Raw genomic sequence first — 136,379 nt, 5'->3', positions numbered from 1 at the left:
ATGAGTAAAAATAGGATAAATCCCACATCGGAAAAGAAAAGAAAAATCCATGGAATATATGGCTTGGGTACCACCACTTATCAGATTGAACTTTTAAGTGGTTATGGGGCCATGCCCATATTACTTATACGGATTTGGGCCCATATCCACTTAAAAGCTCAAGCTGATAAGTGGTGGTACCCAAGCCATATATTAACCCATGGATTTTACTCCTCAACACTCGCCCTCACGTGCGACGTGTGGTTTATTTCTGCCTACACATTGTCACGTGCCCTTAAACACTCGTCCTCAACAATTGACCTCGAGCCGGGCTCATCTTCCGTGCTCGGGCGAGAGGGGACAGTAACACGAGGCGCACTATTGGCTACACTCGGACATATTGGGCCTGGCGCGGTGTGAGTGCGCACACACGGTGCGATTTCCCCTTAGTAATAAATAAATTGTTTGGGTATGATACGCGGCGTCGTTTTGATGGCAGGGCTCGAAGCACGGTCGTTTCGGTGGAGCTCCATCAGTCAACCAGAGCCCTTTTCTCTCGGGCAAAACCCGATCAGGAGGAACAAAGTGAAGGGTTCAATCTCTCTCTTCTCATCTCTGAGCACACACAACTCTACAGAAACCCTAATAGCTGCCTGCAATCAATCTCCTCCCCCACCCCGTTCGAATCGAGTTTACTGAGAGAGAGAGTGGGAGGCTGCCTACTATGGCCTTCAAGCATGTATTGGCCGCAGCCCGCCGGTCCCGCCGCGCTTTTTCATCCTCTTATCTTTACCAGACCGTCCGATCCGCATCCACCTCCCCGGCTGTTGCCACTTCTGCTGCCCCACCCTCTCCTCCGCCCCCCAATGCCATGATATACGACCGCCTGGCCGAGGCAGTGAAGTCCAAGCTGAAGCAGCTCGAGAACCCGGATCCGAGGTTCCTCAAGTACGGCTCCCCCCACCCGGCCCTCGTGGACCACACCCGTATCCTCTCCGCCCCAGAGACCCGCGTCACCACCCTCCCCAATGGACTCCGTGTGGCCACTGAGTCGAACCTTGCTGCCCGCACAGCAACTGTTGGTGTCTGGATCGACGCTGGCTCTCGTTTTGAGACCGATGACACCAATGGCACTGCTCACTTTCTCGAGCACATGATCTTCAAAGGTGGATAGCTGAGCCATCCAAATTATATATATATATATATATATATATATATATAAAAGGCTCCGTCTTTCTTTCTTGTATGTTTCCATTCATTTGGATGCGCCGATTTTGTTCTGCTTGGTCTGGTGGCTTCTGAGGCTTTGGTTTCTAAAAGGTACTGAGCGGAGAAGCGCAAGGGAACTAGAGGAGGAAATAGAGAACATGGGAGGCCATTTGAATGCTTACACTTCGAGGGAGCAGACGACTTACTATGCGAAAGTGATGGACAAGGATGTGAACAAGGCGCTTGACATTTTAGCCGATATATTGCAGAACTCCAGGTTCGATGAGAGTCGCATTAACCGCGAGCGCGATGTCATTCTCCGTGAAATGGAGGAGGTACTTGTGTATCTCTGTCTGTACTTTTTGTAGCTGACCTGATGCTTCAAATTGGAAATTCTTTTCATGGTGATCCTTTGCCCCATAATGACAGTTCCATTAATTTCTAAGCAGTCTTGCTGTCATCTTTTGGTATAAGATTGTTTCTTTCGGTACCTTAAGCTTCTTTGGTTTGTTATCCCATTTGATAACGTACTACATTTATTGCTCTTTTGAATGTAGAGGCTATTAATTTAGTTTTGGCTATCTCGTGTTGATTACTAGTCTGGCCCCATATAAGTTCAAACTTTTTTCTGGCGTTTTTACTGATGGATGGGGCTCATCTGGCCCCATAAATCAGCTGTTTTTCCTTGTCATACGGATACGAATATAAAGACACGTCTCCTTGAACCTTGATAGTGGCTGTTTCACTGTCCTTCCATGTTTCTAAGGAGGTGTGCTTTCTATTAAAGCAAGAAAAACGAAAGATTGCCATTTTTCTTGGGTGCATTTCTGATCCCAAGATAAAAGCTCTAGCTTCTAAGAATAAGGCTTCAATCATCCAGATGATACTTTATATATATAATGTATAATGTTTTTCTTATTTTTTACTATAGGTTTGCTTATTTGCTCTGCCTGTTTGCCCAGAGCCGGAGCTTTATCCCGTATCTGTTACATAAGGTTTGAAGGTGTCTAATCTGTTCAAAATGTTGTAGGTTGAAGGACAGACTGAAGAGGTCATCTTTGACCATTTGCATGCAACTGCCTTTCAGTATACTCCTTTAGGCAGAACTATTCTTGGACCAGCTCAGAACATCAAGACAATCACCAAGGCGCATCTTCAGAACTACATACACACACACTATACAGCTCCAAGGATGGTATAGTAACACTCGCTTGATGCATTTCTTCTGTTTTAATTCCGCAACCGTCATCAATGGAAAAACCTCTTTTGTGTGTCAAGGTGATTGCTGCTTCCGGAGCTGTTAAGCATGAGGATATTGTTGAGCAAGTAAAGAAGTTGTTTACCAAACTATCATCAGATCCAATCACTGCATCTCAATTAGTTGCAAAAGAACCAGCAGTTTTTACTGGTTCTGAGGTGAGTATAATCTGGACTCTTGGACATGCTGCTCTTCTTTTGCCTTGAACAGCTAAAAGTGGTGTCTTCTTGTGATCACAGGTTAGGATTATTGATGATGACATTCCTTTAGCCCAATTTGCTGTAGCGTTCAATGGAGCATCTTGGACAGATCCGGATTCCATTGCTCTCATGGTGATGCAAGCCATGCTCGGCTCATGGAATAAAAATGCCGGAGGTGGAAAGCATATGGGGTGAGCAGTTCTGGTCACTCACTGATGGAAACATAAACATTTCTAATGTTCTGTTGTTATCACCCATGTTGATGAGCCTTGTAAATCCGCGAACAGCTCTGAGCTGGCACAGCGGGTTGGCATTAATGAAGTGGCAGAGAGTATGATGGCTTTCAATACCAACTATAAGGACACTGGTCTGTTTGGTGTTTATGCTGTTGCTAAGGTGCACTTCCTGAAGTAGTTCTACTTGTGCATAATTAAATTCCTTTTAGGTCAAAGAAAAATCTCATGTTCTTGGTGGAAAACTAGAAAGGATTCTTGTCTGTATTTGCTTACTGGAAAGGAACAGATGAGAAATCTTGTCTCTGGCATTCATTGCCTTGGAAGAAGATCAATGAGATTTTTCTTTTTTTTTTGGGTTAGAAACTGAGGTTCTGCTTCCAATTAACAAGTTTATTTCATGTAATTGTATACTATAACCTTATGGATAAACTGTTTAACTGTCAATCTGTCTTTGTATTGTTGCTTAGTGTCCTGGCTGTTCTTAGGCCTGTGAGCCTTTCAGCTCTTTGGACTGGAAAGCTGGGCTGGTAGTATGTTGTACCCAGTTACTTTGGCCCAAAAAGTTTTGGGCTTTGTACTGATATTTTGTTATTAAATGTAGAGTCCACTGAATTTCATCTTAAAAAAAAAACTTATGGATATAACATGATAAAAAGTTAATGCTTTGGTTTTCTTTCAGCCTGATTGTTTGGATGATTTGGCATATGCGATCATGTACGAGACGACCAAATTGGCTTATCGTGTTTCAGAAGCTGATGTGACTCGTGCACGGAATCAGGTGAGTTGGCAGTGCTTCCATTCTTTACCTTATCTTTTACAAATGAAATGGATTGGTAATGTGTATTGGACAATGAAAGAAGCGTGATTGTGGATTGGGTTATCCATATGAACTATAGAGCTTACTTAGTCACTGATGATGTTTGCTGCAGTTGAAATCCTCCCTTCTGCTTCATATTGATGGCACAAGCCCTGTGGCTGAAGATATTGGGCGCCAGGTATTGAACATGCTTGACTGGACAGATAATTGCTTGTCTTGTAGAATCCAGCAAAACGGTTGCTAATCTTAATGTATAGTTGAAAACAAACACTAAAGTGTAAGGCCTTTGTTGCCTTCACTATCTGAGGAAGCTTGTGTGACTCTTGAAGCAATATGATCGGTTGACGCTACTCCATTCTATCAAAAATTGTTGTCTGATTACCCCTGCACTTTGAGTGCTTAAGCACGTGAAAGTCCTTTGATGAACCCACACTTCGTGATTGATTCCTAAAACTTAAAAACTGATGTGTAACAAGTTCTGCTGGAAGGGGTCTTTCTCTTCATAGTCCATAATAAAAAATGAGGTTGATAAACCTTCTTTTTCCACATGGATGCAGCTGCTGACTTATGGCCGGAGAATACCGTTTGCCGAACTGTTTGCTAGGATTGATGCTGTTGATGCGAGTACCATCAAACGCGTTGCAAACCGATTTATCTATGACAGGGTACAGGACCGCTACCTCAAAAAGTTGTCGCTTTTTCGGCACACATTGTTAGTATTATTTTATCTATACATTTTTTTTTAATGAAACTTGGTTACCGTGTCTTGTAGGATATTGCCATAGCTGCCATGGGCCCAATCCAGGGCTTGCCTGATTACAATTGGTTCAGGCGCAGGACCTACTGGAACAGATACTAGGACAAACACCCTCTTCTCGTCATGTCTTTTCCCCTCGTTGGCATTGGCATTCCAGCGTTGGTTTCTCAAGCAATTTCTGCTCGATTCATTTTTTTTTCCCTTGCAATTCTGAAAGAGTTAAATATTGCCTGGGAGCTGGTTGCTGCTGCCTGCTAGTTCCTTCGGGTAAAAAGTTGCAGGAAAAAAAAAGGTTATATATATGACGGAATGTCGGATTTTGTTCCTTTGTATCATTTGGCTCTCGATTTGAAAATAAGTTACATATGCTGTATCCCGGGAGGCGACTGCTTTGCCACACTACTCTTTTGACTGTGATTCGGTCTCATTTTCCATGGAAAACCTATCATGGCTTCGGACTGAGTTATGCATTATTTCTTGTTCAGAATCTGATGTTACTTTCTCCCAGTCCATACATATATAAAGTTTGTGATAATATGATCTGATTTATTTTTCAAAAAGCAAAAATAATCTTATGTGATTGTTTTATGTAGATCTTTTCATGATATATCTATCTGTAAAAAAAGACAACAATGATTGGTCTTATAAATCTATATTTACATGTTTTTTAAAGTTAAAAAAAATTGTTTTCTAAAAATAAAAAAATGAGAAAATAATAATTGGTCCAATAAATTTAATTTAAATGTTTAAAAAACTTTAAAATTTTAAATTTAAATATTTTTTTAAAAGTAATAAAGTTGAGAAAATAACTATTGATCTAAGAAATCTGTTTATATGTTTTAAAAATTAAAAATTAAAAGAAATCTCAAAGAATAATAAAATAATGAATGGTTTCACATATTTATATTTATGTATTTTAAAATTTTATTTTGAAATAAAAATTTAAAAATTCGAGAAAATTCATGTAACAGTGGAATGTCCTGAGATATTTGACTGAGTCGATCATAGCTCCACTTTATATTATGAATAAATAGATTCTAATTACATGGTGGTAGAGCATGGCCATTTATTATTCCATTATAAGCCATCTGCAATTGCTCTTACAATTACGAGTAAAAACAAACAACGTAATGAGAATTACGTACCTATTGATCAGTAATCGAATTCCCATAGGGCCTAACACCCAACCAACCATAACATTATGTTTAGCAATCTTAAAAAAAGAAAAAGAAAAAGAAAAAAAAAGGGACCCGACAGCAACCTCCGGACTTTGGATGAGTTATTTGCTTTCCACAAACTGCTGCGGGGACTGTTTCATTTTGATTGGACACCGGTTGGACTAAAAAATAATAATTAGAAAAAAGAAAAGATAAAGAAGAATAAGCAAAGGTTCAGTAGTGAGGACGAAGGAGCGGATTCTAATTTGTCTGCGCAGGGTTGCCACACGATGCACATGATTATTGACAAAAATTAGTTAGTGGAGCATCGTTGTTGTTGCTGCTGCTGCATCCTCAGATTTTCAAATAACATCGGCCGTGGCCTTCGTTTGACGCTGAACAATTTGACATGATCTGAACTCCCCCTCGCTTATGTATAACTAGCTGAAGGACCTATTGGTTGTTATTCAGTATGAAGAATTATTTTTAAAAAGAAGTATATTAAAAAATAAGTGAGATAAATTTTTATATTTATGATAATAAAAGAATTACTTTCTAGCTGTTAGTTCATATATGCCTTACATACTATGCAATATAATTCATAGTAGATTTTTTTGCCCGTGCGTTGCATAGAACTTTTACGATAAATATATTTTTATTTACGTAATTCAAACTTAATCGTTTAAATTATATTCCAAAATTTCATAAAAAGACATTCTTTTTCCTATAGTATATAATACTAATTATATCCAAATATCTTTAGGAATTTTGATCAATTCATATATTACAATTATATTGGAGAAGCAAAAGAAAAATAGTGGCATAACATTTTCAAAACTATCATTTTTTTCAATCTAATAAAAAATTAGTAACTACAACTTTTTTCATTACACTTGCTTTCCTATTATCTTTTGTTGTTGTAGGTAATCTCTTCAGATCTTGATCTCTTTGTCGTACTCTACAGTATTCTCTTAATTGAGATTTTTGATGAGTTATCAAAAAAAATATATATATGTTTGAGGATAATTTTTACTTTTTCAAAATAAAATCAAATTTTACTATATGTTGTGCTATTCTTACTCAAATCTCATACATTAACTTTCGTGAATTTGAATAATTTTTGCTAAAATGAATCAATTATTTCCGTTAGAGATTTACTTAATCGAACTTTTATGAGATTTACAATAGTTTTAAAACTTTATACAATAAAGTTTAAATTCATACAACTATAAATTTTCTTTATTTTCCTAATTATGAATATTTATTTACTATTAAAATAATAATAATGATTCGAATTAATATATTCTTCATTTTCATATTTGCTACTGTTATTACAATAATATGTCTTATTAATTAATTTTTATTTAACATATTAATCTATGAATTACAATATATTTACTATTGTACCCGTTTTATTATACAAAATTAGCGTAAAATTTAAATTGAATTGGCATTGGCATTGATGGTGAAAACACTCTTATGAGACCATTTAATGCAGACAATCAGTGGACTTTATCTTTTATAGCCGATTCGTTAGTGTTGGAGGCGAAAGTTAATAACTTTTATTATCATATTTAACAATTTAAATTATTGACATTTCTCTTTCTCTATATATATATTATCTCTCCATAAAGATACTGCATAAGAAATTACACTCCGTTTGGTTTCGCAATCGAATTTTAAGATTTTAACTCTAACTTTAATTCTACTCAATACATAACAAAAATTAATTCTTCAAAGTAAAAAAGGTGGGCCCCATACATAAATTCACATACAACTCCATTATACTTAATTCAATTTTTAATACTAAATTCTATAAAGTATTCATTACTTTTTCATACTTTTTTCTCCTAATCCAACAACACAATCATTACAACCCAATTAAAATTAAAACTCAACTCTACTCAACTCTAAAACCAAACACACTAAGTATTCCATATACAAAATACGGAAAATTGTCTATCACTTACCCCAGGAAGGATAGATTTGAGGATGAGGAATTAGATATATTGGCCGAAAAGCATATATACACTATAATATATTAATTGTAGTCAAATATATATATATATATATATATAAAGTTAGCTTAAATTTGTATAAATTTAGTTAAAATGAATCAATTATTTTAATGAGAGAACAAAGTATGTATTTATTTTAATAGAATCTCATGCAATTAAAAAATATAGAATCAAACTCGCGGTACTTAGAGAAATCTTTTTCGGAGAGAAATGCTCTCTCCGAACACGGACGGCACAGAAGCGGCTTCTCCTTCCATCACGGTGGAGGAGGCCGATCAGCTTGATTGTAGCACCAAAAGGGCAAAAAAGGTGGTGGATCCTGATGGGACACGAAGTAACGTCCGTGCAGGGGAGCCGAGCCAAGGACGATCGGGGGTGGCAGATGACCCAAAGGTTGGCTATGTGGCGGCGCTGTTGGGGAGCCAGATTGGAGCGGGCAGTGGCATATTTTTGGGGGGTCCGAAATCTGAGGAGAATGCCAAGTCGATGGTTGATTTTACGAACCCCTTACGACCGAGGATCCTACACACTGATGAGGAACTCTCTTGCCTGCGATCTCGATTCGGAGGCTTTATCATCATCAAGGTGTTGGGTAGGAATGTTGGATACACTACGCAAAAGAGGAGGCTTGACTAGCTATGGAGTCCCATTGGCCATTTCGACCTTGTGGATCTACCAAACAATTTCTATGTGGTTAGGTTTTCGTCCGTAGATGCCAAGGAGTGGGTGATGTTAGGGGGACCGTGGATCATACAAGGGCATTATTTGACTGTTCGGGAGCGGACCCATGATTTTAATCCCCGGGTGTCGAGAATTGCCAAGGCCGCAGTGTGGGTACGAATTTCGGACTTGCCAATGGACTATCACACTAACTTGTCATTGCGTCGTATTGGATATGCGTTGGGTCGTACGATGAGAATTGACAAGCATACTCAGGGCCTCATTCGGGGGAACTACGCTCGCCTTTGCGTTGAGGTAGATTTCGGGCAGCCGTTGGTGCTAGCAATCGATGTCAATGGCAGGAAATATCAAGTGGAGTACAAGGGGCTAAACCTCATTTGTTTCCATTGTGGCCGATACGGACACGGGAAGGAGACATGTTTATCGATGGAAGCCACGGACTAGGTGATAGGGGAGGGCGGTGACCAGGAAGTAGAGATGACGTCCCCAATGACAGAACAAAACGAGAGTGCTAAAGGAAGATCGAAGGAAGGTGAGATTGCCATTGGGTTGGCGGAGGATGGCCAGGGGGTGGTGGCTTCGGCCGATGATACAAAATTTGGGCCATGGATGCACGTCCGGGGAAAGAATCACAAATCACGGCAACAGGCGGGAAGATCGGGACCTATTGGGGAAAATGAGTCACATAGTCAAGTGGGAGGATTCGGATATGGATCACGTTTTGCTGCTTTGGTGAAGGAGAATATTCCCTTAGATTCTCTTGACTTTTCAGCAACTGCAGCATTAATAATACTACCCGGAGAAACAATGAAGATTTCAAACAATGGACCTAATGGTGTTGTGGCTCAGAAGGAAAAGGGGAAGGGGGTGAGGGCCGCAGAGGGCCGACCCAAGGTGTTGCCAAGGAAGAGTGTGGATCATGGTCTAGCACATGCTAGCCCTGTTCAGAAACCAGATGCTTCAGCATTTACTCATCCGAGCATTTTGCGAAGGAATGGACATGGCAGAACGAACTCATTTGCCGCGGCCCAGCACCAAGACAGCCCACGGGCTCAAAGGGCAGGCCTGGCTAATGCGGCCAATCTCCAGGTGGGTAAGGCTGCAGCAAATTCCACATGCGGGGAGAGCTCTCGTCTCGTCCCGGATCCGGACCTGGACCCGGACCCGGACGATCCAACGTTGGCATGTGAGGGACTGAATGATATGGAAGATGACCTCCCCAAGGTGGACTTCCAGCCACCGGATGGTGTGATATTGGATGGAAGAGTGGGTGAGGAAGACGAGGGAGCAATGGCTATTGATGAACTCGCCCAACATACGCAGCTAGATCCCGGGGCGTGTATGTCCGCTATGGAATGCTGAACCAAGTGGTTCTCTTGTGGTGAGGTCCTAACCCAACTTTCTATTAATATAATGCGATTATTCTTTTGGAATTGTTGTGGTGCTAGTGGTGGTAAGTTTACTAGATCGGCTAAAGAGTATTTGCGATCAGAGCGGCCTGATATTGTTATGATTGTGGAGCCGAGGATCAGTGGCGCTAGAGTTGATGCAGTCTGTCAGAAATTCACTTCTTTTGCCTGTGAAAGAATTGAAGCACAAGGATTTGCAGGAGGTATATGGGTTTGGTGGAAGACGTAGAAATTGCAAATTACAGTGGTCAATCGACATCCCTAGGCTATGCATATACTTGTCCGTTGTGGTACCTCGACTTGGTTTCATACAGTTGTGTATGCGCGACCTGTTGAAAGAGCTCGACTCGATTTATGACGGTTTTTGCTAGAAGTCTCGGAGCAAGTGACTGGCCTGTGGTTGGTATTAGGTGATTTTAATGAGATCGCATCAACCGAGGAAAAACGTGGTGGGGCTCCCTTTGATCCAAATCGGGCTGCTCGGTTCCATGAAGTGCTTGAACAATTGAGCCTCTTGGATTTGGGTAGTACGGGCCCACGCTTTACTTGGAGAGGGGCTGCTCGGGGTGGATATGACCGGGTGTTCGAGAGATTGGACAGGGCCGTTTGCAACGCGGAATGACGAGCCCTCTTTGACGATGCAAGTGTGAGAGTCTTACCGAGAGTGAAGTTGGATCATCACCCTTTGCGAGTGGACTTATATGGACAACAACGGAGCTAACATGGCACCCACCCCTTTCGTTATATGGCTGCTTGGAAGTGTCACCTCGATTTTGACTGACTGTTGCAGGCAACTTGGGACAATGAATCAGGGCTCACACAGAACCTTGCCATTTTTAGGGAGCATGTTAAAGAATGGAATTGAGACACTTTTGGGCACATCCAAAGACGTAAAAACTGTGCTCTTGCTAGACTTGGTGGTGTACAACGAGCACAACAGACCCGGTCGAACCGACATCTATGTGTCTAGAAGTGTCTTTGGCGGCGAAGTTGGAGGAGATCTTGGTACAAGAGGAGTTATTATGGTTTCAAAAGTCCCGAACCGAATGGGTGGAATCCAGGGACCGCAATACGCGATATTTTCATATGAAAGCTATGATCAAACGGAAACGTATTCGGATCGAGGCATTGCAGCGGGCAGATGAAACTTTTATCACGGAGGAGGAAGCCCTTCATGCTCATGCTACTGACCATTTTCGAAGGCTGTTCTCCGGGGAGTGCGGTCCAATCCAATCGACCATACCGCACTGTTTTCCTCAGCTGTCACCTACGGCACTCCAGTCACTGATTCAGCCGGTTCCAGTAGAGGAAGTTCATCGCGCCCTTTTTGATATAGGGCCGTTCAAAGCGCCTAGATCGGATGGATTTCAAGCCGTAATTTTTCAATCCAACTGGGAGTTTATATGGCCCTCGCTATTTGAATTTATAAGGCAGATCATGGAGGGAGCAACTTCGATTTCCAGAGTCAATGGGACTCTCTTCGTCCTAATTTCAAAAATTGTGAAGTCCGAGACTATCCATCATTTCAGACCGATCTGCTTATGCAACGTATCGTACAAGCTGGTGACGAAGACCATAGCAAATCAATTACAAGGGTATATGTCCGAGCTAGTTTCGCTGAACCAGGTGAGCTTTGTACCGAGACACCAGAACCATGACAATATAGTTATTGCTTAAGAATTAGTCCACACGATGCAGCGCATGAGGGGTGGGAGGAAATTTATGACAATTAAGGTGGACCTTGAGAAGGCATACGATCGGCTCCGCTGGGATTTTATTGATGACACATTAGTCGACGTGGGCGTTCCTTCTTAGCTCAGGGCTATCATCATGGATTACATATCCATTGTAAGCATGAGACTTTTATGAAATAGGGATTTAACAGATGTTTTTAAGCCAAGTAGAGGAGTTCGCCAAGGGTGCCCCTTATCATCCTACCTTTTCGTTTTGTGTATTGAACGCCTTGGTCATTTAATTCAAGAGGCGGTCTTGGATGGGAGATGGCAACTGATTAGAGTGGGAAGGTTGGGACCGCTTATATCGCATTTAATGTTTGCAGACGACCTATTACTCTTCGCCAAGGCATCAGAGGACCAAATCTGAACCGTGTGTGAAGTTCTGCACCATTTCTGTGAGGTGTTCGGGGAAAAGGTGAACGCGGATAAGACTTCGATCTTTTTTTCACGAAATGTAACAATGCTGGAGCGGGATAATATATGCAGGCTGAGTTCGTTTAACGTCTCCAGCTCCTTGGGGCGCTACTTGGGTGTCCTAGTGGTGCATGGACGACTTCGAATGGATCATTTTCTACCTATAATAAATCGGGTACATGTGAGATTAAGCGGATGGGCTGCGAAGACACTATCATTGGCCAGGCGAGTTACATTGGCAAAATCAGTCCTCCAGGCTATGCCCTCATATATAATGCACACAATGAAGTTACTGGAGTTGATTTGCCGTGATTTGGAGAAGCTTTGCAGGAGCTTTGTGTGGGGGCATTCCTCTGATCAACGAAAAATCCACCTTGTGAATTGGTAGACAGTAACGCAACCGCTTGCTCGGGGGGACTAGGCTTGCAGGATCTGTCTTTGTTCAATGATGTCATACTTGCTAAGAAGGGATGGAGTGTAATTACGAATCAAGGCTCCTTATGGGTGAAGGTATTCGCGAGCAAGTACATGGATAGACTCGATGCCTCCTTGCAACATAGAGTTTTGGCGACCGATTCTTGGCAGTGGAAGGGAATAACTCAAGCCTAGAATTGTGTGGCGAGTAGGGCAGCTTGGGCCATCCGTGATGGGACAAATGTTCGGTTTTGGGTGGACAGATGGGTCCAAGGATGTGGGCCCTTGATAAATGATACAGCCCGAGTAGTAGAACCGATTGTCCGGGGGCGTATGATATGTGAATTTGTGACAGACGTGGGGACTTGGGACTATAGTTTGATGGAGGGCTACCTCAGTCACACAAAGCTGCTTTACATTGCATTGCACCGACCTCCAGCAAGGGATCAAGGTGAAAACTCCTTTTATTGGACATTTGAACCCACCGGCAATTTCTTTGTCAAGACAGCGTACTGCTTTCTCGCACAGGTTGGCTGGGCTGAGGAGGACCGTGTGTGGAAATCAATTTGGAGTTGTAGGGGACCGCAGCGGGTACGAACCTTCCTATGGTTAGCTGCCCATGCGCGCCTTCTAACTAACGAGCATCGGGCACGTCGCCAGCTGACTAGCTCGGCCCTCTGCGAGGGATGCTCCTGTGGACAAGAGACGACCTTACACGCACTCCGGGACTGCTCGAGGGCCCAGGCGGTTTGGCGGAGAATTGTCCTGCAAAGTTGCCAACATGATTTTTTCATCATGCCGCTGCAACGATGGCTCAAATGCAATCTGTCAGGTAGTGATGATCACTGGGCAGCGACATTTGGAATAGCCTATTGGTTGCTATGGAATTGGCGGAACAATGATTTATTTGAGGAAGGGTTTATGCGACCGTCTGACAAATGCCAAGCCATATCGAGGGTGGTAGAGAGTTGGAAGGTGACGGGCGACAGTGGACGGGAGTCTGCACAGCTGCGAAAATGTTGGAAGTGTATCGGGTGGCAGTGTCCTCCTGGGCCAAATTAAATACCAATGGCGCATCGAGGGGAAATCCAGGGCTGTTTGGTGCCGGAGGGATTGTTCGTGATGTAGACGGACTTTGGCTGGGAGGTTACATGCGGAATATTGGCTATGCATCGTCCACAGTAGCAGAGCTTTGGGGTGTGCTAGAAGGACTGCAATATGTTTGGGATCTCGAGTTACGAAGGATCATCCTGGAACTTGACTTGGAGATTGTCGTGTGACTCATTTAGAGCCTGACCACGCCAAACTTACAGCTTGACCCGCTCATCAAAGGAATTCAGGAGTTTCTCTCGCGTGACTAGCAAGTAAAAGTCAGTCACGCCTACAGGGAAGGCAACATGTGCGTAGACTGGATGGCCCGGTGGAGTTTACACAGTTCCTTGGGCTCTCATCTTCATGCCGTCCCGCCGCCATGAATTCATTTACTCCTATTAGGAGATCTATATGAGACCTCCTTACCCCGCCTTTGTGTAACTTAATTTCTTTTCATTGTATCGGGCGTTTAGCCCCTCTTTGCACTAAAAAAGAAGAAGAAGAAGAAACTCATGCAATTATTTAAGTTTTGAGGATAATTTTAAAAAAAAATTAGTTGTCTAGTTTTTGGGTATATAGGTATATTAATTGTATATATATTTACAATTACGTTACTCTTTATTTGCATTTATTTTATGTAAATATATCATTAATTGTAATATTTAATTTTCTTTGAGAAAGTATTTTTTTTTAATCCGAATATTATTTACACATGCTTCATCACACCAGCTGCAAGAGATCTCTCCTCAAACAACCCCACCATGCTGCCGTCTTGTAACAACTCAGATTCAGAATGGTGGAAAATTAATACCGATGCGGCTTGGAGAGAAAGCCAAGCAACCATAGCTGGTGTGATGAAGCCACTCAACGGGAACATCTTTCAATCATGGTGTGCCCCGACTATTGCAGCATCGCCCCTGCAAGCTGAAACACAAGCCATCCTTACTGCCACCTCCGTAGCTCTGCATTCTGGTTGCTCTAAGCTATGGCTAGAAACTGATTCTTTAGTTATAGTTAATGCTTTGTCGAGCCCTCGAGATGTTCCTGGGCTGCCCGAAACATTATCTCTGATGTTAGAAAGCTACTATCTTATTTTAAGAATTGGCGTTGTACTTGGGTTCCCGGCTCGGCTAACTCTCAAGCTCTTGATCTATGCCAACTTGGTACAAGATCAAGTTTTGCTTCCTTTTGTATGTTTGAGGGTTACCCATGTAACAATGCTACTAATCCGTAATGAATTATACTGAAATTTATTCAGGAAAAAAAAAAGAGTGTGCGTTCAAATCTCAAGGAAAGCCATTGCATTTTACCATGATAATAAAAATACTGCATTTATAACTGTCTTTTTTTTTTTCCTGTAGGCATGTCTATCTTTTTTTTTGCTGGGTGATAGGTATGTCCATCTGGTTTGTTTAGAGCTTTGTTTTTTTCGGCGTCTTGTAAACTAGTTTGTCTACAGAATACAGCTTTAGTTTGGTATTCGAAAGACGGACAGAAAGAGAAGAGCCGTGCATTCATGACTCTCTCTCTCTCTCTCTCTCTCTCTCTCTCTGTTTTTGATTCTCCAGGCCAGCGGGGAAAGAGAGAAAGCTGTACATTTATGACTCTCTCTCTATCTTTTTGGGTGCGTTATTTTCCTCAATTTTTGTTGAATTTGGGACTCACCCTCGGATTAAGGAAATGGATGCTAATAATATAATAGAATGAAGATCGACGGTACAACTAAAGAAACAACTCGATCTACCCTACATCATCCATAGAATTCGAGATTGAGGGAGATGCCCAACTCCATGTTGGTTTCTCAAGTCACTGAATGCGCCAAGCGAAGCAGTAGAACCCTTTTTTTTTTTTTTTGTTTCCCTGGCTATTAATACAGTGAGAACAAGTTGGTTAGGTCAATTGGATTGGATAAATTTTACCAGAAGAAGAAGAGAGAAAACGAACATAAAAAATGTGAACATCTGATTACTGAGGGTGTAGGGTGTGCCTGCGGTGTTGGCAATTGCAGGCTGAGCCATGAGCTGAGCTCAGAGAGCCGGCCATTGCAGGCTGAGCCATGAGCAGAGCTCAGAGAGCCCAACAATATCTATCTATCTATCTATCTATCTATCTATCTATCGATCTGTCTATCTATCTATCTATCTATCCATCCATCTATCCATCTATTTTGTATAATAATGCACACGCATACATGCATGCCATGCATTCACGCAATATCATTTCATAGAGTCGTTACTTTGAATATCATATCAAGCAAGCAGCTAGCTTGACCTTGAAGACGGACAGACGGCACATTACCATCACTATACATTTTGATGCTTATATCGTATATAGACTTCATTCAACAACAAGCTACATACGCACGCGCTCGTGTGTGTGCATATATATATATATATATATGCTTAGTTTCACCTTCGATAGAAATCAACGGACTAACCTCTCTCTAGATGGAGTCTTGTAGGCAGGCCTCTATATACATATACCACATAATATAAACTTGCAGGAGGCTAGCTCCTTAGATTGTGTTGGGTCCTCGATCAAGTCTCCAGCACTGTATACTGATTGACCAAGGAGATCGTAACAGTGATGGATATTTTCTCAACTTGCGCACTCTACCTCGCCATTCTCTATCTGTCCCTCTCTCTCATCTATTTCGTCCGCCAGCAAAATTCAAGAATTGGCACCAACCCTCATCCGCCAGGCAAGACAGGATGGCCCATCATCGGGGAGACCCTGGCCTTTGTAATGGCAAGTCGCAGTGACACCCCAGAGAGGTTTATCACAGATAGGATGATCGCCTACTCCCCTGACATCTTCCTAACCTCTCTGCTGGGCGAGAACTTGGCCGTGTTCTGTGGAGCTTCTGGGAACAGGTTCCTCTTCTCTGGCGAGGACAAGTACGGCACCTCATGGTGGCCCCGCTCCATGAAGAAGGCTCTGCTCTTCCCTGAGGCTCTTGAGAACTCCTCCAAGGATGAATCCACCAAGATGCGGAGCTTCCTTCCTGTGTTCCTCAAGCCTGAAGCCCTGCAGCATTACATACCCATCATGGATTCCATGGCCAGGAAGCAGACTGGTCCCCTTACAAGGAAGTCAGGGCTTTCACCCCCTCGAAGAAGTACACGTTGGCCTTGGTCTGTCGTCTCTTCATGAGCATCAAGGATCCTGAGCACGTTGCCAGATTTGCAGACCCCTTTGCTCTCGTCACTACCGGCCTCATGTCCATTCCTATAAACTTTCCGGGGACGGCTTTCAACAAGGCGATCCAAGGAGGTAAGAGAATACGAGAGGAGCTCATGTCCATCATAAAGTGGAGGAAGGAGGAGATTTTGGAGAACAAGGACACAGCAGCACGGGACTTGCTGTCCCGGATGCTGCTTGCGCAAGACGAGAATGGCAGGTCTTGAAGGAAACCGAGATTGCTAATAAGATCATAGGTCTACTCATCGCAAGCCATGACACAGACCAGTACATCAATCACATTTGTGGTGAACTATCTTGCCGAGTATCCTAATGTCCATGAGCAGGTCCTGAAAGGTAAATATAGTATACATATCTCGCTGTCCACTAATTGGCTGGCCCCTGTCTTCCTCTTATTGTCCTCTCAAAGATTTTCGGAGCTTATTTAGCAGTAGCTAGAGATCATAGGGTAAAAATGGTAGTAGTAGAAAAAAGGAAAAGTTTACTTAAAACAGTTAAATGAGTAAATAATTAAAAGCACTTGCATATGACTGACTAATCCTCCTGTCTGGGTCCCATGAGAGCAGAGCAGGTGGAAATCGCGAGGAACAAGGGCCCAGATGAGTTACTGAACTGGGAAGACATACAAAAGATGAGGTACTCCTGGATGGCTGCTTGCGAGGCCATGAGGCTTGCCCCACCTGCTCAAGGTGCCTTCCGAGAGACAATAAAGGACTTCACCTATTCTGGCTTTACCATTCCCAAGGGTTGGAAGGTCGGTAATAAACTAATAAACTTTCGTGGTCAGGACACTTCCCTGGCATTCTAAGTAGTAGAGTTGCTTTGCTTTCAGCTAAGCTAGGGCATAGACATGCAACAACTCTCTGCTTACAAAAATTATCGGATCAATGGTTTCAAGCACAGACTTACTGAACAGTACACTCCACGCGGGAGGACCCGAAGTACTTCTCTGATCCAGAAAAGTTTGATCCTTCAAGATTTGACGGGATTGGACCTGCTCCGTACACTTTCATACCCTTTGGAGGAGGACCTCGAATGTGCCCGGGGAAGGAATATGCCAGGCTAGAGATACTTGTTTTCATGCATAATGTGGTAACCAAGTTCAGATGGAAGAAAGTCATCCCTGATGAGAAAATCACTTACAACCCTTCTCCAGTACCAGTCAGGGGTCTTCCTATCCGGCTCGAACCCTCACATAAGCCAAGACAGCATGTGTTCAGTTCAATACTTCATGCACGCACAGACATGATCACAATATACATCTAGCAATTTTCTCGAGCTGTTAGTTCCTTCTGTTTTCATGACGCAATAAGACAATGAGAATTCGTGCAACCTCAGAACCAGTTTTAGTTCTACCCGCCATGTAAGAAAAAGTATTTCCCTATTCTACATCATCATAATATAAAATTTCAGAAAGTTGTCACTGTTAACATTTGGCTTATATTGAAAGGTGTCAGTTAAGTGCAAGAACTGGATCACGGGCAATTCAATAACCTCATAGTCAGAGTCACCTGCCCACCACTCGCGAAGGACAAATAATTCGCTAATAAATCGAGAAAACTTAAACCAAGCAAGTTCAGATTGATGGAACTTGTCTCGCAAGGATATTTTAGTTGCTTTTCTTCTTAATGTTATCCTTTTCCTTTGTGCCATTTTAAGTTTTCAACATTTACTTCCCAGTTCAAATGGAAAGAAAAAAAGGCCATGCAAGAAATTACCCTTCCTATATGACATTAACCTCCTCTGTTTTGTTCGCATTCTTCTATATATATTCTGCATTCATATATATATATATATATATATATATGAATGCAGAATATATTAGGGAGTGATTGGAAAATCACCTCCCAAGCCCCATCTATGGAGCAATGGTTCCTGAAGTTCAACCATGACATTGAGCATTTCCAAATGCATATATTGCAGTATTATAATTCTTAGTGATTCAAGATATTAGTGACCGGCAACGCAAACATATATTTGGACCTCCTTAGTTGGAATTGTCCATCATTCCACCATACTCCAATCTGAGTCCTGGCTACCCTATCTGAGTCTTGGCTACCCTTTAGGATGGTGAAATCTTGATTAAAGAGCATCCTTCCTTCTGAATTTTACAGATATCAACAAGGCTCTCCCAAGCCTCTGTATATTTTTTTTTTGGCTGATCTCATTGTTGTTGGTCTGTTCCATGAAGATACGCTTTTAGCACTGGCACTTGTCTTCTTCTAAATAATATATGCTTGGAAATATGGATATATACTGATTGGCATACATTACGTTTCTTCCCTTTCTTTGCTACCACAAACTATTTCTTCATTGTTCGAAGAGAGAATATACAGCTGAGGAACTGCTAAAACTTTATGCAGCACTTTGCTGCAAGTGTACAGGCTAATACTGAGAAGGCAGAGCAATGGATTGCTGGACTTTAAGAAGCAGCAATTGTTGTTACAGCAAACTCATCAAAAGCTAAAGATACAATCTAGCCAGGGAAGCAACTTCTCGTGGACCAAATCGGGTCTGTCATCATGAGGGCAGTGGCCTACCCCTGGTAATATGGAGAGGCTCACATTTGGAGCATTGGAGGGCAAGGCAGAGAAGTACTTACCGACAGGCCCATCCAGAGGTGTAAATGGGTCTTGATCGCCCCATAGAACGAGAACAGGCATTGAGACAGTTGGCATAAGTTGCACTGGGTTTGGGCCAGGGGGGCCAGTCACTATGGAGATAAATGCATCCAGTGCGCCCTCATCATTTGCTGGTTCCCTAATTATCTGCATTTGGTATGTGAAGGCAGAACTTCTCAGCAGATACCAGTTAAATGGAAGAAATTGCGGAAGGGGGGATAAAAGGGGAGGGGGCGAGGGAAGCAGAAATGATCTAGTACCTCAACTAACTCATCATCTACAGATGCCTTATTCCCATACACAGATAGCAATATATCCTTGAGGTTATCCCTGTATGGAGAGAAGTCAGTAACTAACTCCTTTCACTTTAAGATTTTGAAAATAAGGATCAAATGACAGCAGAGCGGACCTCTGCTTCACACGCTCGAATATGACTGAAGCTATTCCCCGTTGCTTCAATAAAAAGTCGAAGAACCAGAGAAGTGGGAGTAACAGCTTTATCCTCCAATCATCAACAATGGCCTTGCTGTTCATGCCACCAGCACAGTTTAACAGCACAAGCCCACAAACCATGTCCGTGCTCCGACGATATTCTGCTACACAACACGCCAACCAATAAAAAAAAATGAATAAAATGGATGCACCAACAGGCCAGTCATGAGTCAATCCGACTCGAACTTACGGGCTGAGGCAGCAATTACACAGGCAAGACTGCCGACAGAGTTGCCCACCAACACAGCTGGTTGTTGAACTATTTCATCCAAGAAATCCAATATCAACTGTCTCAAAATGAAAAAATGAAAAAAAAAAAGGGATGCTAGAATCATAATCAAATTGAAGGAGGAGACAATAGAAAAAAAGGAAGTTCAGACAGATTCAGGAAGGGAATCGCTGTTTGATGCTGTGCTACTGACGTGAAAGAGAGAAGCATCTCAAAGTCAAGTCAAGGTAAACAGAGAGGGGCACGTGCCTGAGCCCAGTCCTCCATGGTATAGGTAAAGCCAGCAGGCTTGTCAGAAGCACCAAAGCCAAGAAGGTCAATCGCATAAACAGTGAACTTCTCGGACAGTGTGGGGATATTCCTGCAAAAAGTAAGAGATATTGCATGCAGATGTCATGTTCCAGGACAGGTCCGAGGAGCAAAAAATTGCAGGGAAGAAGCTGATGATGAGAACAGGGAAAAGGAAACAGAAGGCAGAGGCAGAAGCAGCAATGGTAAGCGATACGATACGATATGATAATCAATGAAATGGGGCCACCTCCCTCACCTGCGCCAGTGAGGAATGGAGGCACCGAACCCGTGGACGAGGAGGAGTACTGGGGGAGGCTTGGCGTAGGGCGGCGGAGCGGAGGAGGGACCGGAGACGAAGTAATTGATGGAGTACTGGCCCTTCCACAGCCACTTGCGGCATCCGTCTCTGATATCAGCGATCTCCAAGATATCGCCACCGATTTGAGCTTCGGTTGAAGAGGCAGAGGAGCTGCTGATGACGAGAAGGGCGGTCCTTGCACCTTTCCTGCTGATTTTGGCCCTAGTTCCGCCATCGAAATGTGGCTTCCACTTCGAGGAGGAAGGGAGAGTGATGATGGACCTCATCATCAACATCTCTTGTCGTCGAAAAAACGAAGGTCGCACTAGCACTGTACTTGACGAAACGGCCGGAGAAATTACTCTTGCGTCCATTCCTCTCTCTCTCTGCTTCCTCCACCCCCTCGGCCTCAGCCTCAGCTTCAGCGGCTCAGCCTCTCTCTCTCTCTCTCTCTCTCTCTCTCTCTCTCTCTCTCTTTCTGCTTCCCGCTCAGCCTCAGCCTCAGCCGCTTACGTTTGCGTATGAGGAAATTTTGAGGATTTCATTTATAATAAGCGAGCTGAAATATTGTCAACTCACTCTATATAATTTTGCGAAAAAAAAATCTATCTATAAATTTCACATTCTATAAAGAAAGAATAAATTACATATTTCTTATATTTTTCTAGGAAATACTTATTTAAACAATGAAAAAAATCACATCAAATAAATGGTGGGAGAAGAAATGGGAAAGGAATGTGAATATGAATTTTCCAGAATTGAAAAGAATTAGTGAAAGAGGAACCCGAGGAAGGAGAGAGTCAAAAGATGATTTAATGGTAGAGAAAACAAATTTAAAATGATATCCTCCTCACACGAACAAAAAGCTTTTATGGGAATAGTCTGAATTGCATAATATATAAATTAGATGATATCCAAATGTTAATCTTATGCGGTAATTTTTTTTCAATTTTTTATTATCAAATGTAAATAATTAAAACATATGATGTGAATAAATAGAAATTTAAAAAATATATGTCCCTAATAGATTTGTTACTATAAATTATAAGTGAAAATTGATAAATCAATACTTAATATAATCTTACAAAAATGCAAAATAGATATAGAGCGATAAATTTATGTACAGGTGTATGAAAAAATAAAGTAAATAGAGGATATGTGTAAAATGAAAATTCTTGTACACAATTTATATGATATTTAGTGTACTGAATTTGAAAAAGTATGTCGTATTTTGATGAGTAATTAAATAAATAAATAAATATATGTATATATATATAATGCATGTGGTTCGCGATTGCCTATTTGCTATTTCGGTGTGGATGCCAATGATACCAAGTCCCATTTACAGTAGATGATTCGAAACCTCTCTCTCTCGCAACCAGGAGCGGATGGTATATCCTGAGTTCTTATTTTTTCGGAATGAGTTGTTGGTTGTGTCTGGAGATGGCGCAACAACGACGTATTTAATCCCGAATTTACTCGTCCATATCAGCGTGCGAGAAGATCTTAAGAGTGGCGTGTTATTTTGCTGGTCGGCTGACTGATCTGGATTTCTATAATGCCCCAAGGTCCAAGGCTTGGAGACAAATAGGTTGGAGCATACCAGGACAAGGGTTGTTTAAGTTGAATAAGGATGTGATAACTCTATTATTCGACACTTTTTTTTACGGATATAATTGGAGTTAGTTTATCAAGTTTAGTTTAGTTTGAGTAGATTTTAATTTATTTTTCATTCATTTGCATTCTTAAAGATTTTAGGAGTTTTCATTAGCTACTGGTTTGTTTTTAGGTGATTTTTGGAGTTAGTTTGTTAAATGATCTTTTGCAGCCTCTAAATTCTCGGTGGATTTGGACAGGTTGAACTCAATTCGTTTGTGCAAAGTCCATATAGATGGAAAGCTTATTGAGTTAGTAACTCAATGGTTCAGACGGTTTGTGATTTGGAGCTCGGATGAAAAAGTTATGGCCAATCGAAATTCGGTGCGCAAAGTTGTTTTACTAATCCGAGAGGGCTTAGGCTGTGAACTTGGAAGCCTAGGTTGCCCCAGATCTGTTAACTGAACAAAACTCAAATTTTTCAATATTTGTGCGGATTCTGGACATGTTTAGAGAAGAAAATTAAGATGGAGATATCTTGATTTATTTGAGATATTATTCTTGGGTTTTAGGAATAATATTTCCTTGATGTCTAAGATAGGAAGTTGAATTCTGATTATTGGGGAAACTAGATTTAGGATAGATTTGAGGAGTCCGTTTATAGTTTTGAGCTTTCTCCCTATTTAAGCACATAGGAGGCGTGAATTCAAGGTGCGGACAACCAAAGGCTAAAGAGACTAGGAGATTGAAAGGAAATAGGAGAATTGAGTTTTCGGCAATAGCTTGCGGTTCTTAATCGAATTAGGGAAAGAGGGAGTAGATTGAATTAGTAAAGTGTGAGAGAAATTGAAATTATAGATCGTCTTACCAATTGATTTTCAGTTATCTTTATTTGTTTTAATATTATAAAACCCGATTTTTAATTTTCTTGACTTCAACTAGGTTGTGATAATTTCGAATGTTAGTAGAATTTTAAGTCAAGTTCTCATGGGAATGATATTCTACTCACTTTATATTACTTGTCACGGCCAGTGTACTTGCGGGGTTTAAAAACCGTCAGACAAGATGAAGCGGCGAAAGGTAATTTGGGAGCTGGAAGTGCTGGGGGGCTTATGCGTGATGAGGATGGTTGGGGGCTGGAAGTGCTGGGGGGCTTATGCGTGATGAGGATGGTTGGAGGCTAGGTGGTTTTGCACAGAACATTGGCTCTGCAACTTCTATTGCGACCGAGCTTTGAACGGTTAATAAGGGTCTTGAATTGGCTTGGCAGTTAGGCCTGAGGAAATTGATCCTCGAGGTTGATTATGAGGTGGTAAGTCACCTTCCCTGTTCTAATCGAGAGACAGCAGGATGCAACGATGGTTTGGTGAGGGATATTCGAGCTTATTCACTCAATTGTGACAGAATAATTAGCGTCGTATTAGATGCGCAATAAAATCTGTAGGTCGTGTATTCTTTTGTAATTTTTTAAATATAGTGTCAGAATTTGCATTATTAACCATATTTTAGCTAAGGTAAAAAAGTAAAAAAAAAAAAAAAGAAGATCATTCCTTTCCTCAATTTCTTTGATTTGAAGTTGGAGTATCTATTTTATGCAAAATTGGTAGGGATCTAACCTTTTTTTTTTTAGTACTATCAGATAAGTGGCCAGGGAGGAAAGCTGAGGAGTAGGGGAGGAAGTGAATAAGATTTGTTTAGTAAACTGAAAGCCCAAGCCAAGCGGTCAAACTGTCAAAAAATAGTAAGTAAAAATTAATTAATTATGTTATTATTATTTGGGGATTGGGAAGAAAGAAAGCGAAACCAGCCAGCAACTCGCAAGAGAGAAGAAAGGGAAGAGAAAACCGGACGGCCGCTCGCTCACTCGCACGTCACACACTACAAGAAGCAAAGAAGCAAGAAGAAGCAGCAATTTTAGCGAGAAGAAGAAGAAGAAGAAGAAGAAGAAGCAAGAGTCGTGCTTGATTGAAGTTAAAAAAAAAAAAAGAAGAAAAAGTACGGGGGTTTCTCTGGTTGGTTGGTAATGCTGAATTACTTACGCAGTTGTTTGTTATGTGTCTTTCTTTTTCGATGTTTAACGATGGGTTATGTGGGTCTGATGACTCTGATCTGAAGGTGTTCCTTCTCTTCCTTCCTCCTTTCCTTTCCTTTCCTTTCCTTTCCTTTCCTTTCCTGTATAATATATTATTATTATTATTATTATTATTATTATTATGTATAGAGAAATTGGATGTGTATATATATACACATAAAGAAAGGGTCTCACTCTCGGTCCACTTTTTTGTTTTGTTTTTGTTTTTGGATTGGATGGGGCTTTTCTTGTTTTTCTATTATCACAATTTTCTCTCATTTGCTTGCAATCAAGTTCAACCCTCCCTCCCCGCATTTTAATTTATCCTCTTCTCTCAATTCTCATCTCATCTCATCTCTTCTTTCCTCTCCCTTCTTCATAGCTTTGAGTTGAGTCATATGAGTGTGTAGATTAGAAGAAGAACAAAGCAAAAAGAAAGAGAAACTGCACTGCACAAAAGAAAACTGATCACTGTTTATTCGTTTCATCTCTCTCTCTCTCTCTCTCTCTCTCCATCTCTTCATGCATTTCTTTCTTTCCCTTCAACTCTTCCTTCCTTCCGGCTCATCTTAGTATTCCTCTATATAGGTAGAGAGAGATTGATATATATATATATATATATATATGATATATATTGTTATTTATATATAACAGTTAAATAGTAACCTTCAGTCCAGTCCAGTCCAGTCCAGATCCCCAAGCGTAGCCATTCCCGGCCCCATCTTCCCCTGCTTTTCCTAATTCATTTGTTCTCTCTGTCTCTGTATTATCCCATTCCCCTCCTCCCCAGCCCCCGCTTCCTTCCTCTCTATGTCTGCAATATGGAGATGGAAGAAGCTGAAAAGCTTCGCTGCCCCGAGCTGCCGGCAGTTATCATCGGGCCACGGACACGGGCGGCAGCAGCAGCAGCTCCACCGGTATATGCAGGTCTCTGCCATCTCAACCCACCTGAATTACCTCCACATGGCGTCCCCCCGTCGCCGGGAATCCCTTGTCGGGGTCCAGGAGCGTTATAAGTGGGACCACGGTGGCTCCGATGATATTCACCACCACCGCAAGATTAGGGCTGAGGCCAACTGCCCTCGCTGCTCCAAATCCATGGATCTCCTCTTCTCCCATCGTCACTTCCCTCCGCATCTCGATCCCACCACCGCCAAGACCAACCTCCCCAAGGCCGCCGCATCCGGCGGCTACCAGGCTATCAATCTCTGCCCCAATTGCAAGACTGCCTATTACTTCCACCCCTTCCGTACTGCTCCTCTTCAGGGCAGCTTTGTCGAGATTGGGAGGGTCGTTAGCCCCAAGGATGATAATAAGAAGAGTAAGGTCAGTGGCACGGCCACCCACAAGAATTCTCCTAATAATGGCTCTTCTCCTTGTCCTCCTCCTTCTGCTGCTGCTGCTGCTGGAGAAGGTGATGACAACAGTAACTACCGTGATTATGTCAATAATAGGTTGAGAGTGTCCTTCTGGGAGACTCTCCGGTCCTATGGCAGCGGGGACCCACCTGAGCACTGGCCCCCCCCTGCTGGTCCGCCTTCTGGAAATGGGCTGGCCGTGCACACCCCGCCTGGTCCGCCATTTGCCCCGGGGGTCAATGTGATCAGGGCTGCAGGAGGACCTGGTGGGGGCGGCTCCCCTGGTGGCAATGGAGGTGCCGGAGGTAATGGTGGGGATAAAAATGGATGGGGCGGGGCTAACTTGGGCAAGGATTTTCCTACGCCGAAGGAGATTTGCAAGGGCCTCGATAACTTCGTCATCGGCCAAGAAAGAGCTAAAAAGGTTTCATATTTTTCCATTCCTTTGCTGATTCATATTTTACTGTTGCATTTAATGCGCAGCTATGTCGTCTGAGGTGATGAGATTACTGATTAAAGTCACAGCTTTTGCATTGTTGCCAACTTTCACATATGAAACTAGTAATTCAACTGCACGCCCAGGTTTCATTGTAGTCTAAAATTCTTTATACTCATAACACTATAGAATTGAGGATGTAGATTGTTTATTTCTATTTTCCAAGTGCTGCATGAGTCTTGAATTCTCTGTCTTTTTAATTTTTTATAAGTAGTCTCGTTTCCTCTTAAACTTACCTGCGGATGCCGAATGGCCTCTGCATTCTTTGCAGGTACTCTCTGTGGCTGTTTATAATCACTATAAACGAATATACCATGCCTCGTTGCAGAAAGGGTGAGCTCCGCAGTGGCCTCCATTTTACCTGTAATAGTGAAGTAGGGGTTGAATCGTAATCATGCTTATGCTACCTATAGATTCTTTCATTTAATGGGATTAACCTGGCAATAAGATGATATATCGTAATTTATTCTGAAAACATGGGCAGAACTTTGGCTTAAATTCTTCTGCCAATCTTCACTCTCTGTCATCATGCTCAAAATCACAATGATGCTGGGCTTCTCAGGGATAATTTAACTTGGTAAATGGCATCAGCACCATCTGCCTCTAATCTTTAATCTCCGGTGAATGACTATGTCCAAATTATTCAGCAACAAAAGAAAAAGAAGAAATTATACAAAAAGAGCAAACGTCATATATCATTTACTTTTCACGTTGCTTGTTTAAGATAATGAGACAAGTCTCCCTATAAAAGGGAAAAATGAGATTTGAAGCGTTAGATGTTTGTTGCATTTTTAGTTACTTTATTTCTATATCATCTTCTGTTATATATTTCAACAGAGATTCTTCATACTAGGTCAGGAGCAGAATCAGGAGCTGCCGGATCAATAGATGATGATGACAATGTGGAGCTAGAGAAAAGCAATGTTCTTTTGATGGGACCCACTGGCTCAGGTACAATCACTGAGTATTGTAATCCCTACATATGCATTGGACTAGATTATAAGTTGTCTTTTATGTTGTTTGTATCTTGGGAGTCTACCTTTGCATTGCCCTTCTAACTGAACTACTAAAAAATAGGGAAGACATTACTGGCAAAAACACTCGCTCGCTTTGTGAATGTGCCTTTTGTGATTGCTGATGCCACAAGTTTGACTCAGGCAAGTCCATATCTGGTTGATATATTATATTATTGGTTTCACTTCAAGGAATATCTCCAAACTGTGTCCTTTGACTGTTGTCGTCCAACTGAGACAGTCAAATTGAATCATGTTTGCAGGCTGGTTATGTTGGGGAAGATGTGGAATCAATATTGTACAAACTTCTCACAGTAAGTATATAATATGACTAGCTGCTTCAATTAGGCTTGAGAAAGGCCAAGAAGGAATCAAGGTCAAATAGTCTAGCAACGTATATAATATGACTAGCTGGGACTAGGAATTTGGCGCAATTAATTGCCAGCGATAAATTTTTAGATTTCTTATGAACTGGACAGTAAGTATGCTAATCTACCACCGCGATATGTCCAGTTCATTTTTCGCAGCTCTAAAGGTCGATTTTGTTTTTAGCTTTTGTTCATCTCTTTTCTCAGCTGCCCGTCCTGATTTCAGTAGTAATCTATCCTAACAGTAAATTCACTAAATTTTGGCCTATAGGTAGCTGAATTTAATGTACAAGCAGCTCAACAGGGGATGGTATACATTGATGAAGTTGATAAAATTACAAAGAAGGTTTGTTATAAAGTTGCTGGTCCTCTAATCTGTGTACTTCATTGTCATGAGACCCTTTCTACCTTCAACATAACACTTCTTTTGCAGGCTGAGAGTTTAAATATCAGCAGAGATGTTTCCGGTGAGGGGGTTCAACAGGCTTTACTTAAAATGCTGGAAGGAACTGTAAGTCACGTGCTTCTGCAATTCTTAGTGCTTATGATACTAGAACTTATGCCTATCAAGCATGTTATCCCATTTTTACATTGATTCATTCAGAGGATGCCTTAAATATATTAACATTATATCAAATAAAAAAGATGGACAGTCAAACTTATTTCTCGGTTCAATAGAAGCCAGGAGACTCGCCTTGAATTATGTGTTTGGTTGTTCAAAGAGCAGAATAGCGTAGAGAAATCCATATCCATGTAGCTGCCCTGGTTTGTAAGCAAATGCTTTATCGTACCCTTTCCAGGTCAAAATTTCCTGAAAACATATAAAAGTAAATTAAAGAAGGTTACTATAATGCCCTTCAAGAAACACCACACATAGTTCTCTATTGCATATCATTCTCATGAGATGTTAAATTGTTAAATCCCTGTCTGTTTCTAATATAGTCTCTCTCTCTCTCTCTCTCTCAATCTCCCCATCTTCTTGTTAAATGAGTGTCTTAGTTGCAGAATACTAATAGGATCACACCTCTTTTCCCTGTACATTTTTTCCACACAGATAGTGAATGTTCCTGAGAAAGGAGCAAGAAAGCATCCTCGAGGTGATAACATACAGGTATGCTGCTGTAAATATGGCCTTTGTTCTAGTAACTTTCTGAAAACTGTTCTCTCAATCATAAGATAGGAAGAGTAAGCAGGCAACTGTCTCTGCAGCCTATGGTCACATTTTGACATTTTAACCTGATGCAACACAAGCAGTATTTTAAATAAAGAAGAAAAACCTCACTAGTATATCAACCTTCATATATTATATGAAGAATCTCTATTGTTGATCTTGATTCTATTACTATAAATTATCATAGTGATATCTCTTCCATATGTGTGGACGGCCTGTTGGCACTGCACAAATTTTCCAAGAAAGCATGCAGGTTATGTACTGGAATTCTTCCTCGCTGTCCCTAATTTTGCTGGCCCTATGACGTTTGACAAACAAATTTGCAGATAGATACAAAAGATATTCTTTTTATATGTGGTGGAGCATTTGTTGATCTTGAAAAGACCATCTCGGAGAGGTAATGCTTATTGACAGTGCCTCTCCTTAAGAGATTTTCTTTTTGTATTTGCTTTCCATTGGGAGCTGTCCTGGTTGAGCTCTTTTATGACATACATCAGGCGACAAGATTCTTCAATTGGTTTTGGAGCACCTGTTCGCGCTAACATGAGAGCTGGTGGAGTAATAAATGCTGCAATCACCTCATCATTACTTGAATCGGTGAGGGCAGGGACTAGCTTTACTTAAAATTTTGCTGTTCCTTACCATTTTGTTTTATATATATATATATTTCCATGTGTCTTGTTATCTCTCAAGTGCAAGCTTTTTGCTTCTTCAAATATGGACTTTGAGAGTTCTCTATGCATCTTCAGGTGGAAAGTTCTGATCTCATAGCATACGGTCTCATACCAGAGTTCATTGGACGCTTTCCAATTCTTGTCAGTTTATCAGCTCTAACAGAGGATCAACTTGTTCAGGTCCACCCACCCCCCCTCCTCAATAAGTGTGGTTATTCTTGTTTTCTTTTCTTTTTTTTTTTTTGAATAAAGAGGGGTGTCCAAGCGTTGCCTGACTATTTCCCAAGGTCCACTTGAACAATCTGCAAGCCCACTGACTTGTCCTTAGGCCGTGCAAGTGGCTCAATAGGGAGTATTCTGCTGCATGGTTTCTGGGGAGACTAGAACTTGAGACTTCACCAAAGAAGTCACTCCCTTTAACTATCAGGCCAACATATTAGGTTATTCTTTTTCATTTGGCGTGAATGGGGATTACAGGTTTTTTGGAGGTTGATGCCGCATAAGATAATCAAGACAATAACTGTCACTTATCCTTCACGTGGCTCTTCACTGAAGCAAGTTGCCATTTCTGTTTGCCATACAGGTCCTCACAGAACCAAAAAATGCTCTGGGGAAGCAGTACAAGAAGTTGTTTAGCATGAACAATGTAAGGTTTCACTGAAATGCACTGTGTTCATGGTGCATGGATGTGCTGGCTCGCTTAATGGAACTGCCGTCCAGAGAAGGATAACATTATGATGCTTTACTCCTTGGTTCAGGTTAAGCTACATTACACGGAGAAAGCATTGAGACTAATTGCAAAGAAAGCTATGGCAAAGAATACTGGAGCGAGGGGTCTTAGGGCCTTACTAGAAAGCATTCTGACGGAAGCCATGTTTGAGGTATGACATGAGAGATTGAGTGGTCGCTTGGCATGGGAACTGAAAAAACTTTCAATGCTGAGTATATGTCATAATTTTTTTCCCTGTGGTAAAAATCTTTCAGATCCCGGACATAAAGACAGGAAATGAAAGGGTGGACGCTGTTGTAGTGGATGAAGAATCTGTGGGCTCGGTAGATGCTCCTGGTTGTGGAGGAAAAGTCCTTCGTGGTGATGGTGCTTTTGTGCGTTACCTTGCCGAGTCCAAGTTTAAAAATTCATTGGTATCGTGCTTGTAATCAGCCAAAAGAGTTGATTGGCTATGTGTTCAATCCAATGCTTATTAAAATTCAATATTTTGCATTTTGATTCAGCCTTAATGGTATTGTCTCTTTAAATGGTGTCTGCAGGCAGCAGCAAGTCTGGATGCGAATGATGGGGAGCTGCAGGAGAGCGACCAGGGCATTGCGTCGAGGGCCATGAGCATGTGATAACCCTAAGATTAGTGCAATTGGTGTATAATTTTTTTTTTTGGGAAGATCAAAACCATAATTCGGTGTAATTATTCCCCTTAAAGGTGAAAAAGAAAAAAAAAATTTAGACTTTGTTGCTGAAAAATAAATCTGAGAGGAAAATGGGAGCGATGTGAGAAGGAATATGGTGTTGGCATTTTCTAGCGAAAACATTGCAAGCTGCAGTTTCAAGGGGATTAATTGACACAGATCTAAATTCGAATGCCATTGGAGGGTAGCTTTTTTTCTTAGACTTGCTGACACTGCCAGCTTCTCATGCTTCTTTCTTCCGCTGCTTTTTGATAATCATCACATTGCTGCACACGCCAATGGTGACCTGTGGGATGAGTAGGAAAGAGCTACTCTCTTTGAAATAAATAAACATATGTATGTCACTAGAGAGGTTAATGAAAGCTCTCATCAATAATATCAGTCACCACCAGCAGCAAGAGATAATTGCGTTGCTGCAATGCAGGCTGATAGAACGAGACTATGTGCTTCACTTAATCAAGAAACATTTCAGAGCAACAAATCTCGTTTCCAGAAAGCTGCTGCCAACAGACAAGCTTAAGAACATTCCCAAGTCCACGATGCACCGCAGATACATGAGAGAGAGAGAGAGAGAGAGAGAGAGAGAGAGAGAGAGCGAATAATACATATATAGTGATGATGATGAATGTTAAACAGATGGAGGGGACCAGGGCAGGGTAAGATTTCACTTGGTTGATCTTGGTTATTTAAACAGCGCCTGAGCTGAACAGAGGAGTCAGTCAGGCTCAGCCTCGGCCTCGTCCTCGTCCTTGTCCAAGTAATAGTGCTTGTTCACAGCTTCAACCACATTCCACACGATGTTCATCCCTTTGGGGAACACCACCAGATCCCCTCCCCCAATCTCAAACCAATCCTCTTCCTCCTGCCCATCCACCACCACATGAACCTTCACCTTCCCCTCCACCAGGTACATTGTCTCAGTGCTCTTAAACGTCCAAGGGAATTTGCTAGGTCCAGAGCTCCACCTATCATCATCGTCGTCGTCATCATACGATCATTATTGTTATTGTTATTATTTTCGTTACCAACATGAACATTCTTATATTAGCAGTAGTACGCTCACAATGACACAACAATTCCTACAAACAAATGAATGTGCAACGGACAAACCACAGCTCTTGGGATTTCAAAGTAAAGCTGAAACAAAACTTCAGCAACAACTTATGGAGATGAAGTCTGATTCTCGGTTTGGTATTTCATCTCAGCAGTCAGCTCCCGTTGGAATGAACTGGCAGTGACAGCTCCCGCTTTCTTTTCTAAATTCTACCTACCTACCAGAAAATCAATTCCCCTGCAGTCAACGAGCTAATGTTCCACTTACTTACACCTTCTATTACTACTATTATTACCAGTAGCTCCAGAAGTTAGTTTTTGACGAATTAGGGTTTCTATGGGGGATGTGGGGGTGAGAAAAGGAAACTGAGTTTTCCTTCTTGGTCCCATTGGCCGAGATAATGCATCAATCAATCAATCAAGCTTCTTCCTTTCACAAATTCTTGCAACCCACATATATGCACGTAAAAGAAGGATTCAAGAACAAACAAAGCCAAAATGCCAAATTCGCAATTTAAAGCTGTTGTAGCACATATGATATATAATACAAGTAAGATAAGAGAAGTGAAGAGAGAAGGATACGTACGTAGGCCAGGTAGAAACTCCGAGCCCCTCAAGTCGGGACTGAGGGGGACTCCGCTCTACCTTGACGCCGTGGATTTCTCTCAACGCTGAAGTTTTTTTACTTGCTGCTTCGGAATCAGAGGAAGACAGAGACTCTCCTTTCTGTCTAGGGTATTTGATGGAGATCGATGACAGAAGCAGCGACACCACTGCTACCAGTATCACTATGGCCATGGGTTGAATCTGTAAATGCATCTCCTTCGAACCCAATCAAACAACAGGAGAAGGACCCACACCAACACCAACACCAACACCAACACCAGAACCTTGCTTCTCGTTCACAGCAGCAGGGCAAGGGAGGGCATAGAATAAAATCGCAGCTCCACTCCCCCCATATAACCCTCGCTTGACTGAACAGAAAAGAACAGGTGAGACCCACTTTCAAAGTTGTAAGAGTAAACAAGCAATTATTGTCCTGCCTTTCGCAAGTTACATCAATTTCGCCACCGACTTTACACCTTTACATCAATTTCTTTCATGCTACATGAAATTGATCCTCGACTTTACACGGTTATATCAATTTAGTCCATGACTTTCCACAGTTACATCAATTAGTGCTACAGTTACATCAATTTGGTTCTTCTGTAGGGTGATTGCATCGATCTGGTTCTAATGCGACATCAATTTAGTCCCCTGCCACATCAATGTGATCCTTGCCATTAAGTATTAATGTTGACAGTGTTAAATGGTGAAAAATGTTACATCGATTTGGTCCTCGTGCTATATCAAATTAGTCCTTGATTTTTTTTTCTAATCCATATGTCTTTGTCTACTCTTATTCTTCCTCCTCTCCTTCTCATTCTTCTTCTTCTTCGGCACAAATCTAACTTATTGTGGAATGATCACTGAGGGCGACTGCTTTCAATTTGACTGATTTTGTGGCAGTGGGCGACGGGTTGACCCTAAACTTCGGAAGTTGAGGTGTCGCTTGTTAAGTTCTAGAGAGAGAAAGCTTGAAGGCTCGTTAATGGCAGATCGTCGTAGCTATGTTATTTGACCGAAATTGCTATATAATTTCATTGCTTAGATCAGTAGGATGCTACAGGATCTTACAGAACTGAATTTGGTTGAGTCGTTTGAAAAATATCGCATTCTAAAGTCGGTTGCGGACATGATGAACTAGAGGATTCGAGCCAGTTTTTAGACCTGTTTTCTCCATATTTTTCACTTCCGTTTGATTTTGAATCGTAGCCTATTGTTTGAGGTTTTCACAAACACCTAGAACACATAAATCCGAGTCTTGTGGAGATAGAAACACTCTACCGAAGTTGGCCCGAGAGGCTGTCAAGTGCTGTTCGTGCTTGTGACGCCTAACAACTTTGGGAGGCTCGCGTGACACACTCCGATCTCCATTTTTATTGATTTTTGCGCCTAAGAACTCGTATTTCAATTTCCTATTTTCAGTAATTTTCTGGAATTTTTCTAGAAATATAAGTATTTAACGTAATTTTTGACAGCCCTTAAGGTCCAGCTCTAGATCACTGGAGTTCCACAGGTTCAAGACTATGTGGCGGCCACTCTTCACTACCAGATGGCCTACCGAGTCCATAATCATGCTTTGAATCTTTCACTCTCAGGGTCTGAGGATGCCCTCATCATTTCTGTGGATTCCATGAACGCACTCACTTGCGTCCATGTTCCCAGACAGATCTCCAGAGTAGATCTTGTGAAGCTGCTCCTAGAGACCTGGGTCACCAATTATGAGCGTCTCCATCAAAACGCTCAGCTAATCCAGTCATCTGAGCTCAAGTTTAGGAAAAGACCAGATGGAAAGGTCGTGATCTCGTTTGACCACTGTTCGGTTGAGAACCTAGATCCGTCTGCTCCTCCCATGTTCCAAACAATGATAATGATGTAGCCCGCAGAAGAAGGAGTGCGAGACAACCCGAAGGTGCAGAAACAGATGCCTCTTATTCACTCTTTTAAGGGTAATGGGGTGCCAGTGTATTTCTATCGCGAACCTGGAGGAAAACACTGTTATTGGGATATCTGTGACTGTGGCGACTGTGATGTTTGCTACAGGAAAAAACGAAAAGGCCCTCCTTGTTCTAAGGAGGCTTAGAAGAAAGCAGATCCTAAGCTAGATCCAGATCCGGGTGCAAATGTTAGCTTATCGACCGTTCTAAAGAAGAATAAGGTACTACCCTTCTACAAGCCCATCCTTAAGTGGGTTAGAAAGCAGAAGTGGAAAAATCCTGAAGAAATTCGAGACTATCTCAAAGACATGGTGCCAGCTTCTATTTCTAAAAGGCTTGTCCACAAGATGGAGCAGAAAGGCGAACTGGCTGCTATTCCACAAGCAGCTCCCGCCTGCATGTTCCATCCATCCTCACCAAACTATGATGAACAGTTCCCTCAACTGAGACAGTTTACTGATGGCGACGGAAGGTATACTCATGCCTTCAAAGTCCTAAATCCAACTTCAAGAGATGAGTACGAGAGACCCAGATTTGTCACTTTTAGGGAGGTTGTTCTTAATTGGTAGTCTGAAAACGCAGTCTCACAAAATCGTGTTCTCTCGTCCATTGGGAATAAAGTGGACTCACTTATGGAAAAAGTCAGCCAGCTTGATGGCAAGGTTGACAGGCACCATCAAGAGACCCAGTCACTCCTCTGGACACTACAGAAGAGACTCAAGGAGATCCAAAACACTCATGTTGTCTCATACTTTCAGATTGATCTGGATAGAAAAGAGGAAGAGATTTGCAAACTAAAAAACCAAATTGCGATTCTCTCTGGGACTCCAGCACCATCGCCGCCAACTTCCCCAACCACAAGCCTCTTCAACTTTTTGGAGAGACCACTTGGAGAAAGAAGTAAGCCTACAAGGCTCTCACTGTTCCCTCTTTCTCAAGAGGTACAGTAGCCTAAAAAGGCTACACTTGTGGAAATATGGGAAAGGGCAAGATAGGCTACAGAGGCAGCTCGAAGACGCTAGGAGAATAAGAATGAGGTGTATGAAACTCCTCCAGGACTAGTTCTGTCTGCCTCCAAGCCTCTAACAGAAGAAAAGTAGAAGAAGAACGGAAGTGATGAAGAAGAAGATTCTCAGGGAGCTTTTATGGTTTTCCCCTAAGGAAAATCCTCTGAGCTCCTTTCTTAAGGAACAATGTGAAGAAAGTCATATGGTGGTTAAAGAAGAACCATCTGACTCAGTATCACAGGAAGAATCATCAGAAGCCTCTCCCGAGGAGTTAGAAGACTCATGGGAGACATAAGACTCTTATCCCCAATTAAAGATGATGGGAAGGGGAGATAGAGTTGATTCGGACGACGCCAGATCTGAAATGGCGGATCCACCGCAAGCGGCAGCACCAGCAGCACCAACTAGGGGAAATCTTGTCTTTACTCTAGACGATATTCCCTACTCGAAATGGCCAGACAGGCTCCAAGAGTTTTTGGCCTGTCTCACTACTAGAGCACTCACAGTACGTGACAACCATACTTTCGTATCTCGGTTTACCGGGACTTTATGAAACTGGTGGATTGGACTGGCAGACCACGAACAAGTCCAGTTCATTGTAAGTAGCCCTACAGAAGCAGTCCATATCCTGCAAGTTTATTTTGTGGGACATCCTGGAGATATCAGAGAACTCAAACGAAAAGAGTTCTTTGAAAGGAAGTGTTGTTCCTACAAAATGAAACATTTGGACTTATACTTCAAACAGATGGTACGGCTATTTTATGAGCTCGGAGAAGACATCTCCTTGAAGCATGTTTTCCTCTCCTCTATTCCTGCATCATTGGTAGGAGTAGCGGAAAGGTTACTACAGGCTAGAGGCAAAAGAGTTATTGACTGCACTGTTGGAGAAATCCAGTAGGAGATTCACGTAGCCCTCGAAGATGCCTGCATGAAGAAACAAGCCATCAAAGAAGTTCTAAAGGGAGACAAGTCAATGGAGAAGGCTTGTAAACGGCCTGAGTTGTACATCAAGTGCTGAAGTAAAGACAAAGACTGTAGCTGCCCAACCAAGAAGAATAAGCATTATAAGAAGTGGAAAATGTCGAAAGCAAGGTCTAGAAGATATTTTGGAAAGAAATGGAAGTACCTGAGGAAGAAGCGTAGGTTTGGAAAGAAGTACAAATCCTCACAGTGCTATATTTGCAATCGACCAGGCCACTTCGCCAAGAACTGTCCAAGGGCCCCAAAGCAAGGAGTAAGGCTCGTCTAGCAACTAGAAAATGCCACAGGGATCTCATTGGAAAAAGATGATGTTGAATCCATTTTCTCTCTGGATGAAGAAGTCGGGCCATCTTCTATAGCAGCTCTGGAAGTTCTTACTGACTCAGACTCTAACTTTCCAGGGTCTGACTTAGACACTTGCTACATGGCAGCAGAGGAAGCTGAAAGGATGAACTTGGTGAATTCAGTTCCTCATGTTCCACTCTCAATCTTCACATCCAAATATGCGAAACCTATCAAGGTTATTGCGTTCCTTGACACTGGAGCTGCCCATACTATCATGAACCCGGAGGTACTACCTAAAGAGTGCTGGAGGATACCAAGTATTTCAGCACTGCCTCCAGTGAGGTGTTCTCCACTCATCTCATCAGCCGACCACGCAAGATCCAGTTCTTTCCTGGATGCTATCTCATTACTAGGGTACCGGGTTCAGCCATACCCAGGAAGGATATCGTCGTTGGCTGGAATATCATCACTAAAGTGAACAAGATCAGGATGACACCAGAATGAGTCCGTTTTAAGCACTACTTTCAATTGTATGTGCAAACCCCTCGACTCTTCATGGCACAGGAAGATGAAGTCAAGCAGATCCTTAGTGAACTGGTGCAAGAGCTGAAACACCATTCTTGTGCGGACTCTGATTCGAAATTCCTTAAGAAGTGTCCTCATCCGTTATGGAAAAATGAGCGGTTCTTTGTCAAGCTGCCATTCAAGAAGAACAAGGACATTAATCCTACCAAGGCCAGTCACTCAGGAATGAACCCTGAGCACCATAAACTTGCCACCGCTGAATGTGCTGAGTTACTCCAGCAAGATCTCATAGAGCCCTCTGATGCACCATGGGCTTGTGAGGTTTTTTATGTCAACAAGCGGTCTGAGCAAGTCAGAGGAAAGCTGCGGCTGGTTATAAACTACTAGTTCCTCAACCACTTTCTACAGGATGACAAGTTTCCACTACAAAACAAATAGGCCCTTTTCTCTAGTCTTTCAAAGGCTAAGGTATTTTCGAAGTTTGATATGAAGGCGGGCTTTTGGCAACTCGGGATCCATCCAGAAGACAAGCCCAAAACAGGGTTTTGTATCCCGAATGCCCATTATCAATGGAAGGTCATGCTTTTTGGGCTCAAGATAACACCATCGCTGTTCCAGAAGGCCATGTGTCGGGTCTTTGCTCTTATTATGGACCAGGCCCTTGTATACATTGATGACATCCTTCTATTCAGCCCATCAGAAGAAGCCCATATCCTCATACTCTGACGATTCTCAGAGATTATTCAGGATTGTGGAATCATGCTCTTTGAGAAAAAAATGGTAATTGGCCAACGAGAGATCAATTTTCTTGGCATGCAGCTTGCCAATGGTCAGTACCAACCAGAGCCACATGTGGCCCGGGAGCTACTCAAATACCCTGAGGAGTTGCTTTCCAAGAATCAAATTCGACAGTTTCTTGGCATAGTCAACTACCTCAGAGATTTCCTTTCGAAGATAACCAAGCTCACTCGCCCCTTGGAGAAGATGTTAAAGAAGGATGCTCCTTCTTGGGGTTCCTCCCAGACCAAGGCGATCAAAGAGCTTAAGGCTCAGTTACAGTCCCTGCCTCCACTCCAAATTCCTTCTACGGGAAAAAAGATCCTCTAGACAGATGCAAGTGACAGATACTGGGGAGCGGTCCTACTTGAAGAGCTAAATGGCAAACACCATATCTGTGGCTACAGGAGTGGAAGATTCAAACTGTCAGAACAATACTATCACTCTACTTTCAAGGAGATCCTGGCGGTCATGAATGGGATAAAGAAGTTCGAGTTCCACCTGGTGGGATACAAATTCCTGGTGGAAATGGATATGTCTAACTTCCCCAAAATGTTGCAGTTCAAACAGAAGCAACTGCCTCACCCTCAACTGCTTAGATGGGCAGAATGGTTCTCTAAATTTGACTTTGAAGTCAAACACATCAAGGGGAAAGACAATACGCTGGCGGACTTCTTATCAAGGAAGGAACAAGCACTGACTTGGTAGACTCGACAGGTTTTGCCTATAATATGCATGTTCTCAATATTGCAGTTTACAATCCTATGAGCTCAAAATCAAGCTACAGGCGTTCACTTGAGAAAACCGGGAAGAATAAGGGGAGACATACCCCATGAAGTCCATGACCTAGTGTGGGAAAAGCGTTTTCAGACAGAGGCATGCAATCTCCTATGGAAATACCAATGGAGAATATTTCGATACCATGGAGGGCTCACTCTCATTCCTTAAGGAATGCATCCTCACTTCCCGTATATCCATTCTTTTAGATACTTCGCACTCGCGCCATACCCTGAAGAAATGAAGTGGTTATACTGGTATGCATGCCACTGCTATACCATTGGCATCTAATTCAAACTAGTAGAGATGCTCAGGTTCTTTAGGTGCCATGCTGCAATACATGAAATGATCAGCTACCCGATTGAAGCTAGGAATTTGGACACTCATTTTATCCAGTTCATTGAATGGTTCAAACCACTTCAACAATGGGAAGAGCTTTTCACTGAAGAAGCAAGAAAGGTGCGACCATATCCACAGGGAGATAGGCATGTCATTGTCCTGTTCCAACAAATGTGGTATGTTGGCCCTCCAAGGAGAAGAAGCACTCGAGCCCAAGGGGAGCCTTTAGAGTTCCAACGGACCTACTCCTCAAAGGTCTGGAAAACTCTGCTTACAGATATCCTTGACAATGATAGTGAATATAGGGAATTTCAAAGGATTATATGTGAGAAGAATGGGGTAGTCCCACAGGTTATATGGCCACCAGGCCATATTCCTATGGAATGGGATTATCAAGAGGATTATCAGTGCACTTGGCCTTCTCTTGAGCAGGCCCTGAAGGAGTACAATGAAGAGAATTCTCCTCCCCCTATTGTCTCCCAGGATCAGCAATCTCCTGATCCTCTTCTTCCTCTTGACTCTCAAGACCCGTACTCTCCTGATCCAGAAGCCTCATGTAACTGGAAAATCTCATGCAGTTGGATCTCAATCCTCCTACTGCAAACCAAGCCTAGCCCAGCTCTACTGCCCAGCAGGCAGCCCAGGCCAATGATCAGGCAGGCCCAAGTGGAACTACAAATGTGCATGATCTTGACAGCTGGCCTCAGCCTATCCTACCGTCACAGTCACATGCTTGTGAATGGTGGGATGATGACTTGATCATTGAAGATATCGATTGGGCTCTGCACAAGATAAAAGACAAGCAAATGAAGATGGTCAACAAAAGAGTAATGGGCAGTGATTACAACAACAGCGACGACTTCATCGAAAGTGGAGACGACCCAACTACTTCAGTATAAAATAATGTACTATTTTGTTGGTTGTCACCGCTACAGTTACTGTAGCAGCGTTGAAATATTGTATTTTGTTTGGTGTACCGACGCAACTTTCGCGCCCGTGATAGCAGACCTACTCTGCATGACAACAGAGGGTCTCCTGTTCTTTGTTTGTTTGTTTGTACTGTCTCCCGCTTATAAATTGCGGGTTCGTCTTCTGTAATGAGGGATCAGAAGGAGGAATAAACTACTCTCTTTCTGAAACACTTTCTTCAATGGCATTCTAACTTTCTCTATTCCGGGCTAAAGGGTTCTTAGAATTCGAAGTAATTCTTCAATACCAAGAACTGACTCCGAGTATGCTCTGTGTTTGCCTCTCATGAGGATCCTGCACATCAGAAAGAATAAGGTCGCTCAGATATTCGATCCAAGGTAATCCTAGAAAATCAGTGGAATTAACGATATAAGTTCTGAGGATGTGTAACGGAACGCAGAGGAGACTAGCTTTTTAAAGAATCCGAGTGATTCACCGAAGGGAATTTGATGAGGAAGAGGAAGAGGAAGGTGGAGGAGAGGAAAGTCATTTGAAGTGGGACTATGGAACGAAAGAGAGAGAGAAAGAGAGAAGATAGAGAGAGAGAAGACAAATGAAGAAGATGATAATTTGTGGTAACATCAATTTGTCGAAACGTTACATCAGTTCAGTCCCTGAACAAATTTAACGGAATAGTAACGCCATCTGCCCCTATGTAACTAGGGATCGATATGATGTAATGCCAAAACTCAAGGACTTATGTTGTGAATGTTAGGGATTAAATTGAAGTAATCGTGTAAATTCAGAGACTAAATTGATGTAATCGTACAAAGTCGAGGATCAATTTGATATTGCGGGGACGAAATTGATGCAAAAGTACAAAGTCGAGGATGAAATTGATGCAAAAAACAAGTCGGGGACAAAACTGAAGTAACTTGCGAAAATCAAAAACAAAATTGTCTATTCACTCAAGTTGTGAATAGTGCACACTAATTGCAGAGAACTGGTACGGTCCTTCCATTAAATAACTCAACTCAGTTGAGAATTTAGAAGCTATCATGTTTGGTAAGAAAGTTTAATTTTACTTAATTTAATTATACTTTTTTTTAATTTAATAACATAATCACAATTTTTTTTATATTTTTCTCAAATTTTCTCCGATACATTTTCTTATATATTATTTAAATTAATTTTTAATATTAAATTCTCTTAACTATTCAATATTTTTTTTTCAATTCAACGATATAATAATTACTTTTTTATCTTCTTTTTTTTTCAAATTTTCTATCATACTTTTCCCAATTACTTTATATTTAGCTCGTCAAATCAAACTAAATTAAATTTAACTTCGTTACCTAATGCTAAATAAGAAGAAAAAAAATTTGATGATGCATAGCATGGGATGCGTCTATTTCCTACCCTATATATAATATCCTATTCTATTCCAGCGCAGGTATCATGCACCCTCTGCTCTGCTTTGCTTTGCCTTGCCACGCAGCGGTATGTTGCTTCAGTAAAGCCAATATAGCAGCAGTTCATAAGGTCAATTGAGAGACGACCGGCAGAATACAGCAGCCAGCCTTTATTTGAGAGGGAGGTCTGATATATTACACACACCGCAGCCGCAGCCGCAACCACAAACTACTTAGTCTATATATGTATGGACACACGCATATATGTATCCAGGTCCAGCACCATTCATTTTAAGCTGCAATTGTTTGTGCACCTAACTAAAGATTAAAACGAAAAAAACGCTGCAAGTGCAATCAGCCGGAGTTCGTGCTTAATGGAGCTAGCTACTACTCAAATTTGTAGTGCTTGTCCACAGCAACAGAAACATCCCAGGTGCAACTCATTCCCTTGGGAAACACCACCAGATCACCTGCTCCTATCTGGACTGCCTCGTTTGCTCCATCAGGGGTGACCTTCACCTTCCCCTCCAAGAGGTAGCATGTCTCCTTGGCACTGTATGTCCACGGAAATTTGCTGGGAGGGCAACCCCACCTGTGTTCAATAATCAACCACATAACATAACATCATATCCCAATCCATATTTGTTTTAAGCCCAGCAGATCATTTATTTTTAACACTATGTTTGGATATTCTTCATTAAGGGGTTCGGAGGGAGAGGGGTTTGGAGGGTTATTTAAGACTGAGGGGAAGGTTTTGAGAGATTACGAAGGGATTTCGAAACCCTTATTTGGATAGATCTCGTTAAGGGGTTTGGAGGGATTTGATTCCTTTTGTTATTTTGAATTTGCTTTGGGATCAAATTATCAAATTATTATTGTCTCTTAATAAAGAGACGCATAAAAATCTCCTAAACCTCCCAATCTGAAGGATTTGAAATTATGAAATTTGGAGGTGTTCTTAAACAAGGTTATTGGAGGGGGTTTATCATACCCCCAAACCCCTCCCCCTCCGAAAACTCCCAAATCCCTGGATCCAAACATAAGGGAAAAGCTAATTAAGGACTTGAGATGAGAAATGATTCAAATGAAAAGTAGTCATCGTGTCATGTGGACTGGAAGCAAGCAGATGCGCTTGCGCTGACCAAGCAAATAATTTATTTGCTTGAATTGATTAGCAAGACATGATTTTTCTCTGCACATTCTGCAATAGAACAAACCAATCGTGACCCGACCGACCGATTATTCTCCGAAACTAGACATTTTTTATTATTGCCCTTCACCTTCCACGGGTCACCTCATCGAGGATGACGTGATGATGGGGAGGGAAAAGCAAAACAAACAAGGGGAGGGGAGAGACTTCTAATTACTTGGGCCAACTGCGAACACCGAGCTGGGTGAGTTTGGAGTCGGGAGGGTTCCTCTCAATCTTGATGCCCAGCTTCTCCTCCACTGTGGCCATCCCTTCGGATGATGATGATGATGCTCTGACTCTGACCGACAGAGATCCAAAGCTAGTGGTGGTGGTGGTGGCGGCGCTGTGAGTGGAATGGGCTGAAAACGGCAAGCCCTTATTGAGTTGGGATGTGGCGAAGAAGAGGGAGGGATTCATTAGTGAACTTACGCCAGAACATGCCATTTTGAATTTTCCCAAGCAAAGCAGGAACAACTCAACTCAATTGATCCTTGGGCTCGTCCCACACCACACGGCACACTATTTCTTTCTATAGTAAAAATTTTAAAAATTAATAATAATAATAATAATAATTCATTTTGTTTGTCTTTAATTACATTTGCTCCTCCTTTTTTTTTCCTTTTTGCAAAATAAATAATAATAATAATAATAATAATAATAACAACAATGTAAATATTCCAGGGCCACTCGTTTCTCATTCTATCCTCCAAACATTTGCTGGCCCCCGCGGCGTCACACCACCCCCCCTTCCTCTTCTCTTTTTTTTTTTTTTTTTCAAATGTTTCTTTTTTTGTGGGCCAATAAGTGGATGGGAAAATAATCAACGACTGGCTATCCGAGCCATCTTAAATATGGGCCTTAAGTACAGGGGCTTGGACTGATGTATGGGCCGGGCCGGATCACATCAGTGTTCAGTTCTCATCCATCCCTCTCTCTCTCTCCAGAAAACTCCCACGCAGTCGGGGGCCAGAGAATGGAGAAGATTTTGAGTGCGTAGAGGAGATGAATAAAAGAGGTTCGTTCTGTACTTCAGTCGAGCGTACAGCACATATAAAACATAATTCTGAACTTTGGGGGTTTGTGGCGCCGTGACTCCTCAGAGAGCTGGATCTGCTCGGGAAATGAGGGCCTGAAGTTACCGTGTATGCTTTGGAGAATCACGACACCAAGTCAACTGCGGCATAGCAAGAGAGGGAAAGAAATGAACGGGAGAGGTGATCGGGAGGGTGACAAAGGTCTCATATGGAAGCTTCCGCCGGTGAAGTCGAAGCAGCTCGGGAAGTTGGGTCCTGCCTTCGGCTTTGGTGCCGGCTGTGGGGTCGGATTCGGCCTTGGCCTTATGGGCGGTACGTACTTTTCTCCTCTCCTTTGGAAACCCACCCTCATGGGACGGGGACGTGACGTTGATTGGGGTTACAAGATCAAACCTTTTGCTTCCCCTTAGTAGTCGTTGTTGTTGTTTTTTTTTGTTTTTTCCTTTCCTTTTCCTTTCCTTTTCTTTTCTTTTTTTGGGTGTCGTCAGTTGTGTACACTGCATTCTATTGATTCTGATGAGTTTGGTACAAGAAAAGGGAAGGAATCCTATTATAACAATCAAGGCTTTGGTAATTGTAATTGGGAGGGGGAGAAAGGGAAGCAGCAAGTGTTTTGCAGAAGTTGGGTTTATTGCTCCGATTTTTTGCCGAAGATGCCCAACTTTATCATTCGTATTCTTGATGGACATCAAATCAAATAGTATAAAAATTGCGTAGTCCTCGCTCTCTCTCCAGTGTTCTCTTCTGCTCTGGTCCTTTTTGTTGTGCGGGCTCCGACCCCACAAGTTTAAAAAAAAAAAAAAACACAACACACCATAGTATTTGCTCAACTCAATTGTGCAGAAGATAAGAGGGAGATATTGGTGAAATTTTTTCTCAAGTCTCAGTGCAGGGCATGGGTGAGATTTGGGAGACAAATCTCTGACAAAATCCCTTGGTAGGAGATAGCCCACAACTCGCAAGAATTTTATATTGATTTTGCTCTCCTATAAATAGGAGGCTTCTCCATCGGCAAGACACCCCAACACAAAAAGAAACAGAGAGCTTCATAGGGAGAGCTCTTAATTTGCTCCACAGAGAGAGCCACAGAGAGACTGGTGTGTGTGGGTGTGAGAAATTGTTTACTCCACGGAGAGAGTACGGGGGCAAGATTATTCAATAATGGGGGTATTTCTTAGGGTGTCGGTATATTGATCACAAAGAATTAATATACCGGGTCTCCAGGTAGAGAGTGGTAGGTCCTTGAGAAGGTTGTGTTTGGTCCAATTATTGACGGTCCACAGATGTGTCCGTGTAACAAGTTGATTACATAGTGGAATCTTTGCTTGTTGACCCCTTATGGTTTTTCCCTCTGCACTCTGAGGGTTTTCCACATTAAATCTCATTGTCCTTCATTATCCTTCATTTATTATTTCCGTCCCGATTCTATTTCCCGGCTTACGGTGGAGATTATTTTTTGCCAAGTTATCACTCGAAAAACCTGTGGGAAGCCTCCCGTGCCCAACACTTTTCTCCTAACCCTTTAAAAAAAAAAACTCTTTCTACAGAACAATTGGTGTAGTGTAGTCGTTCCCGGGATCTTTTCATGTTTATAGTAATCTTCTGAAGTCGAAATCCTCTGAAGGGCAGCAAATTTCATGGTTTGGAATGTGTTAGCATATTATATGTCTACCGTGTCAGATTTAATGATAGTGTTACCTTCTTTTCTTCCATTTTTCTTGGTAGTGCGGAATGTATTTTGGGCAATGTATTTTCAATTTGGTGGGCTACTACGCCCTGGTGCTTATCAGACAATTTAGTGGTTTCCTGTCTGTCTAGGTGCGGGCATTGGTCCTGGAGTTCCAGGGTTGCAGCTTGGATTTGGAGTGGGAGTAGGATGTGGGGTTGGCCTAGGATTCGGTTATGGCATTGGAAGGGGCATTGCTCACGGTGAGAGCCGGAGGTACTCCAATGTCGGAAATCTCTTCCACAGTCCTGCAGATTTTCCTACTCAGTGAGTACCTTGCTGAGACTTGTTCTCTCCCTCCCCCTCCCTCTCGTTTCATCTGCACGTGGAAAGAATGCAGTCATTTATTCTCGAGAAGATTTTGCAGAGAAATTTAACATTTTGGGAAATTATCGAATACTTGATGTCAGGGCTAGGTAATTAATTTAATTGGCCAAGCTCATCCTCCTTTCACCGTAGTACTCGTTAGTACATGGGTATTTTCTGTGGCTTCAGTTCTTTTGAACTTTTAACTGCCGGAACTGGATACCTTGAAATAGGTTATGCTTGACATTCTGAGGGTATTCTACTGCTATGGTTTTTGTTCCGGGGAGAGTAATCTCTATTACCATGCCAATTTATTCCTATTGTATCTTTGGTAGCATATGTTCTGCAGTAATTCTACATGACAGTCTATGATTGAGGGTGAAGAAAATAGTGATTTATCTGGTTAGAAGCTGGTATTTTTTGGAAGAAACGTATAAAGTCAAAAGTCTTGTTCTTGGAGTTTCTGACTAGACTCTCTAGTTGCTTTACATTCAGAAGAGGGGGAGGAATGTCACGTGGGGTTGTACTTTGGATCCTCATGTGCGACCGGGCTCTGCAGATACGACTCTGTTGCCCAAGTTTTTTTATGTTAGATCAACAAAACTATTGTTTACTTTTGGCATTGTATTTCCATCTGGTGTTGCCAGGGACGATATTGGCGCACTTGTTGATGACCTCATCAGGAATACGAGGAAGCTTATCGAGGCTACTTCGAGAGAAATTGACAAGTGGGGTAGATGAAATGCTTGTAAAGTTGTATAGGAGGGAAAGATTCATCGCTGCATCTTCAGAGATGGAGTCTGCATAGTCAAGATGTATGACAGGCATAAGACCTGATCCGATAGGTGTTGGTGTGTATTTGTGGGTTAAACTCAAAATTATATCCCTGCAGCTCTCCTATGCGAAGGAAAATGTACCTCTATGTTATCGGATCAGCTAGATGAACATACTATGCTGCACTATGCACTTGATCCAAGAGCTGTGCCTTTGTCTATGTTGTATTGTATGTTCACCTGTGTCCTTGGATCAGAACCAAATTTATGTCTAATATGGAAGACCTTGATTGTGCAGGCATTCTGCATGAGAAACAGATTGGTGGAAAGGCGAAAGTTTGTTTGTGAGGTTTTTGAAATTGGTTTGTGCATTACGAAAGAGGAGGATCGAGGGGGTTGGCTTGTACAATGTCTGTTGAAATTTCTGAGTTGATCACTTTTCCTATTGCCGAACCACTATGTAATGTTTCTTAGAATGCTCTTGAACGGTCTTTTGGAGCCGCAGGTGGGATTCATGGTGCATGCAGAAATGCGCACAGACGAGACCCTGGGCGGGTGGGCGGCACTAGGAATTATTGGATATCACGTAACTTGAAGAAAAAGGAAAAAGACACTTTAGTCATTGAAGTTTTTGCTTAGTCTCGTTTTACCCATCAAATTTTGAGTTGGGTCACTTTGCCCACTGTAGATTTCAATAACTGTTTTAGTTTGCCTACTAAATTAATAGATCTGTTAATAAGAGAGTTTTTTTTTTTCCCCCTTTTTAGAAATTTAAAGAAAGTGAACATTATAATTTTTCTTTTTAAAAAAAAGGCTGACGCCATGGTAGGGAGGAGGTCGGGGTAGTTGCCACCAGGTACTGCCCTTGCCCCCGGCCGAGTTCGTCGGAGCCCTCAGAGGCAGACGGCCAAATGGCTGAGGGTGTGATGCCTAGTGGAGAGTCCCTCTCTCCATCTCCCCCACTTTTCGGACACAAATCGTTCAATTTCATGACAATGAAGGATCGGAGTATGGGGAACACCGTTAGATTCATTTAGCAGCACCGTTGCAAGTGTTCTGCGGGGGACTCTGGCTTCATTAAGGCATCAAACAACTCTGAAAATATTGCTGCAAAATGAGAACTCATTGATTAGTAGATGCGGGGAAGATCAAACACGGCAAGCCTTGCAAGGATCTCATAAGAATTTCCTCGGTGGTACAAAACCTTATAAAAAATTTATACGGTCGGTATCAAAAGCAATCCCTCTCTTTCCCCATTCTTTTTTCGATTATCCTTTTTCAATTTCAACTAGTTTATTTTATTTAAATCATTGGACAGAGAGCGGGACAAAGGACCGAAGTAGAGGGGAGAGAGATTTATCTTAGTTTCATTTATTTTTATTCTATTTATTTAATTTTAATTAAAAGTTTTTGGAAAAATAAAATTTTTATTGTAATTTTTGTGCCACGTTAGATGGCAGTTAACACATCAGGTGCAACGTCATTAGTTGCTCACAGCGTCGGCGGATCTAGACAAAAGGCAATTGATTGAAATATCTTAGAAAACTTTTGCGCGAAATTGTTAAAAAGAAAATTATACCAATCATATAAACTTTAAGCTTGTGTTTCGTTTTTGAATTGAATCCCAATTCAATTCTACTCAATTTTTTGAAATAAGAAAAGGAAAAAAACAAGTATTGCAAATGTTGATAGATATATGAATGGGTGATAATATATAAATGTATGTGTATATAGATGTGAAATGGTGAATTTATTATTAAAAAATTAATTATAATAATGATCAGGAAAAAATATAAGTAAAAAATTATTATTAAATGAGAGAAAAAGATAAAATAATAATGATTATAGTGTTAAATTTAGAAAAAAAAGTAGAGTTGAATTTGTATTTAAAAAATACACGCAACCTTAAAAGTTTTTTTTTAATCACCCATGTAATTTTTCCTATCTCATCGTGCTCATTATCATTCTCATCATTTTCAGCTTCCCCCTTCCCATTCTCATTTTCCATCATGAAGGCAAACGAGATGAAGATAGAGAGAGATTTTGCGGGGATTTCTCCGCCAGGAAATGCCCCCATCCTGCTCATAACCTTGCTCATACTAGCAATGGCGTCCGTCCGACTTTCTTCTATTTATTTATTTTTATTAATTTTCAGTTTATTTAATTTTCCGAAAAAGAAAAGAAAAACTTTTACAATTCCCATGGCATTGATATTAAAGACATTTAGAAATATCAAATATCTCATTATTAATATAAGATTGATATTTTATATTTTTCCATTAATTATATCATTGTCATATTGAGTAGATATAAATATTAACTTAGCATCTTATAGTTAAAAAAATTTTGGTAAAAAGAAATTTTATAATTTTTTACTAGTCTCATGTTCACGATATACATTCAGAAACATAAAAAATCTAATGATTAAGATAAGATTGATATTTGATTTTTTTCATTAATTATAATGCTGTTGCGTAATCTATAAATAAGTATATCTTAGAGTAAAAAAATATTGGTTAAAAATAAGAAACATTATCACTCAATGAATTTATAAAATTAGAAGCATATATATATATATATATTGTCATATCATCATACTAATAAATTAAATCTCTTGTTCATAGAATACATGTGTCATTCTCATGATTTTTTTCCTTTTTATTTTTTTATTTGCCATAAATAATAAAAGGATGAAGAAAGGTTTTTTTTTTCTCAAAAATAAATTAAAATATTTTATTTTATTTTCTTAATTTAAATTTAAAATTTTTATTAAATTTAAGTAAATAAATATTTTTTCCCATGTGTACCACTTAATACGCGGAAGTTTACTAAATTCGATTAATTTAGGTTCGATTGAGCTTGACCCACTGAGATTCGAATTCTGAATTTTCTTCAATAAAAAAATTCGCACCCGATACCTTACTTAAGGATAACAAACGTCAAGTCACCTAAAACCAATCAACATTAATAAAAACTTATTTCAAGTTGTCACCAATTTAAATAATCTCTTTTAGTTTGTGATTCTTTTCTTTTTTTATGCGAACCACTCTTGCCTAATGATAACAAGCGCTAGGCCACCTAAAATAAAACCAACCAATACTGATAAAAACTTATTTCAATTTCTCACCAATTTAAATGGTCTCTTTTAATTTGTGATTCATTTCTTTTTTATATGTACCACTTGATATTTGAAAGTCCTTTAGGTCCAATTAATTTAGATTCAAGCGAAGTCGACCTACTAAAAGATTTCATATAAAAATGATAATTCACTATGATCCGATCGTTATGGTGAGACCAGTTACTTTGAAAAAAATAGTTTTTTTTTCGTAAACTATTATCTAAATTTACTGATTGTATACAAGATTTTTTTATTTTATTTTTTTACTGTTATTAATAAGTCACTATGAAGTGTTGTCTTACCATATACGGACTATTCTCATTTCCCTCCCTAATTCTATAGGATTTGACACTGTACGTTTTACTAAATCTTCTCCATCTATATCTTTTTCTAAAAAATACATATGTATCCTATACTTTATATTTCCTAATAAATGCCATTATATTTTCATTTTTATCAGTAATATTTATTTTTACTCATAAGCTTTCCTCTTATATATTGTATCTTTTTATGATTTATATATATTTATATGCTTATTTCTTGGTGTTATAAGTAATACTTTTTCTCCCTTTACCCATGTAGAAGATCGTGAAAAATGATTTCATTGTTAATTTCCTTTCACAAAGTTATAGAATGTGAACATCTTGATTGTTTTAAAATACATCATGCTTTTCTTTACTTAATCTTATTTGCAAACTTAATTAGAAGTTATTTGATGCAGTTTTTAGACCTGCAGCTGGCAAAATTCCTTAGTAATTTAACTAAAAGAATTCCTTGTTAACCTCACTAGCACAAGTGTCCTCCACCTTTCCTTTTTTCTTTTTTAGTTTTTCCAAATTTCTTTGTATTTTCAAAAACTTCTATGATACAATTTTTTACTTTTATCCCCCTAATCCTTTTCAGCATATTTCTTTATAACCTACTATCTTTTCAACTCGCTTTCCAAGCACATCATCCCGAAAGCTTATTACGACAGAGCATGTGTTATTTATATTGTAAAAAAGTTAAATCATAATTATTTTAATGTAATATATATTTTACACTATTGTTACAAGATTTTTTTTCAACAACTTCTAAATAATCGATGTGCTCATTTATGTTAAAATTGTATATCATCTATATCAAGAAACTAAACCCATTTCAAGTATTACAAAAAAAGAAAAAAAAGGGTCATCTATAGTTTTCCAAAAAAATTCATTTTATATTTATATCCTTCTAGCATTTCCTCCTTTTTAGTTAACATTATCATTTTTTTCGCTCTTGCATTTTCATTCTCCAATTTAATTTCTAATTAGAATGTCCCATTTATTTCTAAATATATTGAAATATAATAAATTTGATGTTTGTTATATATTTTTGACTACATTGAAGTATTATTGATTTTCTTCAAAAATCTTCTCTCCCGATGGTGCTCCACTTAATAATATATAAATTAGCATTTTTTTTTATCTAAATAACATAACAACATATATTGATGGAAATGTATCCCCAAAATACTTTTTTTTCTTGTGATAAGTGGTGAGATTCATTAATAACATCCTCAAAAGACTTAGATCAAATAAAGTTATCAAAATAACATATAATTAGAGAAATAAGCTAAGTTTATAATGTGAACGGATGGGATGTTAATATTGACTATATATTTATTAGGTATATAAATTTTCTAACATATAAGATTTTTTGGGAATAGTAACAATATGCGTAATAATCATTAAGAATCATTAAGAAAACAATGGAGTCGAGAAGAATTTTTATATAGCTAATATGATCAACAATGAGATGCAACTCCTTATTTAAAAAAAAATCAATGACATGCAATATTCTAAAATAAACACGTACCATATTTTTTTAAGTTTACACGATTATTATCTTTTTATTATAAAGAGAGAAAATAAAAAGTGAATTGTTTGGCTTTATATTTTTACAGCTAAGTATTGAATGTGATTTTTGACCCGCGATATCACGCGTGTCTTACTACCTAGTGGTATTTTAACCGTAACTTTACCTTGTGTGAGTAAACAAATTTTTTATTATATATTTTTTCAGTAAATTAAAATTGTGGAAGACATTATTCTTGTAATTGCATGGGATCCATTAAAAAAAGTTATTTTCCTCCCAACAAGTGCGCTTACCGAGATTCAAACTTGTGTTCTTCTCTTTATGTAATTAAAAAATCAACAATAGAAGCAGCTGAAATATCAATGTATTCTTGGATTAAAGTATTATTATCACACGGAAGCTAAAAGAAGCAAAAATATTCCCTAATTCATACAATTGGAACTCGATAAGCTCATTCGTCCATTTCTACGAACACTTGGAGTGCATGCACATTAGAAACAACACTTCAGATAAAATCAGTACCTTAACCTTCAGACTAAGGGTTTTCCTATGACTTATTAGCAATTGATATGCACTCCTGAACTCAAGCTCGCCTTTTACTCAACCTGCAAATAAACAAATACTTCTTTGTAAACTGAATAGCGAGACTGAGAATGAGAGACGCACGACTTGATGGGGAAGAAACCGTAAACGACGGTCGGTGAGGGCAAAATTTCTGACAATCAGTGATAACAGACTTCGATTCCGAGTGGAGTAAAATGCGAAAAATAGCAAAATCCGATCGGTGATGGCACATTATGATCAGAGAGAGAGACAGAGAAGCATGCAACCAGATAGCCGTCGGTCATTGATGACCGGGGCTATTGACAATCGGTGAGTTCCGAGATGGAGGAAACAGGCGATTGAAAACAATGAGGGAGAAACGACTGTGAGAGAGAGGGAGGGAGGGAGCAAGAGAACGAGCAATGGCGATCAACGAGGGTAGGAAAGATGTTGATGGAGAAAATTTTAGAAGACACCAATAATAATTCTTCAATGAAGAAAATGTGAGTGATCACGTGGCGAAGGAAAATCACCAAATAACTTTTCGAAAATCAGAGAGTCGTCTTGTTTTTTTCCCTTATTCAATTTATTTCAAATTAAATTAATATAAGTATATATGTTGCAAAGATGTCAACTAGCGCACAATTAATGGAGCTGCCGTTATGGTGCATAGAGAACTGCCGCCTATTCACCAACACCACTGCCGCGAAAATTGCCGCAAATAAAGCATATAACGGCAGCTTTTAAACTGCCACGAAATAACCGGCGCGAGAGTTTAATTTTGTAGTAGTGATATGAATTTATAACTAAGTATATTAGATATTGGACAATTGAAATACTAAACATTACTCATGCTACGCACGGTTTGATGTATAACTTTCTTTTTTGGCCAATTTAGAATCTCTAAAACGTGTAACTATTCTTCCATAATTTTGCAATGTGTACATTTTTTATAATAATAATTAAAAGAGATATTCCCTAAAATAGTTAAGAGAGTTTCGGCTAGCAAAAAAGAAAAGAAATAGAGGAGAGATATGGAGAGAGGAGAGAGAAGATGGAGAAAAAGCGGGAAAAGTGAGATTGTAGATAAATAATCAATGTGAGTTGCGTCAAATGATTGAATACTTATTTTGCTTAAATAAAGTCTTAATTTCGAGTTTTTGTGAATGCAAAAAATCAATATTATGAGAGCTTTATCCTTTAGTGGGCCGACCTGGTTAGATTAGATTAGTCCGAGTCCAATTTGGTTTTCGAATACTGGGGTTTATTCCGAAAAAAAAGTAGGTAAATTGATAAATTGATCCTTTTTTGGTGTGAACATGATATTCGGAAGACCTCGACTAGTTCAGTCATGTCGGATCGACTCACTGTGGGGTAAAACTCTTCTAGCGTGATTAATTAGTCCTTCTATCTAATGGCCTTTATTTTATAGTAAATAAATTGACTAATTTATTATTTTATTTAGTGGCCCTTATTTTACGGATTTATTTTATCAGGGACAACTTCGGAAAGTGAATGTTACATGGCAGAGGTCTTCTCCAGTATATATATATACATATATATATATATAGATCGTGCAAGTAATAAAGGGATGAGTTGAGCATCGTTCCTATAGGGAGTTGATCTAATAAGCTTGCTAAACACTAAAATTATTACATCTCTATAATAGTCAAGCAAATCGATTTATGAGATGTAAAGTTAATGAAAAGTACTAACTAGCTAAACATTATCTAACTCAATTATTGTGAATCAAAGATGATAAAGTCTAGGGTCTCGATTTCCCTCATGTTGTCTTAACTTTACCCATATTCTCCTTCTTATATTCTTGAATGATTGGATATACTACCCCGAGATTCTAAATTCTCTCCTAGGTATCTTTTGAATTGCTTAGGGGATATATTATTTAAACCAGAATCTCTATATGTTTATGAGAATTAAAGTCTAAATAAACTCATAAAGTTCCAATCCTGATTGTGAGTGCCTAAGGCAAGCATGTATATTTATATCAATACTCGTGAAACAGCCCAACTATCGACTAGTCAAGATCGAACAAAGGCTACTCCATCCCTTATCTAAATCGTAGCTCACTCCGTCGAGTTTGCTAAGATTATTCAATGTAATTGATGGCCAAACAATCACAAGCATTAAGAACGGGATGAAATAAGTACATATATTCTTTCAACAACACGACCAAAAAGAGTATCATGAGGTTAAATAAACATCGAGTTCCATCAATTCCCTGGAAGAAAATCTTAGTTTATGCTCACAAAATACATCATTTCAGGAGTTTTCAACATGCTAAACAAGAGAATAGAAGAGTGGTAAGGGAAGAACAAACTTGAAGGAGTCGATATCTCGACTTGTTACCCAGTTCTCTTCCTCTTCGGCTTGAGCTCGGTTGCCCCTTCTTCTATTCTCCTCTGCTCAGTTCCGCCCTGCTCTATTTTTGTAGCTCCCTACCTCTCCTCCTTGTTTATGAACAAAAAGAAGAGAGGAAAGAGAAGGAGATGTATATATGTATCCTTCATCTTCTTCCTTCCATCTATATATATAGGCCAAACACACTAATAACTTGTCTTTACCCTAATTAATGAAAGGCTTATCGAGTTTACAAGTTGGCCAATTGATCACAAAAAGGTGGCCTATAATTTTTGACTTTCAAAACAAGAATGTCAGTTCTTAAAGAGGGTGACAGACTGTTCAGAGTTGTGACTGCTGACTTTTAAAGTTACGACTCCAAACCTACTGCCCCTTGCTTTCCAAACTAAAGTTGCGACTTCAGATTGTTGCAGTTGCAACTCCACCAAGTGCAGTCGCGATCCATCCTTCCGATACTTCTACAAACATGAAAGCACATCAACGTGAGTAATAAAACCTTCAAAATAAGAGCTAAAGATTAAACACTTCCTACAACACTAAACTTGACTTAAAAACTAACAAGAACACTAGCAACAGTCGAAGACTTAGTATGAATATTTGCTCATTTACGGAGAAAATAACCCTAATATAAAGAGTTATCAATAAATGTGATAGATGTAATTTTACACTTATTAGATCTGACTACCTACAAAACTTGACTTTCCGTTCCAGCTCTAATGTTCCAAGTGGAAAAAGTTTTTTGTTTTAAATTTTTACTATAAGATTCGACAAACAAGTATATAAGAATAAAATATCTTTAACAAATAATTTTTTTTTTCAGATTTAAGGAAGATATAAGTTTAGTGCAATGAAATATAAAATTTTTAATAACTAATGAAGGGCATAAATAGTCCCACCAATATAATTGAATTATATTGTATACATCTATACTATCTATATCTACACTACTATTTATACTATCATCTACACTATTATATATAAAGTCAGAGAAGTGGCTTTCTAGTCTCACTTTACTTTCCATATTTATCCCTCGTCAAATCCCAGAAAACAAAACAGAAATCGGGCAATTGAGGTGATTTGGGTAATTCAACCATTTCAAACAGTTACCCAGCATCCACTTTCTCAAAATCCCTCTATTTTTCCCCCCCTCAAAATCCCTCTATTTTCTTCCCACTCTTTTACTCCAAGAAAAGCTGCTACCAAGTTTGGTTATTCTCCTCCTCTACAGTCAAGCAAGCAGAGGTACTGTGGCTGCTTCTTGTTCGTCTTCTTCACCTCATGGTGGCATACAACCGAAACAACTCCCGCTAGATAGCCGCCCTTTTCTCTCTCTTTTTACAACCTTGTGGACGGATGAAAGAAGAGAAGTTACAGAACGGGGCAGTGAGGGCTCGCGAAGTAGACAGCAAGCAACAGCTTCTCAGCCCCCAAACCTTTTAACTATTAAACAAGGGCGTTAGCGCCCCTATCTCTAAAGGGGCGTAAGCACTTCACTCGCTAGGGGATGGGATTCATTCACTTGCATTCCTACTAGCACTACAAAAAGCTCCAGTCAACATGCCCCTACTACTGCTGTGCAGCCTTTCCTCGGGTTCGTAGAGTCGGGTTTCTGTTTATCCACAACGGAGGAGCCGCCCCCACCAGGCGGCCATGGGTCATAACGCATTCTTCGCACAACAAATCCACTTTGAAGTTGACTTATTCTTTCGGCTTCCATATTTCCTCCCATTCTCTCTCTTGCGATTTACTCACTTTTCTGTATATATGATTGATTTTTCAATTTGCAAGGAAATGAATTATCCATGCGTGTATGTGCACTTCCGTTTGTTGATTCATTTTTATTTTTCTTTTGCTTATAGTGAAACTCAATGTCATTAGCTTTAGGGAAGATCTGGGGTGCAATTAGTTTTTACTATACAATCAAAATAAGTTACCCAAGTTTGTAGTAAATTATTATTAAAATTTATAGTAAATTACTAGTAACTAAAGTAAATTATTAACAAAAGAGGTAAATTTACACATATTTCGAAATAAGTTACATAAATTTTGAAATATGACACGTATTTCAAAAAATTTTACTTAGCTTTTACTCATATATTTAGTGATTTACGTGATTATATGATGCAACCCATTTTATCGATTGCACCATAAAATTTCTCATCACTTCACTGATCCTTCATCTTTGTGCAATATTTTATCAATACTCATATGATTCATTTGAGATATATAAAGTGTGGTTATTAAGATCTTCTGATCATTGAGCCCGGACAATTGATTCATGAATTAGTGAATCAACTAGGGTGAAAATAGCTAGAAAAAGACACAATAATCCTTCTTTCAATTTTTTTTTCGATGGGATTTAATGGTATTATTTTTGCCATCAAAATCAATTTGGTGTATGTGACCTTAAAAAATATCCATATTTAATTTTTTGCCATAAAAAAAGGTTGCGTATGAACATATAAATGGGAAACTTTTTAAAGTTTCCAAAGCACGACCCAATTTTTTTGTCCTTGGGTTAATAATAATAAAAAAAGCACAAACCTTTTACATTTTAATAATTTTAGTACGAATTTTTTTCTTTAATCTAAAAATGCACAAACTTTTGATTTAATAATAATTCTAGCACGTCGTCAAATTTTTCATTAATTTGGACAGATTCGATGCCACATAGGAAGCCAGCGATCTCAATCGGGGAGGAGGTCGCTGGCGACCCCAATGGGGGGTGGTCGGTTGATAATTGGGGTTGTGGCTGCACCCACCGAAATAGGGAGAACCCTCGAATTGGGGGTTAGGGGCATCGATTCTGGTCACCACCTCCCGATTGGGATTGCCGGCAATCTCCCCCTCGATTGGGGTCGTTGGTACCCTTTGTGACATCGATTTCATCCAAATTGCCGTGCTAGAATTGTTATCACATCGAAAGTTTGAGCATTTTTAGGTTAATGAAAAAAGTTCGTGTTAGAATTGTTAAAATGTGAAAATTTTATTTTTTTTTGTTATTAACCCTTGAATTTTCAATTTTTTTTCATTTTCTAAAAACTCCATGTTCTCTGAAACTAAAACAAATTTAAATCACTCAATTACTTTTTTAAAGTCAATATTAATGTTATGTCTTTATTCTTTTCTCGGTATTCCGACTCCTAGAGTGTAAAACATTTTATTTTGGGAATATCAACTCCATAGTTTGTACGTTTGGACAAAGCTAGCTCAAAGTCTCAGCTACATTTACTTATTTTTTAAATACGTTATTGATTCAAATGTTTCACTAATACAAATTTTAATACGTAAGTATGGTAGTAATATGACTCATATATTAATCAATCAAATATGCGCTTAACATTCCAATGATATGTGAATATTCTTCAATTCCCCATAAGTTCATCGTTCATATACTCTACTTGCATATATATATATATATATATATTGGATACTTCAATCACCCAATTCCGTACTTTAGTAAGTTTTCAATTTTTTTAGACTATTCCATATGTTGAAATCAATCTTGTGAGATTATGGTTATATTTTCCCCAATGATCTTCATCTTTATATTGTCCGCGCATAGCGGTGGTGTGTTGTTCGCTTATATATATTAAGAAGCACGAATCTAAAAAATATAATGTGATAAATTATACTCTGAGTTTTTCCAAACTTAATTGAGTATTAATTATCAGCTTATATATATATAAATTCTAACTGTCACAATTCGGAACTCCATTTTCATGACTCTTAGCTCACCATATTCATGAATTTTTTAAAAAATTAGTTTAATCTTAATAAAACTATGACACTTGTTGTTGGATTGTAATTGTAAATCACGAATAAAACTATTTCTTTAAATAAATGATTTTCTCGATATTTTTTAAGAATTTCCAGATAAATATTAAATGAATTACACTTTCGTTAATTCTTACACTCCAGCATTATGTGCGGTCCTGTACTTATAATCAATGATGATAGGTAGGTAAACACTCAACACAACGCACGCAAAGGGAATGGGAAGGAGGATTGGGCGGGCATGCAGGCGGCATCAAGTAATCTTTTATGAGCTTCATAAAAGAAGGGCCCTCCGCAAGTCAAATGTTATATTCAGGTAGGAATTATCTTTTCTAATTCACACACACACGTGTATATATATATATAAATGAACGTAAAAGAGATAGAAGGTTTTGAAATAACTTTTCTCTCTTACATTACTGATTGAAAAAAAAAGATACATATACAGATGTACAAGAGTAATTATAGAAGCTATCAAGAGAAATATTTTACACATTAAATCTACAAGATATCATTGCTATAATTACATGGAATTGGATGTATCAGGAATCGAAGAATTCGAAAATGATTTCCCTCTTTGATATGCTGAATCTTCAGGATTTATTTCCCTTACAACCCCCTCAAACCGGTCACGGGTAGGGCCCAAAGATCGAGTTTGGTCTGAATGTCAAGTAAGGTAGCACGAACCATTGGTTTGGTAACAATGTCGACCACTTGAAGAGATGTCGGAACAAAGCGAGTGACAATAGGACCAAGGGCCACTTTTTCCCGGACAAAATGGTAATCAATTTCCACATTTTTTGTGCGAGCATAAAACACTGGATTAGATGTAAAATGAATTGCCAAAATGCTGTCTGAGAAAAGAATAGAAGGTTTTAGTTGATAAACACCAAGATCTCGTAGTAGTTAGGAAATCCATGTAAGTTCAGCAGTAGCGACCGCAAGCGCTCGATACTCCGCCTCCGCAGTCGAACGAGCAACTGTCTGTTGCTTCTTAGCAGCCCATGAGATACAATTTGCACTGAGAAATGTTCAGAACCATGTTGTGGACCGATGTGTTTCTTTACATCCAGCCCAGGATGGCATCGGCAAGTGCATATAGGCCAAGGCTATTGGACAATAAAATGCGGAGACCTAAATGAAAAGCGCCTTGTATATATCGAAGTATCCGCTTAACACACTGAAAGTCAGCTAACGTTGAAGAATGCATATGCTAAGAAACCACATTAATAAAATAGGAGATATTAGGGCGTGTAAGAGTAAGATATTGAAATGCTTCGACAAGACTCCGATAATACGAGGGATCAAAAAAAATTGTTCATCTGCCTTGGCCAGGGGCTGCTTAAGCGCAAGTGGAGTCGCAATAGACTTGCATTGTCCCATTAATGCCCGATCAAGGACATCAGAGGCATATTTCTTATGCGAGAGAAACATTCCTTGTGTTGTTCGAGTAACCTCAACTCCAAAAAATAATGAAGAGACCTAAGGTTTTTCATTGAGAAGGCACGACGGCGAGCAAGGATTAGCTCAGTGAGCAAAGAGTCGGAATCTGATGAGACAATAATATCATCAACATAAAAGAGAAGTATAACCATATGAGAGTCCCGATGAAGAACAAATAGTGAGGGATTCGCTGAGCTGCATGTGAACCCATATTCATGAAGAAAGGTGTTGAACTTTTTGAATCATGCTCTTGGAGCTTGTTTGAGTCCATAGAGAGTACGCCGAAGAAGACACACATGATCCAGGTAAGTAAGATCACGAAAACCTGGAGGTTGCTCCATATATACTGGAACATCAAGGTTGCCATGTAAGAAGGCATTTTTGACATCAAGTTACCTGATGGACCAGTTACGAACAACCGCAAGAGTAAGAACAATTCGAATGGTACCTGGCTTAACAACTAGGTTAAAAGTTTCAAAGAAGTCAATGCCTTCTTCTTGGTGGAAGCCTTTGGCGATGAGTCGAGCCTTGAGTCGATCGAAGGAGCCATCTGCTTTAATCTTGGTCTTAAAGATCCACCTGCAGCCCACGACATTCATGTGCGAGGTACGAGGCACTAGTTCCCTCATTCGATTTATGTGAAGAGCTGCTAAATCCTCAAGCATTGCATCCTTCAAGCCAGGATGCTTGAGAGCTCCCTTGACACTTCGAGGCTCTGCGTGAACATTGGATAAAGAGAGATGAGCAAATTTTAGATTGGATTTGATATGCCAGAACTTGTTCGAGTTATCATAGATGAGTTGAGGCTGCTGTAAATGAGCCATGAGGCTATGTATCGACCTTTGTCAAGTTGATAGTAGCAGATGGAACAACAACAGAAGAAGTGGCTACAGCGGGAGCTTCAATTGGTAGACACCCGATGCCACGTGACATAATTGAAACATCGGGTAAACTTACAGAAGTGGAATCAGTAGGAGACTGACCCCCAGAGGAAGCTCCAGCAAATGCAATCCTAGATGCAGGACCAGCAGAGGCACAACCGGGATGAGGCAACCCGGGCTGATGAGAAGCTGAACCAGAGGTCGAAGGACACTAACTGTCTGTGTTAAACAACTGAGATCACTCAAGTGATGTGTTCCATAAAGAAGACTCCCCCCCGAGAAACAACCTCTCCCTATGAATCAGACTTGAAAGAGAAAGAAGATCCATAGAAAATAACATGGCGAGAAATATAAACTCGACCACTAGAACGATGAAGACATCTATATCCTTTATGCTTCTCACTGTAGCCAAAGAACATGCATGGAAGAGACCGCTTCTCGAACTTGTTTGCAGAGTAATGGCGAAAATACAGATAGCACAAGGAGCCAAAGACGCGAAGTAATGAGTAATCCGGTCTCTTGTTAAACAACACATCATACGGGCTTTTCATAAGCAAAGGAGTTGAGGGGAGCCGATTAATAAGAAATACAACTATGGTAAACGCTTCAACACAATAGGTTAGTGGCATTGAGGCTTCATACAGCATAACAAGCCCCAGTTCAATAATCTGCTGGTGTCTTCTCTCAGCCACCCCATTTTGTTCAAGAATGCTTGAACACAAAATGAAATGTTGTATACCACAGTTAATTAACTGTGCTACAAATTCCTTATTAACAAATTTGCCTTTACCATCTAATTGAAAACACTTTATCTTCCAGTCAAATTGATTTTTCACCATTTTTTGAAAGGAGATAAATATATCGAGGAAATTTGACTTCCTTTTTAAATGGTAGATCCAACAGTAACTAGAAAAGTCATCAACAAGTACAACATAAAATCGAAAGCCTTGCATTGACGAAACCGGGGCTGGACCTTATAGGCCACAATGGAATTTTTACAATGGAAAAGAACTCCTAGAATAATACGGGAAAAGGGCAGCTTGGAACTTTTACTTATTTGACAGCTCTCACATAAGTCAAAGCTATTCTTATTAGAAGGAACTGAAATGAGACCCTGCTTCCAGAGGTGCTCAAGAGCTTAATCATGAGAATTCCCTAACCGTTGATGCCACACTTCCATGGGAGCAGACTTATTTCGGTATGAAAAGTAGGTAGCCCATCCCATGCTTCTATCCGTATGGAGTCTGAGGTCTTTAGTGCCTATCACCAGGACCCGATGAGACTTGGAGTCCTTGATACAAAAGCTAGATTCATCAAACACAAAATAGCACGGGTAATCACTTGTTCATTGCAAGACAGAGAGCAAGTTCTTCTTAATGTCGGGAGCAACCAAGACATCCCGCAACGGCAATTGACTCGGTGAACTACCAATATAACTTGTTCCAGTGTGAGTTATAGGCAGATAAGTGTTGTTTCCAACCATTAATTTCTTCGAACCGTGATAGGGAGCCAGGTTATGAAGTTTACCTGGGTCATTAGTGATATGGACATTGGCTCTCGAGTCTGGATGCCATTCTTCGTCAGTCGAATCTGTGATATGCAGAGCAGCCAGAGCTTGAGGAATTTCAGTATCTTGGTAGCTATTTTCAAACTGATGATAGCATTTCAACGCAATGTGACCTCGATCCTTGCAAATTTGACAAGTAGGAACACCAAGCTTGTATGAACTAAAGGAGTTTGATGCATCATGGTTTTTGTGCTGGGAGGATTGTTGTGAACGTCCACCACGATCAGATGAGCTCCCGCCCCGATACATGCCTTTGCCCTTTTTATTATTGTGGTATCCACCTCGAGTCTGTGCTGCAAAAGCCATAGATTGATTCATAGTAGAATTGAGGAGCCTCCTATTCCGTAGCTCATAGCCTTTGAGTTGAGACACGACATCAACATACGATGGAATTGGCTGGCGGAGCGTTGTCATCTTGGAGGATTCATATTTGTCTCCAAGACCAGCTAGCAACCTGAAAACTTTGGTATTTTCCTCAACATGTTTACCAATAGCACTGAGTTGATCGCATATTAGTTTGAATTCACTAAGATATTTGGCCAAGGTTTTGCCTCCTTTCTCAACAAGTTGGAGTTGAGTGAGAAGATCAAATTCTCAAGCAACGGAATTGTGAGCAAAATGCTCAGTCAATGCTTGCCATACCTGCGTAGAGGTTTGTAATCCTACTGCAAGTCCTAATACCTCTTCCGATAGTGTCCTCACAAGCCAGGTATTGTATTCTCTGGTGCTGGAAATTCTCCAGTGAGAAAACCAAGGAGGTCCTGACTCTCGATTAGAGACAACACCTGTGTCTCCAATAGCATATAGTTCTCATTCAACTTGATAGTGACGAAATTGGTAACATTGAGGTTTGGAGGAAAGGGATATGTTCTGTTGGCTTCGACCATCACGATATTGAAGTGAAAGATTTTGCCTCCTATGGGCTTGATGCCAAATGAACGTAATTACATGGGATTGGATGTATCAGGAATCGAAGAATCCGAAGATGATTTCCCTCTTTGATCTGCTGAATCTTGAGGATTTATTTCCCTTACAATATATATATACATGGAGGTTGAAGAAGAAAGTGGAGTGGTAATCATCGGTGGAGGCATATGCGGCCTCGCAACTGCATTAGCTCTTCACAGGTATGTTCCAGTGCCACCCGACCCTACCAGCCGGGTCCCACCGTCTTGTAGCTACTTAGCTAGGCCTCCATCAGTCTAAGCAAGTTAATCATGTACCCTCGAAACTAATTTCTTCTCACCGAATCTGCTTTGTAAGACTAGACTTCAGTTTGATTTGGACTCTACAGATTGTATATATATATATATATGTACGTAAGTACGTCCGTACGTATGTATAAAGTTAGTACTGGCAGCAAGCAGCTGCACCAGAAGTAATAATAAAATCAAATAATTTGGCGGTGCAAAAGAAATGAACCTGCCTGCAGGCTGCAGGTGGCCATCTCTAATCTATTATGCTCTCAGGCGTCTATATATAGATTATGTTCACATGCATGTACTATATATTGTTATATAAATTATTATTATTTGCATGGCATTGCAGGAACGGGATTGCAAGCGTGATACTGGAGAAGTGCCAGAACCTCAGAGCGACCGGAGCAGCTATTGTCGTGCAGCCCAATGGATGGCGAGCACTAGAATACCTTGGACTCGGAGTCGCTTCCCTCCTTCGATAAACTTCTACTCCTATCCATTCGTTCGTTTCGTGCCTCGCCTGCTAGCTCTACAATTATATTAATTTTAACCTTGCCTAATTATTGCTCTTCGACTTTGATTTCGATTAAGTTCTTCACTACTTCAGTACATGGATGCTCATATATCCATATGTATTTACACATGTATTGGGGACGATATATCAGTCGACAGCAGGAGGCAAGATGCTATACCGCTTGGGTGAGTTTTGATATAGACATATATAAGTATGAATGTATCTCTTTTGGGAGAAATATATGCACACACGCACATACGCACGAATGCATTGTCTGTTTTAGGTCGTTCAAGTAGTTGAATTGTCTACCTAGCTAGGTAGCTTAGCTATACCTACGCCAACCTATTCTGTGTACGTATATAATAATTACTTAGCGAGCGAATACTCGGTGAGTATTACTCAGCTACTTGGCTGTGTAATACATAATCGGAATGCTTGAAATTGATAAACTGACTCCACAACGGGCCCATATATTCCCACTTATAAACATTTGATTGGTTTCAACCAATATTTTTTCTTACTTAGCTTAATGAATTCTTCGCAAGGAATGGAGAATTACGATGTTTTTTTTTTGATGGATGGCAAATTTCATTAATCAAAAGTAATTACAGCAGAGGCCATTAACCCAGTACATCATGAGAGACTAAACCCCAAACTCTACCCCAAAAGGAAACTAATTAGTTGTGTACAAAATCAGGAGAGTTAAACATGTGACCGATTAAAGTAGAATTTACAATTTTTTGTGAGAAACGGGGGTAAACATTGAGTTTCGCTTTCACGTCTGCAAAAACCTTCCGAACTATTGTCGCTGGAGGAGAGATCTGGTTTTGGTAGATTCTGAATTACGATGTTTAAAGCGTATTGATCTCAAAATCGTTGGCAGACAAGTTGCCATCCGGAAAAATACTGGATTAGCGAAAGATTTAGCGGCGGAATATTTCTGCTGTTATGTTTCCGTCGCTAATCCGTCCGCTAACTGTTAGCAGCGGAAATATTCCGCCTCCAATTCGCCACAAAAAAAAAAAGTCTGCTTCTTCTTCTTTAGATGCATGCCCAATCTATCACGGTCTCTCTCTTTAAGATCTCCCCCACCCCTCTCTCTCTCTCTCTCTCTCTCTCTCTAAGCTCTCCCTCTCTCTCGATCTACCGGAGTCCCCAAGCCTCCGGTGATCTCCTGCTGTGCTGCCGCCTGTTGGTGCTGCCCCCACTCCTCGCCCTTCCGCTGGTCGCCCCCCTCCAGGACTCCTAGGCCCAAGCTGCTGACTCCCCCTCCCCTCCTCGCCCTCCCGGAACAACTGCACCCCCTCCAAGCCTCCGATCCCACCGCGTCGACCAGCCCCTAGCTGATCTGCTTCCCTTCCCTCCTCGCCCTCCCAGTGGCCGTCCCCCTCGAGCCCCCGGCCTCCTGCCCCTGCCTTGCCTCCCTCCCGGTGCCGCTGTGCTGCTCCCATACCTGCCCCCTACCCCCGGTGCTCCAACCGTTATTGCCCCGTACTCTGGTGCCCGCCCCCTGCTGGTCGCCTCCTACCCGATCTCCCTCCCGCCGCCCTCCTCCCTTACCTATCTCAACTGATCTGCTTTAAATTTAGGTATAAATAAATAAATAAATATGTATATATATATATAATATGTGTATTTTTATTTTGGTTTTTAGTTACATTTATGCATAATTTCAAACACAAATATTGAACAATACAAATTAAATTTATAATATTAAAGGTTCGTTGATCGCATTTGGGAGTGTTCTGCCTGCTATTTGATTACACGCTGTTGAAGTACGCTCAAATTTCGATATACTGTTAATGCAAATCGATTATTGATTGTTCATGATTCTGCCTAGATTACTCGCTTTTATTTATTAAATAATTATGGAAAAGGAGGATGAGCTTTGGGGAATATTTGTAACCTTCCCATTGGGCATTTGATTATTCTTTAGTAATAAAGACATTATCTTGGTGAATCGATGAATTTAATTTTTCATACTAATTTAACCATATAAATTTTCAAATGATATATGTTAGTAATTTTAAATTATATATGTTGGTAATTTCAAATTATATAAGTGTTTTGCCTACTTTTGATTACATGCGATTGAGGCACGCTCGAATTTCGATATACTTTAAATGCAAATCGATTATCGATTGTTCATGATCCATCCTAGATTAGTCGGTTTTATTTATTAAATAATTGTGAAAAAAAGAGGATGAGCTTTGTGGAATATTTGTAACCTTCCCATTGTGCATTTGGTTATTCCTTGGTAATAAAGAAATTATCTTGATGAATCGATGAATTTAATTTTTCTACTAATTTAACAATATAAGTTTTTAAATTATATATGTTGGTAATTTATTGTTCGTAGATGAATATTCCTCCACATCGCTTGTGGATGTACGATACGACTCATCTTAATGGGTCGGGTCTTAAGAGAACCTTCGCGGATGGGGTTAAAGAATTTATTAAGCATGCTGAGCAGTTTGCTGTCAGAAGGAAACCTCGATGTAAGTACCGTAACAAGATTATCTGTTCTATAGGCCAGACATGTCCGACATCCGGCAGGACTTGCAGTCACAGCCGAAACGTTATAGACATGAAGATACACCACCGGGAAGTTCGATTCAACACACTGAGGTGGACCCATGGTTACCGGGATTTTATACCCGCTACATGGTGCCCCCTGATTCCATCCCACATCAGGAGGTCTTCATTCTCAAACGTCGTATGATGACCCGCTACATCGTTACACGTTTTCCTTATCGGGCCAATTTACTCAACACCGGGAGGCACCCATGTAGCAATATTCTGCGGGACATACGCATGTGGAGTGTGGGGAAGGTAGTCGTATTATGAGTCAAAGAGTGCCTACATCATTGGCCTAATGAGCCTCGCTTGTATAATGGGAGATATTATCTCATACCCCACGGCGATGATGGGTACGCGTTTCTTATTATATTTATGTGTTTGTTAAATTTACAATCTTATTATATACGTTGGTTATTGTAAGGGAGATTAACGAGGGAACGATCACAGTTGTGACTGTTATTAAATTTTTTTTTAATAATGCTTGGGTTGATCCCAATGTGGTCATCCATAGATGGCATCTTGTACCTCACCAAGCAAAGCAGCTGATGTTTCAAGAGTGGAATAATAGTAATGACTTTAAATACATATATCATATGCATTTTATTGAGAAGTATCTTCATTAATTTGAGACCATTAAAAATACAGAAATTGTATTATTGAAATCCGATTTATGAGAAACATGTGTGGACCGCCTTCAATAAAATGGCGAATAAGTGGTTATCGGATATGTTCCACAAGCACTGGACAGGATCGCAGCGAATTCATTGGATTGGGAAGATTCATATGGCGGCCCTGGAGCAGCATTGACAAGAAAACTCTAATAAGAAAATTTCAAAGCCCACTAAAGCGAATCGAAATTCCAATGTTGGAGCATCTGTCCATTGAGGACGATCGCAGTCTTTTGCTACAAAAGCATATCGACAAGTAAGCCACGACGTGTGTTTTATATCAGTAAAATGAATTTATTATGTTAATACCCCATTGTTTGTTTTTTCTTTTATTTGCAGGAGAAGATAACACGCCAACCTGTCAATCACATGAAAATGGACGAGCAAAACCATAAAAAAAAGCATATGGTGCTTGGGTTAATCCGTACATATAAGAAAATATGGTAAGTTGTAATTAAGATCAATTGAAAGGACTTGTTTATTTTTAATTAATGCTTTCTTATATTCAAATTTTATCAACTTATGTAAATTTTCTTATATTTTTTTGTTTGTTTCTATTCTTTAACGGGAGAAGTAAACTCAGGCTTCTTAGTCTCATGACTTCGATGACCTTTCGCCGGAGGTCCAAGCCAAGATTTAGGCGGATGCAATCAGTAGAAGTAAGAAGGGTCGTGTACAAGGGATGAATTTCTTGAGCACTAGCAGCTCTTCATCCAATTCTTTTGGATGTGGACTATCCGGCACGGCGAGAATGACCGATCCATGCAATGATGACGTCAAGGAGTCGCAAGGCATCGTGCACTCCCGATTGGATAATCACGATTTGTGGATGCAATATATCGGAGAGGCCTTGCATAAGCTGATGGGAGTATCCATTCCGCCGGACCTTGCTCGAGGGAAGCAACATTGCACTGATCGTAGCCAGGGCACGGGGCACGAGGAGGATGATGATGGTGACGATGATGGTGATTAGTAAGTCTGGTCCGACCTATGTCGATTTATTATCCTTGTTTGATATGTACTTAGTCCTTTGACATTACGTGGACTCATTTATTAATTACGACATGTACGGATTATTTAATTTTGTTTATGCACACTCCTGTGGACTAATGGACTCATCGTCCTTGTTTGATATGTTGAACAATTGTTGTCTCGGTTAGTATGTTATGAATTTTAAAATTTTTTTCGCCACTTTCGTGGAAATAGCAAGGGAATTTCGGATACTAAATGCATGGAAATTTCTGAAAAAAATGTCATACTTTTTCAACTATTTAGCAAGGGAATTCCCTCGCTAATCTCTCCTGCAATTAGCAAGGGAATTGTCCTCACCAAATAGATGCGGATTTAGTGAGGATTTTTTTTGTTCCTAATAGCAACAAATTAGTTGCGGAAATTTCCTCGCTAAATTTAGCAACGGAAATATCTGCCACTTTCCGTCACTGAATTTAGCGAGGAGGCTTTTAATGACGGGCTTTTTCCATTGTTAATCCGTCGCTATTCATCTCTGTCAATTCCCTAGCCAATCTCTTGCTAAATTTAGCCAGAACCTCGCTAATCCGTCCTGCAATTAGCGAGGGAATTGTCTTCGCTAAATGGCGGCGGATTTATTGAGGATTTTTCGCTGCTAATAGTGACGAAATTGCAGAGGAAATTTCCTCGCTAAATTTAGCAACGGAAATATCTGCCACTGTTTCTCAACGAATTTAGCGAGGAGATTTTAATGACGGACTTTTTCCATCGTTAATCTGTCGCCATTCATCGCTATACTTGTTTAGCGACGGACATGCCCCTCGCTAAATCATGGTTTTTAGTAGCGTTGGTTGCCATGTTATTTCTATCAAGCTGAATCCCTTCACTTGCCGTCCTCTTCTGCTTCAGGATGGGAGTATCCTCAAGCCTCAGGTGAAAACGAAATAAATCATCACCATATACATACATAAATCCATATATATGTATGGGTTTATATGTCTATGGGTATGACATATATAGTGTTTGCGCGCGTGTGTATTTTGCACACATGATCAGGTGGTAATCGGTTGTGATGGGGTGAACTTGATTGTAGCCAATGCTGTAGGCTTAAATCCAACCAGGATATCATCCATGTATGTCATAAGAGGACTTGCAAGTTACGAAAATGGTCATGGTATTGAGAATGAGTTTGTCGTACTGGGTAAAGACGGACTCCAGCTTGGCCGAATACCTATCAACGAGAAGCAGGTTTTCTGGTTTGTAACTCGGAAATGGAAATCCCAAGGTATATATGTACTATATAATATGAATCCATCATGCATCGTGCGACCTGAGGAAAAATTATTCATTAATTTCTTCGCCTTCGATCTCCTTTCCACCAGCAGCTTCTTAGTGAGTAGTCTTTGATAGTTTACATAATTGTCATTATAGAAAGAGTTTCGTGTTGCGTAATGCCATTATACGCATCATATATATGTTTTTGTTGCGAGTGGCTTCCACCATTTTATTTTTATCAACAGACGAGAAAGTATATACTAATCTTTGCACACGTCACATGCACCAAAAGATCAGATGACGAGTTAATCAACCATGATTGATCTTATATGATGCCGATTTAACTATCTCAGAAGATCAGATGCTTATTAAACAGTCATTGCTCAAATGTTTGAATGGATTCCAAGCACAAGAGTGAGACATAGTTTCCCTGAGCGACCTACAAATATTGCACCTCGCCGATTTGAAGTACCGTGCACCGTGGGACTTGCTCAGAACCAACTTTAGACGAGGAACCATGGTGGTAGCTGGAGATGCCATGCACGCAATGGGCCCGTTCCTGGCTCAAGCTGGCTCTGCGGCTCTAGAGGATGCAGTTGTGCTCAGCAGGTGCTTCTTGTTGGCAGATATGCAATATCGCGGTCATAATAAGGTGATGTTGGGATATTGACTCGCATCAACAATAACTGAGGATCAGCAGCGGCATTTGATCAAAGGGATCAGGCCATCACCATCATTACTTCACGAGACATCGGATGTAGTGGAGGTAGCTCTAGGCGAGTTTGTGAGGCAACGCAAGAGAGTGGTACGCTTGTCCACTCAGACCTACCTGATCGGGTTATCCATCCAGACCTCATTGTCTTCGGCTGTTGCCAAGGTTTACAATTTGTCTGGCCATCGCGATTCTTTTCAGAGACACAGCTGGCCATGCAAATTACGATTACGGCTGTCTCAGGATTAATGACTGAAATTAAGGCTATGTCTTCTCATAATTAGCTAAGCTAGCTAGCTAGGTTTTATTCTCAAAAATTCGTTAAGCAACTATCAAGAGCATTAATTAATATTGTGCAGTTAATTATTCCCTCTCGTATATTTTCCCTCGTAACTTATTTTCCCAACCACTCACGATGACACTTAGACTCCGTTGATTTCAAGGAAAGTAGTTTATTTTTTCATATTTGTGAGGATACCAAGGAAAATCATCTCCATATGCTCGGAGAGCTGTGTCAAGTGGGCTCTGGTAACAGAAGGATAAAGAGCATTGTGCACCTAAAAAAGTGAATTCCCAAAATTTGTACACATGAATTTATTGCCTTTTGTTTATAGGTTGACTGAGAACATCTTTTTGTTGACTAAAGGATTTTGTGTTACCAAACACAGAAAAAAATGAAGAATTCATTTTTCTATAAAATATATTTCCTGAAACAAACGGATTTCATTAACATCCAATGATTATTTATTATATGGGAGTATTAGGAAGATAATTAGACATACAATTTAGGAGAACCAAAAAATAAAATAAAATAAGTTAGAGTCCGCCTATATACAAATATGAAAGTTATAATTTAGGTCGGGAAAAATAGGAAAATCACACGCAACACATTAATTCGCTTGGAAAGTATAACGTAGATAAGATATTATACGTACAATTAATTGTTCCGGATAAACAAATGATCTCTGCACTAGGGACAAATTAATCAAATCATTTTTTTTAAACGAAAAAATTAAATTGGAGTGCGTACTAGGGAACAAATCAAGTTTCTACTGAGATTTTGATAGTAGTAGCCATACCTAGCAGGTAGGCAGGTGTGGTGTTCACTTTGGAACTTATAATTATGTATATGCCAATTAAAGAGGTGGTTATAGGATTCCGCTCATATACGAAGTACTATTTGGCTGTGTATCCCCAAAAATCCATTTCCCCTCGCGCGGAGAGTTGACTCATATGTGGAGGCACGGTAGATGGGTTTGCATCCTCGATTTCGAACCTCATCCCCTTTGACGAGTCTTGTTGATGTTGATGAGGATGAGGATCGTTCCCCGTGTGATGAGGAGCCACCAGCATGGCCCACTCATTGTTGATGCCTGTATTGTCTCTGCAGTTGGCTGATCCACCTCCTACGATCGACTGAGACTGAGCTTGAGCCGCTTCACACGTGCCCACCTCTAGCCCAGGCTCACAAGCCTGCTGCTGGTGATGGCTCCCACCGTACCTAAAGCTGTTGCTGCCACTCTCACAGTCCCTCGTGGAGGCATAGTCGTATCCTCCCAACGGTTTCTGTGGGCTAGGGATTAGGGTTTGGGAGGAGGCGGGGAAGAGTGAATACTGAGATGGCTGGAGGTGGCCGGAGTAGTGGAGTGCTAGGTCAGCAGGCTTGTTCAGCTCAAATGGCGGCTGCTGTGGCCGGAGAAGGCCGTAGTTATGGGTGTCCCTATGCACGAATAAGTTGTTGGTTCGGCCTGGTTGATTGGGGATGCTACTGGAAGTGACGTTGCCCAGTTGTTGTTGTTGTTGTTGTTGATGATGATGATCGGAGTTGATGCTACTCCCTCCTTCATTCCCCATCTTGAATAGATTCTTTTTCTTAAACACCCTACACACCACCCAACCATCTTCCTGCGCGTGCACAAATTTGTAACTTTGCATAAATAATATATATACTTTATATATACGAGCAGCAGCAGTTTGCCTCTTAAGACATATATACATATATCTCGAATTCTCTCTCTCCTCACACTCCTCTCGGCCACAGCCACAACACTTCAAAATTATTTAGGAGTCCCACAATTAAACTAGCTACAGTGAGGACAAATTACTCCTCTATATCTTTCATTGTATACATGTGGGAGCCCTAAGCAGTATGATTGTTAAACGCGGATATGATAAAGAAAAAGGAAAATAAAAAAAAACTATGCATGCTCATCAAAGTGATACAGATTGATCACAGCGATACATACTGAATTTCATATTAGAACATCATACGAATATTTCTTTCTGGATGCTAAGATCATACGTTGAGGTTGAAACTATAACTAACAAAAGTGAGTTAATTACTTATCTAATTATTAGTTAGCATTATAATTATGTATGCTTACTATCTATATATATATAAAGTTGTATTCCCATAATAAATATGGTTAGGAAAGTAATTTTATAAATAGTATAAAGTCATAAAGGTAAATATCTAAATGAACAATTATAAATGTATATACAATTAGGACTAAATTAGTAATATGCATATGAATCATTAAATACTTAATAATTTTATTAGACAACATTCTTAATTTAAAATATATAACCTCAAAATTTGTTTATAAAAAAATACAATTTGTTAACATAAATATCTATAAAAAACTTTTGGACATAATTAGTAATTAAAATAAAATTTTATTATATGTAATAATTATGTTTAAATATTGAACACTTTTGAAATAATAATAGATAAATCTATTTAAAAATATTAAAAATAGATGATTTGCACTTCTTTTTTTTTAACAAAATACATGGAGGTTATCTATTACAATTTTTGGAATTCAATTTTTTTAAGAAAATGTAATATGTTTTCTAAGTAATGTCATTTTCTTCATCCATATTTGGTATTATAATACATTATCAATTATTTTAAATTTTTTATTGTATGCACTAATATTTGAATACTTTCAATTTAAGAATATATATAACTTAATAAAAATTTCAATTGTGATGTCAAAAATATTTAAAAATCCATCTAAAAATAATCACTCTAAATAATAACTCGTGCATCCCACGGGCAAAAAAGCTAATAGTTTTATGTAGATCAGAGACCGTAGCTAGATAATTATATATACCTATCCTTGATCTGAGATATTGATAATGTGAATACCCAGTCTATTCAATGCTAGTCATTAATCAGAGAGTATAAGGGCCTCAAAAAATTGTCTTTTCGGCCAATGAACTTTAAGGTGTCGAAAGTTTCATATTTTTGTTTTGTAAATAGGGCTATAGAGACTCCATTTTAACTTAGGTTGATCTGATCTCGGCAAGAAGCATTTGTTCAATGAAAAAAAAAATCTTTTTATGGATCACAGTGCATAGTGTGATATCCAAGGAATTATGTACCGATGTATTTGGTTTTAGAGTTAAGTAGAGTTGAGTTTTAATTTTAATTGGATTGTAATAATTGTGTTGTTGAATTATGAGAAAAAGTATGAAAAAGTAATGAATAGTTGAGATAAAGTGATAATTGTATTGTTGAATTGTGAAAAGAGTAATGGATAATTGAGAGAATTTAGTATTAAAAATTGAATTGAATGGTTAAAAAAATTGAAGAAAAATAAAAAATTAATTATTGTGTTGTTGATTTTTGTTGTATAGTGATTACAGTTAAAGTTAGAGTTAAAATTTTAAAAACTTAATTGCAAAACCAAACGGGCTAGTAAATATTTGTAGAACTTTGTAATAATTTTTTTTTCCGGTTATAAGGGAGATCCATTGACCTAGTACATTAAAATAAAAATAATAAATATCTAATAAAGGAGTATGGGTAGTCCTATTGGGTATCAAATATTGGACCTCTTGGTCGCCAGACGAAAAGTGGGCTATTGTGCTATACCCTCTTTTGATATCCTTAGGTTCTTTTTTGTCTTATAGAAATTTTAATTAATTAGGATTTAGTAGACCAATTAAATATTGACATTTGTGTATTGATAAGACCATTCACTATTTCTTGAAGCTCGATCTCTCACCCGGATTAACCATATAGCCGAGAGAAACCATGAACCAGAATAGAAGATCTTGCCCCACTCATGAGTAAATAAAACTTGAGATAATGGGTGTAATCCGAAAAAATACTCATAAGTGGTTGTTAATATATAAAGTTCAAACCTACGTAATACATGCCTTGACAAGGAAATTAACTAATTTATAGCTATAATAATTATTAGAGCAGACTGACAAATTAAACTCACGCTGTGGTTGCCCTGGAGATCATCGCCATCCTCAAGGCGGTACTCATGCATGATCCAGTCGGTCTTCTGGCCATGGGGAGCTCTGCCTCTGTAGAAAACAAGGGTCTTCCTCATACCAATCTTTCTGTAAGTACTTCTTATGCACTTGTCTCGTCCTGTTGCCTTCCAAAACCCTGCATTGGTCGCTCTGTTGGTTCGTGACCCAGTCGGGTACTTCCTGTCCTTGTGGCTGAAGAAGTACCACTCATTTTGTGGGGTTGATCCAATTCTGCACCTCTCTGCAGCACGCCATCGATCGGTTTTGCATATATACAAATTAATTGAGTAAAGAAACCCAGCTCCCAACGAGTAATTGCATATATACTGTCTTGTGCGCTAATTAAGTCTATTTTAAACCAAGAATTATGGCACCTCGCATATATATTATATGTAGTTATAATACATTCACAACACTCACAGCTCTTATTTTTCCTTTTCTTCTCCTAATTTTTTGATGGTCATTGCTTAGATATTATATTATTGTGAGTGGCTAATACCAGCAGCACCAATATAATGATTTTCAATTAACATTGTTTCAAGTAGGTCGATGTAATTAAGCTCTCTTGATTTTTTTTAATTAAATGTTAGTTGCATATTTGCACGACTAGAAAATTAATGATGATATATGTATGTGTATATATATATATATATATATCATGAAGCTCTGATAGAATAGAATATATTACCTTGGAGCTCCCAAGGCTCCATCTTGTTCAAGTCGACCTCTCGAATGACTTCCATGTCAAATTTTTGGAAGGAAACCTTCTTCTTGAGATAGTATTGGAGCAGCTCTTCGTCAGTCGGGTGGAAACGGAACCCTGGTGGCACGCCCCCATTGCTCGATGATCCCATTTATCCCAATATGTAAAATAGTCAATCCTCTTCTCTGTTTCTCTAGATCTGTCTCTGCTAGCCAGCTACAAATTATAACATCCAACCTCGTACTCACAGCTTCGTCCCGAGCTATAACGTATGAACTGAGCTGAGATATCTCCCTCAATGCATAGACAATGATGACAATAATAACGATAAATGACCTCCTGGCGTGGATCTTGGATTATCAAATGGTGGATGGTGTCTTGATAATTTTGGAGAGCTACCTAGCAATATAAGCAATCTCTTTTGAACGTAATGGGGGGTGCATATATATATGTGTGTGTGTGTGTGTGAGGCTCTCTCTCTCTCTCTCTCTTTCTCGAAAGTGTCAACTGGGGTGTGGTCGATGTGCAAGATCAGGTTTGACGGCCGGTGACTACGCCGGCGGATCTGGTTAAAGCTATCGTAAAAAGCAAGTCTACGCAATTACATCCGGGAAAGCTACAGAGAAATTCCGAATGCATTTCTTTGGACTCCATGCTATGGGAAATTATATGGTGTAATTAATAAAAGGTGGTGATGATGTGATACACACAAGTAATCAATCACCTTTTGAATACTTGTGTGTATCACAAGTATTCAAAAGGTGATTGATTACATAATTTTTTTTATTATAAGGAAGATTCACGGTCTAATACAATGAAATAGAAATCCTGATAACCAATAAAAGAGTACGGATAGTTCCACCAAGTATTGAATTTGGAACATCTCGTTTAACAGGAGAAAGTGTTCGTCACTGTGCTACTTTCTCTTTTGATGATTGACTATATAATTAACACCGCCATAAAATTTCTCAACACGTACTTGTGTATGAGAGTGTACATTGTTAGAAAGTTTTGTCCGATATAAAAAAATCAGAAAAACAAATCTTGGACATAGAAGATAATTGAGTATATGGTCCGGTCTGTTCAGGTTTCTGAATTGGATATAGTTCAAATGCTTATAGTTATAGGTTCAGTGAAAATTTTATCTGTATAATATTACAATTCAACTCAAAATTAAGGTACTAAGTTCTAACTTTTAAATGTTAAAATGAAATAAGTGCTTATGTTTGATAAAATGAAATAAGTTCTCTCTTCTTATGTTTGAAAATTATATAATATTTGACATCCTATTTACATTATTGAATTTCCATTGGGTTTATACAGGCTTGAGCCCATTTCCACTTAAAAATTCAAACTGATAAGTGGTGGTTTCTAAGTCTCATATAAACCAATGAATATTAATACATCTTTTCCATGTGGGATTAATATCTTCAACATCCATCCTCACTTGAACAACTGAGCTCGAGCCGGGCTCATCCTTCTTGCTCGGGTGAGGGGGGACTAACAAGAGACGATCATTTTGGCTGCTCTTTGACATACTAGGTTGGGCATGGTGTTAGTGCGCATGCGCATGAGCACGCATACGTGTAACATGAGCCCTGAAACCATATTTAATTTCCCTTGATCATATACGGGCTTGGGCCTATTTCCACTTAAAGGTTCAAGCTGATAAGTAGTGGTTCCCATGTCTCATATAAACCAATGGATATTGATACATTTTTTTTTTCATATGGGATTAATATCCTTAAGAAACATAGGCCCACATAAATTTATTTTTTCAACTTCTGACCGAACTTGTTTTGTTACCATTTTTAGGATCTCATAATATAAAAGAATCCAGGCCAAAAAATATATATATAAAATAATGAAATATTAGGAAAAAAATGAAAATCATATCTGGATAATTTGATAATGGGAGGAAGAAGATGAATGGTGGCCCTGACGCCAACCACCACCATCTTAGGTGAGGTTAATGGCATCTTCAAAGGATGTTGGAGACCTTGCCTAGGCAGTCGTGATCACATCGAGGCCACTACCGCTTGAAACGGTCTCCGTCTCTCTCTTCTTATGAAGAGATAGAAAGAGAAAGAGAGATCGCAGAGATGGGCCTCCATGACCTGCCACCATAACCACTAGTGATATCACCAGAGATTTGAAATCTCCGCCAACTTGGGGGCTGGGTGTGTTGATTGGTGGCCAACATCCTCTTTTTGAGGTCACTAGCTTCTTTTGTGAACACAACCTCTGAGGCGAGGGTGGTGACCACCTGCCGATGCCCCCAACCTCTCCTTAGCTCTCTAGCCTTTGCCTTATTGTCTTGCGCCATTTTTTTAAACTTTCTTTTTTCATTTCGAAAATTTAGTTTTTATTTAAACATTTAAACTATTTTATTGAAAGAGAAGTGACACATGGCTTCCTCTTATTGACTCCAAAATCTACATCAACATCTAATAATGGAAAAAGTGACGACATAATTAAAAGGGTTTTACCTAAAATGGCCCATGGTTTGTCCGTTTTGTCAAATCTATCATATGCTTTTTTTGTCAAATCTATCACATGGTTTACTTTTTGCATCAAATCTATCCCGGCGTTATTTTTTCCGTCGACATCTAACGGTCGTGCTGACGTGGCACGTGGAGAGATAGTGGGCCACACTTGCCACGTAGGCGCTACGTCAGCACGTCCGTTAGATGTCGACGGAAAAGATAACGCCGTGATAGATTTGATGCAAAAAGTAAACCATGTGATAGATTTAATAAAAAAAAACATATGATAGATTTGACAAAACGGGCAAACCATGGGTCATTTTAGGTAAATACCCCTAATTAAAATAGTAAAAATGTGAAAGGATTAAAAAGATGGTGTAGCAGTGGCGCACGCTTTCGCCTATTGATATAGATGTCCCATGTTCAATACCTAATGGAATTATTATGTTGTGTTTGGTTTTTGAGTTGAGTTGAGTTGAGTTTTGATTTTAATTGATTTGTAATGATTGTATTATTGAATTATAAGAAAAAAATGTGCAAAAATAATTAATAGTTGAGAAAATGTAATGATTGTGTTGTTGAATTGTGGAAAAAGTAATGAATAGTTGATAGAAAGTAGTGATTGTATTATTGAATTGTTGAAAAAATTAAAGAAAAATGGAAAAGTAATAATTATGTTGTTGAATTGAAGATAAGTGGAGTTAAGTGGCGTAGAGTTAAAATTGATTTGTAAAACCAAATGTAGTGCCTTTTTATTAGTTAATTAAGAGTGCTTTTTCAATGTACTAAGATTCAGTCCTTTATAACAAAAAAAAAGTGAAAGGATTGAGAATAAAAATGACAAAAAAAAAAGGTTGTTACGAAACTGGCAAAACCGCCAGGATTTAGTATCAAAAGTCACTATTTCCATAACTATTTAGGTGAACCTCTGACTTCCTTAAAAGACTATTTTTGTATCGCCATTAATTAATATAATTTATGTGTCCCATTTAATGCTAATCTCATATTGTAAAAATAATGGAAAAGTGGTCAATTTTTCTTTTATATTATAACACTTATATGGTATACAACACTCCGAATAAACTCTAAAAAATTCTAAAAGAATAAATAGTGTTCTTGATTCTCAAATAGGCCTTCAAAGTTTTTTTAAAAAAATATTCTCGAGAAATGATCAATCAATCAATTTTTTTTTGTATAACAACACTTATATGGTAAACATTATCCTGAATAAAGTTTAAAAATTTTCTACAAAATAAAGAACTTTCTCGATTCGCAATTAGACATTCAAGTTTTTTTTAAAAGATATATTCTCGGAAGATAATCAATCAATCAATTATAATATGAAAAGTAATGTGCAAACTATGGAAATTGATCCATCTATATACAAATATTAAAAGTCGGGACGATGTAGCGAGAAGCGTCACGTAGGACGAAGAAGAGTTCTCCCTGTGTGACCTTTTGTATGACCACCAATAATAACGTGACAAGTGACTCAACTATGTAATGCCACCTCACCTTTTGAAACCGAACCTACTTTGGAAGAGGAAAAGACAACTTTATAATCAATGTATTAAACTATAACAATAATTTTGCCAAGATACATAATGGTTCTTCACATTTTGCTCGAGACTCTTTTTAGACGGTGGCCACTTGCTACTGATAACGTCTTACTTGAGCCACTGGTTAATTGCTTATCATAAATTTGCATCACATCTATATATAATACTAAAAGCTGGGGCAATACATTGAGAAGCGCCACATAGGACGAAGCAAGATTCTCCTTGCATAACCTTTCATGTGATCGCTAATAATAACGTGACAAGAGGCATAATATTGTAATGCCAGATTACTTCTCGAAACTGACATATCCTGCATTATGGAAGACGAAAAGACTAATTCATAATGATCAATTAAATTGCCATCTCGAGTCTTCCAAGATGCAGAATCATTCTCCACAGTTTGCTGGGGATGCTTCCTAAAAGGTGGAGCCGCTTGCTTCTCATAATATTTGCTTGACATGCTTCTTGAAAGTTGAAGCCATTTGCTTCGCATAAATTAATTTGTTTCACTTTTTCTTTCATTTTTTTCATGTTAAAAGTGAGTCATTTTTTGGGCATTAGCCCCATTTCTTCACAAAAAAAAAATCCGAAGTCATTTGTTAAATCGCGCATTATAATTTTAACTTAAAAGTTGGGGAAATCTTGCATGATTATAGGAAGAATATCGTTCCTCATAAGTTTGAGCCATATTAGTCCTTTCGATTATACAAGTATGAGTAATGTTTGTTCATTAAACTGACTGCTCATTAAGAACATATGGTTACATAGGTTGAGACAATACTAGTCGTTTTGAAATTGTGCTCTTAAACATTGAGAAGAGTGGAAACCGCTGAAATTTTTCAATTTCTAAATACATTACAAGTTATTCTAATAAAATGATAATAAATTAAGACAACAAAAAGATTTTTCCTTCGCACTTAACATTTCTTACATAAGTCAGTATATATAAATATTATTTTCAAATGTTTCTCCAGCCACAATATTAACGTTATGTTTCATATGTACGTATTTAAATAATATTAAAATAATAAAATGATTGGTCACGATAACTCGCGCGGGCCCAATCGTTTATTTTCCTTAATTCCAAGTTCCAATGAACCTTCCAGGAGACGCATAGATCTAATTCCACACTTCATGCACAACTTATGCGCAAAAAGAAAAAAACGAGAGAACTCATCTTTTACTTCAATTCTCATCCCAGAACGAAACATTTAATGATATCCAATGATTATGATCACTTTCAAATTATGATCACAAATTGGGTATCTTATTAAATCCCATTCCTGTATCCCTCCAAACTATTAGCTTCCTTCTTTTATATACACTACCTATTTCATCAACGTCTCATATCATATTATTATATATGTAATTATTGGATTTATATCAGTGACTGACTTTTCCTTTTGGGAGAGAAGTAATTTTTTTTCTGTGAATGGGAGAGAAGTAATTTGATTATGCAAAAATGCACTGTCTCCATTACCACAAGCACTTTTCCAGAGCAGCAACATCCAATTAATTCATTTAATTATGGTAATTATATTTTTAAAAATAAAATTACAAAATATTTACTGAAATAAACATATAAAATCTCCCACACAACGCGTGGGCTAAAGGGCTAGATTTTGTAATTTTGTCAAGTTGAAAGTGGGACTCTTCCAGTTCGGAAGTGCACTATAATTTTAACTTGAGTGTCAGAGAAATTTTTCATGATTATGGGAAGAATTTCTTCCTTAGTCCTCTTGTTATAGAGGTATAAATAATGTTTGTTCATTGAATCAGTTATTCTGCAAGATTGTACGATTAGAATGTAGGCTCATGTTATTTCTACAAAGAGCTGGTCACAAATCTTAATCATGAACGCAATTGTCTTACCTATACATACATTCCAATAATGGCTGTTGTTTCTTTTTATATATCCAACGATTCTACCCCGTGGGTATGCACAAGCCTTTCATATAGTTTTGGTGATATCAAACTCCCTTAATTCTCTTGATTTTCTTAATATCTTAATCTAATGAAATTGTGATAATTAATTATTATAATAAAAGTAGCAAATAAAGATTAAAGTTTCTTTAAAAAGTATAGAAAACATAGCGTTAGATAACGAAGTTAAATTTGATTTAATTTGATTTAGTTTGATTTGAGGATATGAAAATAAAAGTAGTTGAAAAATTATATGAGAGAATTTGAAAAAGGAAGATAAAAAAATAATGATTATATTGTTGAATTAAGTTAAAGTCTTGAATAGATGAGAGAATTAAGTATTAAAAAATTAATTGTAATAATAGATAAGAAAAAGTATGAATGAGAATTTGAAGAAAAAAATAAAAAGGTAATGATTGTGCTGTTGAATTGAGGGAAACATTAAATTAAGTTAAGTTAAGTAAAATCAACCTTCATTACCAAACATAATATTTCTTTCCTGAAAAGTACAAAACATACTCGAAAGGTTGAGCAATTACTCGAATAATGTCAAGTATTATACTTTTTCTTTTGTATATTATAGAAAGTCCAATGAATCCCGACTTATTCAGTTCTAAACATGTCAATTCATTAAGAGGTAAAACTTTTTCACTATGCATATTCTCTATTGATAAGATTGGAACCCAATACCTTAATTATTTAAGGAGAATAAATATCGAATTATTTAAACTAACAGATGTTGGCACGTATTATATTTAATTAATTTTTATGCACTCTGTGCAATGCGCAGCCTGGAGCTATATACAATACGATGAAGAAGTTGAACGTAGGCATTTGTTTAATATAAAAGCCGTGAACGATCCCGAGGAGTATAATAGTAATTCAATTATTATGGATTATTTGATTGTTCCCAAAGCAATCACCTTTCAGAAAAACCGCTACTTAGACCTTCTTGGGATTTTCGCGCTTGGATTGGACGGCTAAATTGTCAATTTTTTTTAAAATATGCAATTAAAAACCATAAATTTAACTAATTATTGATCGTTGTTACGGACTTCTCTTTGTTTTAATTATCACAGTTGGAGAAGGAATCGCCACATCTTGAGAGGTTGCACATGTGAATCATGATCCCTGAGAGACAACAAGAGATCAGTTCTCTTGATCAAATTGCACGCTTCTGTTTCTTTTTCTCTTCATATTTCATTTTTTTATTTAATTCCGGGGAGGATCGATCCTTTCCTAGGCAAGATGATTTGTAATAAGATATACCTGTGGAGGATATATAAAGAACTGATAACAGCTGATTTTATGGAGTTCGGAGTTGAAATATGTTAGTTGATCATATTATTTTATATATGATTTTTACCCCATATAGCTCACGGTTTCACCTTTTATTCAAATCTATTTTATACTTTTAAAAGTGTCAAAGAAATCCCATGGTTTATATTTTTTTTTCCAAATCTACCTTGTTGTTATATCTTCTGTCAACTTTTAACAGTCTTGCCACTGTGGCCCTTTTACTCGGGATGAATTTGAGAAAAAATTAAAACCATAGGATAGATTTGAGAAAAAAATTAAAATCATGGAATAGATTTGGAACCTACTTAAGTTTCATTAACGGAAAATATAACAGCGTGATAGATTTGGAAAAAATGTAAATCATTGGATATTTTTGATATTTTTAAAAGCATATAATATATTTGAACAAAATGTGAAACTATAGGATATATGGCGTAATTTTTCCTTTTATATATATGCACGAGCTAGGATTAGGTACAATATTGATTGTTGAAGCTAGCTTAGGTTATGGTGTTGCATACGTGATGTGTTCGTCCACGAACACTCTCTTTTCATATGCAAGCCTTCTTGATAGCATGCATGCAATATCTGTTGCGTATGATGCAGTTTCTTTCTCCTAGCTCTCAACTTTTTCGATGTGTACCCTGGTATCAGTAAGTCTATTGGGTATTGATTAATCCAATTCGAGCCAAGTCGGCCCACTGAGGGGGTAAAACTCTCTTAGTATAGATTTCTCCATTCACAAGATTCGAACTGAAAATCTTGCTTAAGGAAAATAAATATCGAACTGCTTGAATTAATCCATTTATTAATAATCTAGCTCTTAATTTGTGCACTTTGAATTGACCAATGTTGTTGTTCCTTTTTATATATGATATATAGATTTTTTTTAGCTAGGTTTTAACTTGTGAAGTACTAGTTATATATACAGTCCAATGTTCTTGGGGTGCCTTTACTATATCTGCACTTTGGCCATTCATCTACGCTTTTGAGATATTAATTGTTTTTGTATGTTACATCTGGAACTATCGTAGATATGTTTTCGTATATAGCAGCAAACCTTAAACGATTCAATCCTACCTCAAGGGTGTAAGCAGGAGCTTTTTTAGATGACTAGTAGGCCGGCATGTGCATTGCACATGTAGTATGATATATTAATGAAATAAGAATTATAATTTATTCTATTATTATGCAGGATTGTAATTAATAAATTATATAAATTGATAAGGAAATATTTGATCTTGTTTTAGTGGCCAACGTCGTCTCCTCTTCTTCGTGGATTTCCTCTAATTTTTTGATAGATAATCCGTTGGATATTCCCCTTCTTTTTTCTTAAAAATCTTTCTGATAATTACTTTTCAAACATAAAATTTTCATAAAAATTCATAAAAGACAAAAAAAATAATTTCTATTTTTTTCTTGTGAAATATTTGATTTTTTTATTTGACTACTTTGTGAGGGCAAATAAAATTTGAATTTTGTTGGAAATTATATTTTAAAATAAATTGAAATGAAATGAATCAGACCAGGCTGTGGTCATGTACCAAGATGGCAAACCACCTTTTTCCAATAAATTAATCTTCTATAAGAAAAATACAAATTCATGAGCTCTATTTCTGTTTAATGTTTTTGATGAAAATTTCATCAACAAATATTTTTATTTTTAAAATATATTTTTTAGCGAGAACATTCTGACTATTTTCGAAAACAATTTCATTGGTAAGTTGTTTGAGCAATTAATATCTTATTTATAAAATATTTTGACATATTATCAGATGAAATTCTTATGAATATTTCGTTGAAAACTCTTGAACTCATTTTAAATGAAGTTTCTTTGGACAATAATCCATCAGGAATGCTGCTTTACAATGATTCCCTATCTATATCACCCCATCATAATCATTTCGGGATATAGCTTACTTATGTTTGTCCACTTATTTAGACTATAGCAAAATATAAATTTTGAAATCATCCTTCTCGCAACAAAATATCCATTTGTTACACTGAACATGTTTTATATAATGAAAGCAATCAATGCAACTAATGTATTTGAAGATCACCTAACTCGAACATAGATTTGTTGGAACCCATTAAGCTTTTGAATATCAAATGGTGTAAATTGATATATCAAAATAAAAGAGAAAACGTTTTATCCAGCAAAACATATTATTTCACCCTTTTATCAGCGCAATGAACAATTCAGAAATGAAAATATGGGGTTGATTGATTATCATTGATTGAATTTAAGAAAAAATGCAATAGTTTGTCCTCTAAAGATGGGCAAGCACTCGTTGGATTTTAAAGTTTAATTTTATAACTGATAAAAGAGTGCCCAACTAACAAATAAGATTAAGATATAACGGGTCATTTTTAAGATATGAATAAACAATGAAAAATTGAGTTAAAAAAGTTATAAGATAGAAATGTTCCAAAAAAATGGAAATAAAAACTCTTCGAAAATTTTTCCCTATAGAACTTCTTGAAATTGATAAAAAAGTAAATCTCTTGACTAAAGATATTGGAAAAGTACTTCATCAAAAAACTTAAAAATACATCAACCTATTTAATCGTTGACTTCAAACACTAATATCAAGGGTCATACATTGAATAAGTGAATGGAGTCTTGAAAGACGTCCACATACATTAAATTGAGAAAATATGAATTAGAAAGTGTCTACATACATGGAAGGGTAAAATTGGAATTTAAAAATATGGAGATACATAATAATGAGCTCCATACTTTTATATACATAATATATAAAATAGCGATGGAAGGGTATTTATAAATTTATGCACATAGCTAACCACGCGTTCCTAGAATGGTGAAAGATGATTTATCTCTCTCTATATATCATCCTAGTCTGTAAAAATTCCCAGTGAAAATATAAGCTATTAGGCCAATTTTCAAATCAAAAGCTCAAGTCAATAGGTTGTATTACCCAATCACTATTAAACTAGTGGATTTCTCTTTAATTCTTAGACCTATCTCCAAACGCAAAAGCTTGAGCCAATAGATTGTGATACTTAATCACCATTAAACCGATGTATTTCTCTTTAATTTTTCTGTGTGGGATAATATGTCTCAATATCTGTCCTCACGTGGCAACGTGTGGTTGTGATGCTTCACCAACACGTGCCACGTGGACTTGAACACTCGCTCTCAAGAACTGACTACGAATCAGCACTGGACTTCCCTGCTCGAGACTTAACCACGAGGTGGACTTCTTCTTGCACCTCAAGCGAGAGGAGGGGGCTGACTAAAATGAGGTGCAATTTGACAGCCTCGAAATTAGACTTAGTATGGTATGAGCCCACACAAACGCATGAAAGTACGACCCACTTTAATATCATGTAAAAATTCACACTTAGCCTATAAGTTATTGGGCATATCTCCAAATCAAAAGTTTGAGCCAATAAGTTGTGGTACCCAATCACTTATAAATCAATGGATATCTCTTTAATTTTTTTATATGGGATAGTATGTCTCAACATCCTCCTTCTTCTTCCTTAGGATTTGCATAATTTTTTTTCCAAAGTGAATGCATTACCGAACTAATTAATCAATCTACACACATATATATAAAATAATTTGGAGTTCTCCCATGGGAGCCTTTAGTCTTTCATTGAATAAACTGTCAGTTCGTGGTCGATTGACACCTCATGTCCCCTACATTAATATTTACATTAATATTCACATTACATTTAAAATTTTCAAAACATTCTCTAATATTTTTATTTTTCTTGAACATTCAGACTTCAGAGGTGTTTCTGGCATCATTATCATCCACAGAAATCTCCCCAGCTCAAAGAAGCCTCCTCCCCTCATTTCCTTTGGCCATCACTTTCCACCATCTTTCTTTTTCCCCTATTCTGAATTGAATTATCTATTTATGTCCTCAAATTCTCAGATATTATTTAATCATTATCATATTTTTATTATTATAGGTTATTAGAGTTAGCTCCTGCAACGAGAAGTTCCTGTTCACGCTAGTGACAGCCTTTTTAATAAACATTTTGGACATATCCTCATTTCATTATCGACAGACTCTTCAAATCTCTACTATATAATATTTATATAGATTGTTGCTAATAATTATTCTTTAGTTGGCCCAAAATTCTCCTTTGATAATGACAAGAAAATTAGATGTTATTTTACATATAAATTTTTCCTAAATATCGTCATTTTATTAATGTTGATTATAGTAATAGGCACATTTTTTAGTTGGATTAAGTACATTACTTTTGTAATTGAAAAAAAGTGCATTCCTTTTACATATTGATAGAAATACCTTTAGATCAACTAGAGTTTTTGTAATAATACTTTCATAGATAGGTTAAATATTTTTCTTTTATATATTGATAGAATATCTTTTTAATCAACGAGTTTCTTTTAGACCAATATAGTCATTAATCTATATTTGATATATTTACATCTTACTATTTGATTGAAATGATTTAAAAATAATCATAAGAATATAAGGTAAATTGCTGAAATGAAAAAGTAGAGAGTAGTATCCATAAATACGTTTAATAATATTATTTTTATCGTTTCTTCTTTGTATTATTTTTCGAGCTCCAATTTTGAAATATTTTCCATCCTTTACATACTTCTATATTTGATTACAAAATATTTCATTTTATATTCCATCAATAAATATTTTTCATTGGCAACTAGTTATATGACATATAATGAGTATTAAAATTATTCTGTATTACTATTATATATTTCTTGTCATCTACCATTACTATAAATTTTCTAAATCCAATTTACAAAATATTGACTAAAATCTTAAAAACAAAAACTTAATTAGTTGCGCGTGATATTTGTAAAATATATTTCAAAAAGAATTAATTAAAATATGTAAATATGCAAGAAAACTGGTTATAATAAATAAAACTCGAGATGTGATACAAGAATGCCCCACGATTCGCCTTTTTTAGACCCTCACCTCATGACTAAACGTTTCTCCAATTGCTCAGATAATTAATTTATAATTTCTTTATTGGAAGTTTATGCATTTACCCATTTTTATCACTGTCTTTTCAAACATGTTTCCACATTTTATGTACGTTAGATATCAGTAAAACAGTCTACATTCCATGTATGTAGTATATTGAGAACGAGAAGCTATTAATTTTTTTATAAAATTAAAAAAAATTATCTGTCACATATAAAAATATGAAAAAAATTGAAAAAGAAATTTCTTTTAATAAATTAAAACATATTTTATAAAAATAGAATGAACTCAATTTTATAATTTTTTTTACACATCCGCGCAATGCGCAGTCCTGCACCTAATTAGTAAATAATTAACGGGCCTGATCAAAGTTTTGTAGTGCATGTAGCGATTATTTAAACCATGCGTGAATGTTATGCATTCTTCGCGGTGTGGACTTTAGGGCTGTTAGAGAGCTTCTCTGTCATTTGACTTAGAGGAAGAAGTAGATCTAAGCAAGAGCTTCCAATTTAATTAATTTAGTTTTGATTGATGATTTCCATACGATATTAACGGGCCGTTTGGATTCGGAGTTAAAGTCAACGAAACTTTAACTTTAACTTTAACTGAGGAAGAAAACAAGGGTTTGTGGGCCCACTAATTTGACTTTAAATAAAATAAATGGATGTAGTAGATAATTGTGTATAATGAGATTGTGTGTTTGAATAAGATATGGAACCCACCAGTTTGACTTTTCAAATGTGTGTTTTGTTGTGTAGTGTAGAGTTAAAGTTAAAGTTAAAATCATGGTGATTTTAACTTCGAATCCAAACAGGGCCAATGCTCAAAGCTTTTTTGTTTTTGTTTTTTTTTCAATGAACGCTCAAAGCTAGCTATAGCTAGCTATACATACAAAGATATATATAATGTCAAATCACTTCGGAAACTTATGAAGCAACCTTCCCACCACACATATGCAATACATGCATGTTTCATTATTTAGTCAACTGGCTCTGCCTTACATATAAAGTTACCCGTCGATCTTAAATGGGCTATACTAGTTATTAGTATATACTAGGTCAACCACACATGCCTCCATTCGATGACTATGATTCCATGGACCTGCACTATGATCCACAGATTAGAGTACATATAAAGAGGTTAAGTCGGAATTACCCATTTATAATATATGTGTGTGTGGACACAAGCCAATCAAATTGATGTATGATTTCATGAAGAAGAGAGGTGATAATATCACATGAATTATATGTTTTTCCTTCTGAGTCTTATATGATTCATCTTGAATTTCCCATAATCTTATTGATTAATAATGTGAGGGTGTAAATTATAAAATTATATGTCGTACATGGTGTGTATTGTGATGACCTATTTACATAGGAATCGAGTTGAAATGGGATCATCCAGGGATAGGAAAGGATTCAGAAGTTGAGGGGTAATTGCCGCCCCCTAAATTTTTTCCGCCTTTAGGAAATATATATAAAATCCTTTGAATTTTGATGAAAATTTTTATATTCACCTCTAATTCGGAAAAATTAACTCACTATTAGTCCCCTTTAAGGGTCTCGTCCCCTTTAAGTTAAATCCTGAGTTGGCCCCCTAGCAACCAGCATGCCAGGCTTGATTCCTTTTCCGTAGTTTGGTAGTATCAAAAAGGCCGAGATCGCATTCCCCTATCCGATCTTTTGTTGGTTTCCTTTCTTTAAATTTATTTTTGATAATTTTTTAATCAGATCAAATGATGTTTTTACTCTTGGAAAGATCACATGCCACGCACTTGACTCATTTTAGCAGTAAATTTTTTTATTTTTTATTTTTTGGCGCTTGAAAGCAGGACAGTTAATTAGAGGGGATAAAATGCCTATTTTTCATGAAGGTTGGGTGGCACCATGCAACAGTCACCATGCAACATTTTTAAAGATATTGGTGGCAAAGATTACTTATCCCAAGGTCATAGGGCAAACTATTATAAATATATATAACAAAAAAAAAACATAAAGTTAATTTCGCTTTTCAAATGTGCTTTTGTTCCGTTCTGTTGTTCCAATTCACACACCTGAAAATCCGATAAGGTATTGTATGTAACAGATATAATACGTGCTACTGTGACACAGATACAACCCTTGAGCAGATGCCTCCTCTGATTTCGCTTCAAAATTGCCATTGCTTCAGCCCTTTCTCCAATTAAGACGCCTTCCTTTAATTTCTTGTTCCTTTCATTCCTACCGCACTCACTCCGCTCGCTCCTTCAAAACCGTTGCCCATTACCGCACCCTGAGCCTCTGCATCCAACCGGGCTCTGGTCGTTGTAAGGCAAGCTGTTACACCTGCTTACTCACCCTCCTCCATTCCCGGGCCACCTGCACCCTCCTTCGTGAATCGCAGCCTATTGCCGGTGGCCACAACCTAATTTACTAATGGCGATTAACAAACGTGTAGGTGCTGGCCCTACAGCCCACCTCACAGAGACTCGGTGGTTCACGCCATCCTAATTGCACAGTGAATCCCATTTCCCTTGTAACATTCAAGCGAGCCATCTATGTGACCCGTGTTATTCAGACCCTCTGCTCCTTTTTTTCCACTCCTTCCAGTAATTGTCAAGGTTTGGCTTTGTCCAACCGCTTCATTCTATCAAAAAATTGGAATCCCTGCTATATAAGCCACCACAAGCTCTGGTATACCCTGCTTTTGACTTCAATTGTCTGAATTGTTTGAACTTCGTTGTGTGCTTTACGTAGTCGATTAATCAACCTCATAGTAATCCACCAAAAGGAGCAACGTTGATGTTTCAAATTCTGGTTTATTCTGCCTACTTTGGGATTAAACACTGCAATATTGGTGGTATAAAACGTGCCATGAGCATTTTATAAGAGAATTAAACTGAATTTTACTATTAGATTTGTAACTTATGTTCGTCTTTTGAAATTTAAACAGGAGATTTGTTGTGGAGGAAAAAAATTTCATACTTTGTGATGCTACTTAAATTAGATGGAACTCTTGCTTTGAGATCATTTTGACTAAGAGGTGCGAAAATCGTCTACTAAAGACATGATTGATCAAGATTACTAACTCTCTCACCATTTATAAATCTAAAAATAGGAAAATTACACTATACAACCTAATTTGGCGACATTTTCACACTGCATCACAAATCAAAATAATTTCACTATATAGCATGAAAAAATATTAAAAAATCATGTTGCCACACAAATCAAAATAAAATTCACACCACAATGAACCGTCTATATTCCATCAAAAAATATACGAAAACTAACGTGGTAATTTTTCTGGGAAGTTTTTTATGGATGAAAACTTAATGAACCCAAAACCAAATTTAAAACAAACACAAAATTAAAAAGGGATGTGAGAAAAGGATGCGTGATGTTTTTGCCAACCACCCACCCCCAATTGACGTTGCCGGTCGGTTCAAACCACGCCGATAACATCAATCCGGGGATCGGTGGTTGGCGAGGGTGCGTAACCCCCCCGAAAGATCCCAGCAGCCACCCAGTCCCCGATCGACGTTGTTGACATGGTATGACCCAGCCGACAGCATAGATCGGAAGGGGTGGCTTGCAGGCGGGGCATCCCCACCCTCCCCAGCCCCCACTCCTATCTCAATCCGACTCTTTTTTTTTTTTTTTCAAATGCTAGGAGAGATCCTGAAGGGAGCTAAATTGGGAGTTAGAAGGTCAACGGAACATGAGGGCACCCGCCGGGTCTATTGGCAGGCTGTTGGGCATATTGGCTCAATTCATGGGCTGCTAGGATTGGCCCAAGGCCGACTATCTATGTTCTTTTCTTTTTCCCTTTTTCATTCTTTTATTAAAGAGTTAAATGCATTTTGCCCTCTCAATATTATTTAAGTTTACCCCTCACCTTCAAAATTTTGCGGAGCACCCCCGACCTTATCATAAAATAAGCAAGGCGTCCCCTCAACCAAATTCGAGTCAAAATTCCAGCCAAAATGGGACACATGCCACTCACTCGCCAATCAATGAAGGACAAAATGCCACATTTAATCGGGAACAAGAAAAAAAAAATCATTCAGGCACGAAATTATTCGGCAATTTTTTTCTTCCCCATCGGACAACAATGTTGACTCAGTGCAAACCAGGGCTCAACCTCCCCAACTCCCCGATCACACTCTAACGACCACCCTTCTGGAAACAATTAAGAGCATTAACCACATTCCGAACAAATAATATTTCAAACAAACTCAGGAGAAGCTAGCTATATATGCGCGCACGTGTCTGTATAGATATATACTTATAGACAGAAAGAAGATTGCTCAAGCAAGAAAATCGTTTGCATAATTTGGAATTAGTGCCTATAATTTTCTTCTAGGTCCAGATATTTGATTATTATAGTTTGACATTTTTTCCCTTTACCGATTGACATGTGAGTGGCATGTGTCCCTTTTTGAACTGAATTTTGACCGAAAGTTGAGGGGGTACTTTGCTCATTTGGTTGAGAAGGTACTCCGCAAAAATTTAAAGGAGATGGGATAAACTCAAACTCACTTAATAGGTCAGGGGTAAAGTGTATTTAACTCTTTATTAAATTATTGAGTATTTGTTTTGACCAGGAAATGAAAGTAGAGCTAATTTTCTAAAAACAAAATCAAATGTTGTTCCTATGAATTTTTGCCATCATTAACTTAATTACCCGCGTAGTTTTACTAAATCTTCCTAATTATCCTCACAAAAAATCCTCCTAACTACTCTGAATGGCATGACTGTAATTTTGTCGACATCCAAGGGCAATTTAGTACATGTGAATATTAGAAGAAAAATTAGACACAACTTTTTGGAGGATTTAGCATTTTTTTAACTCGTGACATTGTGCCATTATCTTGTCTTATCTTTTGTTAGAAAAACAAGGGCGGCCACCAACGAGGCCATCACATCCCAGATTGAGATCCCAATTCAGGATTTCAATTTCGGCCAGTGTCGAGGTGGTGGCCGCTGGGTGGGGTGGGTAATTCTTTTTTACTTTTTCTTTTGAATTACAATGTTTCAAGCAATTCGGATGGAAAAGTTAACGGTGGAGTAAAATTAGAACGAGATAAAAAACAAACATTCTCGAATCATTTTGAGAGGACGTGTTACGTTTGAGAACTTGGTGTCTCCCATAGAAGTTACCAAACGAAATACCTCGGAACCCCATGTCTACCACCGTTCAGAATAATAATGTAATAAAAGAAATTTTCAGCACTATTGCAGCAGATCTCGCAGATTGTGAATGTGCGAGTTCAATCGATTCCAAGGCCAGAGTTTAAATTAGAAACTTCACTGGCTGCAAAAGGTTATGATTTTTTTTTATCTAAATGTTTAGCTCAGTAGTTGTACTTGAATAAGTGGACATTTTACATATTTCTTTATGATTAATGAAGGGGCACAACACTTATCAAATAATAATAATCATAATAAATAAATAAATAAATAATAAGGGTCGAAATTTTCTTTCGTATTACAACGATTTTTTCGAACACTTCTCCCACTAAAAAATAACAGTCTCACCCATCTCTCATAGAGGCAACAAAACAAAAACACAACAAAAACTATCTTGCCATTTCATTGATTTAATTGATTTCATCTACTAATACAATTCCTAAATTATCTCGAAGGGGAGTTGTACACTTCGCCTTATATCTAAAAGGTCAAAAATTAACAAAAGAAAAATTATAATTCGTTATAGGAAATGAAGAAAAGAAGAAAAAATGTGTTTAACAAAATCTATAGGTAGCACGGGTAAAACATCTAGTATTATATTATAGTTAGCGATGGTAGGTCCTAACATTTTTTCAATTTGCTTTTATCTTATTTTTCATTATTTATCATGAAAGAAGAGGAGAAATAAATTGGTACATAGTTGTAATGATTTATTAATTTATTGAAGCACATATTTAACTAATTTTTAAAATAACGTTTAAATTTTGTCCTTATTGAGCCTCTCTTGTAATTACAAAGATATTTTGCCTTCATTTTTTACTATACTTAAAAATTGACTGTTCTATCACTTTTCTTAATTTGAAAAAAAAAAGCATATACCGTTTTCCACATAAGTGTTTTGAGAAAAGAAATCTACGATTTAAAATAAGGTCTTCACGTGGGTTATCCCACTAGAGTATATAAGAGCCCCACTGTGACTGTGGACAAGATGATGGACATGGCACGCGGACAATTGGACTTCTGGTTCAATGGGCTGAACCCAAAACAGAGGTTCGGACTGAACGATGGATATTGGCCCTGCCCTGCCACAGCTTCAGGCCCTCGGCCAGTAAATTCTATATTTGGTTGATTATTTACACTCATACCTCTTATTATTCCATACCAATACCATCACCATCCGGATCTGCTACTGAGGCTGAGGTTGAGGCCGGCCTCATTCGGTGACATCAACAACTAATAGCTTCCCAACGTCCACCGTCCTCCTCCCCCCCCCCCCCCCCGCCCGGGACCGTATGAATAGGATTGATTGGCCTTTGTGGTTAGCAAGAGCCTACTCATTTTAATCGGACCGTTCTGGGTTTTGCATAGCATTACAGCGGAAAGAAGGAAGGGAGCCTTCCTTTCCTTTCCCTTCCCTTCCCTTCTATCCCCTCCCAAAAAAAAAAAATAGATTTAGAAATTTCTATTCTGTACCGCCCTTTGCCCAGTTCAATTGTTTGAGTTTTGAGTTTATGATGGATGAGGTGAGAGATTCACGTGCCAAACCTAACAGTCCAAGTCCAACTAAAACTACCATATAGAGATATTCCCCCAGTCCAGTCCCAGCCTCAGTTTCTCCCCCCTTTCTTTCTTTCTTTCAATCAATGAATGAGTTTAGAGTTTCAGAGATGGAAGAACCCTTTCTTTCCGTCCTCGATGCGTAAATACATCCATTTATTTATATGTGTACTAACAGTAATATTATATAGAAGAAAGGAAGCCATCATCGCGGTGAAGTCAGAAGAAGAGACAGACAAGAACTAGCGATTCCCACTCCCGGCTTCAATGGAGACGGCGACGGCGTCTTCGTCTTCTTCTCCCGCTTCAATCTCCTTTTATGACTTCCTCGATAGAATGCGAAACCCTGCCTCCCTCGATCTCGTTCGATCCATTAAAAGGTACTTTTGCCTTTGCTTTCTCCGCATCCTGATCTTTTGTTTGTGAATGAATTCATTACCTTATCCTCCTCTACACTACATCTTAGTGCCGCTGAGAATATCGATTGTGGCATGGCACTACACTACTTTATTGAAGCTTCTGTTCCTCTATTTGGTTACGATACGATCGCTGAGGCATGATCATGAATCTCGTGTCTGAGACTTAACAGTTCTAATTGCTTGTACCGGTTACAAAGGTCACATGATCGCACTGGCGATTGGCACCTTCTTCTTTATTCGGATTCCTTCCACTAGCTGGTTTTACACTCGGTGTTCATATATCCTTTAGCTAGCATTTGCAGTTCCATATGTGTTTTCCCTTCCCATGGGGACACATTCCCACCCACCAATATATACATATATATATACATATATATATATATATATGTATGTTATTTTCTTGGATCTACGTTTCCCTCGAACCTGTGTTTGATGTCCAACCTATATATGCTCCCATTTATCATCTTATCATTAGTCAGTCGATTTCCTCTTCTCATAAGCTATGTAGCATAATGTCTTCTGCACACAATTGACGTGTTTGAGATTGGCTGCATTTTTCAGTTTCATCGTATCCTTTTCGTTTTATGCGCCAAATCCTGAGAGTGATGGAAAAAGGGTGCAAGATTTCTTCTTGTCGATGGAAACATCCATCAGGGATCATCCACTGTGGGCAGGTGCCTCCGATGAGGAAATTGACTGTGCTATGGAGGTAAAACTATGAAACTACCATGGTTGTAGATTCCTACAGCTTTAGTCTCTTTATCAAATGCCTCTTTGTGGAATCATGTCCAAGATATACTAAAAATTACTAAAAAGACAATGTAAAGTATTGGTTGCAGTGTCACCATGCTGAATTCATGAAAGTTGAAACCCATCCATAAGAATGTCCATATTTTGCATGCATTCCTGTTCTCTGTGGATAAGTTCGAAAGTAAATGCTGCCCTCAATATCTGTTTTAATTCTAGATTTTATTCTCTGTCGTTGGTACTAATAAGTTAAATAGATGAGCAAGGCAAAAATTCTGAGCAAAATAGAGAATTCTGCATGATGATGGATATAGATTCAGTACTCCATTAGTCAGCATATGCTTTTATATTGCTCTTTCTTTTTACATTAATTGGATTTCTTCCTCTAGATAACTTATAGTGAATATATCAAGAACATAATTAATCTAGTTGCGGTGATAACAAGCTGTGTGCTTCATATAGATGTGGTGGATATAACTTCTCTTATTCCCTCTGCTGTTTGATTACATTGTTTCAGGGTCTGGAGAAGTATGTCATGACAAAATTATTTTCGCGCGCCTTTGCATGCTGCCCTGATGATTTGAGGATTGACCAGGAAATTGCAGAGAAAATATCCATGCTGCAAACCTTTCTGAGGCCTGAACATCTAGATATACCCACTATTCTTCGTAGTGAATCTTCTTGGCTGGTATCCATACCCCTCTTATGCCTCCATTTGCATAGTTTGGTTTCTCTATACTTTAAAGTCTTTGGATTTCTCACTTAAACTTTGTAAGGTATGATTGGAGCCCTTTCCAATTGCTCCCCTCTGTGCTGGTCTCTTCTTCTTAAGAGTTCTGTTTTTCTACATGAAAAGATGAATTAACTGCTCGGTGCATGTCTTTTAATTGTTCATAATGTGAAAATGGGAGTTTTCCTTTTGCAATATCTTATCTCGACTCTGTAAAATCTAAGCTGCTTCCAGAATCGCTGCATTTTACACCATATTTCAAGAAACTCACCTGGGGTATCTTTATCCTATTTCATCATAAGAAATCCTCATTGAAATACATGAAGCAGAAATCTGTCTGTTGAAGGTTAAGTAGGCTTTCAGCTGATGCTAGACCCATCTGGCTGGTTCCCTGGTGGCCACTAGGCAATCTGACATCATCTGGTTGATGAGATTATTTCCAATATAGAAGTTGTTTTCTTCTGCTTGATAGCTCGAGAATCCAATTATGATGGGTTGAAAAACATATCAGGGTCATAGGCAGCTTTTTTTTTTGCTAACCTGGGGTGTCCGGGCTTCGTCCGACTAATCCCCGGGGCTCCGTGAACTCCCGGCGGCGCACGGAGCGGGTAATTACGCCAAAGGCGCTCTGGTGGCCCCAAGGGGATTCGAACCCGGGTCTCGGTGCAAACTTGAGTGCACATTAACCACTAGGCTGAACCCCTTGGGTTAGGGTCATTGGCAGCTTACATGAGGAGAAAGCTGGCAATATTGTTTCATTTGGGGGGAAGTACCTTTATTTCAAATTTACAGTAGTTCCGATTATTGTCTGTGCTATCCTTGTACTTCAGCAAGCAGAATAGTTGTTGAATTGCTTCTCTTTCACAGCTTGCAGAGAAGGAATTGGGAAAAATAAATGCACATAAAGCTCCACGGGAGAAGCTTCTGTGTATAATGAATTGCTGCCGGGTTATCAACAACTTGCTTCTCAATGCATCCATGTCAGAGAAGCATGTCCTAGCTGGGGCAGATGACTTTCTTCCAGTCCTTATATATGTCACGATCAAGGCAAGCTTTTCTTGGTAATACATTCTTACAGTAATTATCCTGTTCTATAATAAATTCAAATTCGTAGATTTTTGTCTAAATTTTAATTCAAACTTCCATCTATGTCTAGGGTTGTGGAGTTGATGTTAGGATCTATAAGGCTATGCAGATTTAGAAATCATCTACTTTCTCTTATGAATAGCATGGATAGGTACAATTCCTTTTTGTCACCTAACATGTTACCTGGTGTAGTACATGCGAATCATGAGCATCCATAATGCATTATACATTACGGAAGGGAAGAAAAAGACTAGCACCATACCCCGTTTGCGCATGCTTATTGTCAGTGTGATATGTTTTGCTTAGGATGGATCACATATGTTCTCTATTTTTCGTTACCAATGCATTGCATGGATAATTTTTCATGGAAATTTATTGAATTTTTAACATTTAAAGTATATCCAGTCCTTAATTTTTATAATTATGATATAAATTTTTATTTTCAATAAAGTTTTTCTATAAACTATAAATCCAAAGAATAAATATATATTTTGTAATTTTATGCACTTAAAAAAATTATTAGTTATACTTATAATAAAAAAGAATCATTAGTTATACTACATCATGAATTTTAGCTGCTTCACTAAGTTAACATAAATTTACAATTGGAATGATTTGTCATGCCAGTGTATGAAGTTTAGTTGCAATGCTTCAAAATTAAGTATATGAATAAGTGATTCTTTTTCGATAAGTGTATACGATTAAGTTCTATGTTTGGCGAAAAGTCATTTTGAAAAATGTATTTTTACTTTAATTTTTCTGCTCTATGATAGGCTAAAAGACATACATAAATGGATGTGCAAACAGCAGTTAAGATTTATATATCACAGGTTATATGAGTTTCTATTTGCTCTAGTAATAACATATTTGATCAAATATAACTTAAAATATCTCTCCCAAAAAAAAAAAGACCTTGGAATATTTAAACCAGAATATAACATAGTTTGTAGTAGATATGATTTCTAAATAGCAATACAGTTATAATTTATGGGATCAATTAGAAGTAAAAATTCATTAAAATGAATTGCCTAGAATATGTTGAGGTAATGCCAATCAATTTAATCGTTTTAGAAGTTAAATAGATGGAATAATGGTACCATTCATCAAGAACAACCGCTTGATTGACTAGTTGGCACACAATATCTAAGAAGCAATACATCAATCGCATGTAAGAAAATTACATGATGGAAGGGCAATATCTGCTCAAATCTGGGAAGCCTCCACTCTTTCTAATTTCATGACTCCCATAAATCCACTCAGCTAATGCACCGAAGTAAAAGCATATTAGAGTGTGGGATAATAAATTATTTTCCTTTAGAGAACAGAGGAGGAAAAATCATGTCATGTTAATATCTATTTAATGCATGGGAAAAATCATATCATGATAGTATTCTAATCTTTTAAAGGATATCTCTCTACCCCTATTTTATCGTATTGGAGTCAACTATGTATATTGGTAATGCTGTTGAACTTGTATATTCACAGGCCAATCCTCCACAGTTGCATTCCAATCTCAAGTTCATCCAGTTATATCGGAGGCAGGCAAAGCTAACGTCAGAAGCAGCTTATTATTTCACCAACCTGGTCTCAGCCAAGTCGTTTATTGTCGATTTGCATGCAAAATCTCTTTCTATTGATGAAATTGAATTTGAGGAGAATATGCAAGTGGCTAAACTGGCCAATAAGGTGCCGGATGAAGATCCCTGTCCTACCAGAGATGGGGAGGATGGTCTGAGGAGGGAAACAGGCGTTGGAACTTTTACTGCAATGAACTTCAAAGAAAGAAGTAACAGTGGTGAGCTGCTGCTTTCCCTTTTGTGTTTGTTAACTCAGAGACACAAATGTTGCTAATATTCTCTGTTGTATGGTATGGGGCTAGGTCTTAATGGGTTTGGTATTGCTTTGCAGGGTTACAGTACTCATTTAATAATTTATTTGAGTTGGCTAAAATGCATATGATCGTGACAGGAAGCCCATATCCATTCATGCAAGCTGAGGCCCGGGACCTCACGGTTGGAGACGTGGAGAGACTGCTTAGGCTATACAAGGATGTGGTGGACAAGTATACAAACTTGTGCACTGCCTATAGGCACCTTGCTTCCTCAAAACTGGAATCTGGTCATTTTAAAGGAAGCACTGCATCCTGTTGCTATGAGCAGCCCGAGACAAGTGTGAGCAGGCAGAGAGAGGATGGAGCAGATATCTAAGAATCTTGATCTGAAATCACACTGCGTGTTATATAATTTGGAGCACCAAGGTCGTCAGATCATTGTCTTTTCCATCTAGTCAGGAGCTCCCCATGCACATGTTAAGCTAATTCATGTACAATATTCGTTAAAAAAAATGTAATTCATGTACAATAAGTATTTATACCAGCAGGTGATTCACTGATTAGTTTCAGTCACCATCAGTTTGATCCCACTATTCATAAAAAAGAAAAGGTAATTCATGTACAACAAATATTTATACCAGCAGGTGATTCACTGATTAGCTTCAGTCACCATCAGTTTGATCCCTAACCCTAAAAAATGGGGGAAAAAACTGCACACATACAGATAATCTATACATTTAAGGTACACCAAAAGTTAGGTTAGCAGCAGCAGTCTTCTTATCAGCCACCATTACTTCAACTCTGCAAGTTGTGCAGGACAGAGAAACTGAATTATCCCCATCCAAGGCTGCTGTTTCCTCTCTATTCCTGCATCTATGACACACAAACTTGGCAGGAACAGGATCAGAATTGTCAATCCCAGCACACCTTGTATGCTGCCAAATCTCACATGCATCACAAGCCAGCATCCTCTCCCCATCATCATCCTTAGTCCCGCACACACAATCAACGATCCAGCTCTCGGTCCCCCGCTCCATCCTATAGCGGCTTAGCCCATGCTTTGAAGGGCATCTTCCTCTGACTTGGATGGAACCTTTCAACCCAACTAACAACTTCAAAGAGATGGTTTTCTCTATATGACCATATTCAGGTAGCGACTCAGCATGGAACCTCCTAAACATGACATACACATCTCGGAAAGTTGTTGTGACCTCATCTATAAGGTCAGCAAGACTGGCATTCGGAGGCAGGACAACTAGCTCTGGAGGAAGTAGGGGTTCCTCTTTGGGATGATCGGAGAGCTCAACATGACACAAAAGACGAATGGCAAAGGGATTCATCGTGTTCCTCTGATCAGTTGTGTAATCTTTCATGAAGTGCTTGCAGTCAAGAAGCTTCACCGCAGAATCGTGCATACGCTGTCTAGCAGCTAGAGGCCTATACTCCAGCATACTTCCTGGGTGGACAAGAGCATCATACAAGAATTTGAGATCACGAACCACGTGTTCTTTCAATGGGCATCTTGGACTAGTGCATGCTCCACGATGATCCCAACTAGGAGCTGCAAGCCTGTTTTGTCATTGTTTTTTGCAGGAGGTGGTGCAATTAGAACAATAGTTTCTGTGAAAGACGGTTCTAATTAAACTATCCAGATAATAAGGACCTCTATTTGACTATTTATATATACCTGAACTCAACAACACCAGAAATTGGATTTAGACGAGTTTGGACCATCATATTGATGTCAGAAGCCAGTGTTCTCTCACCAAAGTGTTTGAGACAGTAATCAAGGAGTTCTAAAGATGCTGACTTGTGCAGAGCCCCTTTAAGAGCATGCCATGTCACCCAATGACCTGTCCCGGATGCTGCCTGCAACACCTTCAACATAGCTTGTTCCACGCAACTGACATCACCCTTCGTCCAAGGACAAAGTAAATTTGAGCCACCAGCAGCAGACCTCTTCGTGGAGGACTCCTGCGCATCTGACTCTCGGATGAGGCTCAACATGAAGGAAAAGAGATCTCTCAGTGTGAGGAGTTCAGTCTCCGACATTGCCTTGTAAAAGCCGATGAGAGTTTGCAGAGGTGTTCGAGGTTTGCGCCGCTGGAACATAAGGGGGTATAAAGGCATCGAAGCGAGTGTGTCAGTTGCCATTTTGTACGTGTCCACTGTTAGAGCATAGCTGCCAGCAGTGAACTCATAGCCCCAATTCCCATACCATGAGTAGCCTTTAGTGATTGCGTGCAGTAGCCGATACTCCATCCCATATTTCTTGGATACATCCATGACGCTCACCTTCCTGCATTCATTCATATACATATATAAATATATATATGTTAGCTTGTCTTACATGCAAAGGTCGTCAAATATATGCAGAGGCCAAACTTAATTGTTTCGCGTTAAAATAAATAGTGATTGCACAAGTTCCTTACATCTGACTCGGACCTAATCCAATATTTCGAATTTCCAATATGAGAGGAAGGAAGATAGTGACTGTACAAGATCCCAACATATATGCTAGACCTCATTTAATCTTTCTAATAAATAAGAGAAAGGAAGAAAAGGCGACCTCACTGAGAGCATTCCGCAAAGTCTGTCCCAGAAATTCATGATGTCAGATCCAGACAAGAACTTGGAGCCACCTTCTCGGCCGTTGAGAGTGAGTAGGTGTCCGAAGCCATTCGAATGAATTAAGCCATGCAGATAATGAGTGTTATCTTCAAACTGCGAATACACCCAGTCTTCAAGATCTTCTGGTGTAACTGTTGAGTTGCAACACTTGCAACTGCAAAAGGGTTATCATTGTTCAGAATCTTAGGCAGGCACAGCCAAAGCTCTTGGCCATTGAAAATCATCAATTACGTCGGCAAATACTTCACCAGGTACAACAGTGAAACAAATGAACTAGGGTGGCTCTAGCAAGGAGAGAGAGAGACAGACCTGGTATCGGGTAGCTGTAGCATATTGCCACATGTAGAACAGGAACTGCGAGATGTCGGACTGGACTCCTCAGCTCTTATTATGAAATGGTATCGCTTTCTGCACACCGGATGACTGCTCCATCCTTGACAATTTAATTCGGAGGGAAAAAAAGGGAATTTTTTTCAGGCACAGGCAACAGAGTTACGCCTAAAACTGCTAATTTTTTTCAATCACCAAGGAAAAAGAGAGGAGAAAGAGCTCTGCAGTGCAGAGCAGAGTAACCAACCGCAAAACACTAATACAATATTTCACTTCCAAATCATCGATAGACTACCTTACTGGGTGCTAAATTCGAATGATGAAGTGTTGCTTACACATTGTTCATTTTTTGCCACACTAATCAACTACAGAGCAATTTTAAAAAGAAAATAAACGAAAACAGAGGTCGAACGAGCAGAAGGCTTCCTTCTAATTGGGTGAAGAGTTATTACTGACATCAATATTACTTTTCATAGGCCCCCGCCCCGACAACAAAATCAAAACCACCACCCTTTTTTTTTTCTTTTTTTGTGCCAGCATTAACCATTATTTATAACCCAATCTTCTTTCTCTTAAAAAACAAAACAAAAGAAAAAGGTAAAATCAGGGAGAAGATTCCCCGAGTTTGACTCAATGAGTCAAGCACTCACCAACGACTCGGCACTGGTCACAATAGACAGATCTGGAACGGGTAACATCCTCCTCGACTATGTCAAGGGCCACCACTGCCGTCGACGAGTCCAGGTCTCCGATGCGGAAGAGGATCTGCCATGCCACGATGGAGGAGAACAGAGAAGGGGCGAAGGTCAGGCGGGCATGCCTGGACAGGAAGCTGGAGATTCTCAAACGGAAGGGATCACCAGAGGGCTCGTTGGCTTCGACAGTGAAGTTGAGAAAATCGTATAGATCTGCTGTGACTCTCCTCTTCATCCGCTTCAAGGGCCTCGCATAGTCGTTCACGACCATGTCGGTACCCAACGGAGTCTTCTTTCTGTTTGTTAAAGTTAGGGAGGTACGTGCGGTTTAATTCTTCAGGGGTTCGTTCGAATGAACCGATCAGTATTATTTGAATCAGTAGGATCTAAATCTACTACTCATGCAGATGCACACACGCACGCATAGATAGATAGATGGATAGATGGATCGATAGATAGATAATCCGATTGAGATAACTATTAATTGAAAGTATTGGGCTGAGGACAGAGGAGGAAGAGGAGGAGTGGAGGCGACATAGAACTGAAGAGAGGCGGTGTTAGACGGAAGGGGTTTTACTAGGGTTTTCACTATATCCGCTTTTTCTTTTATATTTCATTGACTTTTCGATTACATTATATATTTTATTTTCATTAAATCTAATTTTATCTCATATTTATACCCAATCCGTCTTTGGCGGTTCGGATTTAGATGTTTCCTAATTAGGGAAAAGAAAAGGACTGATTTTCCGGTTTACAACTGATTTTCTGATTAGCATACCTAAATCTTTTTTTTTTTTTCAGTTATGAGTGAGGCTAATAGACCTAGTATAATAAAATATAAAAACTAAATATCTAATAAAAGGACACCAATAGTCACACTTGAATATTGAACCTAAAACATTTTTATTACAAAGTAAAAGCGTACGCCAATGTGATACACCCGCATTGGGTTAGGGTTTTGGGAGGGGAGGGGAACCAAGTTGGATGATCCCCTTTCGGCCACCTTTCTCTCAAAGAGGTCTTTGGAGAACTACAAAACCTCCTACAGTCGCACCATTTTCAAAAAACAAAGAGCTAAAGGGAAGAGGGACCAAATCCAAAGGTCCCCTCCCAGCCATCCCTACCCCCAACATGGTCGCCCAGAGAGCTCTAAAGCCTCTGGCGACCATGCCAGGGGGAGGGGTAGTTGGCGGAGTTGTAAAAGATATAAACAATATGACTAGCCGATGTTACTCGAGGATTTGGCCGCAGTGATTCCATTTAATTAAGCGAGTCTTAACAATCTGATCGTAATATGGAGATGATTCATGAGCCAATCTAGGACTACAATTGCCTCATGCACGATTAGTTCGTGAGGGATGTGGGTCTCGGTTGATGATAGTCAAAAGAGTGAGCTTTATGCCCGAACTTAGACTTAATTGGTTGGCTTATGATCCGGATTGGTCCGAGAAAGTTGATATTAAAATGGCTTTGAAACTAATTTTTAGGATAGTTAGCTCAAGGCTATAGTCGATCGGCCAACTTTGCGGGTCAGGTTACCCGAAAAAGGTGAGCTATGGTTTAGAAACCTTAGCTCGTGGAATGGCACCTCGATTCGGAAACCGAAATGGGTAGAAGCCGATGGATTTGAAAGGTCAAACTGTTGTTCCAAAAGAACGAGTTAATGCATGTAGGAAAATGAAGGTGTAGAAAAGAAAACATCATGGAAATGAGCCATTAATAGTTGTGTCAAAGGATACTACAATAGAATCGAGCAAAATGAGCGACAAACTACAGAAATCCTTAAAATTGTGGCCACTAATTAGTAATCCTAATTAATCTAATTAAGAGCAAATCAAAGAGAATAATATCTAAACAAATATGGAAGGACACCTAATGGCCGGTCAATCATGAATTATGCCTCAAACTCATCCATAATCATCCTTATGTGAATTTGATCCCGCCATCTAAAGCTTCACCTATCATGCCCACGCTTTCGGCGGGCTAGATTGGCTGTTGTCGCAAGTCCATGGGTTTGATGTTGCACGGGCATTAGCTATGGCCTGATCTAAGTGAGTTGCCATCCTCAGGCCTCAATTACCAACTTATATGAGCTGCGACTTTGGGTTGTACGTCCTTTTGGGCTGATCGATTTAATAATCTACATGGACTTCATTTGATCCATTCGATCACATCTTGACCCGTCTTTACTAAGAGGTGTGGAAAATATATGTAAACAAAAATAGGACATAAAATCAAAGGAAGAGTGACGAGGGAGGATTAGCAGCGTTGGTTTGATGACGTGATTTATTAGCCTTATTGCTTACTAGCAATGACACATCATGAAAGTTACAAAAAGAAATTTAGAAAAGGATATAACGAAAAAAAAAGAAACATAATAAAAAACAAAAAACCAAAATAGAAAGAGCCTTGGCGGGGCTGGGTTCTTGCCAGCGGCCCCCACCCCGGGAAGAGGTCGCCGGCGAACTCATATGGTTACGGAGACCTCATCCCACCAAGATTGATCTCTATCTCGAGACCCACCCAAACAAAAGTAGTTCAACAGAATGGGCAGCCCGACATAAATCGAGCACCAATACGGAAGAACTCCGCTGGTGGGCAAGTGAAATTGCAATGATGAAAAGACTACTCCTAGCGAGCGAAGCCACTAACAAGTTGAATGATGGTGAACAGGGCAGGAGTTGAATATAGATCGTGAGGTTAATTTAAGTTGGTTGTTTCCTTGGGCCAGATGGCGTCATACTTGAACTTTCTTATGAGAAGAGATTCGATTTGTGTTTGGGATTGGACGTCCATTATGGAGGCCGGTTTTGATGAAGAACGAAGAATGCTTCAACTTTGAAGGGGTGAAACAGCAGGAGAAGGCTTTGAGACCACGGACAAGTTGGTGACGCAGCGTACACGCGAGGCTGGAGCAGAGGATGAAAGATGTTCATGACCGTGACAATCTGCGACATCTGGAGCAGAGGCTGGAGTAGAGGATGGATCGTAGGTTTGACATGTTTGTGGATCGCCTAACCGAGAGGATGGGGGCGCTGATGGAGACCCGACAGAAGGTCGACTCGAGGCCCGGCCGAGTCCCTAATTCGACTGCGAAATTGAAGGAAATCGAGTATGATTCCAATTCTGAAGGAGACGCGACTTTGTTTTCCTAAGAGGATCCATCCGATGACGCATTGCGACAGACGACCTGGCAAGTCGGTACCTAAAGAAAAATAGGTTTTGAATACCATATTTCGAAGGAAACGGCCTCAGGAGCAAAACTCACGGCCTTTGGCCATGAAAAGACGAGATTTAGGCCAATTCCATCGTTTAGGGCCTCAAACGGGCAATTTATGTTAATTATGGCGTTTTTGCTATTTTAGGAAATAATTTATCTTTAAGAATATTTCGATATTTTAAGAGATAGTTTATCTTTAAGGATATTTTGTTAGTTTATTTTTAAGAATATTTCGATATTTTAGGAGATAGTTTATCTTTAAGGATATTTTGTTTCTTTCGATTTATTCTCGTTTTCTCTATTTAAACGTTGTAAGCCTAGGGCAAAAGGGAGTCGTCTTTTGGATTATTAATAAAATTCAGAACTTTCGTGCTTTGTCTAATCTCGGATCGATTCGAGTTTGATGCCTATTTCCTGGTATTCGTAGAATCAACAGGTACAGAAGATCGTAGTTCCGGTATTCGTGCGCGAATCAACGGGTCCGTGACAGGTTACTCGCGTGTACGCTGCATCAGTTGGGCTGAAGGATCTCAGCTCCTTGTTCTAGTCTACTCTATTCTAAAATCAATCTTGGATGCGATCTCGAGATGGGGTGTTGCCATCGGCCCCCCGGCCAGATGAGATCGCCGGTACCATATGACTTTGCCAACTCTTGGGGGCTGAGGATGCTAATTAGGCCTCCCCTAGATAAGAACCCACCCTTTCAAGGGCTGATTTCTTTTTTCTTTTCTTAATCTTAATTTTTGTTTTCTAATTTTCTTTTTACAACTTTGATGATGTGCCATAGCCATGTCAACAATAAGACAGAAACATCACGTCCATGTCAACTCTAAAATATAAATATAAAAAATATGAAAGATTTGAAATTTAAATGAAAGTTCATAATTTTATGTGAAATAAAAATAATACATGATATATTTTTTTATTAATGTGAACATTTGTGATTTTAAGTGTAATTTATCTATTTTTTTAAGAACATATATATATATATATATATATATATATAGACATGTTCAATATTGATATCTAAATACGGTTCTTATAAGATTCTGAACGTAATTGGAAGTGGAAAAAAAGAAGGGACTTGGAAAAAGAAAAAAACTATAACTCTATTGTTCCATTCTACGTGGTGGACTAAAATAAGTGGTGGACGATGATGCACGAAACTTTGATTTTATTTAACTTAATTTAATTTTTTTAATTCAACAATACAATTATTATTTTTTATCATTTTTTTTAAATTTTTTTTAAATTTTTTATTATCTATTATTTAAATTAAATTTTTAATACTAAATTTTCTCAATTATTTAATATTTTTCATCAATTTTAATACTTTTTCCTCAATTCAACAGCACAATTATTATTATTATTATTATTATTTTCTTCTTCAAATTCTCTAACATACTTTTCACAACTAATTTTATCTCTATCCCCTCAAATCAAATTAAATCAAACTTAATTTCGTTATAAAATGCTATGATATCTTAGGTAAAATTATCGATTTCAACCTCTGGCAAGCACTTCAAGCCTTCTATAATTATGGAATTCGTGTTAACTACGACCACAGATGAATGTGCTATGATTTTGGGCACCTGGGCTATCAAGAATTCACAAAGTTTGAGAATCGAAAATTGGAGAATGCAAGAATAAATTAGTGACATAAATTTATTCGTGCTGATGTCCCTCAAATTGAGCAATTGAAAAGATGTATAATCAGGAGCCGAGGGTGTTTGAATAGGTTGATTCGAGCAACCAACGATATTTCACTAAGAGTTGAGGGCTCTCAAATATAACTTGCACGATTTCGCTTTTATATATTTATATTGATATTGATAAGAAATAATAAGTCAAAAATAAAATATGAAATGAATTTCTTTCAAAAAATTAACCACCAAATTTTGTATCTATGAACCACGTATAAGTCATCCTATGTAGATTTCAATTCAAATAGGTAAATGATGTGAGCGTTTGGTTTTGGAGTGAAATTATGCTTTATAAAAAGAAGATATCAATGAACTTCTATGAAATGGTTTCACGGGATTCAACCAATATGGTGTAACATACAGCTTCTTCAAACATAAATGAGGGAGCTATTATGTATGCGTCCTATATATTGATTAATTTGAACCAAAAGAAAACCTTTTAGTGGAATAGTCACGTTATATATAATATCTTCACTCTCAGTGGAGTAACTCCTGATATAGCAGTAAAAGCATGATGTGTAGGCGGATCGACTCATCATGTTCCCATTGAAATAGGATCCACATAAGGAGATCCTTTACCCAAACCCATACATGTTTCTGTAGGTCTTACTGTAACTGGTTCTGAGGTATATCAAGATTTAGTCTCTGATTCATATTTTGTCGACTTTATTCTAATCTATTCTACTCCACAATGTGAAGATAAAATAGTTGAAAATTTTTATTATAAAAAAATTGATTGTAATAATTGTTAAGAAAAACTATGTGAGATAATTTATTATATAAATTGGAGAAAAATGAATAATTAGGAGAATTTAGTATTAAAAAATTAGTTGTAATAATGATTAGGAAAAATATGTGAGAAAATTTATTATTAAATTGGAGAAAAAGATTAAAAAAAGTAAGGATTGTATTATTGAATTAAGAAAAATAGAGTAGAATAGTGGTTGTACACTTTTTTTTTTACACTTTATCATATATTTTTTTGTAAAGAAATGCACCAACTATTGATTCGTTGTCAGTTTTACCATGCCCTTTTAAGGTTCTCCCTCAATTTTAATCGGATGTGCTGACTTGGCAATTGATGGTGTCACGTGGCGCACATAGATTGGCTAAGTAGGACTCACAAAAATTTTCTAATTAAAAATCAATCCAAAAATAAAAAAAAATGAAAAAAGAAAAATATGAAGGAGAGATAGCTGATCGTAGGGCCTTGCTGCCAGCCACCAAATCTCAACAAGAGGAACATTAAATATATATATATATATATATATATATATAGCTCTTTAAACCTATAATAAAAGGGGACACTATGTAACTCTTGGTCATTTAGTTATGAGAGTTCTTTACTGAATATGATAAGAAGTAAATGTGGTATTCCATATTGTGTTGTTGTTGAGTTTACATGAATTGTTACTACTTTGAAAGGGAAACAATCCATATTGTACTGCTGAAATTGCTTTAAACAGGTTAATTCGCTTTAATATTATCTCATTTGTTCCGTTATTTTGTACAATTTCATCACATTTTAATAAAATTTTTGTACCAATTTGTTATATGTTAATAAAGTTTTATATCAATTTATTACATCATACTAAAAGATTTGAGCTTACTTATAATACGATTTGTCACTTCGTCAGAAAATTTTCATGACGTCGGCGGAAATTAACGAATTGAACTTGATTGAAATAATTTAATATGTTTTGTACTAAATTATTATAAAAAAAATTTTATATTATTTGCATCACAACTTAAAATTTTTTATATTATCCAAGTAATTTTTCCGAGAAAGACTGAGAAGTAAGAACGTGGATGGTGGGTGGGCATATGAGATGGTGTCGCTTTATGGTCAAAAAAACAAGTTGGAGACAGCTGCCACTCTTACTTTGCTCTGCTCTGCTCAGCTCCAGAAGCAGCTGCTTTATCTTTTTTCTTTTTCCTTTTTTTTTTTCTCCTTTTATTTTGAGTTTACTAACACCATCGTCCTCAAATTAAGTTGACCCCAACCCAGCAAATAGAATATTAAGTTGACACCACTTCAGTATCTGGAAAAAAAATTGCCAACGATTTAACTCTCAAATTTCAATTTCATTTAAGACTTAGATCCTACCATCAGGTCCTTCAACGGAAAGTTGATTTGAACCCTTATGTGATGCTAATGTTGTCAAATATATTATTTTTAATAAAGCTGAGTAAAACAATATCATTTCATCTCAAACTTTTAAAATAATTTTTAAAAATTTTTAATTAAAAATACTATGAGAGGGGCAAAATGAGGGGAGCTCCCCGGCCGGCCATCCGCCCCTCAGTGAGGTCGCTGGCGGCAGGTGGTGCCTTGGCAACCTCGCATGAGTGGGAGTTGGCTAGTTGGTGACTCCCCCTCCGCTAACTTTCTCTCTCTTATTTATTTGTTTATTTTTTCTTTTCTTTTTCAGAGAGTTACAGGAGGGGGAATAAAATGGCTGGGGCTCCCTGGCCGACAAGCTGTTATCAAATTAAATTAAATCAAATCAAATTACATCTTAAAAAGTAATATTATCAATTTATAAACCCAAAGGTAGCCAAATAAAATAAAGTTTATAAAATAAAACCCAAAGGAAATCGTTGCATTTGCATGTGACCTGTCAGTTTCGGTACGTACTTCGTCGGTTTCCCCACACCCTCCAGTCTATTCTAGTTCAATTCATTATAATCGCATTCTAGTTCAATTCATTCAATCTCAAGAAATTCTACTTATAGATTCCATTCACTGAAATTGAATATTCTGTCTTTGCAATAAATTGAATACTCTACCTCTCAGCATCATGCATCATCCAAATTACGAATATACGCTGGATCCCTGTAAGCTTTGCTGATATATAGCCCTTTTCCTGAATTCCAATGTAGAAGAGAGATATGTACAGGGCAAGGTTAAGCTTGACTTCCTTCCCAGAGCTCAGGCATGGTTATTACTTAATAGAGTAAACTTGCAATTCCATCCCTAACTTATGCAAGTTGCATCAATGGAGTACTTAAGAAAGATGTTACATCAATTCGATCACGTCACATCAATTTCATTCTTGGTCATATTAATTTCGTTTTTAATCACATCAATTTAGTTTTTGGTCATCAATTTAATCTTTGAACACATCAATTTGATCTTTAGTCATATCAATTTGGTCATTGATCACATCAATTTGGTTCCTAGTCACATCAATTTAATTCATTCGCTTGGTCAAATAAATTCAGTCTTTACTTGGTCACATCATTTTGATCCTTATTAACATCAATTTTTTATATAAAAAAATCTCTTTGGTCTCTCTATCCTTTTTACTACCATTGTTTCCGAGCTAATTTTGGAGCATTTATTCTCATTACTCGGACCTCCAATTCTCGCATTCTTAGTAGCTATAGAAAGCTTATATATAACACTACTACTTAAGATTAATTCTCGAGCCAAAAAGAAAGAAAAAATCTAGAAAAATACTGTTAAAATTTGATTTTTACTTACAATTCAGAAATTTCAAAGAGCAATATTTCTCAATCGTATAATGAAATTACAAGCCGTCAAATGCCATAACTTCCTTACAATATGAGGAATCTTTCTATATAATTTTTTGGGCCAATATTGACTCTATAAGGGGCCGTTTGGATTCAGAGTTAAAGTTACTTTGATTTTGATTTTAATTTTGATTACGGAAAAGGACAAATGAGATGTGATTATAAATTTGACTTGTGAAACGTGTGTTTTTGTTGTGTAGTGTGTTGAGTTAAAGTTAAAGTTAAAATTTTTGAATTGGGAAATGTGTATTTTTGTTATGTAGTGTGTTGAGTTAAAGTTAAAGTTAAAGTTAAAATCAATTAACTCTGAATCCAAACGGGACAATTTGACATTAATGACTCATAAAGCATTCTCTCTCTAAAATACGGGAACAAATTCTTATAGAGTCAATATTGAATCAAAAAAATTATATAGACAGATTCTTCATATTGTAAGGAAGCTACACACTTGATGGCTTGCAATTTCGTTACTCGGTTTGAGAGATATCACTTTCGAAATTTCCGCATTGTGAGTGAAAATTGAATTTTAACTACATTTTTCTAACATGTTTCTTTGCTTTTTGGCTCGAAACTTGATCCTTAGTAGTAGTAGTTTGTATAAGCTTTCTATAACCACCAAGAACACGAGAATTGGAGGTCCAAGCTATGAGAAAGAATGCTCCAAAGTCGGCTCTTAGACAATGATAGTAAAAATGAGGGAGATACCATATAGACCTTTTTGATGTAAAGAATTGGTGTTGGCAATGATCAAAATAATGTGATCAAGTAAGGACTGAATTGATTAACCAAGCGAAGAAATTAAATTGATGTGACCAGATGTTAAATTGATGTGTTCAAAGACTAAATTGATATGATTAACGACGAAATTAATATGATTAGGGACAAAATCGATTTGACATGGGATCGAATTGATGTAATATTTTTTAGGGATTAAATTATGTAACTTGTATAAGTCGGGACGAAATTCAAGGTTTACTCTTACTTTAATTCTCTCTCCCTTCATGTGTGTTCCCGAATTTTCGTCTGTCCGGCAGGTTTAAGCCAAAAACAGGAGTACTCCAACCAATACCATTCAAATGACAAGGCATCTTCCCCCTATACCCTTAAAAACATTTGAATATGTTAGTGGAAAAGCAGGAGACAAGCGAGGGACACAATAATTCTGAAGAAACGAGTTCTACTTCCAGCGGTAGCGCGTGGAACGGGGCAAATCATGTGATGTGTGTCTTTGAAGTTATAATTATATCATACATAAAAAAATATAAAGATATGTGCATATAACTGTACGAACTAGGTGGGCAGATGGTGATGGTAATATTATACAGCGCTGGGGACAGGTCTCCGTGTCTTTGTAGGTGGAAAATTTGTGTGTGAGTGCACGCGTAATGAAGACGTGTGTGAAGCTAATTAGAAGGCATGATGGATGATGGATGGGTCAGTCCAGCTTGTAAAGCCGAGGTGAGGTGGGGACTGGTGTTCTTGTTCTATAATTCGTAAGTAACATGGCCTTTGTTTCTTTTGATCTTTTCTTTCTCTTAATTTTTTATTTTTTTTGGGTGAAATAGTTCTTCCCATTACCTCTTGCATTACATGACATCACATCGCATTAGGTTATGGCTATAACTTTTGCTTTCTCTTTCCTCCTCTCTTTTTTTTTTTCCTTATTCTTTTTGGGTACAGTCTCCTAATACTAATTCCTCTCTCTCTCTCTCTCTCTCTCTCTCTCTCTCTCCCCCCCTCTTTTCTTTCTTTTCTCCTCTTGGTAATCTCTTCCATCTGCTTTGTTGTTTCCCCTCTCTCATTCTTCTTGATATCCGATGACCTATAGCTAATTGTCTCTTCATATCATCGACAGTCAGTCGACACCTGAAGGTGACAAAAGAAATAAGGAGAGATCGATCCTATAGGTAGGGCGGCCGTTATTAGGCAGATCGGGAGATGACACCGGTGGCAGCTGCAGCAGTAGGTGGAGGGGCAAACAAAAATAACAGCAACATGGGATCAGCAGCAGCAGGTCAGCAGTTCGGCGACACGACATACACTAAGGTGTTCGTAGGAGGGTTGGCTTGGGAGACGCAGAAGGACACCATGAAGAAGTACTTTGAGCAGTTCGGTGACATCTTGGAGGCTGTGGTCATCACTGACAAGGCCACCGGCAGGTCCAAGGGCTACGGTTTTGTAAGTGGCCCTCCTCTCCCTCGTATATATCCCCTCTCGGGTCCTTAAATCATGTCTTGCTAGCTCTACACACAGACGGGACAAAGCACATTTTAATAATTTCTTTGACCTATCTCCATTCTTCTGCTAGTTCGATATGTCGATTGCCCCTCGTAAGTCCTATATGTGATAGATCTATCTAGCTACTATATATATCTATGCAGTTGACCATTTAGCTGCTACGATATATAAAATACAATATATATCTAAATATTCAGGAATATTACGGCGCAGGTGACGTTTAGAGAGCCGGAAGCAGCAATGAGGGCATGCGTGGATGCGTCGCCTGTGATAGATGGGAGAAGGGCTAACTGCAATCTTGCATCTCTTGGTGTCCAGAGATCCAAGCCTTCCACTCCAAAACACGGTTCTCTCTCTCTCTCTCTCTCTCTCTCTCTCTCTCTCTCTCCCTCCCTCCCCCTCCCTCCCTCTCTCCACACAGGCACATACACACAACACAAGCTACGTCTTCCTTATTTTTAATTTTTTTTGGGTGAAGTTATGTCTTTTTCTTTAGTAAGCTCCTCAATTAACAATTAATCACTTTTTCTCGCTGACCGACGAAATAATCACACTCTTCTGTCTCACCATTATATTATGTCGCGCCTCCACATATAACTATGATCAGATTTGAAAGGATATACTCCAGATCTAATTTCCAGCACAGAGGACAGCTTTTGAGGGAGGCTAATCGTTAGTCATGACACCCTCTGTCTGTAATGGTCTAAAATGAGATACTCGCACTATAGAAGATATTAGCTTGAAGTATGACTATTTAAAAAAAAAAAAAAGAGCTTGAAGTATGACAATAAAGATACCGGTCTATAATGTGATACACGTACGGAATGTTTGCTTGAAGCACTACAATAAAGATAATGGCATATAATTACGAATGGTGAATTTTCAGTGTGCGGATTTTATCTACAGCATAAGAATTCAAAACCTAGCAAAAAACATCTCGTTGTCATGAGCAAATCGATTTCTAAATGTAATTAGGCTTAACCAATAAAGTTGGGAATTCCCGTAATCTAACCGGGAAAATGAAAAGGTAATGAGATATGCATGAAGTTGTCGAGTGAAGTATTTTTAACATATTAATTTGAGACATTTATATCTATAATACAAAAGGGGAAAGAAACCTATTATTCTAACTTTCTGCTTGCGAAATACTCATTCTACCAATGCCTTCAAAAAATTACAACCATTAAATTACAGGATCCATATATAACTAAAATTCACTTGAGTAGCAATAAATGCTCTTGAATTAATGTAATAGAAAATATAAAAAATAAATTTTCAAAATGATAGAACAAAGTACCTATTGTAAATACAAATATTTTTATACACATAAATTATATATGGCATTATCAAGAGCTAAATCCCTTAATAATGAAAAGAAAATTTAAAAGAAAAAGAACGAACAATGTTTAACAAGAAAAACTTAGATGAGAATCAATTTCTAAAACTAAGATAGTGGTAAAATAGGTTTTTTAAAAATAAAATAAATTGTAATTAACAAAAAAATAAAAATAAAAATAATCTATATATAACTAAAATTCACTTGAGGAGCAATAAATGCTCTTGAATTAATGTAATAGAAAATAGAAAAAATAAATTTCCAAAATGATAGAACAAAGTACCTATTGTAAATACAAATATTTTTATACGCATTTGAGTGCAACAAATGCAATTATATATGGCATTATCAATAGCTAAATCCCTTAACAATGAAAAGAAAATTTAAAAGAAAAAGAACAGCCAACGTTTAACAAGAAAAACTTAGATGAGAATCAATTTTCAAAACTAATGATAGGTGGTAAAATAGGTTTTTTTAAAATAAAATAAATTGTAATTAACAAAAAAATAAAAACTAACCACGAAAAATGATAACAAAAGTATATAAAAAGAAAAGAATCTATATCTATACATATAGTAAAATTGACTTGAAAACAATAAATTCAAGTCAATTAGTGCAACTGAAAAATCATACAAAATCAAATACTATTTTAAAAATCATAAACATAATATTACTTGAAAATAATGAAATACTAATCTATCTATCTATACATAAAATGAAATTGACTTGCAAGCAATAAATGCATTTCAATTAATGCAAGCGACAATTAAAAAAATAAATACTATTTTAAAAAAATTATAAACATAATATAATTGAAATAATAAAATATTAATAAGAGAATACACTATCTTTTTAATCAAAAGTAAGCAATAATAAACAATTAGAATTATGAAATTTAAAATTTTTCCAAGAAAGCAAATAATATTAGAAAATGAAATCTATGAAAGAAAATGCAATGGACGCTTTTATTTTTAATAGAATGATGTTTTTGTTTTATATACAAATTTGATGATCATGTTGGACCGAGTGGATTAATAATATATACTATATATTATATTGTTACATTATTGCAAAATTTCTCACTATACCATTAAAAGTTGTCGAATATATAAAGATTATTGTTCTTAATTCTTAACTATTTTTGAAAATTTTCATCTAATTAAAAGAATTAAATTAATATTTAAAAAATATAAAAAACTAAAATAAGTTCGTGCAACGCACGAGTTAGAATAGTAGTAATTTTCGTAAATTGACATCTTCCCAACACTTAACGCACTATTTTTTTCTCAAAAGATATCTCTTTTTTCACTAATTATTTCATTCTTCACCCTCCTAAATTAAACCACCACTATATATCTCAGTTTTTTTTCCTCCCATATAATTTTTATAATTATAACAGAACTTAGTTCTCTTGATATTATTTGTTATATAATAATTTTAACAATATATATAAAACTGCACGGAGTACGGATACAAATTCTAGTGTGCAAGTACATGAATATATCGTTAAAGGTTGGATTAATTGCCCTTATAAAATTAGCTTATATTATGAGGGACCGAACTGGCGGGACAACAAGTACCTAGCTTCATGCAATAATTATGTACACTTCTTGCCTATGTAATCCCTTCTTGTCTATCTCATACTCTGTTTTGAGATGTTATGGGGGTTGCATCCCCTCGTATGATTAGTAGATGACTCTGGTTAATATTTGGAATGAATGACTTCTTTATTTACCAAAAAAGGGGAAAAAAAGTAATTATGTACACGCCTCCACAAAACATACTAAAAACATAATATATATATATATATATATATATATACTAAAAAGGGATTGGTTCAAAATGTTCGCGTTTTTTTCCCTTTAACCAAGGTTTCGGATACGAGTTTTGTGAATGGAAAAAATTATTGATTATGAGAGTTTTTTCAACCGGGCTCGAACTGAATTAGTTGGAACCCTTTGGATTTTCAAATGCCAGGATTAAAAATAATAAGCGCGCACACATACACATACACATACACATATACATATACATATAAATATATATACACGCGCATATATGGTGGTTTTATTCTCTTCGCAGGCTTCGGCCTTATTTTCTACCCAAAATAGAAGCACGTTTATGAAAATGTATAAAACTCCTAATATATGGCGAGGCATTCTCTATTGCGTCATGTCATGTTATCTTCAATAGAGTTTCTTTTGGGGCTAGAATTTTATCTTCATAGTTCATATATCATATGGATCATTTATGTTGTTCACATCCAATTGTCGGCCAACAGCCTATAAGTACTTCATTTTTTTGCTCAAAAAGTATTTAATTTCTTTTCTGAGGATGCCTATTAGCTAATTAGATAACAATTAAATAAATAAATGTATGCGATATAGTAAATATATAGTATGTGATAACTTGATTCTAAGCAAAAAAGGTAAAATGAAAATGAAGGACGACTAAGTTTAAATTGGGAGTAATTAAGTGAAATATACATACATATATATATATATATATGATGAAACTGTGTGTGTGGCTGCAGGAGGAGGGAGAAGCTTAAGGGTGATGGGGGGATATGCAGGAGTCTTTCAAGCGGCAGCCGTGGGTATGGGCGGCGGTGGAGCAGCATTTCCATCAGCGACCTCCTTCTCTCATTATGCCATCCAACAAGGCATCCCCTTCCATTCGTATGCTGCCGCGGCCGCCATAACCGGCGGGTATGTATGTAACAATAGCATTGCTATTGGTATTATTTCATGTTTAAGCATTTCAATATGGTCCGCAGGAGATACATGCATTCATTTTTCACGCTTCTCTCTCTCTCTCTTGAAATTATGGGAAGTTATTCCTTTAACTGAAGAGGCAATGACGACCCTTTGTTTTTAATTTGAGATTAAGAGGTCGAATTCAATTCTCCCAGGGAATTTCTATACTCCTCTATTTTTATTTTTTTACTTCCTCTCTGTTTCTATTTTCTTAGCAAACCCAGAAACCACTCATGAAATTAGAAAATGAAAATTTTTTATTGTTATGTAGAAATTAATGTGGCAATATTATTGCACATGGACATATTTAATGCCAATCTGTACAATGCATATCCGTCTTTAAGACATAAACCTTTATTTGGATTGGAGAAATGAAGGGGATTGGACGGAAATTCGTAACTCTATTTTCCTCAATCCAAATAAAGCAAGCTAAATCTACAAGAGGATCAAACCGTGAAATTCAATGAGAGTCCATACCACAATCAGGTTTCATACATATACATTCACTTTTACAATAATTTACTAAAATGATTCATGTAATTTGTTAGATGTTATGTATAATTTACTTCATAAAGTAAACATTTAACTGAAAAGTTACATAATTTACTCAAGCTATGATAATTTGCTTTTAAAGTCTAATTTTTACGATTATAAAGGAGAACCAAAACTTAATAAAAGGATTGAGGATCAAGACAGGAAATTGAGAAGAACGAATGGGTATAAGAAGTTCCATTAGCTATAAATGAACTTGAAATTTTAGGCTCACTGCACTATATTCTCCTTCTCTAAAATGAGATTATTTACTTGAAATGATTTACTGAAAATGAGTAATATATTTTATATGTTTCTATAAAATAATTAATTATCAAACAATCAAGTAATATACTTTTAATATTTATAAAATGATTGAAAGTGTTTGTAATATCTCATCCCCATCTTCATCTCATCAACCCTTGTTCATCATCCTTTTAGTAACCCCACATAACACAATTAAACTCGCATTCGCATGCATAAACGCATTCACATGAATTGTGCTGTCTGTTACACTAGTAGCACTTCACTTTGAAGCCGGATGTATGCGGACATATGTTTAGCTACACAAGTTATCGTTTATATTATACACACATCCAATATTGCACGTGCAGACGCACATGCACGTCAACACCATAACATGTTGCTCTGTACTAGCCGGGAGCTAATTCAGATTCTAACAATCATTATCTGCTTGGTGGGAGCAATTTCCAGGTACTCTGCCTATTCGACAGATTACAGTTACCCCACGGTTCGTACCCATGTCTCTCTTAATGCCCCCTCTGTTCAAAGTCTAATTCATTTTTGTATATATTATATGTGTTGTATTTCCATGGGTCCTTGGGAAGAACTTTGTTTTGCCGAAAGGATTAAAAAAAATGCATTCGAGTTAGTTATCTACTGGCAATAACTAGCTAATAATTGATGATCAACGTTAAAATGTAGCTAATAATATAGTCGGAGAGGGATCGGGACAATTGTTCTAATGTCAGTATCTTTTAGCATGGAATTTCTTCCTGTAATATTTATTGTATTGACGGTATGTGAAGCTTTCATTGTAAATATGACTGAGCTTGCTATATGTATATTTATTTATACTGGTGCAGAGCTATTATAATGTGTATGGAGGAGCAACGGTCCAATGTCCCATGTATAGCAGTGGGCTAATGACTGGAGGAGTCGCCGGGTTCTATCCATATCCCACGACTACTTCAGCCACCACTGCCAGCGTCACCACAACAGGTCAACTCGGGGAGACAGCAACTGGAAGCAGCGGCGGCTTGTATACATCGGCCCACCAGAACTACGGGCTCCAATATCCTCACGGCTCTCACCTATTCCAGTATTCGACCCTCAATTCCGCTGCTACTGGGTATCCCCAGCACTATGCTTCGCCCATGTCCATTGCACCCTCCCCTGCTCTCCACTCTGCAGGTAATGTTTTTTTTGCCTTTCTCGCTTTTGCCTAACGAGCTTCATATGTGATATATTCTAATACATGTATATATATACACACACACACACACACACTATATTTGTTGAAGATACTGCTAATTTGAGTTAATCCGCGGTAAGCTCTATCACTATTGAGGACAAAGTATTTTCACCATTGGATTCTGTCAGGGGATGCGCATATATATATAAATATCCGCCTAACGAATCCTGATCTAAAAGTGCAAAAGCTCATATTTTGCCAAATTCCTAACTAACAGCTACATTCGTTGCCAGGGAATTGAGAGAGACGACTAACTTATCTTTGACAGTTTGTTTTGCTGTGCCACAGGCATAAAAATGGCTCTCCATGCAACCATACCACATCGCTAGAGAGGAGCGGTTCCCCCTTGTATGCAGCATTTTGGCATCTGGCTTTTCGTCATCAGCCAGACCTCATCCCCAATATCTACATATGCACAAACCATTTCTTCTCCCTACCTCGCTGCAACCAGCTGTCTCTGCCTAAATCCTAACCATGGGTATTCCGTCTATCTCGCTAACCTACGAAAGCCATTGCATTGCATAATGCATCATCATGGCTTTTGATCAAGTTAGTCCAACATCACATGTGGCATTGCCCCACGTCGGGGCTTTCCATCCAAAAAGCAAAAGAAAAAAGAAGGGTACACACATCCGAATCGGAGATGGAGTTGTAGTGCCCGTGTCTCCCATTTGCATCATCAGTTCTCTCCTTGCATTGTTTTTTCAGAACAAGGATTGAGTCGTGTCTACTTTTCTAAAAACCACGACGGATGTGGTTCTTCAGAGATTACACTAACTCAAAGCCACTCCAGACTGCATGCTCAGATACTTCAAGTTGGAGAATCTTTTGGGTCCATCATTTTCAGCTGTCTTGGGGCTCCAGGAATGCTCTCCCTTGACAAAAATGGGAAAAAGAGATCAGAAGGTTAAATTGATGGGAATTGGCTAAAAAGCACTGTGGGGAAATCAGTGGTTTTCAGCTTCTGGTTGCTGCTTACCAAGAAAAAGAAATGAAGATCTCTTTTCCCGTCCCCATGTAAATTTCAAGCAACTCCCAGTGACGGCAACAGGTGTAAGCCCGTCCCACTACTTATATCAGCCGTTGTCACTTCAGTATTTAGTCCTCTTCAGCAGAGTTAGAGGATAGGTCATGTAGATGTAGGAACATATAGCTGTAGATGCATGCAGTTGGTGTGGTGGTAACATTAGTGGTCTTTATTTCAAATCTCCTCACCTGACCTTTACCTGTAGGAAAAAAAGGTAGATATAGCTGTTAGTTAGGAATTTGGCAGATCCTCCCATCAAACTGAAGGGGGTTATGGTCAATGGGCTGGCATGCCCGAGAGATTTTGTTGTGTTAACATCTATCTGCCAATTAGGTCAGTTTAGCCCTTGTAATTCCATGATATTATTAGGCAGTTAGTTGAATATCAGCCTTTAGGGGAAGGGTGATATGATCCTAAACTAGAGTAGCTTATCAATAATCCAGCTAAGTGCTGCAGCTCTGTGAGTCTGTCTAATTAGGGCTAATTTTTTTATGATCAGTGTTGTAAATTTCAGGTTCAAGATGGGGTTAAGACTTTGGGAGGATTAGCCCCTCTTTCGTGCTAGGATAAGTAGAAGTTCTTTAGAAGTGAATGTATCTTGCATATTCTTTCGCACGGTAGCCTTTTCTCAGTTACTGACTTTCATACATACATTGTCTTCTCGAGAACTCCACTAATGGAGGTGGAGAGCTCAGAGCATTGCATGCACACGACTCATGAGGGACGTATTTTGGAATTCCCTCTTGGGTCTCCTCCCCTCTTCCGCACGTCCGCCTCTTCAACTGGAAAGGAAGGTCCACCATGGTTAGGACTTAGCTTATTCTCAGCTCATCTCCCTCTCTCTCTCTCTCTCTCTCTCCACCTATCCCTCTCTCCCCATTTGCAGCTGTGTTGGTGTTCAATTTAATGGACTTCGATAACTGATAATGGTTACTTTCCTCTTTATATATATGTGTGTGTACGGACGAGTACAAGACTGTTTTGGGTTGTGATTAATTAGTAGGACCTTATATGGGTTGTGATTCATTCATCTCCATGGTGGTTGATGATGGATCTCTTCTGATGTTCTTGTGATTTTAATTCGGACAATTATATATATATATATATATATGCTTTAATCATGTATTTTTAATGATGCCTCTCTCCGTTCCGCAAAGTTCACCACTTCTGCTCCAGATGAAGTTGCTCCATGAATGTTGTTCTTCCCTTGGTTAAACTCGGCCGAATATTTATGGGCTCTATTCTTCTTTGATTGGGCTCTCTCAGAATAAAGACCCAGGCTCAAGTAGGTGGAATTCATTAGTGGGTGATCAAGCCAAATTTGAGCTCTTCTTGTGTCTAATGTTTTTAATCTTCACAATGATTATGCGAGAGCCTTTATATATAGTGATAATTTTGTACTTATTAGTACTTGACGTGAAGCTGCAAATTATCACTTTTCTTATCTGCTTCTACATATACATGAACACACTCATGTCGTACCCCTAGTTCAACCATCTTCATAACTTTATAGTCAGACTTCATCTCAACCAATTCATAAGACATACATTGCTTTGGCTCGTGGTACCACATTTTAATGGCTTCCCTGTAATTTAAGGACTCTAGAGTGTTTTTGAGCTCAACCCGCGACATTCGATTGTAATCCTTTTCCGAGATGAGTTCATGATGCGACAGAAGACGTGACAAATCGGTACATGGAGAAAAACAGGTTTTGACGACCCTGTTTCGAGGGAAGCGGCCTCCGGAGCACAACTCACCGCCTTTGGCCTTTGGCGGTGAAAAGACGAGATTTAGGTCGAATTCCATCGTTTAGGGCCTCAAATGTGTATTTTTATGTTATTTGGGCGTTTTTGCAAGTTTAGGAAAAATTTATGTCTTTCGCGTAATTTAGGCGTTTTAATTCTTATTCAAACTTTGTAAAATCCTAGGGTTTAACAGTTGATTTTTGATCAATTAATAAAATTTGGAGCTTTCGTACTCTTTACCCATTCTTGGATTTGATTTGAGTTGGATGCCAATTTCCTAGGAATTCGAAGAATCAATAGGGATTGAAGATCGTAGTTCCAGTATTCTACAGAATTAACGGGTCTGTGACAGGTTCTTAGCATGTACATTGCGTCAGTTGGTATCAAAGCCGCGTTCGCTCTTGGATTAGCGATGTCGCCCCGAAGAGCAGGTAATCAACGTTGTGCTGCGGAGGAGGATGAATTGGATTGGAGGATCGAGCAGATCATGGATACTCGGTTGGGGGTGGTCTTAGAGGATAGGCTGGACGTGATTGTGGAACATCTAGCCGAGATGATGGGAGTGCTGATGGAGGCCTGGCAGGAGGTCGACTCGAGGCGCAGTCGAGTCCCTAATCCGACTGCGGACTTGGAGGATGACGAGTATGATTTCTATTTTGAAGGGGAAGAGAATGAGCATGCTTGGGGGGATCATAGGAGAGGTTGGTTGCCGACCGCAGAAACAGACCAGAGGCGATGGGAGACGGGCCTTAGGACTGATATTCTCGAATTCTAAGGGGGCTTGCAGCCAGAGGAGTTTCTAGATTGGTTGGCGACGGTGGAAGAGGTCCTGGAGTTCAAGGGGGTACCTGATGACAAGCGAGTACAGCTCGTGGTGACTCGACTGTGTGGTAGGGCGACGACTTAGTGGCAGCAGGTGAAGCTTACTCGTAGCAGAATGGGCAAACCTAAGATCACGTCGTAGGAGAAGATGAAGAAAAATTTGAGGGCTGCCTTTCTACCTTATAACTTTCAACGGATCATGTACTAACGCCTGCAGAACTTGAAGCAGGGCAGTAGGTTGGTGGACGAATACACCAGCGAGTTTACTAGTTGGTTGCTCGTAACGAGTTTCATGAAACTGAGGATCAACTGGTAGTGAGATATATTGGCGGGCTGAGAGCGCAGTTACATGACACGATCAATTTGTTCGATCCTGTTAGCGTATCTTCCGCTCATCAAAGGGCCTTGATTGTCGAGAGGCAGCTGAAACGAGTGGGCAGCGGGGTGACCAATGGAGGTGTCGCCATTGCAGGAACTGATGGGGTCATCTGATCTGGCGGTGGTAGTACTATTCCTGGGCGCCCGTCGAAGCCTGCCAACATTGGGCCGAGCAGTAGCGGAGCAAAGTGCTTCAAGTGTGGAGAACCCGGACATCGGCAGTCTGAGTGCGTAAAAGGGAAAAATAAGGCGATGTTTGTCGAAGAGGATCAGTCTGATGATGCAGTTTTTGTAGCGGGAGGCGATGGAAAGGCTGAGTTCGACGAGGAGGAGAAGATTGTGATAGAAGATGGGGTGCCCAATCTGGTAGTGAGGAGGTCTTGTATGACCCCAAGAACGACGAACGAAGACTGACTGCGTAACAACATCTTCTAGTCCACTTGCACCATCGAGAATAAGGTTTGTCGTTTCATAATAGACTCGGGCAGCTGTCAGAACATTGTGTCTGCTGAGGCCGTGCAGAAGTTGGGCCTACGCACTGAACACCATCCCAAATTATATAACCTGGCGTGGCTGAAGAAATGAGGTGAAGTAAGTGTGTCGAAGCGTGCTTTGGTTATGTGCTTTGGTGTGATGTTGATATTATGGATGCTTGTCACTTGTTGTTGGGGAGACCCTGGCAGTTTGATAGGAGCGTAATCCATGACGAGAGGACCAATAAATACTACTTCACGTATAAGGGGTTGAAGATTGTACAAGTGTCGAACAGGGATAGGAACGCCATCGAGTCCCGACCTGTGAATCTGGTTACCGGAACCAACCTGCTGTCCCTTGCCCGGTTTCGGGAGGAGTTGCATGATGCGGAGTATATGTTTGCTCTCGTGAGCAGGGGGGTTGTGGAGGAGGACATTGCACCTGTTGAGTCCTTACCGATTTTGAAAGAATTCCAGGATGTATTTCCTGAGGAGTTGCCAAATGGACTATCACCTTTACGGGGCATCCAACACCATATCGACCTTAAGCCCGGTGCATCCCTTCCGAACAACCACACTACAGGATGAGCCCAACTGAGCATGAGGAGTTGAGGAGACAGGTGGAGGAGCTGGTATCGAAGGGGTTCATCCGGTAAAGAATGAGCCCGTGTGCCATTCCAGCGCTTCTAGTACCCAAAAAGGATGGGTCTTGGCGTATGTGTGTGGATAGTTGAGCCATCAATAAGATAATGGTTAGGTATCGTTTTCAAATTCCTCGTTTGGATGATCTGCTGGACCAGTTGAATGGTGCCAGGATTTGTACTAAGCTGGACTTGAAGAGCGGCTATCACCAGATTCGAATTCGGGTTGGTGATGAGTGGAAGACAGCGTTCAAGACCAGATAAGGGTTATATGAGTGGCTGGTAATGCCGTTTGGGCTGTCAAATGCGCCGAGTATGTTCATGAGAGTGATGAATAAGATTTTGCGGCCTTTCATTGGTAGGTGCGTGATTATGTATTTTGATGACATCTTGATCTATAGTGCCGATCCTGAGCAACATTTGGTCCACTTGCGCGAAATACTCTCTGTCATTCGACAAGAAAAACTCAATGCCGCATTGAAGAAATGTGTTTTTATGAGGGTGAAAATTCTTTTCCTTGGTTATATTGTTTTTGCTGATGGTTTGAGGGTTGACTCGTCCAAGGTTGAGGCAGTCAGACAGTGGCCTAAACCTGCGAATATTACTGAAGTCTGGAGCTTCCATGGTTTAGCTTCATTCTACATGCGGTTTATTCCCCACTTCAATAGTATTGTGGCTCTCTTAACTAACTGCATGAAGGGCAACATATTTGAGTGGACTGAGGGTGCAGAAGCGGCATTCTAGGAGATCAAGGAGCGTTTGACAACTGCCTCGATCCTTGTCATACATGATTTTCAACAACCCTTTGAGCTGCATTCAGATGAATTGAAGGTGGGGATTGGAGCAGTATTGAGCACGAACGGCAGACCAATTGTCTTCTTCAGCGAAAAGCTAATAGGAGCGAAAGTGAGGTACAACACTTACGACGTGAAATTTTATGATGTAGTGCAGGCGGTGAAGCATTGGTGGCATTATCTTTTCCACAAGGAGTTCATCTTGTATACCGACTATGAGACCCTGAAACACCTCCATAGCCATGATAAGGTGTCAACTCGTCATGCATCGTGGGTGGCTTACCTGGAACGTTTCACTTTCGTGGTGAAGCACAAGAGCGGAGTCACTAATCGCGTTGCTGATGCTCTTAGTCGGAGGCGTAGCATTCTGAGTAGGATGATGGTTGAGGTACCTGGTTTTAGTTCTTTTGTTGAGTTGCTTGAAGTCGACTCCTATTTTTCTGTGGCGCTTGCTAGAGTTCGGTCTAGAGAGAGAGCGAAGTATGTATTGCAGGATGGTTTTCTTTTCAGGGGTAATCAGCTTTGTACCCTTGAATGTAGTTTGAGGACCTACATTATTCAACAGCTACATGGCGAGGGTCATGACAGGACCTTGCATTTGGTCTAAACATACTATTTCTAGCCTATGATTCGTAAAGAGGTGGAGAAGTACGTGCAGCGTTGTAAGGTTTGTCAAGTGTCCAAAGGTACTGCAACTAATGCGGGGTTGTACATGCCCCTGCCGATTCCCTTGCAGCCATGGGTGGATATCAATATGGATTTCGTCCTCGGCTTGCCCCATACCCAGCGATGCAATGATTCTATATATGTGGTCGTTGACAGGTTTTCCAAGATGGCACACTTTATTCCGTGCAAGAAGACCACTGATGTTGTGCGGGTTGCTCAATTGTATTTTCGGGAGGTTTACCGTTTGCATGGTCTACCCGTCTCTATTGTGTTTGACAGGGATACCCGTTTCCTGAGTCATTTTTGGCTGAGCCTCTGGAAGATGGTGAACACCCAGCTGAACTTCAGTACGACTTATCACCCGCAGACAGATGGGCAGACATAGGTGGTTAACAGGTCTTTAGGTAATCTGTTGAGGGGTTTAGTAGGGGAACATGTGAAGAGCTAGGACCAGAAGTTGAGCCAGGCAAAGTTTGCGCACAATCACGCTGTTAATTGCAGCACCGACTTTAGTCCCTTTTAGGTGGTGTACTACGTTACTCCTAGAGGTCCCCTTGATCTATTACCCTTGGTGGATAAGACTAGGGTCCATGGAAAGGCGACTGACTTCATTCACGGGCTACAAGAGATTTATGAGGCAGTGCATAATAATTTGGAAAAGGCTGCCAGGAAATACAAGACCACTGCTGATAGAAGGAAAAGACATGTGGAGTTTGAAGTTGGCGATTTTGTCTGGGCGGTCCTTGCCAAGGATCGTTTTCCTGCTGGTGACTACCGCAAGCTCGCTGCCAGAAAGATTGGTCCTGTGGAGGTCGTGGAGAAGATCAGTTCGAACGCTTATCGGCTTAAGCTTCCCAGCCACATTCGTACTGCTGATGTGTTTAACGTGAAGTACCTGATTCCTTATGCAGGTGATAGCTCGGACGATGACGATTCGAGGGCGAATTCTCTCTACCTAAGGGAGAATGATGCGGCAGAAGACGTGATAAATCGGTACATGGAGAAAAACAGGTTTTGACGACCCTTTTTCGAGGGAAATGGCATCCGGAGCACAACTCACCGCCTTTGTTGTGAAAAGATGAGATTTAGGTCGAATTCCATCGATTAAGGGCTCAAACGGGCATTTTTATGTTATTTGAGCGTTTTTGCAATTTTAGGAAAAGTTTATGTCTTTCGTGTAATTTAGGAGTTTTAATTCCTATTTAAGCTTTGTAAAACCCTAGGGGTTTAACAGTTGTCTTTTGATCAATTAATAAAATTTGGAGCTTTCGTGCTCTTTGCCCATTCTCGGATTTGATTCGAGTTGGATGCCAATTTCCTAGGAATTTGAAGAATCGATAGAGATTAAAAGTCGTAGTTCTGGTATTCTGCTGAATCAACGGATCTGTGACAGGTTCTTTGCGTGTACGCTGCGTCAATCAAATACACTATGATATTATAAGATATGGGTCGAATGAGCTATTTGTTGATGAAAATGATGAAGTTAGAAAATCCAGTCAAATACACTACGATGAGGCTGCGATAGATCGACTACTTGACTGGGACCATGTAGACCCTGAAGAAACAACAGTTGATGATGAGGAGGATGAGAGTTTTTAGAAGGCTTTCAAGGTGGCTAATTTTGAATATATTGACGAAGTTGAGGCCGCAGCCAATGAAGAAGCACATAAGGTAGCTGAGGAGAGCAAATCTACCACAGCCAATACAGATAGAACAAGTTATTAGGAAGAGTTATTGAAAGATAGATACGAAGAGCATAAAACTGAGGAGTTTAATGCTCTAGGTAAAGGAAAGAGGAGTCGAAAATAGATGGCCTCTGTCGAAGATGAAGACCTCGCTGGCCTTGAAGATGTGAGTTCAGACAATGAGGACGATAACTATGAGGCTGAGTTATCTGATGGTGAAGCTGCTGCACCTGGTCTTCAACCTGGAAAGAGGCCTTACAGGATGAGAGCTCAAGTTGAAAGTGGAGAGCCGCTCCCTTTGATGGAAGGCGAAGGACGATCTTTCGAGTACTAGGCTTCAATCAGAATAAGAGGGTAGCCTTTGTACAAATTCTGATGAGATTTGGGGTTGGGGATTATGACTGGAAGGAGTTTGTTCCTTGCCTAAAGCAGAAGACCTATGAAGAAACAATAAATTATAGGGTACTCTTCTTGACCTACATCTTAGAGGATTTGACCGACTCCCCAATCTTCTCAGATGGTGTGCCAAAAAAAGGCCTCAGAATCCATGACGTTCTTGTCTGAATTGTAACCCTAATGCTGATTAGGGATAAAGTGAAGTGGGCAGCAGATAATACCTGGATCCCACTTTTCATTGATGACATAGTGTTCCGTTACCCGGGATTGAAGGGTGGTAGATGCTGGAAGAAGGAACACCATAAAATGTTGCTCCTTGCTGTACTAAAACATGGGTATAGGAGATGGCAAGCGATAGTGGATGACGAGGAGTTGAGGTTCCAAGAGCTCATATGCCAAGAGCTGAACCTCCCCGTCATAAATCTGATTATCCAGGGGCAGTCGAGCTCTCAGGGGATAAATAGTCCTAGCACGAGCAACACTGAACCTTCTGGAACCCCGTCAACAGGAAATAGGAATGGGAGCAATTCGGCTGCCCCTGCCGATGGAGCACCTGGTTCATCTAAAGCTGCTGCCAACCCCGGGCAGTAAGTGTATCATGACTCCATAATTCTATACCATTACAAGGATACGTAGAGAAGGCAGGTGGAGTTCATCAAGAAGATAGTGCTTCTGCTTGAGAAACGACTCAATGTAGATTACCAGAAATTTACTTTGGGGAAGCAAGACCCAATGAAGAGGGAGCGGAGGAACTCGAGAATGAACAGAAGTTCACGGAAGAGCTAGCTTCAGGTCCTGCGGAAATGGAAATGCTGGTGGTAGAACTACCACAAATAGAACCAATTGCTCATGACGAAATCAGTGTTGCAGCTTGTGACGACGACCCTGATCAGGGAGAGTTGACACAGCTCTACAATTCGATGTGCTGGGTTGTAGAGAAAATCAATCCGAACGCCTATCGGCTTAAGCTTCCTAGCCGCGTCCGTACTGCCGATGTATTTAATGTGAAGCACTTGATTTCTTATGCAGGTGTTAGCTCAGATGATGATAATTTGAAGGCGAATTCTCTCTACCTAGAGGAGAATAATGCGGCAGAAAATGTGGCAAATCGGTACATGGAGAAAAATAGGTTATGACGACCCTGTTTCGAGGGAAACGGCTTTCGAAGCACAACTCACTCCCTTTGGCTATGAAAAGACAAGATTTAGGTCGAATTCCATCGTTTAGGGCCTCAAACGGGCATTTTTTTTATGTTATTTGAGCGTTTTTGCAATTTTAGAAAAAGTTTATGTCTTTCGCGTAATTTAGGTGTTTTAATTCCTATTTAAGCTTTGTAAAACCCTATGATTCAACAGTTTTTGTTTTTAATAATTCAATAAAAGTGCTCTTTCGCCCATTCTCGGATTCGATTCGAGTTGGATGCCAATTACCTAGGAATTCAAAGAATCAATAGGGAATTGAAGATCGTAGTTCCGGTATTCTGCGGAATCAACGGATCTGTGATAGGTTGTTCATGTGTACGCTGTATCAATTCACCACCCACATAATGGACTTCAGGAAGCAAAACCATGTTCCTACCATGATGTAATAGGAGCATAAAACTTGAATCCATCCTACGTATAAATAAAGGCAACGTGCAAAAATACCATTAAAAATGAAAATAAAAAGATATTTTCTTATTAAAGCAATCAGTCAAAAAGTAATCCAGTGACTTTGTTAGCTTCTTCTAACTCAAACAATACAAAAAATAATAAAAAATCAGCTTCATCGAAGCAAGGGATCACTTGCAAACAAAAGGACACTAATAGCTCTTCCACCTGATAAAACCATATCACAACAACTAGTCACTGGGATAATGGGACCATAAATTGAGATCACAGCCAAACAAACATTCCATGCGCATGCTTCTCCTCGCACAACTTTGCACTTTTAGCTTTAAGCTCCAAAATTCTTGACAATTACATGACGATCATGCCCTAATTTGTGAAGAAAAGAGGAAGAGAAGTTCGATATTGCGATTAGGGCACTGCTTCTCCCATATTGCGTTGTTCAGATCAACCCTAGAGAAGAGGTGAAATCTCCACTTTGCCAGACCCCGTCAGACAAATAGGATTGGAAAGTGAGGGGTCAACACATAATCTCGTCAATCATGCAATGGAGGGAATCCACGTCAGCTGACGTTAACCACGTCACGACCGTTGAAGTGCTACATCAGACAATTTTGTTTAAATTGATGGGTCTAGCTGCTTCGTGCTGAACGTGATAGGAAATTCAAAGTTCGTGAATTTCTATGATAAAAAAATTTGTGCTAAAATTGATAGAAAGTGCAAATTTTATATTTTTTTGGTAATTTACCCATTAAAAAATATGTGGTAGAAGATTATTCCCTTGATCAATTCATGGAAATGAATGAATAAAGTCAATAAAATGCCTAATTGAGCAGAGAGAGAGAGAAGAGAGAGTCTGATGGATGAGAGGAGGGAGAGAGACCGAGAGAGTGTTTGATGGAGGAGGGAGAGAAAGACGTGAAAGAGAGAAGAGAGTGATTGAGAGAGAAGGAGAGAAAGAGAGAAGAGAGGGGAGAGATAGAGATAAGAGAAAGTTGAGAGAATGACTGAGAGGGGGAAAAGAGGTGACATAAGGGAGAGCGTTTTTAATTAAGAATTTATAAAATATTTTATTATTTTTTGCGTCACGTCGGAAGCGGTAAGACACATCATTTGTCATGTAGGCAGAAGTTAACCCTAAATTGACGGAATGTAGTTGATTGTTACGTTTTTAAAATTTTTTATACTGTTGGTGAGAAAAAAATTTCTCTAATCGTGAGACTTTTCAAAACTTTTGTACCTCTAGTGCAAATTTTCCCGATTGTTTTCTTTAAATGTTTCATCGTTAGACAAAATGAATGAAAACAAAGAGGTTGTAGTGAATGAGTTTCTACTCTCAGAAACTGTCATGGGAGCCATCCAATACTCTATGTAAGTTTATAGTTGAAGCAAAAGAAGAATGTTGATATTCGCTTGAAAGGAAATTAAACAAGAACAGAAAGAGAGGGCATAAATTGGAAATGAAGTTTGTGATTACTACTCCATATGAACTGAATGTTCCAGTAGATGGTGGACTTTTTTCTTTTCCTTTTGCCTTTTGGGTCTGTACAAATGCAAATTTTAATATTCTACAGTTGGAGGCCAGTCCCCAGTTTGATGTTATTGCTAATCGGACTTAACAATACATTTGATGATTGGCGTAAGGACCTCTTCGCTATACATCTTGCGCACCATGAGGCGATAAATATGCAAATGCCTTTTACCATGTTTTCCTCAAATAATGCTGTCCTTCCATGACTGAGGATGCTTTCAAGATGTTCAATTATTTTTTATTTTTTTCCTTATGTTCAGAGATTTTGTCATGCCATATCTGACTTGGCGTTACAATTGACCAATAAAATATCTAGCAGTTTTAGTTGTAATGCTTCCTCTCTATATGTTTGTGCCTATATGCTAGAGTTCAATTTCCATATAGTATACTTACTCTCATACCCAGCTTTTGTTTCCCAAGCTCTCTTTGCATATGATTGCATTGCATATTGCGGATTGGAAAGCATTCAATGGTTCGCCAAATGTGAAGCTCTTGTTCACTTGAATATCTCTTTGTACCAACAAATCATTCTCATTATCTCTGCCTCAACATGCTTTTTTGTAGAAATTGTTATGACATTCACCAAAAAAAAAGAAAAAAATAATATTTTGATATACAATGCTGTAATCAAAAACTTAATTAGCCTTAATAAGTCACAAAATTGAACGATAATTCAAATAGCAATTCGGACAAATAAAATGTTATAAAATTAAATGAATTTCACTAGTGTAAGAACTTGGAAATTCAAACCGAAACAAAGGCGAAACCGAAAGATACGAGAGAGCCGAGTCCTGTGTTAGACACAAACCCCTTGAAACAGAATTGTCCCCTCCTGGATGCTTGAGGTCACGCGGACAATCGTTTCCCAGGGTAAAACGGCAACAAGCGAAGCAGCAGCACGAACAGCAACGCTTCAGCGAACTTGAAAAGAAGCGTGAACACTTTTGAGGTCGAATCCTTCGTAGAAAAATTGTAGCCAATCACTTGTGCAATTTCCTTTTAGTCTCAGTAAAAGGAAGCTCTTCTTCTCTAGGGAATTGCAACCAAGGGAAGACTTTTCTTCTCTTTTCTTTTCCTTTTCAGAAAACGGCTACAGGAAGCAAATGGCATGAGGCTCTTGTACTTTTCCTTTTTGCCGTGTGCTCCTTTTATAGACTACGGGTTCCATCCGTTATATGACTCTTCCTATTCCCCTTTTATGGGGAATAACTCACATATATTCAATATATGTGTTAATTGTATTTGATTATTCATGAATGCAATTCATTCATTTCTTGTAACCACCAAGAAAATCAAGAGTCATTAGCTCGTGAGCAATTTTCTCATTCACCCATTAGCCATAATTTCCAACAATCCCCCACATGAATGGAAATTGTTTTGTTTCGACTTGTAGATAGTGTTCACCAGTTAAACCTGTATAGGATAGGTAGATGTCACCACCCTTGAACCTTCCCTTGTGAAAATGCATGTACTTTACTAGCAGTCCAATAGACAAGATGTCCTTGAATTGTTCCGCTGTTTTATGTAAAGATATTACACACCTCACACAAGATTCAACTGATTTCCTTCGGTTCTCATAGTTGTGTCCATTTTTGCCATGGAACACCGTTCTGGTTCTGCGAGAGTTTCTGAAGAATTAAGTCCATAAAAATTCTCCTCTAAAGCGGCCCCACTTCTCTCTCACATAGGTGATTTCACATATCATTAAAGCAGTTTTAGATTGCTAGCCTTATCCGTTTATCACTGTTTTATCAAGGAATGGTCCAGGGATTTTCTCCCCCACAGTGATTTAATTCGGTTGTTTAACTTGGTTGTCCCATTGAACTTAGATCTTGGGATCTCCAGTCAGCTAGGTTGGGTGTCCGCTATAAAACCTTTCCTCTAATGGACTTTAGACCCATTCCCTTTGACAACTTCTCAAACTGTTCTTTACTTAACCCTTTGGTTTGCGGATCCGCTATATTATCCTTTGACCGCACGTAGTCAATAGAGATAATTCCAGTTGAGATCAGTTGTCTAATGGTGTTGTGTCTACGACGTATATGTCTAGACTTACCATTATACATATTACTTTGTGCCCTTCCAATTGCCGTTTGACTGTCACAGTGGATACAAATTGGTGGCACAGGTTTTTCCCATTGAGGAATGTCCTCTAGAAAATGGCGTAGCCATTCAGCTTCTTCTCCACATTTATCCAGAGCAATAAACTCAGATTCCATTATGGACCTAGCGATAACAGTTTGTTTCGAGGACTTCCATGAAACTGCTGCACCTGCTAGTGTGAACACATATCCACTAGTGGATTTTGAATCCGTTATATCAGATATCCAATTCGCATTCACTGTATCCCTCTAGGACAGCTGGATATCTGGTATAGTGCAGCCCGTAATCTCGAGTGTATCATTTGAGTACCCTGACAATTGCCTTCCAATGGTCTCCACTCGGATTACTCGTATATCTATTGAGTCTACTAACCGAGTATGCAATATCAGGCCTAGTACAACTCATCAGATACATCAGACTTCCAATGACCCGCGAGTATTCTAGCTGAGAAATACTCTCTTTTCTATTCTTTGATAGATGAAGATTATTGTCTATTGGAGTCTTTGAAATTCCAGAATCATTTTTGGTAAATTTTTCCAGAATTTTATCTATGTAGTGTGACTGACTCAAAATTAGTCCATCTGATGTTCTCATGATTTTAATTCCTAAAATCACATCAGCGAGTCCCATATCTTTCATATCAAATCTTGAATTCAACATATTTTTCGTAAATTTGATCATTCTGTCATCACTACCAACAATGAGTATGTCATCCACGTAGAGAAATAAAATGACGTAACCATTTTCTGTTTCTTTAATGTACACACATTTATCACACTCATTGATCTTAAATCCTTTGGAAATCATTGCATTATCGAATTTTTCGTGCCACTGTTTTGGCGCTTGTTTTAACCCATACAATGATTTGACCAATTTACAGACTTTCCTTTCTTTTCCTGGAGCCACGAACCCCTCGGGTTGTTCCATATAAATTTCTTCATCTAAATCTCCATTTAGGAAAGCTGTTTTCACATCCATTTGATGAACTTCCAAATTACGCAATGCCGCAACTGCAAGTATCATCCTAATGGAATTTATTCTTGTCACAGGAGAATAAGTATCAAAATAGTCCAAGCCTTCCTTTTGCTTGTATCCCTTAATTACAAGCCTGGCCTTGTACTTATCAATGGATCCATCTGCTTTCATTTTCCTTTTAAAGATCCATTTGGATCCTAAGGGTTTACAACTAGCGGGGAGATCCACTAATTCCCAAGTGTGATTTCGCAGAATCGAATCAATTTCACTTTTGATTGCCTCCTTCCAGAGAGGTCCCTCAGAGGAATTCACTGCTTCAGCATAGCTTTGTGGTTCATTTTCTAACAAATATGTCAGAAAATCATTCCCGAATGATTTTTCAATTCTAGCTCTTTTGCTACGTCTAGGTTCAATCTCTTCATCCGAACCTTGCCTTTCATGATCTACGCCATGAAGTCCATCATTCATAGTGCGTGAGGTTCGTTTCGATGAACTCGATGCCTCATTCAATTTACATGGAAATACATCTTCAAAGAACGATGCATTTCTTGATTCCATTATCGTGTTCTTGTGTATATCGGGAATCTTAGATTCATGCACAAGAAATCGATAAGCACTACTATTATGTGTATAGCCAATAAAGATGCAGTCCACCGTTTTAGGACCGATCTTTACTTTCTTTGGTGCCGGAACGACTACTTTTGCCAAACACCCCCACACTCGCAAGTGATCGTAGGATGATCTCCTACCTCTGAATAATTCATACGGTGTCTTTTCCCTTTTCTTTCGAGGCACCTTATTTAATAGGTAATTGCTTGACAATATTGCTTCACCCCACATATTTTGAGGTAATTCCGAACTTAATATCATCGCATTCATCATGTCTTTCAATGTGCGATTTTTGCGTTCAGCAACACCATTCGATTGAGGTGAATAGGGTGCAGTCACTTCGTGTATAATTCCGTATTGTGCACAGAATTCCCCGAAAAGCGTTACGTATTCGCCTCCTCTGTCATTCCTCAATCTCTTGATTTTCTTGTTGAGTTGATTCTCAACTTCATTTTTATAGAGAACAAATTTCTCTATGGCCTCATCTTTGCTTTTCAACAAATATACATAACAGTATTTTGTACTATCATCGATAAAGGTAATAAAATAATTATTACCTCCTCTTGTTGTTGCGAACTTTAAATCGCATACATCACTATGAATTAGATCAAGTGGCTCGGTGTTCCTTTCAATCGTTTGAAAGGGTGACTTTGTCAATTTTGCCTCAACACAAATTTCACATTTGTGTTGTGAATCAATTTGGAATGTAGGTATGTGATTCAAGTTAATTAATCTACGCAAAGTATTATAATTAACATGACCTAGTCTTCCATGCCACAAATCAGGAGACTCAATCAAATACGCAGAAGAACCAGAATTCTTATTGATTATGGTCATTACATTGAGCTTTAAAAGCCCGTCACACACATATCCCTTTCCTACGTACATTCCAGACTTGGACAAAATAACTTTGTCCGACTCAAAAACCATCCTGAACCCATGTTTGTTCAGCAATGACCCGGAGACTAAATTCTTCCGAATCTCAGGTACGTATAATACATTGTTCAGAGTCAACTCCTTTCCTGAAGTCATCTTTAAGACTACCTTGCCTTGACCTTCAACAGCAGAATGGGCAGAGTTTCCCATATAGATCCTCTCCCCAGTGACTGGTTCGAGCATAGTGAATAGGTCTCTGTTTGAGCACACATGTCTGGTGGCACCGGTATCAAGCCACCATTCCTTTGGGTTGGACCCAATGAGGTTCACCTCTGAAACCACAACAGATAGGTTGATATCTGCCACATCTCGAGCCATTTCATTAACCACGTTTGCTTCATGGTCCTTTTTCCTTTTTGAGAGCCTGCAGTCATCAGATCTGTGACCTTTCTTATCACAGTTGAAGCATTTCCCCTCAAACTTGGGCTTGAAGACTCCTCCATTCGTACCCAGCTTCTTCTTGCCTTTTTTGTTCTTAGAGCTTTGCCCTTGCTCCATGACATTTACCTTAGCAGCAGGGAGGATGAGATCCTTTCCGGAGTTTTTATTGTCTTCTTCAATTCGAAGCTTGACAACAAGATCTTCCATTGTCATCTCCTTTCGCTTATGCTTCAGATAATTCTTGAAATCCTTCCAACCAGAAGGCAGCTTCTCAATGACAACAGCCACTTGGAAGGATTCACTTAGAGCCATCCCCTCAGCCTGAATCTCATGTAAGAGCACTTGCAATTCCTGCACTTGACTCATTACAGTCCTTGAATCCACCATTTTAAAATCGAGGAATCGTCCGACGAGAAATTTCTTCGCACCGGCATCCTCTGATTTATATTTACGGTCCAAGGATTCCCATAGTTCCTTTGCCGTCTTAAACCCCTGATAGATACTATACAGGGAATCATGAAGACTATTCATGATATAATTCCGGCAAAGATAGTCGGAGTGCTTCCAAGCGTCAAGCGCACTGAGAGCCTGCACATCTGACTCCCCCACAGATAGGGTT

At 38.7% G+C, this 136,379-nt stretch overlaps 11 protein-coding genes, 1 long non-coding RNA gene and 1 pseudogene across 19 annotated transcripts; 7 read left to right on the top strand and 6 right to left on the bottom strand.

Moving 5' to 3' along the window:
* The first annotated feature begins 550 nt into the window (after nt 1–550).
* On the top strand, nt 551–4,945 carry LOC116200811 (probable mitochondrial-processing peptidase subunit beta, mitochondrial). The gene is made up of 10 exons (XM_031531728.1): nt 551–1,145; nt 1,300–1,523; nt 2,219–2,383; nt 2,467–2,604; nt 2,686–2,837; nt 2,934–3,042; nt 3,562–3,660; nt 3,812–3,877; nt 4,257–4,364; nt 4,472–4,945. Exons 1-10 carry the CDS (start codon nt 704–706, stop codon nt 4,556–4,558), a joined length of 1,590 nt encoding a protein of 529 aa, XP_031387588.1. The 5' UTR covers nt 551–703; the 3' UTR covers nt 4,559–4,945.
* Nucleotides 4,946–15,963: 11,018 nt separating this feature from the next.
* On the top strand, nt 15,964–18,008 carry LOC116199146 (annotated as a pseudogene).
* An 814-nt stretch (nt 18,009–18,822) lies between these two features.
* Nucleotides 18,823–21,037, bottom strand: LOC116198605 (pheophytinase, chloroplastic). Of its 2 annotated transcripts, none has more exons than XM_031528788.1 (6): nt 20,468–21,037; nt 20,170–20,281; nt 19,882–19,978; nt 19,609–19,795; nt 19,460–19,529; nt 18,823–19,346 (listed from the first exon to the last, which is right to left on the bottom strand). In XM_031528788.1, exons 1-6 carry the CDS (start codon nt 20,881–20,883, stop codon nt 19,035–19,037), a joined length of 1,194 nt encoding a protein of 397 aa, XP_031384648.1. In that variant the 5' UTR covers nt 20,884–21,037; the 3' UTR covers nt 18,823–19,034. The 2 variants fall into 2 exon arrangements, with proteins under 2 accessions (XP_031384648.1, XP_031384650.1); XM_031528790.1 differs by having other exon boundaries at nt 19,609–19,792; nt 20,468–21,035.
* A 2,890-nt stretch (nt 21,038–23,927) lies between these two features.
* LOC116199362 (CLP protease regulatory subunit CLPX3, mitochondrial) lies at nt 23,928–30,878 on the top strand. Of its 2 annotated transcripts, none has more exons than XM_031529685.1 (15): nt 23,928–25,958; nt 26,302–26,363; nt 26,884–26,981; nt 27,108–27,187; nt 27,307–27,357; nt 27,683–27,757; nt 27,845–27,922; nt 28,466–28,522; nt 28,909–28,979; nt 29,080–29,179; nt 29,332–29,436; nt 29,840–29,902; nt 30,015–30,137; nt 30,241–30,360; nt 30,526–30,878. In XM_031529685.1, exons 1-15 carry the CDS (start codon nt 24,987–24,989, stop codon nt 30,604–30,606), a joined length of 2,136 nt encoding a protein of 711 aa, XP_031385545.1. In that variant the 5' UTR covers nt 23,928–24,986; the 3' UTR covers nt 30,607–30,878. The 2 variants fall into 2 exon arrangements, with proteins under 2 accessions (XP_031385545.1, XP_031385544.1); XM_031529684.1 differs by having other exon boundaries at nt 30,241–30,399.
* A 226-nt stretch (nt 30,879–31,104) lies between these two features.
* LOC116199363 lies at nt 31,105–32,737 on the bottom strand. Its single transcript, XM_031529686.1, has 2 exons — nt 32,318–32,737; nt 31,105–31,643 (listed from the first exon to the last, which is right to left on the bottom strand). Exons 1-2 carry the CDS (start codon nt 32,548–32,550, stop codon nt 31,394–31,396), a joined length of 483 nt encoding a protein of 160 aa, XP_031385546.1. The 5' UTR covers nt 32,551–32,737; the 3' UTR covers nt 31,105–31,393.
* Nucleotides 32,738–41,409: 8,672 nt separating this feature from the next.
* LOC116200149 lies at nt 41,410–42,981 on the bottom strand. The gene is made up of 2 exons (XM_031530872.1): nt 42,651–42,981; nt 41,410–41,875 (listed from the first exon to the last, which is right to left on the bottom strand). The coding sequence occupies exons 1-2, from the start codon at nt 42,917–42,919 to the stop codon at nt 41,671–41,673; spliced, it is 474 nt and encodes a 157-aa protein (XP_031386732.1). The 5' UTR covers nt 42,920–42,981; the 3' UTR covers nt 41,410–41,670.
* Nucleotides 42,982–43,436: 455 nt separating this feature from the next.
* Nucleotides 43,437–46,794, top strand: LOC116200148 (glycine-rich cell wall structural protein 1). 3 transcript variants are annotated; one of them, XM_031530871.1, is made up of 3 exons: nt 43,437–43,821; nt 45,328–45,502; nt 46,613–46,794. In XM_031530871.1, exons 1-3 carry the CDS (start codon nt 43,620–43,622, stop codon nt 46,623–46,625), a joined length of 390 nt encoding a protein of 129 aa, XP_031386731.1. In that variant the 5' UTR covers nt 43,437–43,619; the 3' UTR covers nt 46,626–46,794. The 3 variants fall into 3 exon arrangements, with proteins under 3 accessions (XP_031386731.1, XP_031386730.1, XP_031386729.1); XM_031530870.1 differs by lacking the exon at nt 46,613–46,794 and adding an exon at nt 46,189–46,578; XM_031530869.1 differs by lacking the exon at nt 46,613–46,794 and adding an exon at nt 46,037–46,578.
* Nucleotides 46,795–46,912: 118 nt separating this feature from the next.
* LOC116200151 lies at nt 46,913–52,468 on the bottom strand. Its single transcript, XR_004155667.1, has 2 exons — nt 51,794–52,468; nt 46,913–47,421 (listed from the first exon to the last, which is right to left on the bottom strand). It is a non-coding gene; the product is annotated as an uncharacterized LOC116200151 (long non-coding RNA).
* Nucleotides 52,469–62,908: 10,440 nt separating this feature from the next.
* Nucleotides 62,909–69,736, top strand: LOC116199348 (monooxygenase 1-like). Its single transcript, XM_031529673.1, has 6 exons — nt 62,909–62,988; nt 63,410–63,521; nt 63,668–63,759; nt 66,106–66,271; nt 68,848–69,076; nt 69,486–69,736. Exons 1-6 carry the CDS (start codon nt 62,909–62,911, stop codon nt 69,734–69,736), a joined length of 930 nt encoding a protein of 309 aa, XP_031385533.1.
* A 925-nt stretch (nt 69,737–70,661) lies between these two features.
* LOC116201256 (protein BEARSKIN2) lies at nt 70,662–75,135 on the bottom strand. Its single transcript, XM_031532412.1, has 3 exons — nt 74,739–75,135; nt 74,014–74,291; nt 70,662–71,683 (listed from the first exon to the last, which is right to left on the bottom strand). Exons 1-3 carry the CDS (start codon nt 74,902–74,904, stop codon nt 70,955–70,957), a joined length of 1,173 nt encoding a protein of 390 aa, XP_031388272.1. The 5' UTR covers nt 74,905–75,135; the 3' UTR covers nt 70,662–70,954.
* Nucleotides 75,136–93,548: 18,413 nt separating this feature from the next.
* LOC116199172 (vacuolar protein sorting-associated protein 9A-like) lies at nt 93,549–99,082 on the top strand. Of its 2 annotated transcripts, none has more exons than XM_031529462.1 (6): nt 93,549–94,086; nt 94,687–94,834; nt 95,390–95,560; nt 96,470–96,649; nt 98,174–98,483; nt 98,597–99,082. In XM_031529462.1, exons 1-6 carry the CDS (start codon nt 93,974–93,976, stop codon nt 98,893–98,895), a joined length of 1,221 nt encoding a protein of 406 aa, XP_031385322.1. In that variant the 5' UTR covers nt 93,549–93,973; the 3' UTR covers nt 98,896–99,082. The 2 variants fall into 2 exon arrangements, with proteins under 2 accessions (XP_031385322.1, XP_031385323.1); XM_031529463.1 differs by having other exon boundaries at nt 93,564–94,086; nt 98,657–99,082.
* A 13-nt stretch (nt 99,083–99,095) lies between these two features.
* On the bottom strand, nt 99,096–102,757 carry LOC116199171 (PHD finger protein At1g33420). Its single transcript, XM_031529461.1, has 5 exons — nt 102,131–102,757; nt 101,460–101,583; nt 101,089–101,304; nt 100,207–100,818; nt 99,096–100,088 (listed from the first exon to the last, which is right to left on the bottom strand). The coding sequence occupies exons 1-5, from the start codon at nt 102,444–102,446 to the stop codon at nt 99,257–99,259; spliced, it is 2,100 nt and encodes a 699-aa protein (XP_031385321.1). The 5' UTR covers nt 102,447–102,757; the 3' UTR covers nt 99,096–99,256.
* A 9,355-nt stretch (nt 102,758–112,112) lies between these two features.
* On the top strand, nt 112,113–121,153 carry LOC116199121 (RNA-binding protein 24-like). 3 transcript variants are annotated; one of them, XM_031529415.1, is made up of 7 exons: nt 112,113–112,128; nt 112,491–112,813; nt 113,087–113,219; nt 116,743–116,917; nt 118,211–118,247; nt 118,603–118,930; nt 119,280–121,153. In XM_031529415.1, the coding sequence occupies exons 2-7, from the start codon at nt 112,574–112,576 to the stop codon at nt 119,318–119,320; spliced, it is 954 nt and encodes a 317-aa protein (XP_031385275.1). In that variant the 5' UTR covers nt 112,113–112,128; nt 112,491–112,573; the 3' UTR covers nt 119,321–121,153. The 3 variants fall into 3 exon arrangements, with proteins under 3 accessions (XP_031385275.1, XP_031385274.1, XP_031385276.1); XM_031529414.1 differs by lacking the exon at nt 112,113–112,128 and adding an exon at nt 112,308–112,397; XM_031529416.1 differs by lacking the exon at nt 112,113–112,128 and having other exon boundaries at nt 112,352–112,813; nt 119,260–121,153.
* The last annotated feature ends 15,226 nt before the right edge of the window (nt 121,154–136,379 follow it).

The sequence above is a fragment of the Punica granatum genome, chromosome 3, assembly GCF_007655135.1.
Source record: "Punica granatum isolate Tunisia-2019 chromosome 3, ASM765513v2, whole genome shotgun sequence".
Lineage (NCBI taxonomy): Eukaryota > Viridiplantae > Streptophyta > Magnoliopsida > Myrtales > Lythraceae > Punica > Punica granatum.
The sequence above is the reverse complement of the archived record's forward strand: the minus strand, read 5'-3'. Positions and strand labels throughout refer to the sequence as shown.

What these genes read in the sequence shown, in the direction of transcription:
- LOC116198605 (XM_031528788.1), bottom strand. Translation starts at nt 20,883, where the DNA reads ATGGACGCAAGAGTAATTTCTCCGGCCGTTTCGTCAAGTACAGTGCTA. An exon ending in TGTAATTGCTGCCTCAGCCC is followed by an intron (nt 19,796 to 19,881) that starts GTAAGTTCGAGT and finishes CGTGTTGTGTAG; the next exon opens with CAGAATATCGTCGGAGCACG. An exon ending in TTCGAGCGTGTGAAGCAGAG is followed by an intron (nt 19,530 to 19,608) that starts GTCCGCTCTGCT and finishes CTCTCCATACAG; the next exon opens with GGATAACCTCAAGGATATAT.
- LOC116200148 (XM_031530869.1), top strand. Translation starts at nt 43,620, where the DNA reads ATGCTTTGGAGAATCACGACACCAAGTCAACTGCGGCATAGCAAGAGA. An exon ending in CGGCCTTGGCCTTATGGGCG is followed by an intron (nt 43,822 to 45,327) that starts GTACGTACTTTT and finishes CTGTCTGTCTAG; the next exon opens with GTGCGGGCATTGGTCCTGGA. An exon ending in CCTGCAGATTTTCCTACTCA is followed by an intron (nt 45,503 to 46,036) that starts GTGAGTACCTTG and finishes CTTTACATTCAG; the next exon opens with AAGAGGGGGAGGAATGTCAC.
- LOC116199363 (XM_031529686.1), bottom strand. Translation starts at nt 32,550, where the DNA reads ATGCATTTACAGATTCAACCCATGGCCATAGTGATACTGGTAGCAGTG. An exon ending in GGAGTTTCTACCTGGCCTAC is followed by an intron (nt 31,644 to 32,317) that starts GTACGTATCCTT and finishes CGATGATGATAG; the next exon opens with GTGGAGCTCTGGACCTAGCA.
- LOC116199362 (XM_031529684.1), top strand. Translation starts at nt 24,987, where the DNA reads ATGTCTGCAATATGGAGATGGAAGAAGCTGAAAAGCTTCGCTGCCCCG. An exon ending in CATGCCTCGTTGCAGAAAGG is followed by an intron (nt 26,364 to 26,883) that starts GTGAGCTCCGCA and finishes TCTTCATACTAG; the next exon opens with GTCAGGAGCAGAATCAGGAG. An exon ending in AGTTGTTTAGCATGAACAAT is followed by an intron (nt 29,903 to 30,014) that starts GTAAGGTTTCAC and finishes TCCTTGGTTCAG; the next exon opens with GTTAAGCTACATTACACGGA.
- LOC116199171 (XM_031529461.1), bottom strand. Translation starts at nt 102,446, where the DNA reads ATGGTCGTGAACGACTATGCGAGGCCCTTGAAGCGGATGAAGAGGAGA. An exon ending in TGACCAGTGCCGAGTCGTTG is followed by an intron (nt 101,584 to 102,130) that starts GTGAGTGCTTGA and finishes TAAATTGTCAAG; the next exon opens with GATGGAGCAGTCATCCGGTG. An exon ending in TGCGGAATGCTCTCAGTGAG is followed by an intron (nt 100,819 to 101,088) that starts GTCGCCTTTTCT and finishes GAATGAATGCAG; the next exon opens with GAAGGTGAGCGTCATGGATG.
- LOC116199121 (XM_031529415.1), top strand. Translation starts at nt 112,574, where the DNA reads ATGACACCGGTGGCAGCTGCAGCAGTAGGTGGAGGGGCAAACAAAAAT. An exon ending in GCCTTCCACTCCAAAACACG is followed by an intron (nt 113,220 to 116,742) that starts GTTCTCTCTCTC and finishes GTGTGGCTGCAG; the next exon opens with GAGGAGGGAGAAGCTTAAGG. An exon ending in GCGGCCGCCATAACCGGCGG is followed by an intron (nt 116,918 to 118,210) that starts GTATGTATGTAA and finishes AGCAATTTCCAG; the next exon opens with GTACTCTGCCTATTCGACAG.
- LOC116199348 (XM_031529673.1), top strand. Translation starts at nt 62,909, where the DNA reads ATGGAGGTTGAAGAAGAAAGTGGAGTGGTAATCATCGGTGGAGGCATA. An exon ending in TAGAATACCTTGGACTCGGA is followed by an intron (nt 63,522 to 63,667) that starts GTCGCTTCCCTC and finishes TCACTACTTCAG; the next exon opens with TACATGGATGCTCATATATC. An exon ending in TCGGAAATGGAAATCCCAAG is followed by an intron (nt 69,077 to 69,485) that starts GTATATATGTAC and finishes CACAAGAGTGAG; the next exon opens with ACATAGTTTCCCTGAGCGAC.
- LOC116200149 (XM_031530872.1), bottom strand. Translation starts at nt 42,919, where the DNA reads ATGGCATGTTCTGGCGTAAGTTCACTAATGAATCCCTCCCTCTTCTTC. An exon ending in GGTGTTCGCAGTTGGCCCAA is followed by an intron (nt 41,876 to 42,650) that starts GTAATTAGAAGT and finishes TATTGAACACAG; the next exon opens with GTGGGGTTGCCCTCCCAGCA.
- LOC116199172 (XM_031529462.1), top strand. Translation starts at nt 93,974, where the DNA reads ATGGAGACGGCGACGGCGTCTTCGTCTTCTTCTCCCGCTTCAATCTCC. An exon ending in TTATATATGTCACGATCAAG is followed by an intron (nt 96,650 to 98,173) that starts GCAAGCTTTTCT and finishes GTATATTCACAG; the next exon opens with GCCAATCCTCCACAGTTGCA. An exon ending in CAAAGAAAGAAGTAACAGTG is followed by an intron (nt 98,484 to 98,596) that starts GTGAGCTGCTGC and finishes ATTGCTTTGCAG; the next exon opens with GGTTACAGTACTCATTTAAT.
- LOC116201256 (XM_031532412.1), bottom strand. Translation starts at nt 74,904, where the DNA reads ATGGGATCATCGAGCAATGGGGGCGTGCCACCAGGGTTCCGTTTCCAC. An exon ending in GGAGCCTTGGGAGCTCCAAG is followed by an intron (nt 74,292 to 74,738) that starts GTAATATATTCT and finishes GGCGTGCTGCAG; the next exon opens with AGAGGTGCAGAATTGGATCA. An exon ending in ATCTCCAGGGCAACCACAGC is followed by an intron (nt 71,684 to 74,013) that starts GTGAGTTTAATT and finishes GTGCACGCGCAG; the next exon opens with GAAGATGGTTGGGTGGTGTG.
- LOC116200811 (XM_031531728.1), top strand. Translation starts at nt 704, where the DNA reads ATGGCCTTCAAGCATGTATTGGCCGCAGCCCGCCGGTCCCGCCGCGCT. An exon ending in CGAGCACATGATCTTCAAAG is followed by an intron (nt 1,146 to 1,299) that starts GTGGATAGCTGA and finishes GGTTTCTAAAAG; the next exon opens with GTACTGAGCGGAGAAGCGCA. An exon ending in ACCGATTTATCTATGACAGG is followed by an intron (nt 4,365 to 4,471) that starts GTACAGGACCGC and finishes CGTGTCTTGTAG; the next exon opens with GATATTGCCATAGCTGCCAT.